Source organism: Astatotilapia calliptera, chromosome 23, assembly GCF_964374335.1.
Source record: "Astatotilapia calliptera chromosome 23, fAstCal68.1, whole genome shotgun sequence".
Taxonomy (NCBI): Eukaryota; Metazoa; Chordata; class Actinopteri; order Cichliformes; family Cichlidae; genus Astatotilapia; species Astatotilapia calliptera.
Window position 1 is genome coordinate 17,451,573 of NC_137443.1, and position 125,675 is coordinate 17,577,247.

The 125,675-nt window shown below is 40.0% G+C and overlaps 2 protein-coding genes across 6 annotated transcripts; both read right to left on the reverse strand.

The window, feature by feature from the left end:
- Nucleotides 1-42,654: 42,654 nt before the first annotated feature.
- LOC145424157 (uncharacterized) lies at nucleotides 42,655-60,896 on the reverse strand. Its single transcript, XM_080297130.1, has 4 exons — nucleotides 60,603-60,896; nucleotides 60,239-60,521; nucleotides 59,542-60,125; nucleotides 42,655-42,952 (listed from the first exon to the last, which is right to left on the reverse strand). The coding sequence occupies exons 1-4, from the start codon at nucleotides 60,857-60,859 to the stop codon at nucleotides 42,655-42,657; spliced, it is 1,422 nt and encodes a 473-aa protein (XP_080153256.1). The 5' UTR covers nucleotides 60,860-60,896.
- A 17,888-nt stretch (nucleotides 60,897-78,784) lies between these two features.
- Nucleotides 78,785-117,354, reverse strand: ect2 (epithelial cell transforming 2). Of its 5 annotated transcripts, none has more exons than XM_026158161.2 (26): nucleotides 117,012-117,324; nucleotides 116,267-116,408; nucleotides 114,461-114,540; nucleotides 110,554-110,646; nucleotides 107,901-108,083; nucleotides 107,110-107,199; nucleotides 106,756-106,863; nucleotides 105,022-105,095; nucleotides 103,352-103,482; nucleotides 102,944-103,059; nucleotides 102,014-102,076; nucleotides 99,489-99,711; nucleotides 99,143-99,304; nucleotides 97,945-98,069; nucleotides 96,950-97,069; nucleotides 96,803-96,871; nucleotides 96,493-96,603; nucleotides 94,947-95,043; nucleotides 94,596-94,677; nucleotides 93,382-93,460; nucleotides 92,715-92,834; nucleotides 90,974-91,112; nucleotides 90,094-90,248; nucleotides 89,349-89,456; nucleotides 87,650-87,784; nucleotides 78,785-80,228 (listed from the first exon to the last, which is right to left on the reverse strand). In XM_026158161.2, exons 2-26 carry the CDS (start codon nucleotides 116,397-116,399, stop codon nucleotides 80,139-80,141), a joined length of 2,886 nt encoding a protein of 961 aa, XP_026013946.2. In that variant the 5' UTR covers nucleotides 116,400-116,408; nucleotides 117,012-117,324; the 3' UTR covers nucleotides 78,785-80,138. The 5 variants fall into 5 exon arrangements, with proteins under 5 accessions (XP_026013946.2, XP_026013948.1, XP_080153030.1 ...); XM_080296904.1 differs by lacking the exon at nucleotides 78,785-80,228 and adding an exon at nucleotides 85,570-85,900; XM_080296905.1 differs by lacking the exons at nucleotides 78,785-80,228; nucleotides 110,554-110,646 and adding an exon at nucleotides 85,570-85,900 and having other exon boundaries at nucleotides 117,012-117,354.
- Nucleotides 117,355-125,675: the final 8,321 nt, after the last annotated feature.

The following is a 125,675-nucleotide window of genomic DNA, read 5'->3' on the forward strand; positions in this document are numbered from 1 at the left end:
ACGCTTAATGGCACACTGGGACACTTGAGTAGAACAGAGCTCATGTAAACACCTGAGCTTTTCTTACTGGGAGTTGGCCTTCTGTGAACTGTGTGGAAATGTTGTCCAACAGTCCTCATTCATATCAGTGATGCATCCTTATACATCAGCAGCTGTCCGCTCACTCATATCAATGTCACTGTAGTCCCTTTGTTACTCAAGCTATGGGCCTTTTGTTCAGAATAGCATGCAGCCTTTCAAAAGCCCAGCATACAGGCATAAAAACATAATCAGAACACTTAACAGCAGGAATCAAAAAACATCAAAGAGCTGCAAAGTGGTGGAAAACTGTCACCCAGCAGGATAAACATAAGGGGAGGGGGTAGAAGACACAGCAGACAAGAGTTACAATGCAACATCTCGAGTTTAATCACAGCTTTGTGTTCAACATGTTTGTGTTTGGGGTGGTACCTGAGGTTTTTAATTTACTTTCCATTATGTGAATAAATACATGAATATATGGATAGACAGTAGAAGGCCAATACATGAATATATGGATAGACAGTAGAAGGGCAATTGCTTATTTATGCCTTAAAAAGGCATAAATAAGCAATTGTGATTTTAAAATTGAAACACTCCCTTATCCTAATTACAACTTAGCCTTTGTTGCCCTCATTGAGTTTGCTGATAAGCCTCATAAGTAATAAGGGTACAGAATTTACGACAGAAGCCTTTCTGTTCAATTAACCAAATTCATGGGAAAAAAGAGCAGAGCAGAAACTGATTAGGCAGGTAAATCTCTATTCGCCCATCTTGCCAGTGCATTAATCAGACATTATGAGGTGGTGTCATCCAGACGCTTTGCCAACATTTGGACTTGGTGCTGCTGGAGCTTCACTGCAGGCATCATCTGTGTTTTTCAGTAATTATTGACTCCTTTAAAACTGAGCCAGTTCTCCCAGCCTCGCTGAGACTTAGCTGAAAAACAATATGGGATGGATTCATCTGAGGAAATCTGTTGCTGTCATCAACAAAGAAACAGCTTTTTTTCTTTGGCTTTGTAATCTGAAACACTCGCCATCATGTCTGCCCTGAACAACTCCCTGACCAGGTGGTGCCAGCTCGCTCCCGTTGAGACTAGCTTTTGGCTGCTGAAAAAAACTTGCCAAAAGAAGCCAAAAGACATTATATGCTAATTTGCATATAATACTGTCCGTATGCTAAAAATCTCTTTAAGCAGAAATAAAGATTTACTGTTTACAGGAAATGCTGCATTGAGACCTCTATAGATTTGTTAAGAAAGCTGTGCACATCTACATGCAGCAGCATCAGCCTTTCCAATTTGTCACCAAATGCTCGAAGACTGAGCACATTAACGATGTTCCCTGTGGTTATTTGTCAAAACTTACTTACAATGTCTGAAATCTGCTAAATGTGGCAACAGAGTCATCAAGTTGGCAGCAGCTTATGTGAATAACAATAAGTGGTCTGGAAACAAGCCTGCAGTCTACAGCTAGTATCTCTGTGAGGCTGTTTTATAGATATCAAAAAATGTACAAAGTTGAGGTGACACTAACATATACTGTATACCTACAGCCAGGCTAAAATCACCAATTAACCTATGTATGTTACATGTATGTGTAGCAAGGACCCAGACCGACAGACAGTTTTTCTCACACGTTAATGTCTTTTTTTGCAAACAATTTCCAACACAGTCAGTGGAAGGCTTTTCAGCCGACTCTCTCTCCAGACCAGGTGATTGAGAACAGTTAACAGGGTTAACCTAACTAGCCACACACCCCCATCGCCCGACCTAGGGCGGGAGCCATTGGGCGGGAGCCATTGGGCCTAGCCTACGCTCTACATTTTCTCTTTTTACTTAAGTATTTTACTTTCTGACAACTTTTTACTTTTACTCCCTACATTTTTAAACAAGTATCTGTACTTTCTACTCCTCACATTTCCAAAACAGGCTCGTTACTTTTGGTTTAAGGCAGGGGTGTCGAACTCCGGGCCTCGAGGGCCGGTGTTCAGCAGATTTTAGATAACACCCTGGGTCAACAAACCTGAATCAAATGATTAGTTCATTATCAGGCTTTTAGAGAACTGCAATACACGTTGAGGAGGTAATTTAGTCATTTAAATCAGCTGTGTTGGATCACAGACACATCTAAAACCTGCAGGACACCGGCCCTTGAGGCCTGGAGTTTGACACCCGTGGTTTAAGGCATAGGAGGAAATCTGTTAGTACTGCGAGTTTTCAAACATTAAACCGATTTGTCTTGATCCATGCTCAATCACTCAGGTAAGTAAATCCCAAAAGGTTGATCCTGTTCGTCTGGACATAGCGTTTTCAGTGGAGAAACGTTTCGTCGAAGTGAAGTCACTTGGATGACTTCTTCAGTCTGAAGACTTGTATTTAATTTGCAGCTGCACTATAGGATACAGTGGGGCAAAAAAGTATTTAGTCAGCCACCGATTGTGCAAGTTCCCCCACCTAAAATGATGACAGAGGTCAGTAATTTGCACCAGAGGTACACTTCAACTGTGAGAGACAGAATGTGAAAAAAAAAATCCATGAATCCACATGGTAGGATTTGTAAAGAATTTATTCGTAAATTAGGGTGGAAAATAAGTATTTGGTCAATAACAAAAATACAACTCAATACTTTGTAACATAACCTTTGTTGGCAATAACAGAGGTCAAACGTTTACTATAGGTCTTTACCAGGTTTGCACACACAGTAGCTGGTATTTTGGCCCATTCCTCCAAGCAGATCTTCTCGAGAGCAGTGATGTTTTGGGGCTGTCGCCGAGCAACACGGACTTTCAACTCCCGCCACAGATTTTCTATGGGGTTGAGGTCTGGAGACTGGCTAGGCCACTCCAGGACTTTCAAATGCTTCTTACGGAGCCACTCCTTTGTTGCCCGGCCGGTGTGTTTTGGATCATTGTCATGTTGGAAGACCCAGCCTCGTTTCATCTTCAAAGTTCTCACTGATGGAAGGAGGTTTTGGCTCAAAATCTCACGATACATGGCCCCATTCATTCTGTCCTTAACACGGATCAGTCGTCCTGTCCCCTTGGCAGAAAAACAGCCCCATAGCATGATGTTTCCACCCCCATGCTTCACAGTAGGTATGGTGTTCTTGGGATGCAACTCAGTATTCTTCTTCCTCCAAACACGACGAGTTGAGTTTATACCAAAAAGTTCTACTTTGGTTTCATCTGACCACATGACATTCTCCCAATCCTCTGCTGTATCATCCATGTGCTCTCTGGCAAACTTCAGACGGGCCTGGACATGCACTGGCTTCAGCAGCGGAACACGTCTGGCACTGCGGGATTTGATTCCCTGCTGTTGTAGTGTGTTACTGATGGTGACCTTTGTTACTTTGGTCCCAGCTCTCTGCAGGTCATTCACCAGGTCCCCCCGTGTGGTTCTGGGATCTTTGCTCACCGTTCTCATGATCATTTTGACCCCACGGGATGAGATCTTGCGTGGAGCCCCAGATCGAGGGAGATTATCAGTGGTCTTGTATGTCTTCCATTTTCTGATGATTGCTCCCACAGTTGATTTTTTCACACCAAGCTGCTTGCCTATTGTAGATTCACTCTTCCCAGTCTGGTGCAGGTCTACAATACTTTTCCTGGTGTCCTTCGAAAGCTCTTTGGTCTTGGCCATGGCGGAGTTTGGAGTCTGACTGTTTGAGGCTGTGGACAGGTGTCTTTTATACAGATGATGAGTTCAAACAGGTGCCATTCATACAGGTAACGAGTGGGGGACAGAAAAGCTTCTTACAGAAGACGTTACAGGTCTGTGAGAGCCAGAGATTTTCCATGTTTGAGGTGACCAAATACTTATTTTCCACCCTAATTTACGAATAAATTCTTTACAAATCCTACCATGTGAATTCATGGATTTTTTTTTCACATTCTGTCTCTCACAGTTGAAGTGTACCTCTGGTGCAAATTACTGACCTCTGTCATCATTTTAAGTGGGGGAACTTGCACAATCGGTGGCTGACTAAATACTTTTTTGCCCCACTGTATTTGTGGATTTCCCCAAGCATACACCGAACCTCCACCCACCCTGCTTCCAACAATGCCCCAGACAGGCACCTGTCTCGCCTCCATCTGTGGACAGACACAGCGGACGTGTCCTGGTCGTCCTCACCTCTAAGACTCCTGCCACGATCCTCCCGGTGAGTGGGGTGCAGTGTCCATAGCCACTGGGACCAGTGGAGAGACAGCAGAAGGGGAAGCGTCATTAAGTGTTGGCGACCACTGCTCTGCGGCTGCAATGGGGACACACCACAGGGCCTCCTCCTCGGGGCCGGGATTGACTGACTTCCTGCCACCAGCTGTGGCTGCCCCAACAGCCCCAACATGTGACCCATGGCTGAAAGCAGACCTACTCCACTGTTCCCGCTGGGAGCTCCTCCATGAACTGCTCCAGCATCAGCATGTTCAACAGCTGAGCTTCCCTTTCCTTTGAGCAAAAAAAATCAACCATAGACCAAAGTCTAGATAAATCACCAATACTCTAGTGCAGGGGTGCCCAATCCCGGTCCTCGAGAGCTACCGTCCTGCAGCTTTTAGATGCATCCTTGTTCCCACACACCCGAATCAAATGAATGGCTTGTTATCAGGCCTTTGCCAAACATGATGGCATGCTGAAGAGGTAATCAAACCATTTGATTCAGCTGTGTTGGAGTAGGGATGCATCTAAAAGCTGCAGGATAGTAGCTCTCGAGGACTGGGATTGGGCAGCCCTGCTCTAGTGGATATTAATATGTTAAAAACAAGTTGGGGATATTTGTAATGAAACCAGATTTACACCAATGTCCTTCTAGAAGCAAGTCTCACAACTAGCCAGCTGGCTTGAAACACCTCCATCTGAAATGAGTGTGGGAGAGAGCCATAACTTTGTCTTTGGTGGTCACCAAAACATGGAAATTATATGTGTCTGGATAATCCACAGTCAAATTCAACTTAAAAAATCTCTGAAAGTTTGTTGGCTTTGCACAAAAATAAGCGTTAAAGATCAAGTTATACCCATACCACACAGCTTCATTAACTGCTCAAGCTAAAGTGCTGATATGAACCAAATTTCTGCTCATTCCACAAGAGCATTGAACAAAATCTGCGACTGGATATTTTTCCTCTTTAATCAGTTGTGAACTTTTCTGCAAACACAGCAACAGACTCTGCCATTCATAGGATACTCTGTCAAAAGTGGCTGTCGGAGGAACCCTCTCTTTGACATTCTTTACACACTTTACACACATCACTTATTCTATATACCACTGGCTGCAACACTGGGGGTGTCTATCCTGCAATGTGTGCCTTTATTTCTGCATTTAAATCATTACAGCTTTACAAGAGTGGTGCAATGCCAATACGGTTTTTCCCATCTGTGTTTGTGTAGTTGTATATGTATCTTACTATTTGTGCATCGTCTTGTCAGTTGTCACTTATGGTCCATTTATGCCATCCATTCACTTGCACCAACTCTAACCTGTGTGTATTATTCATTGTGTTCCTCCCCCAGTGAGGTGTGTATGTGGCTCGGGGCTGATTGAGTGCCTTTACTATGGCAGTCTGCTGGTTAAACTGGGCTACCACAGAGCCCACAGTACCATAATGCACTGCTGCCACAATCAGCTTGCCACCACTCCCTACCTGTTACAGGTCACCACACAGAAGGAAAATATATTGGTAAACATCTGTATAATCTGTGGATAGGTATGTAATACCCAAATATTTATGCTTTAGCCCTTAAAGATGTGGGTTTTTGATGAGTTGTACTAAATCTGGATTTAACAAGCCTCTGGGATCACATGAAACTGCAAGCATAATAACATTTGTTACAAATGCTTGTAGTTCAGGAGTTGCACATCATGACAATTTACATAAAATACTAATCAATATCTCACTTCTTTTTTTATAGTTAGATGGTTTAAAAATAGCCATAAGACTGAGTCTGTTCTTTTGTTTTTCATTTATTTATTTTTTGTGCTTGGTGTCAGTCATTCCTCCTTCAGGTGATTCTGCTGTGAAGAACTTGAGGCTTGATGTTTCCTCCAAGGATTAAATTCTTTTAAGGGGCAAACATTTAAATAGTAATTATTGTGTTTACTTTTGTGATTTTTCTTTTAAATGTCCACTCTAATTTTGATAAACATTTTTGCTGTTAAATGAACATGTGAGAGGGAACAGCAAATTATTGAGAAATATGAAATGTGATTTTCTTTGATAAGAAAGGCATTTTTCTAAATGTTTTTTGAATAATTATCACTAGGTTTATGGGTAAACCAGCCTACCACTCCAGCAGAAGGTAGCTTAATTTATTCAGAAGGACAAATTAATATATCAGGAGATAAATTGAATACTGGCACATGTGTAAGAGCTAACTGTATTTTTTTTTAGGTATTATTATTGATTAAAATCTGGCCCTGTAACCATCAGCATTGATTGTGTAGGCAAGGAAAGTTTGGGGGGATGGGGCCATGTTGGTTGATAAGTGTAGTAAAGAAGTAAGCAGATATCTATACTATGCTGATAAATTGGCACATTGGAAGAACATATCTCATTCCTAATTTCATTTACTCAGCCAGAAAATTGTAAAATAAGCGTTGACCATCAAAGTTCCTTTTCATTTCTTTCTGTTGTTTTCCTGTCAGTTAACAAAAAAGATGTATAACACCATCCTCACAAATGTCTACAATGGTTAAGCACCACGGATCCCTCACATACAGTATATCCATCAGAGGTGGGACCAAGTCATTGTTTTGCAAGTCTCAAGTAAGTCTCAAGTCTTTATCCTCAAGTCTCAAGTCAAGTCTCAAGTAATGTCAGGCAAGTCAGAGTCGAGTCTCAAGTCACTGGTGTAAAAGTCCGAGTAAAGTCACAAGTCTGAAATTTTGAATTTCAAGTCCTTTCGAGTCTTTAAAAAGAAAAAAACAAAAAAATAATGTTGCAGTTATGCTAAATGTAAATATTAGACCATGTAATTTTTAAATCTGTGTTTTTCTCAACACATGACAAAATAGTGAACTTAGAAAATATACACAAATTGTGAAATTGCACCTCTTTAAAATGCAGCTCAATTAAACCTAGCTCCAAGGATAATTTTCACCGACAGTTCTGAGATAAGCTGCATGTTATTCTTGGATGCGGTTGTAGGACCGGTGTCGTGCCAAAGTAGGTATCCCCGACAGAATTTGTTTCCCCTGTGCTGGGAGCATGCAGGAAGTACTGATGTTTTCATTTTGTGAAAAATTAGTATCGTTACATTACCATTCAGTTTGAGGGTTACAACAGAAAATTATATATTTATTGCTCACGGGGTATCAGATGGGATTATTTTAATAAACCATAAACATTTTGGCTAATAACTATTTTTATTCTCCTGTAACTTTATTATATAAAGAGCTAAATCCTCCAAAGTTTCAGGAGAAATGCGTCATAATAAGAAGTGTTTGTGAACGAAAAATCAGCAATGTGGGATACTGTTTGTCCGTGATTTACACAGGGGGAACAAATTGTGGCAGGACCAGCCTGATATTATTTGTATCCCACTATAACTTCGTTGTATAAAGAGCTAAGATCTCAAAAATGTCAGGAGTAGTCAGTCATTATAAGAAGTGTTTGTAAACTAAAAATCAACAATGTGGGATACTGTTTGTCCGTGATTTGGACAGTCCAGCGTGTGCTCCCGACGCAGGGGAAACAAATTCTGTCGGGGATACCTAGTTTGGCACGATAGTAACTTCAGGTCACTGCAACAAGCCCAGGTACAGTTTACCGACGGATGGGTGCAGGACCTTGAAATGCACCGTGTAGAACGAAAGACCATCGTACGTATCATAAGTTTACCAGTCTCACAAATTGTCGTCATAAATACACATTCCTTAACCGTTTATTAATAGGACCTTTGAGCTCAACGGTAATTAATTAGCAGTGGAAATAATTTCTGGTACGCGTTACAGAAATGTAGCAGTGACAATAATACTGTATGCTGTAATCGTACTGGGCAATTGGTGATACAAAAAACTGTTTTATCCTGTGAATAAAAGTATATGTTTTTGTCAATGTACCATAATAACAGAAGCGAAACGCAATATTGTGTCAGGACAATTCACTATTTATGCACAACAAACAAAGGAGCGACAATTTCTGTTCAGCGCCAGACTTGCTTGTAACCTATATCACCAATTATGTTATGAAAATGACGCATTAACTACAACAGCAGACTGACCTTTGTGGGAATGCTTGGAGCAGACTAACCTGTGAGCTGGAGGGTTCTGGGACGTTATATTTGGTCTTTGAATGGCTGCAATCCAGGCCACCCGTCGCCTCTTTGTTACTTCGGAAACATGGCTCGAACAATTTCTCTTCAACAACGTAATCCGATAACAATCGATCTCTTTACCCGTCGGCTTCCCGTGGCTGTCATGCGACCGGCTATTGCAGTTAATAATACAACAGCTTCTTGCCATTTTTGTGTTTCTTTTTTATCGCTGTGATTTCAATTGAAAGCCTGCGTGCGCTAGTACCTCTTGCCACGAGTTCCCAGAATCCTTTGCGGTTTTACCCCTGAATGACGTCACATTTTCAATCTCTATATAATATGTATGTTAAATTTTATATTTGGGGTGAAATATCAAGTCTTTTCAAGTAAACCGGTTCAAGTCCAATTCAAGTCCCAAGTCATTGGTGTAAAAGTCCAAGTCAAGTCACAAGTCTTAGAACATTTTTTCAAGTCAAGTCTAAAGTCATAAAATTAATGACTCGAGTCTGACTCGAGTCCAAGTCATGTGACTCGAGTCCACACCTCTGATATCCATGTAGGTAAGTTTCAGATGGAAATGTTCTTATTTATCCAAGGGGATTAACATCATCTTAAGTTATGGTTAGAGAAAGAAAATGTCTGGCTTTGTTGTACTGTATGCCTTTGTGTATATATATAACTTTGTATATGAAATACTAGTTCAGGGTGGTGAGTTGGATCAGTTGACAAGGGGAGGAGTTCAGTGAGGTCATGGAACAAGACTTTCGGACTGCCTTTAAGTGATTTTGGCAAACCGTCAGGCAACTCAGGAGGGGAAAGGGGCACTGCTGACTTCAACTGTGGACATAGTCTGGTGATAGAAGGAATACTTTAAGGAATACCTTAATCGCAGTGACACCTGTTAGATCCCAGTTAACCCAGTGCAGAGGTCTGGACCAGGTCACCATTCAAATGGTTTGAGTGTTTTATCCTATGGGTATTATTCTAATAGGTCAGAAACTAATTTAAGCCAGTGGTGCCAGTCAAGCTTCAGATAAATGTAACGTCACTCCCAAATCAATGACCAACTGTCACTATACTATAACATATGCAGTGGTGTGGTAAGTGCAAAATGTGGCTGTTGTCAGTAAGGAAGCACATTTTCTTTCACCAGTGCAAATATTCCTCTATATCATCAAGAAGTAAGCAGCATGGTTCAATGGTGGAAATGAGACAACTCCTGGAGTCTCACCCATTTTGTCACACAGTAGCTGTTCTAATATCAAAATATAATAGGAGACAGTGAGGTCTAGGTTTACAAGTATCTGAATTAAGGTCAGTTTTTGGTAAAGGGTAAGTGTGTGTGTGTGTGTGTGTGTGTGTGTGTGTGTGTGTGTGTGTGTGTGTGTGTGTGTGTGTGTGTGTGTGTGTGTGTGTGTGTGTGTGTGTGAAACCCAACATGGCCTCCAGTGAACCATCATCAAGGAATACTTTTAAGCAGCACCATAGTTTTAATAAAGTCTTGTATTATGCAAAGCAATAAGCAGAGCCTGGTTTTGAATATTTATGAACTCACTGAAAGAGAGGAAAAAAAAGGCAGAGACTGTTCCTAATCTTTTCACATGTTTGTGATTCTGTGCATCTGAGAAAAACCAAGTAATGAGTGGGGTATATTGAGGTAGGGGGGTGGGGGGTTTGAAAAAGTAGTCTTAGGTAGAAATGAAATGTGTGTGTGTGTGTGTGTGTGTGTGTGTGTGTGTGTGTGTGTGTGTGTGTGTGAATGTGTGTGTGTGTGTGTGTGTGTGTGTGTGTGTGTGTGTGTGTGTTACCCTGTGTGCATAAGGGAAAACGATGCAAGTGAATATCCACTCTGCAGCTGGGTTGACTTGTGTGAAATTAGACTATAAGCACGATTGTATCTGTATGTTTAAAATATTAAAGCTTAAGCATCTTGAGGATAAATATGACCAAATATTACTGCTTGTATGGTTATTAGAAATAATAAGGAACCCCTCAATTTACTGCATTGTTGAAAGCATGACAGATTACAGTTTTTTCTGATTGCTTAAGCACATTTGTTGTAACTATTGGCTAATTTTGCAAAACTCTACACACAAATAAAAAAACCTGTCACCCAATTATCAAAACATTGTAGTTCTCTTGCAAAAGCAAACACAGCTAGATTAACTCTTCACACCTTCGTAAAAATGGTGTTTCCGTATCAAACAGTACACACAAGCCATCATCTACTAAGCACACAATGCGCCAACTGCACACTGATGGTATGAATACAAAACACATCTGGCTTTTACTTTCTCTGTGCACAATCACCATCACCAGTTTTTCCCTTTTTATCCCACAGAATTTTAGCTTGATCATTCTCAACCAGCCTGGACAACTGCTCAACATGCACATGGGGTATTGCCTGGTGTGTAGGACTTGCCTTACTCTGTGCAGGTGTTTGGTGGTTGCTGCTTTCCTAGTGGCCTCTTTATGGTCACCATTTGTCAGTGGGTTTCCTGGGTACTCAGTGTCTGCAATGTTGCCTTCAAGTAATACAACCCCCTCAATCCTGACTACCTTCCCTCTCTTTGTTACAATCTTACAAAACCTCTCCAGTACAAATGAAATTTTGGTGTTGTTTCCATAGATCCTAGTTGTGTGGATCAGTGAATCAATGTCTTATTCACTTCTGGCATACAGTTTAATATCATTCATGTAGAGGAGGTGGCTAACAATTGTTACATTCTGCAGCCAGTATCCATTCAGCATTCCAGGATCCATGTGTGGAGGCACTGAATCACAGGCTTTTTTGTAGTTAACCCAGGCGGTGCACAGGTTGGTCACTCTGGTCTCAAGCAATGGCTCTATTTACCGGTAGGTGGGGGTTTTCTCCTCCCCTGCCACTTCCTTTCTGTGCCCCACTCATGTACCGAGTTACTTGATCTTGTTCAGGGAGGTCTGCTCATAGCTCTGCTAACCACTGAGCATTGCTGGCCATCTCCCATATGTTCTTCCAGTATTGCTCAGTCTCTAGCCTTGGTGGAGCTATTCTCATATTCTCCTGCATCGAGAGTATACCTTGGATGGTTCAGTGGACTACAGCTGGTTTATTTTCCTGGCTTCTACCTCTCTGGTCTACCTTTTCAAATAGCTGGCCAAGGGTGTGTGTCTTTGCTTAGCAGTTTCAAAGGCCTCAGGTATAGGCAGCTTGCTGTACTTCTTGGAAATCTCTTTCTTCATCACATGTTTCTGCAACTCCAGTAGTTGGCTTGACTGGTCAGTTTAATTAATGGATAAGGCAGAAAGAACACAAAAATATATAAATAAAATACCTCAACCAGTAACCTTTAGCCAGAGCCAAAGGAAACTCACTTATAACAAAGCAATTAATAAAAGTCCATCCATTCGCTTATCTTTTTCAGGGTCACGGGGGGGCGCTGGAGCCTATCCCAGCTGTCATAGGGTGAGAGGCGGGGTACACCCTGGACAGGTCGCCAGTCTGTCGCAGGGCTAACGCACAGGGACAGACTACCATTCACACTCACACCTAGTGGCAATTTGGATTATCCAATTAACCTATCCCCACGAGCTGCATGTCTTTGGACAGTGGGAGGAAGCCGGAGTACCCGGAGGTAACCCACGCAAACACAGGGAGAACATGCAAACCCCACACAGAAAGACCCCGGACCTCAGGACCTTCTTGCTGTGCGGCAACAGTGCTAACCACCGTGCCACCGTGCTGCCAATAAAAGTAATGTGATAGTGTCAAATAGTTTATGATTTCCAAAAATTATAGTTGAGATTAAAGACTGCATGAAAACACTGGAAATACCCAAGATTATCAATGAACTTTATAGTCATTGTAGACTTTGGAAAGTTTCACTTTTCTGATGTTTATCCACTTTCAGAATGCGCTAGCAGGGCTGTTTCAGTTTACCACAACAAATACAACAAAAGTAGCACCAAAACCTGACCAAAGTTGGGTTGGTTAGACGGGCCCTATAAGCAGTTAACTACATTTATTTCAGGCACATATGTATATATTTTATATAAAGCTGCTGCATCAACAGTGTGGTTATATTATGAGGACGATGACACTGGTTACACGTATCACCAACCATTAAAAAAAAATTCAGACTTTCAGTAGGCCAAATAAAGCTCACTATTACAGCACCATGCCCAGGCATTGACAGCCTTCTTAAACACACACTCACACAATATCAATCATCCTATTTAAAGGTAAAAACTCCCAGTCCAAGAAAACTTATTCCTTTCTTTCCTTCCCACCACCACCTTGTTTGCTTTTCTTCATTTATTTTCCACCCTAGTCCTCTGCTTCTGCTTCCAGTCCATTTTCTCTGATCCTCTCCCCACCTGTCCCCACCTCCCCTCAGAACTATTTCCCGCCCCACCATTTTCTCTGTTGCTGTGAAGATAGCGCAGGAAGTTAATTTTCATGTGAGTGGACTCTTTGCCGCTTCAAGTGTTGCTTTCCAGGCCTCGAGCACATCCCGGCCAGCCTTATTCATCCTAGCAGTGGGTAGCTCCATGACTAGGTTGTCAATTAATGATACACTCCACTGGTGCAAGGAGAGAAAGTGTGCAGAGGTCTCCATCTAATAGCAGACATCTTGTTTCCCGCTAGCCAAAGTTTTCCCAGAGTCATGTGGCTCTCAGTTAAGAGCATTTAGTGTGCATGGCACAGTAATGGCAGGCCTTGTTATAGAAGTTAATTTACAGTTCTTTTTCCTAAAAATGCATGACTGTGAGGCATTCCCCATCTAATCTGAAATAACAGTTTGAGTGACCGTTTATTTGTGAGAGTGTGCTAATCACATTTTTTGATTTAAATACAGCTTTTGGACAGTTTTTTGAATATTAAAGAGCACTGTTCGAAATCTTGCCTCAAGATAGTTCTCAGAACAGGGAGATGGAAAGAAGCAGGGGAATAACTGAAATATTTATTTTATGTCAACTCACAATAAACAAATCTGGTGGCTGATTTGTGTACTCTGCCAGCCAAGCTGTGTCAATATTACAAAGTTGTATTGGCAGCTGTTAGGTTGTTTAATCTGTAATGTTACAAGAGAAATTGTATAATTAGAAATGAGAGATACCTCAGGTTGAGCAGTTTGGAGACACAGTTAGAGAGGCAAGGATAACATGGTTTGGGCATGTACAACTATTTTAAATTGAATGTAATTGAAAAAATATGTAACTCAAACGATGCAACGCAGTGTGACATCTAATACAAAGTGCAAACAACATACATACAATATATACACAACCCATTCACAGAGAACACTGACCAGAACTAGGCAGAGACCATATTTCTCACTTATTAGTCTCCCCTCAGCGCTTCTGAGTTAAATCCAGAATATAATTTATGCACTTATCGTGTACTTAACATTGATTTGCCACTCCCCTCTTTTCACTACCGATGCATTTACAAACACAGTTGCCAAAAAAAATAAAAAATCACAAAAACTGGCAATCTCTGGAAAACGTAAATAAAAATGGAATGTAACTATTTGCAAATGTCACAAACCAATAAAATAAAAAGTGGGATTCGGCAGGTAGTAGAACCCTGAGACTGGTTGTAGTGGCTCAGGGTGTTGAAAAGAATCACAATCTTTGCAGAGGTCCAGTAGATTTGTTTTGTGTACAGGCTGTGATCAGCTGACCTGTGCTGCTGCTCCTGCTGCTCTCAGGTTTACTGGATTTATGCAGTCAAATCCAACGGGCTGTAATGCCATATTTTACAAGTTATCTTGGCTAATTTAAATTCCCCACACTGATGCCATACTGTTTACACCAACTTTATACTAGACAATATAAGGTTAGTATAAAGGTTGAATTCAATGACTGAATCCAACTATCATCAGCTTAAACTCAAATTGATCATATTCTTAATGTAACCTAACACTGATTATGAATACTAAATCCTTGTGCACCGGTCCGGTTAAACAGACGTGTGTGTCTTACACTAAACTACAGGAAATTTTCATGCAACGTCAGAATCACACAAAGTATAAACCTCAGGTTCTTTTGCAGGATGTTTCACAATATGAAAAAACATCATTTCACTTTTTTGATTTAAAAAATGAGCACATTACACGTAATATTTTAAGCTCTAGTTTTTCAAATGCCCCTGAGCAGTCTTTACCTTCATAACTATATAACTATATTTCAAAAAGGGGAGATCATTAGAAAGAATGAACATGATTTATTGATGAGCAGAATATAGATAGGTGTTTGGCGGTTAGACTCTAATGGCCCGTCTTGGTGGAAGGGAACCCCAGCTGTGAAAGGGATCAGAGAAGGAGCCTAGACACTAGTGGTGGAGATGAAGGTAGCTGAAATGGAGCTTGAGTGATGAGAGGTGGAGACAGGCAGAAGGTGGGTTGCACAAAGGAGTCTGGAAAGGAGAATAACAGTGGCGCAGTGAGCTGATTGGGCTGGAGAAGGCCATGAGAAGGTGCTTTAGCAGCAGCTTTACCTTTATCTACACTGTTCCAAAAAATAGTAATGTCAAATTATGTTACTGTGTATGTTACAGTTGTGTACTGTTTTTCTAGAATATCATTACATTTACATAAGTAGACTGTGATCTGACACGTCAAATGTACAATAACATAACATCACTGTAAATGTAATAAAACACAATTTACTTGTTTTTTAAATATAGTTTTTGTACATATGCATATTTAGATTGTAAAAATACATCCAGAAATGTCTCCCATCATGCCTTGGGACATGTGCTGCTGTTTAGATGTTCTTGTTTTATTGTTTATGATTATGTTACTTTTAACTGTTATCTTGAATGTTGTGTTTACGCCGTGGTGCAGAGTCACTGACAGTTGTTTTGTAGAGAGAGTGCTGTACCATGAGTGACTTCTGTTGTGCTGTTGTTGAACCTTGAGGCACATTATATCACCAGCAAGTGTTTCAATATAGAGCTCCCCCTACCAGCTCGGGGTTAAATAACAAGCTCAATGTCTCTCTGTGAGCTTCTTTGTTAAGATTTCTCTGCATGCCACAATGTAAAACATTGCACGGCCACGCTGTGCTAATTATATATTTTGAAAAAGAAATGTAGAGGTAGGAATTGCAATTAATATAAATAACATGACGCGAAGCATCGGCCAATGAATGTGAACTAACAACAAGGTTGTCTGCGACCGTAGGAAAAAACCCTAATATGAAGGTATTTTACTGTGCATTTTAAAGTAATGTTCTGTTCTTCTAGAATATCATTAAAGTTACGTAAATAGACTTTGACTTCACATTTTGAATGTAAATTAACGTTAAATCACTGTAATGTAATACAACATAATTGTCATGATTATTAAATGTATCTGTCTGTACATATGCATATTTAGATTGTTAAAATACATTCACAAATGTATCATGGTTTCACAAATATCTGTCCGTTATTTGAAAGATTGAACTGTTGAATTCAAATGTAATGCTATGGAAAAGTATATAACATGATCCCTATAAGCTTGTGTTACATCACATGAATATTATTATCATTGCTAGTTAGGGCGATCGTGGCTCAAGAGTTGGCAGTTCGCCTTGTGATCTAGAAGATTGCCGGTTCGCGCCCCGGCTCGGACACTCTCCGTCGTTGTGGCCGTGGTGAAGAATCTTCACCTACCGCCTACTAGTGATGGCCGATGGTGCGATATGGCAGCCTCGCCTCTGTCAGTCTGTCCCAGGGCATGCAATCAATTATTATTCAAACCAACTGTTAACTGTATATTTCTGTACATTTACATATTATGATTCATATTTCCACATTCAGTGACCTTGTTTATAGGTAATTTCATTGTTTGATCACGTAAAAATGTTCCTAATTTAATGTCTAAAAGCATTTGGAAAAGGCAGAATCCCATGTCAAATTAGCGCAACAAACTCTATTTTCATTACTGAAAATAACTGTATTTTTATGGGACAGTTATTTTCTGTCGTATTTTGGCGCCCCAGCTGCCGGAATATTACCGTTTTTTTAAGATGTTTTTTTTAACAGTGTAGCAGACACGATGTGCGACAGACTGCGGAGAAACATTTTGTGTGGTTACTGTTGTTTGTCGAGCTGATAGAAATGACCTGCCACTTTTAGAAAAACGTTACTTCCTTTATACTTGCTCTTGTGCTGTTGTGCTAGCTTGACGCTGAAGTACAAAGACCACACCTTATTAACATCAATGCCAGAAACGCTGTTCCAGATAATTCCAGCCCACTTTAACCCCTGAGTAAAGTGCTCTAAACATAAATTGCCATTTATTTTGTCATTCTTCCTTCGTCCCTGCAATAAGCACTGGTGATGGATACGCCAATAGGATTGTCTTTTATATATCACTGTTTAAATGATGTTTAAATGTGCACACAATAACAATAATAATAATAATAACTCCCCTTCAATGTCCTAAAAACCTAAATTGTCATTTCCCCGTTTTGTTTTTTAATGCTAGGAGAATGTAAAGTACAGATATTTGTGTGAAAATGTAGTGAGTAAAAGTGAAAAAATGGTTAGAAAAATAAAAACTGAAGTACAGTACAGAAACCTGAAAATTTTACTTAAGTACAGTAATAAAACATTTGTACTTCATTACTTCAAATCCCTGGATCTGGCACTGTATAAATAACATTGAATTGAATGGAATCTTTACTGACAAGTCGTAAATAATTAAAAGGAAAAACTCATATGAGCCAAAGAGTGAGAGTTAAAAACAAAAAAACCCAAAATTTGACATTTTTAACCTCAGCAGAAACAAAACAATAAGTTGAGAAATAAAGGGATTTTCATGAAGAATCAGTAAATATTGTTGAACTTGTTCTAAGTTCAATACCTCTCTCTCGCATTTAATGCAAATTAATTGTAACAAAACAAATTCCGCATCAAAGTTTTTGTCATAAGCAGCCACTTCAGTGAATGTGTCACTTCTGATAACCTTTAAAAAATGTGTTTGGTTTGGTTTTTAGAAAAAGTACAGGGAGCGTGAAAGTGAAAAGGGTCAAATGTGACGGCCTGAAGTCATTCAGAATGCTCTTTTAATGTTGTGAATCACCGAGGACACCAAAAGAATATTTAAAATGATCATTTACAAGAGGGAGTAATAGGAAATATCAGAAAACATTAGTTATAATTATTTTCATTATAGTTGGTTTTCTGCACACTAGATAGGAAGCAACTCTCAGAGTATGTCCTCTTTACAACTCTGTTTGTGTTTAGTAGTTTGCCCAGAGGGAAAACTACTAAACAGGGGGGAAAGCATTCAAAACAAACAAAGCACCTGTTCTGTCCTGAACAGATAACAAAATAATTAAATGGTAAATGGCCTGCATTTGTATAGCGCTTTTCTAGCCCCTAAGGACCCCAAAGCACTTCACACTACATTCAGTCATTCACCCATTCACACACTGGCGATGGCAAGCTGCATTGTAGCCACAGCTGCCCTGGGGCACACTGACAGAGGCGAAGCTGCCGGACACTGGCGCCAATTAAATGACACAGCCTGTAAAATATCCACGATATCTATCCCATGCCCCCAGATATCAAGACTCAGAGGCATAGATCGCGCAGTCACTTCCAAAGCAGGGTCAACTACTTTGCAAGTGACTGTGAACTTTGACCTTCCAGTACTTCCAGGGTACAATCTGAAAATTTAAGATGAAAATATCAGTACCAGTGGAACTGCATGTGTACATGTTTGCCTCTCAGTTAGCAGTGTTGGAGAGTAACGGAATACATGTACCGGAGTTACGTATTTAATGATGAATACGTTGATGCTCTAATGCCTGGATCTCAATCTTGCAGCCCATGTCACCTCTACTTGCGGCCCGCATAATGATGTGAAGAAATATTTTTTAAAATTATTTTAAAAATTATTTAATATGAAGGCAATAGGCAGAGTGTTACAGGCATAGCCCTAAAGAATGTAGCCTCATGGGCAGTGTAGTCCGTGCTGCAGAGAAAATGGACTGCCATATCCGTTATGTGTCTGTGAGCACTAGGGAGGAAGAAAGGAGAGAGTCGGAAAGTACCAGTTGTCACCAAGCAGAAACGGGAGATGGAAGCATGTAAATATAATAATAACCACTGCAGCCAAAAAGAGTGCTATAACTAAACTGGGAAAACTAGTACTGTGACAGACTAAGAAGACTCAGAGACTATGGTGATAACTGCAAAGACTGACCGTGAAAACATGTAGGGTGGGAACACAGACGGCGCAACACAGACTGCATGAAACACAGAGACTAAATACACATGAGGGATGATCTGGGGAAGTGGCCACACATGGGAGCACAGCTGACACACATGAACCTAAAGACAGGACAGGAGAAGTGAAACTAAATACACTGACATTGAATACAGACTTTCAAAGTAAAACAGGAAACATGGAGATTAGACATGACATGAACTAAACATAACCACGCAGACATGACTCATGACAGGTAGACGCACGAACCAGGGAGACTGAGTACAGGGGAAGATGACAGAAACGACAACATGAACTTGGCAACATAAGACACACAGACACAAACACATGAAGGGCAAGGGAGACTTAACACAAGGGTAATATAATTACAAATGAGCTAGAATAACTTAATGAACCTAAACAAACAATAAACATCAAAATAGACTAAAACTCAAAACACTGGGTCGCACGACCCAGGACCATGACAGGAACCCGACGTATTATCCAGAGGTCCCTTTACTACGGTTCGGCGCTGCGGACCTGTTTTATATACGCGCGGAATAGTTTTCTATACGAGAACGCTGCAAAAAAGTGCAGCCTTACCTAATGTCCACCCTACTGTTACTCATTTTATATTAAGATTTAAAAATCTAGTTGATATTGGTATGGCGAGTAACCTTCAGTAATAATAATAAATCACACAGCAATAGTACATTCATGTAGTTGTAAAAAGCAGGATAGAATATTAAGTAATCCAAAGTATTCAGAATACGTTACTCTCATTGAGTAACATAATCTGTAGTGGAATACATTTTAAAAGTAACCTTCCCAACACTGTCAGTCAGCACTGCGACTGTCTGATACACCCTGTACAGAGATCACCATGGTATGGAAAGTTACACATTGCTGTAGATTTGTAATTAGGGATTTATGTGTGTGTGTGTGCGTGTGTGTGTGTGTATACATAGAGAAACTGTATGTTTGGTTGTGTCTCTTAGATAGAAAGTGTAATGTTATGCTACAGCCTCTGATCCTGTGCGAGTGCCTGTGTGTAAACTTCCACAGCTGCAGGCTCCAGGCTCTATTGACAGATATCATGGATGAACTAGGAGGATGGAGGAGTTCAACCGAACGTGTCTGGAATAAATTGCTCAAGGTAAAAGAAGTAAAGTTGTTTGTGTGTGTGTGTGTGTGTGTGTGTGCGCCTGTGTCTGCGTAAGAGAGAGACAGAGAGATGCTCAGTGTTGCAATTCCTACTCCACTGCTTGCGCAACAAGCAAAACAAAACCCTGCATAACATTCAGTTGCAACAACTTCTAAAAAAGTAGCACTGCCAAAATATCACACCTCATGTGGTTAAAACAAGATGAAGCTTCCGAAACTATATTACTCTGTAAAGTTGTATTTTTATATTGTATATTGATTTTATGCCAATTTTCTTATTGCTCTTTTTGTAATTATTAGTCAATTTTATTTTCATTTGCATTACTAAAACATTGTGCAACTATCGTGGCCTGACTTAAGAAAAATGCATTCTAAAAAAGAAATATTACTGAAACCAATATTACTACACTTACGGTATGTAGCTGTTCTTAACACCATAACACTATTCTCATCACTGTTTTGTTGTGTGTTACCTCTAAACAGCTGTCATATAACCACAAAGGTGTTACCACTTCCCTTGAGCTTGACACAGAACCTCTCCATTGGTAGAACCATTTAACCAATAAATTACATTTTTTTTAATGAATCAGAATTAGTTCAACTGTTTCTAGCAAGACACACGTTATAACTTCTAATATCTATGATGCAACTGATGCAACTTTATATTCTTTACTTTGTGCTAGTTATACATAACCACAGTAAAATGTCTTCATGTCTTTTTTTTTTTTTCATTTTTACGTGAGGTGTTTTGTACTGCCTATAAAATGTATATAATATATTTGTTCTAATTTAGTAATTCAGGCAAGTAAGTAGCCTGATTTTAACTTTGACAGTTGTCTTCAGTATAAACACCCTGAAGGTCTTTTTTCTAATCATTTGAAAAGCTTTTCAAAATACGCTTTACATCTCTGCAAACTATGTTAAAAATACGAGATAAAATTTTTATGTCAAATTAGTCCTGACAAGGTCGTGTCATATATTAGCTTTACATTTATGATGTGATGAATGTTTTTATTTGTTGTTGTTGTTGTTTGTGTGTGTGTGTGTGTGTGTGTGTGTGTGTGTGTTAAAGGACTTTTTCATCAAAACAGCTATTATCCATCTCTTGCAATTCAGGTCAAATGTTTGCATACACCGTCATCACGGGCATGGATGTCGTGGTAATTCGGGCATTTAATGATTTCTTGGAACTGTTCTTTTTTCAAGGTGAAATAATCTTACAGTATACATCTTTAATTATTTAAAAGAAAAAGAACTGGGGACATACATTTTATTTTATTTTGGATTTTCTCTAATCCACATACACAAGTATACATAAGTGTCAAATATTTAAATGTATGTACTTAAAGAGGACATAAAACGCTATACATATAAAGGTTCATTTAAAATCAGTTTAAGGGGATCACTTTTGTGCTAACTCCTGCTGCAGGAGTTTTATGTTAGGAAACTGAGGATATACTGTCCTCTTTTACTGTCTGTCTCTTTAGTAGTAAGTGGTTGTCAGCTGGAATTTTCCGCATGTGTGCAGCTAGTCAAACAGTGGAGAGCCAGATACTGCTAACGAGTCAGTGAAAGTGGACAGTATATCCTCAGTTTCTTAACATAAAACTTATTGCTGCAGCTATTGGCAGCACAAAAGTGATCCCTTTAAACTGATTTTTACTTTGACTCTCCTTATTTTCCTCTGACTTATTGATTCGATAAACTCATGTAAGTCTATTAGCCGTAACCAGCCAACCAATCAACCATATGAAGTAACGTTCTGTACTGACAGATGATGGTGCTACCTATGTTCTCAATACTTAAACACTTAAGCACCGATTCTTTTAAATCCAGCTTCACAGACAGTGTTACATCTATGTGAGTTTTTCAAGGCAGGGCTCTATGATCTAAATTAGCCTTTATATGTGCAGTGTTTCATATCCTCGTTTAATATTTCTACAAGTGTTGCCCAGAGTCTTCCAGTGTCTTTTAACTTGCCAAATCCAGGGTTTATTCTCATCAGAAATCATAATTGACTACAGCTGGTAGTTTCTCTTTGAACCACTGCCTGAATTTACCAATACTCAGAACTACGTGAAAGTCCAAGGACCTCACTGAAGATCTAAGAAAGAGACCTGTAGATTGATATTCAAGGTCTCTTGATTTATCCGTTATGTGGAAAATCTTAGTGTGAAACAAGATGTCCATTTAAAACCAAGTGAGAAGATGTTTCCACAGGATAGGCTAATAGATCAATAAAATGGTCAAATGTACTGTAAGACAGTAAAAATACAAATAACAGCATAGCTGCAGTGCGGCTTCTTTAATTAGTGAAAACGTCATATCTTTTAATTACACATGCATTTATAGTAGTATTTTAGTAGTTCTTAAACTACTTAAAGTACTAGCAATAATGTTTTAGATACGATCTGAAGAGTACTTATTTGATTCTACCACACGTGTAATACCAGGAATTCCTACAAACACAAAAACATCTGTTATGGCAGTCTGTCTTTCCAGCCTAGGAAAAAAAATAAATTAAAAATTTAAAAAGTAGAGGTGTGCTTGCGTGCATGCACAGGTTGGCAGCCTGAATCAAGGCCTGAATATCCAGTTTGGTCCGTGATGAAATGCTCTACTTATTTATTGATCATCTTCAGAATCAGAGTTTGAAATAAACAAGCAAGTGTTGAGTTTTCTGGTTGAGTGATCTTCAATCTATAAAACGGCAGCTTAAGTTAAAGGGGAATCCAACTCAAATACAGCAATAAACAAACAAGTTTAACAATCTATCATATTAAACAATACAAGAGCAAGCAACAAGAGCAAGATTGGCAGCACCACATCTTGTTTTTTTCCAACATTTAACACAACCTCATCAGCAGGCTGTATTTCACTGTGTTGGAAATATCAAAACTGGAATGTTGAGCGAATGTTTAATATGTTCTCTGTGTCACTAGTGCACTTGTCAAAAAGCTTTCTCATACCAAACCGGACTGCTGATGAATTCAGTGGTCTGTCCAAATCCTTGTTCATTTATTCAGAGCATCACCTCCAACACCGTGGGAGATAAAATAGTCGGGTGCAGTCAAGTGTCCAAGTGTGTGAAACAGCAGTGAGAGGTATCAAACCAGATGCCCAGTAGACTGAAATCTCTGCTGTCAGTGCGTGCTACATGTGCTTTTTTTTTTTTTTTTGCAATACATACATATATTTTGGACCTTTTCCAAACACTTTTTTAAATGTATTCATCTTAAGGACTTGTTTTCATAAACTACTGTTTGGATCAGTTAGCAAAGCTGTACATTTGCTAGACATGCCAGTATAGTAATGTATTGAGAACTGTGCATTTTACACATAATACAATCAAAGAAATAAGTCTTTGCTGGCAAAACAAACTCCACAAAATCTGTATAGTTTAAATTACACTGAAACATTGCGCACATTTCCAAACTTAAAATGTGTTTTTGAAGTTTCTCTAAACTCATATTCATGATATGATGCTGAACAAAAGCTAGGTACTCATCTCCCAAGGTTGTGGAGATAGAGAAACGGACCCAAATGCAGGCAATGGAGATGAAGGAGAGTGTTTAACAGAAAACAAGCCTTTATTTGTGGCTGAAAAGAAAAACTACAAAACAACCTGCAAGAATGCTAAATTGGGGACACTAAACATGAATCTGGAAACTTAGAGCTAACAAGCTAGAACCTGGAAACATAGCTGGAGACACACTTGGGCAGAGAAACACCGGGGATTATACACAGACGCTCTGACAAAGAACAGAGGTAACTACACACTAAATATACACACAAGGTAACAAGGAAATGGAAGACAGGCAGGGAACACAGAATACATGACCTGAGACACGGACCTTCAAAGTAAAACAGGAAATACAACTGGCTCAAGGGCACGGACTTGATACTACACGGAGTACAGGGACCAAAACCTAAGAACTGGAAATACAAAACAGAAACCATCACACTAGCAGTCGAAACACATATGAAAACAAAGATCAGTAATAATACAAAAACCAAAACACTGGGTCACCTACCCAGGACCATGACAGTTCTAATGCAATAGACTGATACTTGTACTGATAATCAGTACAAGAGTTTATGTACCAGGCCCAGTTTATATCAGTTAAAGTAAAACATCCTTCAGCAAGACGCATTAACTGACAAGGATGTACCAAAATGTGTGCAGCATTATTGTGCTTTTAGGAAAATTGACAGAAATGCAGATGATTATTTAATCCCAGTGTCACTGACTTACTGGCTATCACTTAGTGTTAAAATCTGCTTTTAAATATAAAATAAGAAAAGTGATTCAAAATAAGCAAGTAAAATTACTCAAAATTATTAAAATTATTACATTTATACACATACTACAGTAGAGACCTGGATACCAGCTTGCACTACTGGACTTATGGCGGACAAAGAAGCACTTTTAGTAACATTTTGTGGCTTTATTTCAGATTCATAATTAGAAGTGTTAGAAAAATGCTACTGAAAAATGAATAAATTTTGGAACTACCGTTTCTGTGTCTAAATGTTCTGCAGCTTTGTCCATAAAAACAGCCATACCTGATTTAAATGTTGCCGTTGTCAATTGCAAGGTTATCCTTCACCTCTCAAAGTGCAGTGCATTTGCTTTTCCACATTTCCAGTTTTGCTGTCAACCTCAAACTGGAGAAAGCAAAAACCCTCTTCTGATTTAAACTGTCACATCATTGATGATGATGAGAGCTTAGTCTTCACCTGTTATAGAGACAACAGTGTTCACAGGAAGCATTTGCAGCATTCAGCGGAAGAGTCTGCAGTGTCCAAGGCTGAAGGTGGCACACACAAGATCAGGAGCCTATTGTCAAACTGTGACATTTACAGGGTTTTGTCCGGTGAGTTCATCCCTCAGCGTCTGACTGTGTGCAAAGAGTTATGTTAAAGGAAACTGATGTTTTTGCTGTCTTGCCAATATGCACCTGAACCCAGCATGCTGAAATTTGACCCTGTGAAATGTCATCATTTTCTAGAAAATGAAATTAGAAGTTTTCAAGTTTTGATATGACCCAACACCAGTAAGCAAAGGTTCGGAGCAAAAGCAGTGGAAACAGTCCCGAGGTGCACGCAAGGACAGTAGTTAAAGTTTAAGAAGGTTAGATTTGTTTACACTCTGTGGAAAAATTAATAAAACCTTCTGGTTACATCTTGCACACCAGTAATAATAACTGGATGTGGGCAAAGGTCTGTTTAGACCTTTGCCCACATCCACTACATCCATTACGATGAAATTAGAAATATGTCTTCCCTGAATATGATCACATGCTTTCAAGAAATAAATAGGATTATTCCCTACAACAACCAAAACTGAATCTTTTGTATGAAGCACATCACTCTAATAGATGTGAGAGAAAAAACAAACATTGTCTTAGACATACAGGATTGTGAAAAATAAAGTTTTAACTCTGTACAGTGTTGTGAAAAACTACTGAACAGCAAGTAATCATTTTGTGTTTAAGTTTATCAAGCTCTCACATCATTATGGAGGAAATTGGCCAACTCTCTACTCAATTCTTTGCGATTTGCAGACATTTATTTGTGCAAAGCTACATTAAGGTCATGCCACAACATTTTTGTGTATGGGCCAAGCTACAGCTATTGGACAGATACTCAATGACTGTTAGCTGCAAAACAAAACCAAATCATCACCCCTCTACCTCCATGCTTGCATGCTTGGTATGAGGTAATTTGCTGATATGCTTTGTTTTGTTTCCACCAATGGTTGTGCGTTAGAGCAGACATCTCCACTGTTGTTTCTCTTCTGTTTCAGTCTTTTTCAATTTGTACCGACATGAAGTTTCACTTTCACTGTAGAGTCTGAGATGTAGCTCCGTCTGACCTTGGGTTAATTTGCTGAGACGTCCACTCCTAGGAAGATTGTGGCACTGTGTTAACACACACCTGACGGCAAACTGCCCAAACTTCTACTTTTATATATGTGGTCACACTTGCTGATGATCACTTAATCAAGCGCATTTCAGCATCTAACTTCTACTTACCCTTTTAATTACTATGGAAACAGTAATAGTGTACTTGATTTTTCAGAGGACTACACAGGGAACTGTGAAACCGTTCTTTTTCACCTACTTGAATGAAAGAAGGTGAAACAGTCAGGTTAAAAGCCTGGAAGTGGAAAGTGGACGAAAAGGAAAAGATGGGGAGGATTTTTTTTTTCATCTTTTGAAGTAGTACATTTAAGTGATTTAGAAAGACAGCAGAGAAAGATAGGCAGAAAGATGGCAGTGGAGCGGAGTTGATGCCTTCTGGGGCAGTGTATAGTGAAAAAGAAGAGTAGGAGAAAAGAAAAAAGTAGTTACAGCTCTCCTGCAGCTCAGATGATAAATGGCATCAGCTTGACTTTTGTGTGTATGTTTCTTTAGCTGTGCATTCACTCATGTGTGTGTTGTGAGAAGGTGGAATTGCCAGGCGAGTCTGTATGGCACTCAGTGAAGCAAAGCTGCTGCAGTTACTGATAAGCTTTATTAATCACGCCATCGGCCACTGCATGATACACACAATCATACAAAAAAGCTCAAACACACCCTGGTAACCACAGGATCAATCCAAACTGTGTGGTCCTCAGGTCTTTCTGTATTTAACCAGTATACTGACTGGAAAGGAAGAAGAAAAGAAGACTTCAGACTCCATGGCAAAGCCACCTCTCTGATAAAAACAAAGTTATCGATAATGTGTTTTACTGTGGCGTCATATATTTCTTGATGACTCCATTATGAATTAACAGAGGATTCATTAAAATACCATTACATGAAAATAACTGCAGACTCCTACACCTTCTCTCTCTCCCTCTTCCCTTTGATTCTTTCCCCTCTCCTGCCCTTTGTGTCCTTTTTTCCATTTCACTTCTGACCAGAACAGTGAGGGTGCAATTGAATGTTTTCCACTCCATAAACTATCTATAAGGGAATTTGCAGGCCGTGCTGCTCTGATGCAGTAGAGATGTGGGTGCTTTTTCTAGTTTTTTTTTTTCTCCATCTGTATTGGGTTTATTTCCAGACACTGTCTCCAGCACCACCTGACTCTTGCTTTAGTCCCTTTCCCAGTTCACCTTCATCTGTTCCTTCTGCCCCCTTGGTTTTTCTACTGCTTTCTTCTATCCTTTCCTTGTCTGGGAAAATAGATTATATATAAAATATATATAGAGAGAGAGTAGAGTGTGTGTATCAAGATTTTTACTTGTTTTTGTTTTTTCAACATTATACTTTTATATTTTCATACAGATTTTCTTTCAGTTCATGAAAGAGCTGAAAACTTGGAACACTGCTTGCATGTGGGTACTACCATGATGCCCAGCCTGTAAAATTATCAACATATTTAAACCATCTCTAAACCTGCATAGTATGTCAGGGACTTAAATCCTCTATGAATCAAAAATCATGCACTACATTATTGTAATGATCATTTTAACATTCACAACATAAAATCTAGTGTTCATATTTCAGTAGCAGTTAGCCTGTTCCTGTTTCAGCGTGTTTGGTCAAAATCATTGTTGTCTTAAAAACGTGCGCGTATCCTTAACATTAGTGCTGTGACATGTCAGCAGTGGTTTAATAGATGCATGTAAAGGATATTACATATTGTGAAGAATCATGTGCAGTGATAATGCTGTGAAAATACTTACAAAATAAATACATAGAGAAATATCTTTTTCTAAACCTAAACAAACATTTTTAACTAATTAATAAAAACAACAACAAAAAAACAAAGTTCCCACCAGGACATAGACTCCAGCTCTGTGGCTGGAGCTTACAGATTGCTTCCCCACAGCCACTTTAGGCTGCTCCCTTATTTCCCAGGAGGCAGTGGATGGATCCACATGTTTGATTTGATAAAATGTTTTCTGTCTGATTTATCCAGACTTGGTACTTGCACTAACAGTACACAAGCTTGGGAACCTTGAGACTAGGTTTGTGTCTCCTCCTCAAGTCAAACTATCTTTGGTATATAAGGTGAATGTGATGACCACAATACCACAGCGCTTCTACTTTACCACTGCAACCTTGTAATGTGGGCTTGACACTGAACCATTTTCCACTCCAAATAGAAGGATTATCTCAGGGAATCTAATACTGCTGTGGCTAGTGTCAAGGCACAAACACAACAAGGATACCTGTGTGTCCCTGAATCCCTATATGACCCGAATCGATAATTATGTAACTTACTTTATTAATATTACTGTTAATCTTGTCTATTTTGTGTTTCATGTGTTCATTTTGGCAAATTAATTGTATTCAAAATGCAAAGTGAAAGTGTAGGGCGATGAAAGGAGCAGCCATAATTGTACAAAGGATACAAAAGAACAGTTCTACAACTATTTATTAACTTGAAATCAATATTTCATTTTTTAAATACCTTGGTTATTACTGATATATAGAACACTAGTGCAGTGAAATGTCTATATTACTGTTGTGTGTGTGTAAGTAAGTAAAATTTTATTTATATAGCACATTTCTAGATAGACATCACAAAGTGCTTTACAGATATAACAGATTAAAAGACAAAAAACAAACAAAGTTAACAAAAAGCAATTTTAAAAAGATAAGTTTTTAGCTGTTTTTTAAAAGTAATCAATGAATCAACGGATCGTAGGTCCTGAGGAAGGGAGTTCCAAAGTCGAGCGGCCACAGTAGCAAAAGCTCTATCACCCCTAGTTTTCAGTCTCGTATACTGAATGACAAGTAGGCCCTGACTACTCGACCTCAGAGACCTACTAGGGGCATAGGGCTGCAAAAGTTCAATAATATATGGTGGTGCTTGTTGTCGAAGAGCCTTAAAAGTTAAAACCAAAATCTTAAAATGGACTCTAGATTCGACAGGAAGCCAATGTAACTGCTTAAGCAACGGTGTTATATGTGAATATTTAGAAACTTTCGTCTTCTCCCACCCCCATTCTCTGCGGCCTGCTGGAGCGGGAGGGCTAGTAGGAGGAGTTGGCCGTCCGACTGCGGTCTGGGGTGTGGGGCCTCCCTGCTGCTGCGGAGTCGGGGTGGTCTGCCTCTCCCCACCGCAGGGAAAAGGGTAACACCACCTGGGTCTGGGTGCAATTCCCCCCTCCAGGGGCAAGGGTACCTAGACCCGGTTTGTAGAGTACGCTTGGGGAGTGTGATTGTGTGTACAGCGTCTCTTTATGTCTGTCTCCACGTTGGTTGAGTGTGGAGTGAGTGCATATGAGAGCATGAGGGTGGGAATGGATGTTTGTGTCTGTGTGTGCCTGTATGTCTGTGTCTATATGTCAGGTTGGGTATCAGACGCCACCTCTCTGGGGACACCTCAGGCCCTCCAAGGTTTGGAGGCCTATCTCCACCCACCACCACTTCCCCTGCCGGTGGCGGACTCCCTCAGGTGTCGGTGTGTTGGTGGTTCTTTGTGTCTGGGGGTGGGCGTCCGGGTACACACCGGCTCACTCCTTGGCGGCCGCTTGTCGGGGCCTGGGGCCTGGGGCTCGCTCGGGCCCCTTTGGAGGTGGGGTGCCCCCGGCCTCTCGGCCTAGGGCTCGGTCACTCGGGCGCAGCTGGGGGCCGGCGGAGCTCACGGGCGCGTCACTGCAACTCCCCCTGACTTCTGCTCCGCGGCTGCTGGGCGAGCCCTCATCTGGGACTCTCCTCAGCTCTTACTGGGACAGTGGCGCGGCTGCCCCTCTGTTGGTCTTCCATGGTCTCTTGTGTTCTGGGGGCCTCTGGATGTCTGGAGTTTTGATCTCCTCCATACCCGCTTCACACCCTGGAGGACGGGGCTGTGGCCCCCCCACACTCCCTAGCAGATCATTACATGGAGAAACCTTTGGAATGCAAGCATGCTGATCCACACAGGTATGCACACATGGGTATTCACAGACACGGACTAAAGCTTTCTTGGCTGCTGCCTCAAAGCACACTGTGCGCTGTCTATCTTGCGTGCTGCACAATATCGTTTATTATTTAGTAAATATTGATATCTATGACTAGCTAGTTTATTGTGATGGTGCTTTGTTTTCTCTATTATTATGTTGCTCTTTGTTGTTTGCTGTCTCCTCTGTTTGTTTTTTTTGGTTGTTTGTTTGTTTGTTTTTTTCTCCATACAGGTGACCCAGGAGTTCTTTTTTTTTTTTTCTCTCTCTTCCCCCCCCTTCTCACCGTCTCTTCTCCTCTTTGGTTTTCTTTCTTTCTCTCCCCCTCTCTCTCTCATTCATTCCCCCTGTCCTATTTATTAAAAAAAAAAAAAAAAAAAAAAATGACAAAGGATGAACTGAAGCTCTGCCATCACGTAATGTCGCATACTGCTGTTTCTGATGTCATTTAAAAAAAAAAAAAAAAAAAAAAAAGAGAAACTTTCGTCAAAAGTCTTGCTGCAGCATTCTGAACGATCTGCAGACGCTCCAAGGAACCTTTGTTTAAACAAGTAAACAGGGAATTGCAATAGTCCAATCGTGATGAAATAAAAGCATGAATAACAATCTCGAGTTCGGTATAGGATATTATAGAGCTCAATTTAGAGATATTTCTTAAATGATAAAAGCAGGACCGAACAAGAGATTTAACATGACTATCTAACGTAAGAGCAGGATCAAGGATAATCCCTAAGTTCCTGACAGATGGTTTTACAAACGCTGAAAGAGGACCAAGAGCATTTATTATACTGGGTCTATGTCTATCTGGGGCACATAAGAGGACTTCGGTTTTGTTATCATTTAGTTGGAGGAAGTTTTCAGCCATCCAGCCTTTAATGGTTTCCAAGCACACATTTAAAAGCCGCAGCTTAGAAACCTCCTCCGGCTTAAAAGATATATAGAGTTGGATATCGTCCGCATAACAATGGTAACAAATATCCTCAAAAGGGCTCAGAATGTGCTGGAGAGGGAGTAAATAAACTAAAAACACTAATGGCCCCAGCACAGAGCCTTGTGGCACACCAAAAGACAGAGACGCAGAAGATGATCTATACTTAGAAACTACTTAGATACTTAGTGTGTGTGTGTGTGTGTGTGTGTGTGTGTGTGTGTGTGTGTGTGTGTGTGTGTGTGTGTGTGTGTGTGTGTGTGTGTGTGCATACCTGCAGTCACGCTTGCAATCATGCTTAGTTTCCATTCCACAAAACCCAATAAATGCATCTCCATCCATCCATCCATCCATCCATCCATCTTCATCCGCTTTATCCGAGGCCGGGTCGCGGGGGCAGCAGGCTAAGCAAAGAGGCCCAGACCTCCCTCTCCCCAGCCACCTCCTCCAGTTTATCCGGGGGAACACCAAGGCATTCCCAGGCCAGCCGAGAGATATAATCTCTCCAGCGTGTCCTGGGTCTGCCCCGGGGCCTCCTCCTGGTGGGACATGCCTGGAACACCTCACCCAGGCGGCGCCCAGGGGGCATCCTTGTCAGATGCCCGAACCACCTCAGCTGGCTCCTTTCGATGTAGAGCAGCAGCTGCTCTACTCTGAGCCCCTCCCGGATGGCCGAACTTCTCACCCTATCTCTAAGGGAGAGGCCAGCCACCCTTCGGAGGAAGCTCATTTCTGCCGCTTGTATCCGCGATCTCGTACTTTCGGTCACTACCCACAGCTCGTGGCCATAGGTGAGGGTAGGGACGTAGATTGAGAGCTTTGCTTTTACACCCAGCTTTCTCTTCACCACGACGGACCGGTGCAGCGTCTGCATTACTGCAGCTGCAGCCCCAATCTGTCTGTCGATCTCCGGCTCCCTTCTCCCATCACTCGCAAACAAGACCCCGAGATACTTGAACTCCTCCCACTTGGAGCAGAAACTCATCCCCGACCCGGAGTGGGCACTCCACCCTTTTCCAGCTGAGAACCATGGCCTCAGATTTGGAGGTGCTGATCCTCATTCCCGCTGCTTCACACTTGGCTGCGAACCGTTCCAGTGCGAGCTGGAGGCCCTCACCCGATGAAGCCAACAGAACCACATCATCCGCAAAAATCAGAGATGAGATTCTGAGGCCACCAAAGCGAAAGCCCTCCGCCACTTGGCTGCGCCTAGAAATCCTGTCCATAAAAATTATGAACAGAACCGGAGACAAAGGGCAGCCCTGGCGGAGCCCACCGGGAACGAGTCCGACTTATTGCCGCCAATGCGAACCAAGCTCTTGCGACGGTTGTATAGGGATCGAATGGCCCGTAGCAATGGGCCAGACACCCCATATTCCCGCAACACCTCCCACAGGACACCTCCAGGGACACGGTCGAATGCCTTCTCCAAGTCCACAAAACACATGTAGACTCCCATGCACCCTCAAGTGTCCTCGAGAGGATAAAGAGCTGGTCCAGTGTTCCGCGACCAGGACGAAAACCGCATTGTTCCTCCTCTGAGGTTCGACTAGCGGACTAACTCTCCTTTCCAGCACCCTGGCATAGACTTTCCCAGGTAGGCTGAGGAGTGTGATCCCCCTGTAGTTGGAACACACCCTCCGGTCCCCCTTCTTAAAGATGGGGACCACCACCCCGGTCTGCCAGTCCACAGGTACTGCCCCTGATCTCCACGCAACATTGCAGAGGCGTGTCAACCAGGACAGCCCTACAACGTCCAGAGCCTTCAGGAACTCGGGGCGGACCTCATCAATACCAGGGGCTCTGCCACCAAGGAGTTGTTTAACTGCCTCAGTGACTTGGCCCCCGGAAATTGGCGGGTCATTCCCCTCATCCCCAGACTCTGCTTCCTCCTCGGAAGACGTGTCAGTGGGATTAAGGAGGTCCTCGAAGTATTCCTTCCACCGCCTGACAATTTTCTCAGTCGACGTCAGCAGCGCTCCGCCAGCACTATACACAGTGCAGGTAGAGCACCGCTTTCCCCTCCTGAGACGCCTGACGGTTTGCCAGAATCTCTTCGAGGCAGTCCGAAAGTCTTTTTCCATGGCCTCTCCGAACTCCTCCCACACCCGAGTTTTTGTTTCAGCCACTGCCCGAGCCGCATTCCGCTTGGCCCGTCGATACCTGTCGGCTGCCTCCGGAGTCCCACAGGCTAACCAAGCCCGATAGGACTCTTTCTTCAGCCTGGTGGCTCCCTTCATCTCTGGTGTCCACCATTTGGTTTGGGGATTACCACCAAGGCAGGCACCAACCACCTTGCGGCCGCAGCTCAATGCAGCAGCTTCGGCAATGGAGACGCTGAATGTGGTTCATTCAGACTCAATGTCCCCAGTCTCCCTCGGAATGCTGTTGAAGCTCTGCTGGAGGTGTGTGTTGAAGATCTCGCGGACTGGGACCTCTGCTAGACGTTCCCAGCACACCCTCACTACGCGTTTAGGTGCACCGGGTCTGTCCAGTGTCCTCCCCCGCCACCTGATCCAACTCACCACCAGGTGGTGATCAGTTGACAGGTCTGGTGATACGATTACAAAATCGATCATCGACCTACGGCCTAGAGCCTCCTGGTGCCACGTGCACTTATGGACACTCTTATGTTCGAATAGGGTGTTTGTTATGGCCAAACTGTGATTAGCACAGAAGTCCAATAACAAAGCACCGCTCGGGTTCAGATCAGGGAGGCCATTCCTCCCAATCACGCCCCTCCAGGTCTCGCTGTCGTTACCCACGTGAGCATTGAAGTCGCCCAGCAGGACAACAGAGTCTCCAGGTGGAGCACCTTCCAGCAGCTTATTATCCAGGAGAGCCTGTGAAAGTACTTCCAGTCATGTCAATGCTGACAATAAACTTTTAATTCTTGCTCATCTTGTGCTGACGAAACATTAACAAGAACTGAAGTTGTTGTTTTCATGTGTTTGTAGGGGTCGTTCTTCTGGTGCAATCCAGATGTGTATCGCTAAGCATAAGTTCAGCATGTGACCCACCAGCCAATAATTAATTATAAATCAACTTAATCAGTTCTGACAATGAGTCATTGGTCCTAATTAGGCTAAATCAAAATTGTGGAATCACTTGGTTGTATATTATTTTATAACCTTGCAAGCAAAGTTTGTATTCAGTTTATTTGTCACCACAATCAGCATCCTACTGCTACTACTAGGATACCTCGTGTGGGCAGATGTGGGATAATCTGGGTTTTTATAATTATTTCACTGGTCAGCATTTCTTTCAGAAGTTGCCTCTGAAATTAAATGTGCCATTTCTTATGGATTTTTTTATGCTGAATGCACATATGACAAACACGGTAAACAAAATATTTAATTTTTAAGAATTGTAAGAAGGTCTTTATATAACATGCCCGATTCACAACCGTTCATAGAAGCACTTTTTATACATGTAATTGATTTGTACCTAACATTCACACACATTCATACTCTGATGACTGCAGTGCAGAGCAGCTTGGCGTTCAGTGTCTTGCCCAAGGATATTTTGGCATGCAGACTGGAGCATTGAACCATATACGTTCCAATTAGCAGATGACCTGCTCTACCTCTTGAACTAAAGCCACTTAATCTTATCTATTTATGATTGCTTCAAATTTCAACACATAACAGGTTAAAAATCAGACAAAAAAGAAAATTAATGTGGACTTAGCTCACTATTTTTTAGTGATTTGTTTATTTTTTTTTATTTATTTTTTTTGCCAAAATTCAAGTGTTTAAGTGTATTTTAGTCATTTCTGGTTTAAACTTTTGGTCTTACACCTAACATATAAGCAAATCATAGAAACAGCCAAAATTATAAGCATCTTCAGAATCAGTGAACCATAACGAGTAAAAGCATCCTGGCTGTGGACAAGTAAGAGATGTTTCACTTTTTAAATAGCTAAACTGTTTGTCTAGAAATAAATATTTTTTTGTAGAAAGCAAGGATGCTTCATTTTAATATCCACAACTCAGAAAAAACTGCCAAAACAAACCAATATTTTTTATGTAATTTGTTAAAATGAGAAACAGATTGGCCCAAAAAATGTAAGACATGTCAACATGATCAAAACAAGATATTAAGAAAAAGGCTGTTTGATTTTGATGTCTGTTGTGTGTCTAAGTGAGGTGGCTGGAGGATCTGCTTTGGTCAATGGAGAGAAATGACCTTCAAAAGAGAGCTCAGATGTATCAACACAGAAATCAGAAAGGTAACGAAATGCACCGCTGCATTATTTCTGTCTTCATGACATGTTTTCTTTTAAAAGTCTAAATTGCATAGCAGTATATAATGGAGTTTCATGAAATATGCTTAACAACAGTGAGATTCAAGCATTGTATGTTAACATTAATTCCATCAAACCTCAGCAACAGCAGTGCTGGACTGTTTGAGAGTGAATGTGTATCAAATCCATGATATTTAAAGACAATATTGAATATTTATAGTTTCACCTTGTTCACTTGCTGCATATTTATGGTCAGCATGTTTTGCTCTGACAACTGATGTGACAGAAAAACTAAGTGCGGCCCGTGTCGACCTGTTCGCTCACCTATCCATGAATATTTATGAGAAGTCGACACACCAACAAGATTTTATTATTTTATTGTTCAGTGTGACCGGGGTCACATCTGTGTGTAGCATTGCCAAGTTTGATATTTTGCACCTCGCAATGTAATATGATACCCTGCAGCTAATATTAAACATTTGTAAATAATGTATCTATATTTGAAATTTATGGTTGTGATCAAAGCCATTTGCTTTTTGTTCAATTTGATGTTTTGCATTTGTTTCATTTACACGACCCAGTGTTGATCAATACAGGGTTGTGGAAATTGCAGAATCAGTCATCATCAGTGACTGGCTGATTGGGTTGTCCCTGCTATACAGAAGCCTATTTTGCATGAATCAACCAGAAGTCTCATCTATTGTCCAAGATGCACATACACAATACAGTTATGTTTTGTATCTAAAAGTAGCACAGCAAATTCAATGAGTACATTATGTACTGGATACAATATAGAGATTCACTGTATTCACTGAACACAATATGAAATGAATTCTTTCATTATAATATTGTGCGTCGTTTACAGTCTGGTATAATTAAACCGTTACTTCTTAACTTTGTGAAACAATATTTTTTAACATATAACTACAAAATGAAAGTACTGAATCATTGTTTTCTTTAACAAGGAAAAAATATTAATTATTATTTTATTCACCAAATTATTTGCACTCGTTTTATTTTAGCTTGGGAGACTCTGCTACATTTTCCTGCTATCGACAATCAGAGCAGTTTCTGTGCTCTCTTCTGATCTCTGTTGTCTTCCCCTCCCCACATTCATTGAGTTGAGCAGGTGAAGTGAAGATGACATTAATCGAGTTGACAACAAGTCATTATGTTAGCGTAAGTGTAATAAAATAAAACTGTTGTTTGTGCATTGTGTATTGGTTTGACAGTACTGTTAAACCATAGGTGATTTGTTTTATTATTGAGGAATCTTTAAATTGAATTTTCTAGCGTGTGTGAACTTTGGAACTAGTAACTAAGAATAAAATAGAAATTACACAATACAAGTGAGTGCTCAACAACAGGCTGATACAGAACAAACTTGCTCTGGCTAGAACATACAACCTTGTACTTTTTATCGAAGGCGCAACTTTAAGGATTGTCTAAATTCACATATTAAAACAATACTGTAGCCAGTGTCATTAGCACTAAATGTTAGGAGGTGGTGGGTAGGTGTACTGTTGTTGTTTGGGTTTTGTTTTCCTTTGGTTATAGGTAGGCGAGGTGGGGCTTGATGGCATTCCAACACACCTGCGACGCATCGGACGTCATCAGTGAGCGCTTTTAGGGAGCAGAGTCACGGACGTCTGGTGTCGGAGTATTATCGCTGTCACAAGTGGTAACGAGTTAGCACAGGCTGCATCTGTTGATTTTACGCTGTGGAGCTGTATGTTTTAAAGGATCCACGTTTCGCCTACTTTTCTTTGTCTTAGCCTGTTCCATCGCCTGCCCGCCTACCTAGGATTTTGTGTTGGCTATTCTGGATCCGCGACGGAGTGCTACGTACCATCAGGCGGCGATCATCGCAGCGGCTGTGGTTTGGGTGGTCAAGTAAGCTCTCCAACTCTCTCCGTCCACTTGTGTTTAACGTTCGGCTATCAACGGTATGCCATAAACCCTGTTTTGTTCCCTGTTGTCAGGTAGCTCCGGTGCGTCTGCTACCTACCTGTATGCTTCGGCTCCATCTCATCGCCTCGGTGTTTTCCTGCTGGCACATTTTTATTTATCACTGTATATAGCCCCTTTCCCTTGTAAATATTCCCCCTTACTCGTGTATATATAAAACTTGCATCACCAACTATTCTGCGTCCGTGTGTGTTTCTGCCACGTAATCCATCTGTGTAATCCAGCTAACCCAACAGAATACTCCGACCATTTTTGATGGATTCGGCAGAACACACAGGTCCCGCGTCCGGCGATTTACTCCAGAAACACGAGGAGTCTTTGTCTAGTTTGTCTCGGCAGTTGGCGGCGTCCGAGCAATGGGCAGGCCGAGTTAATGAGACCCTGTCGGCCATTCAAGAGACTTTGGCTCGGCTAGTTCCTCCTACTGCTCCCGTTGTTCCTGCTCCCCCGCCCGTACCGTCTGCCTCACTGAGTGTGGGCTCTGTTCATGACCCCGCTCCCCCGGCTCTGGTGCCTTTTACGGGAGAGTTGGGCCGTTGCGGGGGTTTTTTGATTCAGGTTTCTTTGCTTTTTCAGCGTTATCCCCAAGCATTTTCCAATGATGCTGTTAAGATTTCTCATGTTATCGGTGCCCTTCGTGATCGTGCTTTGGACTGGGCCGAGGCTTATCTCGCTTTGCATCCCGTGGAGACTGTCACGTATGAGCAGTTTGTTCAGGATTTTAAGGCGGTTTTTCACCACCCCCTGCGCTCGGATGAGGCCGCGCGGCAACTGCACGGGCTCCGCCAAGGGGGCCGGTCGGTGGCGGAGTTTTCTATTGATTTCCGGGTTAAGGCCGCGGAGACGGGGTGGGGTGAGGACGCGTTGCGCGGGGCTTTCGTCATTGGATTGGACGATCGCATGAAGGATGAGCTCGCCACTCGTGACGAACCGGAGAGTTTCGAGGCTCTAGTTAATCTGGCTATTCGTATCGATAATCGCCTTCGCGAGCGTGAGAGGGAGAGGGGTGGCCGGGTCTGTGCTGGAAGTGCTGAGCGCGCCGCGGTGCGCACAATATTCCGTCCTCCTCCTCCCGGTCCGGCCCGCGCACGGTCTCCTCCGGCGTCCGCCGCTGAGGAGCCTGTGCAGTTGGGTCGTACACAGCTGACGCTGGAGGAGCGTCGGAGGCGGTTTGAAGGACGGTTGTGTTTGTATTGTGGCCAGTCGGGCCATTTTGTGTCCACCTGCCCGTTGCGGTCAAAAGGCGGTGCCCACCAGTAACTGTGGGGGTACTGGTGGGTGGCACTTCCTTTCTTTCCCAAATTCCCCGCATGCAACTTCCTGCTGTCGTGAATGCCGCGTCTGGCGCTTTCTCTACTAACGCGCTTTTGGATTCTGGTGCTGAGCAGAATTTTATTGACGGCGGTCTCACGAGGCACCTCGGGATTAAGATTATACCCTTGCGGGTTCCCGTCTCTGTTGTGGCTCTGAACCGGTTTCGTTGATTCTTTCTGGTAATCATCGTGAGGTTCTTCGTTTTTTTGTTTTTTCCTCCCCGGAGTCTCCCATCGTTTTAGGTTATCCGTGGTTCGAGCGTCATAATCCTCATATCAATTGGTCCTCCCGTCGCATTGAGAGTTGGAGTAGCCACTGCTTGTCTCACTGTTTACAGTCTGCTCTTCCGCCTTCGCCTGTCTGCTCGTCTAAGCTGGCGCCCGAGGAGGTGGATCTTTCGTCTGTACCCGAACAATATCATGATTTGTCGGCGGTTTTCAGTAAACGCTGTGCGCTCTCGCTTCCCCCCCATCGCCCTTTTGATTGTGGCATTGAACTGTTACCTGGAGCTCCTTTGCCCACCAGCCGGCTGTATAACCTCTCTGGTCCAGAGAAGGCAGCCATGGAGAGGTATATTACGGAGTCACTGGAGGCGGGCCTGATTCGTCCATCATCTTCGCCGTTGGCGGCGGGTTTTTTCTTTGTGGATAAGAAAGATGGATCTCTCCGACCCTGCATTGATTTTCGGGGTCTTAATGACATTACTGTGAAGAACAAATGTTCTCTTCCCCTGATCTCTTCTGCTTTTTAACCTTTACAGGACGCGGTCATTTTTACGAAGCTGGACCTTCGCAATGCGTACCATCTGGTGCGCATGCGCCAGGGAGATGAGTGGAAGACGGCCTTTAACACTCACCGTGGACATTACAAATACTTGGTAATGCCTTTTGGTCTGACGAATGCGCCGGCAGTGTTTCAGGCGTTGATTAATGATGTGCTTCGGGACTTTTTGAATCGGTGTGTGTTCGTTTATTTGGATGACATCCTTGTTTTTTCGCGGTCGTTTGAGGACCATGTTCAGCAGGTGCGCAGCGTTTTGCAGCGCCTCCTGGAAAACAAACTTTTTGTGAAAGCGGAGAAGTGCGAGTTTCATGCTCATTCTGTGTCGTTCCTGGGCTATGTCTTTGCTAAGGGGTGGGTGGGGCCGGATCCTGGCAAAATCAGGGCGATTGCTGATTGGCCGACTCCTTCCTCGCGCAAACACCTGCAGAGGTTTTTGGGGTTTGCTAATTTTTATCGCCGATTTATTAAGAACTTCAGTCAGATCACCCTTCCGCTCACCCGGCTTACGTCCTCGGCTCGAGTTTTCTGTTGGTCTCCTGAGGCCGAGCAGGCGTTTGCTCGGTTGAAGGAGTTGTTTTGTTCCGCGCCCGTTCTCGCCCACCCGGATGGTGCCAGACAGTTTGTGGTGGAGGTGGATGCTTCTGATGTGGGTGCGGGGGCGGTGTTGTCGCAGCGCTCGCCCGATGATGGCCGTCTCCATCCGTGCGCATTTTTTTCGCGGCGGTTTTCTCCGGCTGAGCGGAACTATGACGTGGGTAATCGTGAGCTGCTGGCGGTTAAGCTGGCTTTGGAGGAGTGGCGTCACTGGTTGGAGGGGGCGGAACAGCCGTTTGTGGTTTGGGCGGACCATAGGAACCTCTCTTATATTCGGAGTGTGAAGCGGCTTAACTCCAGGCAGGCCAGGTGGCAGCTGTTTTTTAGCCGGTTCCATTTTACGATCTCGTTTCGCCCGGGTTCTCGCAATGTTAAGCCGGACGCTTTGTCCCGTCAGTTTTCCCCCGCGTCTGAGTCTACGGGGGTGGTTCCGATCATCCCCTCGTCTTGCGTGGTGGGGGCCGTGACATGGGAGATCGAGAGCTTGGTGCGCCAGGCACAGCGGCAGGATCCGGACCCGGGTTCGGGCCCGCAGGGTAAACTGTTTGTTCCGGCGGCCGTGCGCGCGCGTGTCTTGCACTGGGCGCACGCGTCTCGTTTTGCTTGTCATCCTGGCGTGCGTCGTACGGTTTCCCTGCTACGGCGCTCCTTTTGGTGGCCCGCTTTGGCGAGGGATGCCCGCGAGTATGTGCTGGCCTGTGACACTTGTGCGCGCAATAAGAGCCGTCACCTGGCCCCCCCCGGGTTGCTGCATCCCCTGCCTGTCCCTGGTCGACCTTGGTCGCATATTGCAGTTGACTTTGTTACCGGGTTGCCGCGTTCCGCTGGTCACTCAGTGATCCTCACCATTGTGGACAGGTTCTCCAAGGCGGCGCATTTTGTCCCTCTGTCTAAACTTCCTTCTGCCCTGGAGACTGCTCGCGTGCTCGTGGATCATGTTTTTCGGTTACATGGACTTCCTTTGGACATTGTGTCGGACCGGGGGCCTCAGTTTGTTTCTCGGGTGTGGAAGGCTTTTTGTACCGCGTTGGGAGTGGGGGTGAGCCTTTCCTCGGGCTATCACCCACAGTCTAATGGACAGACTGAAAGGGCCAATCAGCAGCTGGAGTCCGCCTTGCGCTGTGTGGCCTCCTCTGACCCCGCTTCCTGGAGTGGTCATCTTGCTTGGATTGAGTATGCTTATAACTCTCTCACCTCGGCAGCTACGGGGTTTTCTCCGTTTGAGGTCTGTCTGGGATATCAGCCGCCGTTGTTTCCTTCTCAGGAGGCGGAGATTGCGGTTCCGGCCGTGCGGGATCATCTACGTCGCAGTCGGAGGATTTGGCGCCGGACCAAGGCGGCGCTGCTCCGGACCGTGTCTCAGACTCGCCGGGCTGCTGATCGGAGGAGAACGCCTGCGCCTTCATACACCGTGGGCCAACAGGTTTGGCTGTCCTCTGCGAATGTTCCTTTGAAGTGCGTGGCCAGGAAGCTTGCCCCTCGCTTCCTGGGTCCTTTCACCATCCAACGCATCATCAATCCTGTTTCTGTGAGGCTGCAACTACCGGCTTCTATGAGGATTCATCCTACGTTCCATGTTTCTCTTTTTTTTTTTTTTTTTTTTAAATGACATCAGAAACAGCAGTATGCGACATTACGTGGTGGCAGAGCTTCAGTTCATCCTTTGTCTTTTTTTTTTTTTTTTTTTTTAATAAATAGGTCAGGGGGAATGAATGAGAGAAAGAGGGGGAGAGAAAGAAAGAAAACCAAAGGGGAGAAGAGACGGTGAGAAGGGGGGGGAAGAGAGAGAAAAAAAAAAAAAGAACTCCTGGGTCACCTGTATGGAGAAAAAAAAAAAACAAACAAAAAAAACAAACAGAGGAGACAGCAAACAACAAAGAGCAACATAATAATAGAGAAAACAAAGCACCATCACAATAAACTAGCTAGTCATAGATATCAATATTTACTAAATAATAAACGATATTGTGCAGCACGCAAGATAGACAGCGCACAGTGTGCTTTGAGGCAGCAGCCAAGAAAGCTTTAGTCCGCGTCTGTGAATACCCATGTGTGCATACCTGTGTGGATCAGCATGCTTGCATTCCAAAGCTTTCTCCATGTAATGATCTGCTAGGGAGTGTGGAGGGGGCCACAGCCCCGTCCTCCAGGGTGTGAAGCGGGTATGGAGGAGATCAAAACTCCAGACATCCAGAGGCCCCCAGAACACAAGAGACCATGGAAGACCAACAGAGGGGCAGCCGCGCCACTATTCCAGTAAGAGCTGAGGAGAGTCCCAGATGAGGGCTCACCCAGCAGCCGCGGAGCAGAAGTCAGGGGGAGTTGCAGTGACGCGCCCGTGAGCTCCGCCGGCCCCCAGCTGTGCCTGAGTGACCGAGCCCCAGGCCGAGAGGCCGGGGGCACCCCACCTCCAAAGGGGCCTGAGCGAGCCCCAGGCCCCAGGCCCCAGGCCCCGACAAGCAGCCGCCAAGGAGTGAGCCGGTGTGTACCCGGACGCCCACCCCCAGACACAAAGAACCACCAACACACTGACACCTGAGGGAGTCCGCCACCGGCAGGGGAAGTGGTGGTGGGTGGAGATAGGCCTCCAAACCTTGGAGGGCCTGAGGTGTCCCCAGAGAGGTGGCGTCTGATACCCAACCTGACATATAGACACAGACATACAGGCACACACAGACACAAACATCCATTCCCACCCTCATGCTCTCATATGCACTCACTCCACACTCAACCAACGTGGAGACAGACATAAAGAGACGCTGTACACACAATCACACTCCCCAAGCGTACTCTACAAACCGGGTCTAGGTACCCTTGCCCCTGGAGGGGGGAATTGCACCCAGACCCAGGTGGTGTTACCCTTTTCCCTGCGGTGGGGAGAGGCAGACCACCCCGACTCCGCAGCAGCAGGGAGGCCCCACACCCCAGACCGCAGTCGGACGGCCAACTCCTCCTACTAGCCCTCCCGCTCCAGCAGGCCGCAGAGAATGGGGGTGAGAGAAGACTCCAAACCTCCCTCCACCCGCTCATTGTAGTGTTGATGCATATGTGTTCTAAGGTGCAATTAAAACCCAGGAGGGCATGGAGCTACCTGCCAAGGAGCAGCAGGTAAGCGCATGGTCCCTCCTGCTAGCCCTCAATGACTAAGTGTATTTAAAATTGAGAGGTGGGCAACGACGTCAGGGGTGAGGTATACACCCTGATGGTAATTGGTTCCATGTTTCTCAACTGCAGCCAGTCTCTCACAGCCCGCTGTGCCCACCCGTGGAACCTCCTCCGCCCGCCCGGGTGGTGGACGGGGGTCCTGTCTAGTCAGTCCGGCGGCTGCTGGATGTGCGCCGTCGTGGCCGAGGTTTCCAGTTTCTGGTGGACTGGGAGGGGTATGGCCCGGAGGAGCGCTCTTGGGTCTCGAGGGCCTTCATTGTGGACCCAGCGCTTATTGTGGATTTTTACAGGAGGCATCCTGACAAGCCTGGAGGACCGCCGGGTGGCGTTCCTTGAGGGGGGGATACTGTTAGGAGGTGGTCGGTAGGTGTACTGTTGTTGTTTGGGTTTTGTTTTCCTTTGGTTATAGGTAGGCGAGGCGGGGCTTGATGGCATTCCAACACACCTGCGACGCATCGGACGTCATCAGTGAGCGCTTTTAGGGAGCAGAGTCACGGGCGTCTGGTGTCGGAGTATTATCGCTGTCACAAGTGGTAACGAGTTAGCACAGGCTGCATCTGTTGATTTTATGCTGTGGAGCTGTATGTTTTAAAGGATCCACGTTTCGCCTACTTTTCTTTGTCTTAGCCTGTTCCATCGCCTGCCCGCCTACCTAGGATTTTGTGTTGGCTATTCTGGATCCGCGACGGAGTGCTACGTACCATCAGGCGGCGATCATCGCAGCGGCTGTGGTTTGGGTGGTCAAGTAAGCTCTCCAACTCTCTCCGTCCACTTGTGTTTAACGTTCGGCTATCAACGGTATGCCATAAACCCTGTTTTGTTCCCTGTTGTCAGGTAGCTCCGGTGCGTCTGCTACCTACCTGTATGCTTCGGCTCCATCTCATCGCCTCGGTGTTTTCCTGCTGGCACATTTTTATTTATCACTGTATATAGCCCCTTTCCCTTGTAAATATTCCCCCTTACTCGTGTATATATAAAACTTGCATCACCAACTATTCTGCGTCCGTGTGTGTTTCTGCCACGTAATCCATCTGTGTAATCCAGCTAACCCAACACTAAAGGCATTTTGTCATAAGCCAAAGATGTGGACAAATCAACATATTGACCTGATGGAGCTAAATAAAAAGTTGGGGGATCCAGGCCTTTGCAATTCTTTCTCTGGGTAACATTAATGCCTATAGCAAATGCCAAGCCAATTCATCACATGGTTCTCCAGAAATTGCACTCTGAACCCAAATTATCAATCTGCTGCTGTACAGTCTCTCTGGGGAATCATCAGTGTCATTAAAACACATCCCCTGGGAACCATGAATGGATGCCATTTGCTGCCAATCTCTATAGCGATGTTTTAATGAATACCACGAGATGAAAAAGAAGAATCAAAAAAGAACATTTGTTTTTACATTTTTGCCTGATTTTTGTTACATATGATGGGGAAAAAAACGAAAAAGGATTTAATAGTAAACACATTTTAAAGCCAATATATAAAGAAGTTTAAGCATGCCAAAATGTTGGACTTTTTAAACTAGTGAAAATACGTCACAAATATGACCTCATTGTTTATTTTTACTTTTTATGAATGTTACATGATCAGAAAAGAAATGAAAGAAAAGAAAAAGAAAAAATATTTTTTCACTTTTACTAAAATTGCCAGATTAGAGCACATGAAAGAATTGAATTTAATATTTTATTGTCACCAATTTCACACGTGAACTTTTATATTATCGGTGCCAACCTATACAATATGGAAGTATTACTGTAAAAAAATATGTGCAAATAAGTTAATGTTTCTTCTTCATATTCATTTCATATATTTTAAATATTATGATCATATTTTTAACCATTTACTAATAATTTTTAAACCAGATAATATTTGGTTAATGGCCGTAGTATTGCCCCATTGGTTTAACCCTTTAAAGCCGGTCAGAGCGGGCACGCTCCGTTTTGCGTAACTATTTTTAAATCCCGGCAGCACTGCAACCACTTAGAGTTTTTTACAGACGCTAGGACACATTTCTCAATACTTAAGTCACTTTTGCAAAACTCTTCACACATTTCTCCTAACTGACCCTCAGCCTGGCAAAGCAGTTCATTTCACATTCAAAATGCACTACAACTACCAAAACACTTCATTCAGGTCTCAAATAAACACATTCCTCCAGAACACTAGCAAAGGTTGACAGCCGACAAACACACTTTGTCACCCACAAAACAATGACCTAAAAAACACTAACAACATGTAGCATTACACAGTGTTTTCCTGTGTAAAACAAGGACACATCTCTGTTTATAATTTCAATATATGTTACTGGAATGAATCAGACATCATGTATTTATGTTTATGTATTTTTATTTTTTTGCACTAAGTAATCCCAAAATACAAGAATTTGTATACACACCATCCACTGATACACATACAATAGTAATGCTAATCTACTCGGTCTCCTCCATTTGGCCACAGGTTCTCATCCACATCACATCTTATGTCATCTAGGGTAATACACCTAGGAAAGAATCTTCTGGCATGCCAGAATTGAAGGAGTTGAAAAATTGAAGGAGTAACAACTGTGTAGATGTTCATCCACAATGAGAATCAGCTGTGGCTGGTTAAACTGCATTGTTAGATTTAAAATATGTTTCAATAAAATATTGCCGTTGGATTTTGCTGTCTTTTCAAGTTTTGCATTGTGTTATTGTTTTGGCCATAAGTTTAACAGTTTTGAAAACAGTATGTAAGCACATGCAAAATGTCCTGTCCGTACAAAGCTTTTTGGCAGTTGTTGTGTCTGAGTGAGAAGATGATTCATGAAATTTGAGAGATGTAGTCATTGAATGCATTTTGAGCCAAGACAATGATAACTGGTCCTCAGTTTAGCCCACATAGACTCCTGTTGTGCTCACTGTGTGAGGAGTTTTGCAAACGTGACCTAAGTATTGGGAAATGTGTCCTAGCGTCTGTAAAAAACTGTAAGCTAGCGCAATAATTTTTTTTTGCATATGAAACTGGAGGAGTTGTACTTACATCTTATGCCATCAGCTTGTCCTAAGTCACAGTTTCCTTCCACATATAGCTTTGCAAAAACTGCATAAACAGCACTTGCAGGAACAAAAACATAATATTCCAGAAACACACTTTGCCGATCCGATCAGCTGTTCATAACACTTCCTACGTCCATCAGCGCGAACTATCGCATGTCCGCCATGACCTACCATAAACCGGAAGTGGTGTCATTTTGCGGAAATGTAGTTTTTTACCATGAGTCTTATGAGCCTATACTGGTGTTTTTAAAAGTTATGTTTGACTTTATGACTTTCTGTGTCGTTTCTGGGATGCTTAGGACTCATATTGCACTGCTGGAAATAGTTTATTTTGATGCATATGCTGTTTTTTTGCAAATTTGCATTATAATATTCATTTTCGTTTTTCCTGCAGTATATAAAAATTGGTGTGTTTCAAAAATAAAACTATGAAGACACTTACAATAAATTTCCTGTGCTGGGAAACTATTTTGTGCAACTTTTTTGTATTTACAGTTTTGAGGGATAAGCCTCTTAAACTTCTCTAACTAGAAATATATGTTAAAAAAACAAAAACGATTTTCAATTTTTTTTGTAGTTTATTGCACTTTTTTGCAACTTATGTAATTACTATGCACTTAATGCATGCATATTATTAAAATTTGGGCTGTAATGGTTGTATTGATGTATATCAACCTGAAATGCTCCCAAAAATGGCTCCACAGAATGTAAAAATATAATATAAGCTCTGGCGGACTTGGTTCTATGATAGGTCTTAAAGGGTTAAATGCCAGTCAAAAGTATTGACTCCGTGGTATAATTCTCAAACACGTACCCTAAAGCAGATGACTTGTAATCTGGAGAGGAAATGGCGTGTCACAAATTTAGAGGATCATCATTTAGCCTGGAGAAATAGTTTGCTGCTTTATAAGAAAGCCCTCCGCAAAGCCAGAACATCTTACTATTCATCACTGATTGAAGTAAATAAGAACAACCCCAGGTTTCTCTTCAGCACTGTAGCCAGGCTGACAAAAAGTCAGAGCTCTTTTGAGCCAACAATCCCTTTAACGTTAACTAGTAATGACTTCATGAACTTCTTCACAAATAAAATTTTTATCATTAGAGAAAAAATTACCAGTAATCATCCCACAGATGTAATATTATCTACAGCTACTCTTAGTACCATTGATGTTAAGTTAGAAAGATCAATTAGAGAAAAAGAGTCTGAGTTAACTTCAATAATTACTTCCTCCAAGCCATCAACGTGTCTTTTAGACCCCATTCCTACAAAACTGCTCAAAGAAGTCCTGCCATTAATTAATTCTTCGATCTTAAATATGATCAACCTATCTCTAATGATCGGCTATGTACCACAGGCCTTCAAGCTAGCTGTAGTTAAACCTTTACTCAAAAAGCCATCTCTAGACCCAGCAGTCTTAGCTAATTATAGGCCAATCTCCAACTTTCCTTTCATAACAAAAATCCTTGAACGAGTAGTTGTCAAACAGCTAACAGATCATCTGCAGAGGAATGGTTTATTTGAAGAGTTTCAGTCAGGTTTCAGAGCTCATCACAGCACAGAAACAGCTTTAGTGAAGGTTACAAATGATCTTCTTATGGCCTCTGACAGTGGACTCATCTCTGTACTTGTCCTGCTAGACCTTAGTGCAGCATTCGATACTGTCGACCATAATATCCTATTAGAGCGATTAGAACATGCTGTAGGTATTACAGGTACTGCACTGCAGTGGTTTGTATCATATCTATCTAATAGACTCCAATTTGTGCATGTAAATGGAGAGTCCTCTTCACACACTGAGGTTAATTATGGAGATCCACAGGGTTCGGTGCTAGGACCAATTCTGTTTACATTATACATGCTTCCCTTAGGCAGCATCATTAGAAGACATAGCATACATTTTCACTGCTATGCTGATGACACCCAGCTCTATCTATCCATGAAGCCAGATAACACACACCAATTAGTTAAACTGCAGGAATGTCTTAAAGACATAAAGACCTGGATGGCCGCTAACTTTCTGCTTCTTAATTCAGATAAAACTGAGGTTATTGTACTCGGCCCTGAAAAGCTTAGAAATATGGTATCTAACCAGATTCTTACTCTGGATGGCATTACCTTGGCCTCCAGTAACGCTGTGAGGAACCTTGGAGTCATTTTTGACCAGGACATGTCCTTCAATGCACATATTAAACAAATATGTAAGACTGCGTTCTTCCATTTGTCTCAGAGTGACGCTGAAAAACTAGTTCATGCATTTATTACTTCCAGGCTGGACTACTGTAATTCATTAGTATCAGGATGTCCAAAAAACTCACTGAAAAGCCTTTAGCTAATCCAAAATGCTGCAGCAAGAGTCCTGACAGGGACTAGAAAGAGAGAGCATATTTCTCCTGTTTTGGCTTCCCTTCATTGGCTTCCTGTTAAATCCAGAATTGAATTCAAAATCCTGCTCCTCACATACAAGGTCTTAAATAATCAGGCCCCATCTTATCTTAATGACCTTGTAGTACCATATCACCCTATTAGAGCACTTCGCTCTCGCTCTGCAGGCCTACTTGTTGTTCCTAGAGTATTTAAAAGTAGAATGGGAGGGAGAGCCTTCAGTTTTCAGGCCCCTCTTCTGTGAAACCAGCTTCCAGTTTGGATTCAGGAGACAGACACTATCTCTACTTTTAAGATTAGGCTTAAAACTTTCCTTTTTGCTAAAGCATATAGTTAGGGCTGGACCAGGTGACCCTGAATCCTCCCTTAGTTATGCTGCAATAGACATAGGCTGCCGGGGGATTCCCATGATGCATTGAGTTTTTCCTTTCCAGTCACCTTTCTCACTCACTATGTATTAACAGACCTCTCTGCATTGAATCATATCTGTTATTAACCTCTGTCTCTCTTCCACAGCATGTCTTTTATCCTGTCTTCCTTCTCTCATCCCAACCGGTCGCAGCCTGGTTCTGCCGGAGGTTTCTTCCTGTTAAAAGGGAGTTTTTCCTTCCCACTGTTGCCAAAGTGCTTGCTCATATGGGGTCATATGATTGTTGGGTTTTTCTCTGTATCTATGAAGCGCCTTGAGGCGACTTATGTTGTGATTTGGCGCTATATAAATAAAATTGAATTGAATTGAATTGAAAAGTCAGTGCATGGAAATATAGAAATACATGCAAAACATTTATACCTCAGTAAACCTTACGATGACATGAAAGGTGCTGTCTTTTGTTGAAAATGAACAAATGATAAGTTAATTTAGTTATTCAGAAAGTCATTCATTTGAGACAATCTGGATGCCTCATGAAGCTGTTTATAGCCTCGGCCTCCTATCGGTCCTTGTCAGTGTATCTTTAATCCCCCTCCTGTTACTCAGTTCATGGTTTGGAATTTCTCAGATTCAAGTTTCCTTTTATGGATTTTTATTCTTTGTGAACTCTGGCTTCCTGTAATTTGATTTTTTGTGTCAGGGTGTTAACTTTGCAGCAAAAATCTTGTTTAAAACTATGTCATAACCACATTCAGGCATAAAAACCCTTCTAGCATTTATTTTTTGCCATCTTCATCTAATCAGTATAAGTTGCAAACATTCTGATATCCTGTATATTCACTGATATTCCCAGAATATGTAAGTAATAAAATTAGCATTTTCCTTTTTGCTTATTTCATTATGTTTGGGTTTTTTTTAATGAAGCAAACTTTTAGCGTGCTTTAAGAATTATCACCTTCTGCAGTGAGTGCAACACACCCTACGGTGTCTGTATGAATTTGCTCAATAGACCAGTAATATAAAGTGGTTTGAGCACAGGATAGCTTATGTGGAACTTCACCGTAACAGAGTTTGCTCAGTACGCAAATCAATTCACTATAACTGACAACATTTCATATTCATGTATCCGGAAAGATTTATTAGCTAAAAGGTCCCTTCTCATATTAAACAAATGCCATTGGGAATAGTGAAATATTGCCAGTTCATATGACCTGCCTATTGATTGTTAATATTGTGCATTAGTCCTAAAATGTCATCCAAATCCATCCATATATATATATATATATAGATAGATAGATAGATAGATAGATAGATAGATAGATAGATAGATAGATAGATAGATAGATAGATAGATAGATAGATAGATAGATAGATAGATAGATAGATAGATAGATAGATAGATAGATAGATGGGATTTGTGCATTTTGCAAGACGTTCCATATGACAGAGAAAACCAGAAGCTAGCTAGTTATCTATTGCACTAAACGATAGATTTTATTAGTGGGCAGTAATGGACTAACTGTCTAAGCTTGTCAACTATAAACTGACCCAAACACATTCTGCTCCTCCAGACAATGAATTGTAGAACAGAAATAGAGTCAAGCCTCCCACCCTCCTCATTTATCACAGAGCACAGAGTAAGGGCTTTCTTTAACAAGACACTTACAGTTTAGTGTAAATGAGCTGTTACATAAGCAAAGCCTTTCATTTTTGAGGTAAGAATTTATGATTCCCTGAGTTTCTTTCCATAGTTTTTAAGAGATTGTTTCTCCAAGGTTTTCCTTGTAGGAATCCTTAATGGTTTCCACAGAGGGTATATCCAAGCTCTGTAATTTATCACATGATGTCTGAGGCAGTGATTGCATTATTGTGCCTAGTTTGCTAAACCATATTTTGTATTGTCTTAAATAAATCCTCCCCAGTATCAGTAGGTAGGATAGATAATTCATTGTCAAGCCTATTAGACTACTGTCATGGGAGTGAAGAGACTCAGACCCAGAGTTCTTAGAATGAAGAGTCAAAAGTTTATTTACAAAAACACCAGGTGCAATATGTACAATGTGCAAGGGTCGAGGTTTCCAGGGATCCATGGGAAGGAGGGGGAATTGTCCGTACACACAGCCAAGATCACACATACCACGGTCCTCTTCAGACACTCACGCTCTCCCTCCACTCGCACTACGCCACACTGCCAAACTCAGGGATCAAGGGAAGGGTAACAGGGACAGGTCCAAGGTATCAATGTACAAAGAAACACATGGTCAGAAACAAGCAAGAGATTCACAAGGAGACTAGGATTTGCCAGGGCTGCACTAACTCAGTTTATTCAACAGTCCAGCAACAAGAAGCACTGAGATACCACCTTAAGTAGTAGCCAGGTAATCAGGTAAATTAGCGGCAGGTGGTCAATCAGGCCAGGTGTGTGGGCGGGAACCCATGATAAACTCCGCTCAGGCAGACAGAGGACAGGAGAGAGAGAGAGGGGGAGGGCAAAAACAATAACAAAAACATATGGCACTGAGCCAGCTGGGGAGACACGGAGACCATGACAACTATTGCAATAGTCTACCTAAGAAGTGAAAACGGCTTTAGCTGATCTAAAATGCTGTTGCTTAAAGACAGAAAAATCCTTTTAAAAAACCCACTTCACAGTATACCAGGCTGTAACTTAACTGAAATTAAAATGTTACTCTTTGTTCATAATTGGTTTTGACAGTACATCTCAGTAGACTTGTAGTCAAGACCACCTAATCCGAGACCAAGACAAGACCAAGACCAGAGGGTATCGAGACCAAGACCAAGACTGAGACCAAGTTGAGACGAGACCAAGACCGAGACAAAAAAGTCTTTAAACTGCAGCCAGATGCTGCTTCGTTTACGGGTGTCAGGCATATTTATGTGTTTTTGCTGTCGCACAGCCCTCCTCACCGCTGTCTACTGTCTCACTCACTTACTGAGAGGACAGACACACGGTCCACTTGACTGTCGCGTCTCTCACCCTCTCTGTTTTTCACATAATGATATTATCCTATATCCTCACATGTAATTGGCCACAATATGGAGTGATTGGAGCATAGTTGAGCCACTGTGTGAGAGCTGAGCAGCAAAAAGAAATTAAGTGAGGGTAGAAATGACAGTAGCACAGGAACAGAACGGGAGGGAGAGAGAGAAAGAGAGCCATGGACAACAACATCACATTAGAAAGGTATAGTAATCATCCACAACTATTTTCAGTTGCAGATGATAAAGGATTCTAAAAGTTTATTCATGCAGGTCCATATGACAGAGAATGTGCATCTTCTTTTTGTTTTCATATTTTAATTTATATTTAATTGTGTTGTGGTTTGCAGTGTTTCGTGTTGTTTCACTTAAAAGGAAAAAGCTGAAAATTTAAATAGTTAAAAGTTGAAATGTGAATAGTTGGTTTTTGTATTATATGATTTATTTATTACATTTTATGTGGCGTGAATAAATAAAAGTATATTTACGGTGGCCCCTACAGACAAAGCACGTACAAACTTCAAAACACGTAAAAAAGACAACAGAAGTGCTCCAGGATGCTGGGCGCAGTGTTGAGCTTTTGTTAGCTAGTGGCTACACAAGCCAGGAAGCACCAACAACCAGATTTGGTGTGTGGTAGTAACAGGTAAATGAACTTTTTCTTTTTTTTTATTATTTGAATATATATGAATGCTTGTGTATAAATACACAAACAATACACACATGCTTTCGATTGTGTAATTTAAGTGATCTAGGTAGCTCTGTTTGGAAGTTCACTTCATGCTAGAAATGTGTTTTGGCGTTTGTACATGTTTTGTCTGTAGGGGCCACCGCATATATTTATATATAAACATATATTATAAATAAAGCCACTTTTTTTTTTGCATTAGTAATTCCTTTTGTGCATAATTTTATATTGTTGTCAATAATAAATAAATTAAAGCAACAAAACAACCTGAAGAGCCGGTTCGGAGCCGAAAGAGCCGGCTCTTTTTAGTGAGCCGAGCCGAAAGAGCTGGTTCTCTAAAAAGAGCCGGAAATCCCATCACTACTGTCTACAGCAAACTCGCAGGCAGCAGCTTCTCCCCCCTCACATGTGTAAGTGCTGTGCTCAGTTGCCCAGCTCGGATCATACCAAATTTAGGGGGAATTTACGATGGTGCGCTATGTGCTTCGTGTGTTTTTTGTTTTATACAGTTGTCAGTCAGGCATCTAACTAACAAATTACACTCCGAAAGACCCCATGCTTCTGAAAAAATTTACTGGGCTTAAGCCCAGTAAGCGCCCCCCTGCTCTGCTGATGGTTGACTCCAAATCTCCCGAACAGTACGTCGATTTGAGAACGCAAGACCGAGAGAGCGAGACCGAGACCAAGACAAAAGTCCGTCGAGACCAAGACCACGTAAAAGTGATCTCGAGACATCCAACTCTACATCTCAGACATATTGACCATTTTTGAATCCTCTACTAAAGATGGTGAAACTGCCTTCAGTTTGTATGCCTTCAGGAACAAACTACCAGAAGGCTACAATTAAATTGAAGCTAAACACCTCTCTTTTAACGGTAGATTTTAATTAAGATTACATCTCCTTTACTGTTATTTTTTATTCACATGTCTAAAGCTTTTATTTTATTTATCCTTGAGTCTTTTATTTTCTTTCTTTTTTGGCTGATATGAAGCGTTTTGTATTGCCTTGCGATGGAAAAATATTAAGCAAAAAAAGAACTGAAAAACTGATTTTCCACTTGTCTGACTTTTCAACAGAACATTGGTATTTCTGTGATCTTGACAGTAAAATAAACCAAAAAAAAGCACCTCTTCTTCTCCTCTCACTAGCTCCTTTTCCATTGCATGCGCAAATTACAAGTTACAGTGTGTACAACATTAGGTGTCAGTAGATTACAGATTTCCGTCAACTGAGTTCTGCTTCTTAGCCCCTCCCAGTTCAAGTGCATAATCCTTGCTACGGTGGCCACTGTAGCACAATTAACTCTGGAAGCCTTTCCATGTAGGCTGTCAGTGAATCACTGTCACTGTTTACCTCAGACCTCATCGGTAATGCCGACGTCCATCTTAGCCACTGAATTCACTGTATTGGGTCAACATGGCTGCTTCCACAAACCCCATTGGACTGAGCAGTTGAGTATGTGGCTCCGCCCATGAAAAATCCTTTCCTCAACTCTGCTGCTCAACCAACAAATACATATCCCTTATAAATGTAGCACCACTTAAGGAGAAATAAATGGGCTTTCCAACAGTATGAGGTTTATTGCCCAGAAGCATTGTTACAACACAGAAATATGAAATCAGCCAAATGCAAATTTTCTTCCTTTTTGTGCTAGGTTTATTTTAAGAAGAGGATTTATGACTAATAGTCATTATTGTTTCATTATAATTTTGACATTTATAAAAACAGCCTGAGAAGTCTGCCTCCTTTACGTCGTTAAAATGTTAAAATCAAATGTGGCAATTTAAAGTGAACTACTAAAAGGTAAACGCCACAAATTCAAAAATCCTGAATAATATTTTCTGATATCACTTTTTTTAATGACGTTGTCACACATAAGGAAGAGTCTGTTACTTTTGCAGAGATCTCTGAATGGACTGATGAATTTTAGTGTAAAGAAAAAACTAACTGTAGAAGACTTGAGTTAGTGTCCCATTCGATGCTTTACTATGAAATAAGTACCATCATGTGAACTAATAACAGATTTGCTGATAATGTAATTTGAACATAAATTAAGCCTTCTGTTCTTACCAGAAGGAAACCCCAAGTTGCATGTCAATAAAAAGAAAACAAATGCACTTTATCATGGACAATGTGCTGTCAGTGTAAATGGGGAATATAATTTCTATAATTAGTCTTTCCAGCCTTTGGCAACAGTTAATAATGGGTTTGTTTTTGGATCTTAGCATCTGTTCATCAATACTGAGCAAAGTGTTACTGTTCTCCCCAGTCAGATAGAGGACAAATAGCCTATCTAAAGGTTTTGATTGCTCCACAAGACTCAAGCCGTGCTCATTTCCCATGGACTGAAACCTTCGGCAGATACACATCAAGCAGCCCGTCTTTCTCCTGACACAGCTGAAAGTAACTGCTGAGTGTCCGGGTGTCTTGTGTTCATGCATGTGTATAGCTGTGTACATTTTTGTATTTGGAGGGATTACTTGGAGAAAACAGTGGGAGAATGTGCTCCGACTTTACCACTTTATGTGCACAAGACATTGCTCACTAAAACAGAATCTTGGGCCCAGCAGATAATCACTGGTTACTCAGCAACTGGAATTTCCAATCACACTGCATCATGTGACATCAACACACGGTCTCTCTGTCTCTCGTGTTTTACCTTTCTGTGTCCACTTTATATTCTGAATCTATAGAAGGGATGACACATTGAACTAATGTGTCATGTTATTTTCAGGCTCTGGTTCATATTATTAGTTATATTAGGCTGTTTCCACACAAGAACTTTGAACAGTTTTGGGAGAATAAGATCAGGATGTTTTCCAGGGTTGTCTGTCCTAATATCGAACAGCAAGTACTCCACATGCATTTGATCTATTAGGTTTAGGTGAGGGATCTGCATTCAGGAGGCAGCCCACATGATGCCCACTCTCTAGCAGCTATGTAATGCTATTTGTAAATTGCAACAATCCAACATTACATGGACATTGATCTAGAGAACTGGCAGGTTAATGATAAACAGAAGTTTGATGTAAATGGCCAACACATTTGCATTATCACATGCACTGTTTTGGGTGATGTCAAGAAAAGTTTATCCAAATAATGATAAAATATTTTAGATAGCGACACTTCACAGAAAGTTCTGTAGATAGACTGAACACATTCAGCCTTGAGGTGGATGGACTGCAAATAGCAAAAGATGCTGTCAGTTTCAACAGATCTATACTGGTAAAATCAAATGTGATCCAATTCAGCAGCTCTTTACAGCTGTGGTGATCAGAAAAATGTCAGTACACAAAAGACATTCAACTGTGTGGTAGATGTCACTAGTTGAAACGAGTATTTTATCCCCAAGGAAAACATGATGTAGTGCTTGGTGCAAAAAGTGTTGTTGGAAAACGCAGCAGTAAGATATTTCTTATAGTTGGTTAGAAGGTTTGTACACATCTCACGAGGGATTCTGGGCCACTTCTCTTCACAGAAACTCTCGAAATCCTTTGGTTTTCTTTGTTTGCATTTGGCAACTTGGAACTTTAGCTCTCTCCACAGATTATTAGACTATTGAAAACTGGAGACTGGCCATTCCATGACTTTAATGTGCTTCTACTTAAACAATTTCTTTGTTGCGTTCATGGTATATTTAGGGTAATTGTCCAGCTTGAAGACCTGTTTTCTGTGTTCTGGCTGAGGGAAGGAGGTTCTCATCCCATGTCTTTATGGCTTCATCCGATGCCCCATCTATTGGCTTCCTTTAAACGTGGTGGATTGAGCTGATGCCAAAGAGCTCAATTTTGGATTGATCTGATCAAAGCACTTTCTCCCAAGCCTTCTCTGAATCATTTAAATGTTCACTTCCAAACTTAAGAGAGGCCTATACAGTACATGTGTGTTCCTGAGCAGGAGAACTTTGCAGGCACTGCAAGATTTCAGTCCAGTATGGCATAGGATGTTACCAGTGGTGTTCTTGGTGACTGTGGTTCCAACTGCCTTCAGATCATTAACAAGCTCCTCCCTTGTAGATTTTGGGCTGATCCACCACTTTCACATGATCATCCTCACACCAGTAGGCAAGGCCGTGTATGGACCTACATACTGAGGGTAATTAATGGTCATTTTATATTTCTTCCATTTCCAAATAATCACACCAACAGATCTACTTGTTTCCTCCACTATACAATACTGCTCCCATTAGTAAATGAATAATTATGCTAACCTGGATGTAGAAGTCTATTATTGTTTTTATCAGTCCCTGTCATAATGAGTAATTAGAATTTTTGCAGAATAGTACAAAGTACAAAAGAACAAATACAAAGTGGATACAAATACAAAATCAAAGGCACAGAAACAACAGCAACAACAAAAAGATTCATATGTGTACAAAGAGGCATAAAAATGCTTCAACAATATGGCAATGATGAAAATTATGCACATTTAAAAAAAAAAATTTAATAGGCATAAAGAAGACTGTTAACACTAATTTTATGTCTCTCTAAATTTGTGCCCTTACCCTTATGTAGGAGGTGTGGGACACATTTTTACATATGTTTGCCCAGAGGTCCTGTTTCAATGACCTCATTGTCTGCCCATCCTTCGCTTTTCAGCTCTGTGCCTTTTCCCGTCCTCCTCTTAATCCTGCGGGATGGCCATGATATACACTGAGGCAATCAGCAATATGGGCATACATTTATTTCACAGCTGAATAAATTAGTGGCATTTTATCGAGTGGTGAGACATAGTGGAGGAGACTGTGTTGGCATTGTTACTGTATTGGCATCTTAAAAAGATTAATTGTGCCCAAGGTGGTTTCCAATTGGTAAACAATTATTATAATTCTGCAAGCTTCATGTATAATTAATGAGCGGATTAAACGGCTGATGCAAGGCCTCCGTTTCCTTCACTGGGTGAAACAATACAAGAGCCTAGTACAGGTTACAGTAGGTGAACTTCTTAACATTTAATTTCAAGTGCTGCAAGACACAGACTACATGTACTACATTATGTAAAGGATAAACTAAGTAGTAGTTCAGCAAGTACACCATCTTACAAAGACAGTACACAATAGAAAAGTACATTAACAGTTAAACTGGAAACAAAATCGAGGAAATGTAAGTTGTTACTGCCATCAAGCAATACTACTAGCCCATACAGTTTCATACAGAGTATACTACCTACAAGAAGTGTTGAGTTGTTTTTGCATAGCTGGTTTTATTGTCTAATATATGAATGTTTTAGTCTAGCATTTCTGGTCCTTTTTTAAAGTTGTAGTACCTCCCTTTGGGCCAAACAATGATTTTTGTTCTATCATATTGTTTAATTCAGAACCAGGACAACAGGCCGCACAAAAAACTCACTAGGTTAGTGAAAAAGACAGGGAGAAGAATACACACATAACAATCATTTTAAAGATGACAAAGACTATATGAATAGATTTAAGTTCAAATTAAGTTATAGTTTAAGTTTTAAGTTCATAAAAAGAATGCAGGGAATGTGAAGCAAATATAACTTCATACTGTCGGCTAGAGAAGAGCGAAGCCGCTCATAATGCAAAGCATGCCATATCATCTGTCAAACATGACAGAGGCAATGTTTTTGCATCAGCACTGCAATTTGTTTATTGATGATGTGACTGCTGATAGAAGTAACAGGATGAAATCTTAAGTGTACAGAGCTATGCTCTGCTAACGAGACAACAAGAGCAACCCAAGAGTTTCCCAGTGCAAAGAAATGGGATATATATATATATATATATATATATATATATATATATATATATATATATATATATATATATATATATATATATATATATATGGGATATTTTAATGACTTAGTCAGCTACCTGATCTCAACCCAATAAAGCATGATTTTCAGTTATTAAAGACAAATCTGAATGCAGAGAGACGCACAAACAAGAAACTGAAACTGAAGGTGGCTACAGTAAAGGTGAAGCAGAGTACCAGTGCATGCCCAGTACGTGTCGACTTCAGACAGTTATTGGCCGCAAATGTGTTTGTGTTTGATCTGAAATCCACTGTGAATGTGTACAGAGGCAAAATTTCATCTTTGTTAAACAAATTATAGAACTAACTGTATTTCCACCATCCCTGCTTTGGCAATAGATCATAGGTCAGGAAAGACAGAGTGGAAGTGGATGGAATTTTTTCACAGAACTCAGTTTACTTTAAGTGGTTAGTCAACCTTATAGAGCCTTTGATCTTATAAAGTTCCTTATGAAGAGCTATCATACTATGTCTATTGTGAAAAAGTAAGTACTAATAGCTAAAATGCATACGGGTGAAGAGAGCATGTACTTTAGAGGCTTGATTCTGGGTTCTTTGTATGGCAGTGAAGTTGTTTTTTCTTGTAATATCTCATTATTAATGTTAATTTATCACACAGCTGTTATCATTCATCTTTGCATGTTGATTTCTTCTGATTATGTAGTGCTTATGAAAAAAAGTGATTTTCTTCTCATCGCACTGCACCAGCTTGGATAACATTTGTGCCACCATTAAATCACTGGGCTAATTCTTCCTTGTTACATTGTTTAACAGCAGAAAAATGAAAAATAAGTACATAGCAATGACTATATCATCAACTTGACTGCATTAAATCACAGTAAAGTAATCGAGAGCAGGAGAGATGGAGTGGAGCTATAATTGGCTGATGCTCATTAGAGAACTGTCTCTGCAGCCTTCTCCAGATTTTAGTCCTCAAACTTTATTAAAACAAGAGCAGAGAAAAGTGTTGTACATCATTGTTATTTTGAAGTTATAATTTATTTCACCTCTTCTTTGTGAATATTCTTCTTGCAAAAAATATTCAAACAATACACGTGCGTTACAATTCAAAGATATGTAGTAAAAGCAAAAACCTAACCTATGGTTCAATCTGACATTTCCAATTATGTATTTCTGTCTGTTATGTTTGAATTTCAAAGTAAATCCAGTCTGAAGCTACAGCAGGCTGAACAACAAAGATGACAATGGCACACACTGTAGATTTTTCACATCCACTTTTGCAAACTTTTTGCACTGCCCTATTACAGTTTTTTACAGACGCTAGGACACATTTCTCAATACTTAGGTCACTTTTGCAAAACTCTTCACACAATCCTTCTAACTGACCGTCAGCTTGGCAAAGCAGTTCATTTCACATTCAAAATGCACTACAACTACCAAAACACTTTATTCAGGTCTCAAATAAACTCATTCTTCCAGAACACTAGCAAAGGTTGACAGCCGACAAACACACTTTGTCACCCACAAAACAATGACCTAAAAAACACTAACAACATGTAGCATTACACAGTGTTTTCTTGTGTAAAACAAGGACACATCTCTGTTTATAATTTCAATATATGTTACTGGAATGAATCAGACATCATGCAGAATTCGTTAATATTTGTTTATGTATTTTTATTTTTTTGCACTAAGAAATCCCAAAATACAAGTATTTATATACACACCATCCACTGATGCACATCAACCCGGTCTTCTCCATTTGGCCACAGCTTCTCATCCACATCACATCTAATGTCATCTAGGGCAACACACCTAGGAAAGAATCTCCTGGCATGCCTGATCCATCCCTGGCAATCTTCTGCTGATATGTCCAGGCATCCAGCATTCATTGCATCCAGGAGGGACATTTGATCATGTGGATGATGGTCGTAAACCTTCCACCGCCATGAGGAAAAGAATTCCTCTATGAGGTTGAGGAATGGAGAGTAAGGTGGGAGGAAAAGAGACTCCATTCTGGGATGGGCTGCAAACCACTCGGTGACTGCACGGGAGTGATGAAATGCCACATTGTCCCATACAATTATAAATGTTGGCTGATTCCTTCTCTCCGCATCCCTTTCCTCACCTAGCACAACCCTTCCATAGAGATCATGCAGGAACGCAAGGAGCCGTTCAGTGTTGTATGGCCCAATCAGTGGTCTGTGTAGCAGCAGTCCATCAGTGGATATTGCTGCGCACATTGTGATGTTGGCACCCCTCTGGCCCGGGACATTCACTGTGGCTCTCTTCCCAATCACATTCCTCCCTCGTCGCTGTGCTTTGGCCAAGTTGAAACCTGCCTCATCCACAAAGATGAAAATGTGGTGCGTTTGCCTGCCTTCAATCTCCATGACTCTCTAACATAAATCCACAAGGCAACATAAGCTGTTACAGTAGTAAATTTGTATAATTGTCTTTGTGTGTGTTTGGTTTTGTTCAAAAACAGATCTGTATTTTATTCTGATCTTACCTGGACATACTGGTTCCTGAGTTGCTTGACATGTTCAGAGTTCCTCTCAAAAGGCACAGTGTACAACTGCTTCATCCTGACCTGATGTTTTTTCAGGACTCTAGAAATTGTTGTTACGCTTACACTGTGAATATTTGCGAAGGTAACGTTGTCTGCCAAGACTCTTTGTCTAATTTCAGTGAGTTTTATCCCATTGTTTCTGATGACCATATCAACAATGGCAGTTTCCTGCACATCAGTGAACATCCGTCCTCTCCCTCCTGTGTGAGGTAACCGTTGAGTCCTAAGCAGGAATGCAACAACAATTACACAAAAGCTTATTTACTTCTGAAATGTGCAAATGCCCTTGCAGAATACAAGTTACCTGTTGGTTTGCCGGAAAACTCTAACAATAGATGCCACTGTAGAGCGTTGCAGATTTGGCTGCACTCTCTGACCAGCCTCTCTCATTGAGTGACCATGATTTACTACATGATCAATTGCAGTAGCTCTGATCTCATCTGAGACTACAGCTCTTGATCTTCCTCTTATTCTTCTTCCACCACGCATACATATTCCTCGCCCCCTCCCAGCCACTCTTCTTCCTCTTTGAGCCACTTCTCCATTTCTGGCTGGGTCCATGTTTACGTCACAAAACAAACCTATTCAGCAGTTGTCTCCTTTTGTAATGGAATTGAAGGAGTAACACCTGTGTAGAGGTTCATCTACAATGGGAATCAGCTGTGGCTGGTTAAACTGCATTTTTAGATTTAGAATATGTTTCAATAAAATATTGCTGTTGGATTTTGCTGTCTTTTCAAGTTTTGCATTGTGTTATTGTTTTGGCCATAAGTTTAACAGTTTTGAAAACAGTATGTAAGCACATGCAAAATGTCCTGTACGTACAAAGATTTTTGGCAGTTGTTGTGTCTGAGTGAGAAGATAATTCATGAAATTTGAGAGATGTAGTCATTGAATGCATTTTGTGCCAAAACAATGATAACTGGTCCTCAGTTTAGCCCACATAGACTTCTGTTGTGCTGACTGTGTGAGGAGTTTTGCAAACGTGACCTAAGTATTGAGAAATGTGTCCTAGCGTCTGTAAAAAACTGTAAATCCTAAGCCACTGATGTGTGTGTGGGGGGGGGGACACACAGAATGAGAGTACAGCTGCATTTATCTAACATTTTAACGCGTATGTTGTAGCCATCATTGCTAAACATCCAACATTAGCAATTACACAAGAAATGTCACCCCACCAGTAGTTAATGGTACAAAAATGATGATTACGAACATAAACCACATTTCCTGAACAAAACCATCCCAAACACAAACGTAACACTTTGATGTGTGCATTTTTCTTCCGTAACCTTCAATGTGGGCTTCCTAAATTGCCACTCAGTCATCAAAAGTTTGAGAAACCCTGGGGTACATTACAATCAGAATTCAGACACGTATGTATCTACACAATGTAGATAAATGTGGAGGAAACATTAATAAAAGATCAAAGAAATGCTGTTAATTTATATTCAGATAACAAGGTTTTTTGTAGTGCACTAAAACACACTGTGTGTGTGTGTGTGTGTGGGTGTGTGTGTCTGTGTGTGTGTGTGTGTGTGTGTGTGTGCGCGCACGCGCGCACATGCGTGTGTGTGTGTGTGTGTGTGTGTGTGTGTGTGTGTGTGTGTGTGTGTGTGTGTGTGTGTGTGTGTGTGTGTTAAATGGTAGCGAAAATAAAAGAAGTCAAACTTTATTGTATAATCATTTCTGAGCACAAAGGAGAGGACAAACTCAGCTTTTTGCACCTCCTGTTTTACAGAGCCTTAAGCTTTGACATATTTCTCTGATTGGGTATATCTGGACACACAGTATAAAAGTGGAAACATCCAACTAAACAGCCTGCCTTTTTTCTTTTTAGCTGTGGAACATGAACAGGGGACAGGGGAGCTGAATTCTGCTCTTGCTTGTAAAAAGCAAAGAGAAGCCTAAAAAATGTACCTTGTGCTTTGACCATTCATGTTTGTTGTAATTTTGTCAAACATTTTTTAATACATACATAACCACAATCAAATAACCTAACTGCCATTTTAAATAAATACTAGTGTAACAGTGACACTAATATTGCCAATAGGTTCAATAGACTCTGAATCAGTTTAAGGCCGACTGCAGCTTAAAATGGCTGATCAAGAATTTCTGTCAAATCAGTAAAAAACAAGCTGCTTATTGAGATTCAGGTAACTTTATTTATCTCCACGGGGCGATTGAGAGTGCAGAGAGCAACATATACAATGAAATACAGTGCAGCACTAAAGCAGCTGCTAATATACAGTAATTAAAGCGATAATCAGCGGGTTGTATACAATAAATAAGTTAATGTGATGGTAATGATAATAAAGATAGTAAGAACGAGCTGCCAGTAGTGGTAAATATATATGACACGAATTTGAAATAATGAGAAATATTGACAAAAATACTACACTTGCAGAAAGTTGATAATATACATACGTACATACAAAGGGTGTCTTTAAAGAATTTGTGTGGACTTTTTTCCTTCTCGTCACTTGATGAATTATATTTTCTTTTCTTCTTTATGTATTTTGCATGTATTTATTTTTATTTGCTATGGACCCGTGTGTGTCTTTAATAAAGTGAAACCAAAAAATAAATCCTTGAGGGTTATGACAGTTGAGGAGGAGAACAGCTTGAGGAACTAAGGTCCCTCTCTCTTCTTGCTCCTACAGGCCAGACGGTGGAGTCTGCGACCAGATGGCAGCTGCTAAAATACAGGAAAAAGAGCATTTCAGGAGTCCTTGAGAAGTCGGGCAGCCAGCGCAAACCTGCAGCCCATATACAGATGTCAGGGAACAGGTAGTAAGTCTAATAATATTGGAACATACATTGGGAATGTTGTGTAAGTTGTTCTTTTACTGCTGGGTGATGGTACCGAACCAGCAGACCATAGAAAATGGCATGTCATGTGGTAGAAGGCAGAAATGTTCACAAGTCATTTTTTGGAAGTCCAAGTCAAGTCCCACTCGACTGGTGCACTGGTGGCTGGTACAGCAAGTATTTTCATAGCTACATGATAAACTCTTAGAAAGACCTTTTAATACATTTACCAGGCTGCCAGACATTCAACTTCATAAGATGCCACCTTGATGTAGTGAATAAGTTCATCCTTTCCTGATGAGTCATGGGCCACCCTTTTCTTTAGCTGGCTTTCTTCCCGTAGCCAGAGAAGAGATGTGGAATTTTAGCAGGTGATGAAAAAGCCTTCCGATCCTCCTTGCCACTACTGCTGTCCGGTATGGTGGCTCTCCACACGTCTACCAAGACAAGCTCTGAAATATTTCAGTAAACACTTGATTTAGGAAAGAGTCAATGCGGCTCCGTCCCTCTGCACGTGTCTCTTTCTTTGTTGAACTTTATAAACCTGCAGATAAACATATAAAAAAAACCATGGAATGATAAATCTTACATTTTCATGTAAAACGTATTTTAAGTTGTTCTGAGAGGAATAGTTCTAAACTAATATTGCAACATCTTAGCTCTTTTATGAAATAAAAATATGGGCAGCCAAAGTTAAAGCTGAGCAGTAACACGTTAAAGTAATAAAAGTGAAAAATGTCATGCTATTAACAATGAAGATATAATCCAACTACGGCTGACATAACTAGTTGGTTTAAGAACTGACAATAGGAGCCAAATACTAAGTGACTGACCTCTAGGGTGTGATTTGAGATGACTTATGAAACTGGACATTGTTGAATCTGCATCTGTTATCTTAATGCAGCACACTGCAAGCTGTCATTCATTTGTTTGTAGTCTGAAGGATGGAAGTGTACCTAAATTCAATAACAAATCACACAGCTCCTTCAGCCGCCGCCAGCGTTTTGATTTTGTGGTGGCTACAAGCTCCAAGGCAAATCTAAAGTCTTTGGTTTTTGCAACTTAAGTAGAATTCAAGCCTAAGTGCAAGTCGCCATCTCTGGTAGACGGTCACCAGGATGTTATTACTGGGAGAAAAGTTCAATTTCTTAAAGAGGGAGATCCTGTGGTGGCACCCCTGAGTGTTGGAGGAGTACCTCAGGTGGTCACTGAAGATGGTCCCCAAGTACTTGTACTCCTTTATGATTTTTACTGATGAACCACAGACAGTGGTGCAGAAGGTCACCACCATCAATTTGCTCTTGATAACCAACTAGGAGTCGCACCACTCAACAACTGCTGCAGAGCTGGTCCATGGTGCTGGGTGGGGCCAGACAAGAGGGACAGGAGAACTGCAAACTTGAGCAAACGTCATTGATATAAACAAAGGGTCAGAACACAGGGGAGAGCCGCTCGCAAGCAGTGATTGGTTTTTTCAGTTTAAAGGAAGCAAACGAAACTCCAGATGTGCCCCCAGGAACCAAGGAAGCAAACAAACGTAATAAAGAAAGTAGAAGAGAAAAGGTGCAGAACAGAGCACCTGCCAGCCAACCAGAAGCAGTGAACCAGTACCAGTTTCATTTATAGAATGATAACACGTTGACAAGTCCTTCAAGAGTCCTTCTCTAAAGGAATTACCCAAATACTGTTGGCAGCAAGTACCAAATTTAAAATTTTACTCATCAATAATTGTCTGAATAAATAACCAAAATGTCAATGTCATTGTGGCAACAGATGACAAATCATCATCGTATCAAAGTCAGTGAATCATCCTGTTGGAAGCATGAATTTTTGCAAGAATTTCATGGAAATCTGCGTTCATTAAATCACAACCATTCATTTCGAACCAAAATTCTCTGCTGATTGCACAAGAGGGGATCAGCCAAAGTGATTAAAATATATCATCTGTGAACCATGAATTTGAGTGCTAATTCTGTGGCCCGTGTGTAACTGCCGACTAAACACTGAAATATTTCACCAGATAAGTAAAAACAGCACCTTGTTGAACCTCTGTCATATTTAATAGCAAAATATCCATTTAAGCCATAGCTTTCAATAGACATAACAAGATTTGAAAAAAGAGTCAAATTTCTAGTAATCTGCAGTTCTGAAAATGAACAGCTCAGTCTGATGGTGTTCAATAAAAGCGTGGACTGAGAATACTCACTTTACTAACTAAGACAGCTGCTTTTCATCCATTTAATTGGTTGTGCTGGGAGACTACAGCTTGATTCTTTCATGTCTTTTTTTAAGTAAGCACTTCTTTGGCTCCTGCCCTCTACCATAGTGTCTTCCTCTTCACTTTTTTCTCCACCTAATTTTGACTCTCTCCCTGCATCCCCCTTGCTCCCCCTTCTCTATCTTTGCCATTCCCTCTCTCATTCTCCCTTCTTCCTATCTCCCCTTGTCCTCTGGCCTCTGGCAGGACCTCCTTATCACCTCCTGCTGAATGAATGTGCTGCCAGCTCATTTGCGAACAATCAGTGTCGTCAGAACACAAAGGAGCGCACAAAGCTCCTCTACTCTTCTGCAGAAAGTTTTTGGATGAGGCAATTACTGGAGAGGAGATTGGAGCCAGGCCAAGATGTAAAACAACAGCAAGAGAAAGAGAGAGTGGGGTGGGTTGGGGAGTGTCAACTGCATAGAGCAATGAAAGGTGAAAGGGGGTCAGAGAAGCTGAGGGAAAGAAGAGGAGGGTGAGAGTAGCGCATCAGAGGAGGGAAAGGGGACAGGTGAAGCTCTGATTTCATGAATATTTTTTCCTGAACAATGGAGGGAATCAAATATTCATGGCCCTGGGAAGAGGCCCAGTGCTCAGAATCCCTTCCCTCTCTGTAATCAGCTTCCTAACAGTTTTTATTTACACAAACATACGGCTGTAATCATTGCGGCCGTTTCACATAAGTGCGAAAATCACATCAGCTCTTTGTGGCAGCTGACAACACCAGCATCATACCAGCATCAGAGTAGTGAGCTCTTTGGCACTGCCTGTTTTTCAGTGTCAAGTACTGAAAAACACACTGTACATCATTTACTCATTTGTACACAGAATAGTCAGTGTGAAGGGAAAAATGTGCACCAGATTTAAAAGAAATGGGTCAAGATAATTTGTTCATACAATTCTTTTATTTGTCAGTGAAAAACGTTCTACAATCGTCAGGCCATCTGTTTGCAGTCAGCAGTGCTATGCACTCATTTCTTCAAGTGAGAGTAGGGAGCAGGTAGAAGAGAGCCCGGTGGATGTATGTACTGGAGAGATGAGGAATGAACGTCAGTAGAAGCAAGACAAAACACATGTGTGAGAAGGTGAAGCTGCAAGGAGTACAGATAATGAAAGGTGGACAATTTTAAATAACTGGGATCAACAATCCGACGCAACAGGTGGTACACAAGAGAGGTGAAGATCAGAGTGCAGATAGGGTGGGGATGGATGTTGGAGTGATTTGTGACAGAAAAATAGCAGCAAGAGTGTATTGGAAGTGTTGGGTCTGTGTTTCCACAAACCCCGCTAGTTTAGAGACTTATTCATCATGAAGAAAACAAGACATAACAGAACATCCTCAACTGGTTTTTCACTCGCTAACGAGGGAAGTTTTTGGTAAAGAACCAGCTCCTAACCTGTCTCATGCCCAAAATCCTTTCAAGAGCAGCTTCCCTCGCAGCTATTTATTGACAAACTGTTACAATAAACATCACAGCACAAGCACCTCCCTCTGTAAACCCCCCAATGGTTCTAAGACAAGGCACTATGTGTGTGTATGTGTAAGCACGTATATGCATGTGCAAGAATGTGTGTGTGTGTGTGTGTCATTTGAGAATGTGTGTGTGTGTGTGTGTGTGTGTGTGTGTGTGTGTGTGTGTGTGTGTGTGTGTGTGTGTGTGTGACCTCCTGCTCACCAAAAGGGTCATAAAAGCAGGAAGCTTACAACAGAAGAAACAGATCTGTCAGATAGGGTGTATCTACAATAAAACCTCCCCCAGCACAGAGTGGCTAGAGAGGTGGTCAGGATCAAAGGAATGTCTTGATCCCATAGATTGAACTCAGACTTACAAATTTAAGAAGCCCAATGACAACATTTGACAATTAGACTTAACAGGAAGATTTACAAGACAGTAGTGAGACCTGCTTTGTTGTATAGTTTAGTGATGGTGCCACTGAGAAAAACACATGATTCTGAGGATTTCTGTTAGGCATAAACAGGACAACAGGATGAAAAATCAGTAAATCAGCTGAGAGGCAAGGTAGAGAGGGTCTTGACATGTACATAGGAGGGATAGTGGATGTATTCAAGAAAGTTGGAGCTACCAGGCAGATTCCGTTCTGAAGTAAGATATGAAGAGGGTGGTGTGATAGAAGAAGAAGAAGATGACGACAATATATCCTGTAAGTATAAATTATATTATATATATTGTATTTTTATGTAAAGTAATGCTTCCTTATGCGTGCATTGAGTTAAAGATTTTTTTTTTATTTCCCGAGAGAACAAGTGTGGGAACACTTGGCTTTAATTAAAAAAGGACTGTTGTTACATAACATAACTGAACCACATTCTAATGTGAGCAGTTTACATCGTGTCATTTCATAGTTTACCATCTCAAAACAGGAAAAAGATTGTAAAGACTACAGTTGTCACATCTTTGCTTAATTACAGCCCATAATAGGTGAACATGCAACTGGTTTTTAGCAACACTGGATTTCTGGCTGATGGCCACATTTTGTACCTTCTTTTTTTTTTTTTAAAGCTTGCGATGTCTCAGCAGCTGCACTCAGACTACATGTTGGATCCTTGCCTGTTTCTGCTTCTGCACAAGCACTTAGACAGCAAATCTAGAGACATTTATATGCTGCACATGCTGAGAAAACCTGAAGATGTGACTACCTCGCATACTTGAATTCCTACATTCCTAACCAGTCAAATTAAACCATAATTCAGTCTAAAGGCCACCTAATATGAGTGCATTATCTTCCTAGCATTAAATAAGTTATTTAAGGACTGACTTAGAGACATAAAAATTTAAGGAAAAAACTGACCAAATATTCCACACATATGCCGTCTCAAAATTATAACTTCTGTGTTTCGCTTCAATTAAAGGAATAATTTGGGGTTGAGATCAGGAGTCTGCAGCACTGTCATGCTAACAGACAATAGTATTCAGCTGTTACATACGAATTCCATTCAATCAAGTCTACATCTATATTGTTTAGTATAGTTGGAACTCCTGAACCTGACTCACCGTTACTGACCTGCATACAGTATATCTTGCAACAAAGGAATCAGAGGAAAACAATGCTGCAGAATATCATGAAAGATTCAGATTAGGTGGTAAAACACCAGAAAACAGGGACACCACTGCAGCGCACTGAAGGCTGATTTATGGCTCTCAGTTGGTATCTGTTTGCATGGTGTGTGCAGTGAGAAGGCCAGAGAGTGTATAAAAGATAGTTGTAGGTACTGGATCTGCAATGTGAAACCAATGCAAGTCCTTTAAATGTGTATTCTACCCCAGCAGGGGATAGCAGCTGTTGAAATGAAAAGTCTGATTTCATAAAATTCTGTAGAAAATAATACATCAGGTTCCATGCACCTTGACACCAGTAAATGGATAACTTTATAACCATAAAGTCATCCCTACTTTCAAGTCTGACTCAATCCGACACTGTTCACTTTGGAAATTATGTCCACTGTTAATATTTAGAAGGACAAAAAGAAGGGCACGCCTAAGATTGGGCATTTCTTGTGATTGACAGGTTGCTACCATATGGGCATGCAGTGTCCTTGGTTTTTCTGTCATATCCGCCCATCTCTCATCACATCTGGTTTCAAAACAGTGAGATGACATTGAAGAAGATGCTAAGCTTGAGGTTTTGTATCTGGGTCTTACTAGTGTAATAGTAGTGTCATGGGAGCAACATCTATCTTTCATGTACAATCGATGTCATTATACTGAGCCCAAATGCAAATTTGTGCAAAGATTTGCCACAGGTTAAAAGGCAAATACAACAGTATAGCATGTTCATCTGCAAAGGTGAATGCGGCACAAACACACTACCAAGCAGTACCATACTGTAGCATACACTAACATACAAAAAACATGGACATTTGACCAACTTATTGGCCCCCAGTGCAATATAGAATTACCTTTAAAATACTTTTACTGGTTCATAAGAGTCTCAATGGACTGACTTGCTGTTTCCAGTCCAGTCGGACCTCTCAGGTTTTCAGGTGCAGACTGTTCCCAGGATTAGAGTGGGCTGACTAAGACTAAGAGTGCTGAAAGTGATAAAGCTTACTGTGGCCCAAGTCTCTGAAAAAGGTTGTTTGATGAGAGATCAGACATGAGATCAATTAGATCTCTGCATAAATTTAAAAACACTAAAAACCTTTTAATTTACACATACCTACACTCAATAGATATATTTATTTTTGTCTGATTTTATTTTGTTTTGCTTGTTTTATTATATTTTGCTGTTTTCTCTGCCTTTAGGAATTGTAAACTTACATGGGCTTTTATGTTCTGAGTTAAGCACATTGAGTTTGCATGTGATGAAATGTATATATATAATTTATATAAAATATAATTTTATATAAATTAGATTCCCATTGCAAAGAGCAAATCATTGCTGCAGTTTACAGTTTCATTTCTACGATTTACAATTTCTTTTGTTTTTAGATCAACCTGATGAGTGAAGAAATGGGCAGCATATTAATCACTAATTACTTTTAGTCCCAAACTAAAGAAAATTTCATTTTAAATATTTATAAATTAATTTTCAATCCATCTAAAATACACGGATAAAATGCTGGGAGTGCTGGTGCCTGAGTTAGACATATTTGAAACTATATTCAGTCCATTTTAGGAGAAAACAAATTTGAAAAAGAGAAATGACAGCGTGCGTCTGAGGGAGGAAATAGAGCATCCAGCCCAATACAATACAGCCATCAGAGGCTGGATGTATAATAACCTATAGAAATATGTTGGAAGTTAATATATTAGGTGTATTAGGTGTGAAGGTCATATGATGTTACAGAGCAGAAGTGGTCCCAGCTTGTCTGTCCTTTGGTCCAAACTCATTACCACATCAAGGTTTAACTCACCGTCTCTCACTCTGTCTTTCTTTGTTCGTCCCCTTGTGGTGACGCGTAAAAACTTCAATAGGCCCCTCCAGGATTACATCATCAATAAGCCATTAGCATCCTTATGTTTCATCTCTTTCTCTCTCATTTTCCCTCAAACACACACACACACACACACACACACACACACACACACACACACACACACACACACACACACACACACTCAGACAATAAGCAGTTTGATGATGGCTGGTTGAATGGCTTTTGATAAAAACACAATTACGAAATGGGTGGAAACCATTTTTATTAATACTGATTCACTCTCTATTCACCCTGTAAACATGAAGAGAAGGACAGCTAAGATGCTACATTAAGAAACAGGTGGAAACAGGTATATGGTGTGTCATGTTATGAGACTTAATATAATGTAAGAAGAGCAAAGTGTTGTAGAAAAACCATAAACCCCACATCCAATATTACTGACATTCAACATGGATGTTCCTCGATGTTACATATGAAAAGCTGGCTCCATAATCCAGTGGTGACATAAACATAGATTGTTAAAATATCACGTTTTACATCAGTAATAAATGTGTTCGCATTTAAAAGAAAGTTTGATTTCTTTTGCAAACTTCCCCCCAAAATGAAAACTAGATAAATGTAAAGTAATTTTGTGCCATTTTGCGCTTACTGAATGACGTGGGCTTACGGTAAAGTGCACTCCAAAGAGTCTGCTGTACATTTTGTTTAAACACATTATTTCATTAATCCAAATCACTCCTGCTCAGTATCATAGTACAGGTGCATCTTGTTAATCAAGCTAGACAGCCAGTATCTTCCTAAGTGTGTAAGGTCACTGCTGCTGCTGAAAGCTGGGTCTCCAGCTAAAACCCAACAGTTCTCAGTTGAGACTAGAGAGCGACCAGGAGTATGCTCACTAGTTTTTTCAAGCGCTAAGATCAATGAGACCTACGGAAAAAAACAAAAGAAATTTTTAACAGATATGATATTTGATTTTTATTGGGTAGATCCTACTATTGTTTAGATCACACCTCTAACACTGCAGGTAAAATCCCAATGTGAATTCTCTTGAGAACCGATCAAATATATCCGTATGTATTTGTATACTCCCTCAAAATTCCTTATCAGATCTCAACAAGCTCTCAGAGCTTCAAAACCACCTCTCAACATCACTTTTCACTTTTCTGTCATTCAAGCACACTTTGCCAGAAGACAAAAGGTGTGACAAATGCATTATTTTCCAAAGTTACAACTGTTTACGAGAACAAATTCTAAGAAGGAAAAAATACCAAACCAAAACCCATCCATCCACCCATCCATCAATTGCCTTCTGCTTATCTGATTCGAGGTTACTTGGAGGAGGGGGTTGGCATCCTGTCCCAGCTACTATGAGGTGACAAAACCCCCCAAAAATGTAAACATTTTGGTTCAACAACGGTACTTTTCTAGTTTCCCATTAGATCTGCTGTGAATATTTCAGTTCACAAGCTGAATCATAATTACGGTCAGAATTTCAATCTTATGGCTAAATAATGCACATTAACGCTTCCTTTCATAAATGCTTTCCATGCAGACACTGAAGCTGAATTGAAGCTTTATTACTACCCGCCCTCGGAATAAAAAGATGAAGCTTTCTTTATTTTGATGACCGTGTGTCATTGGCTGTAGCTGTAGCTTTACACCTGGCCTATTAATAAATCTATACAAATGGTAAGAGGCACTTCTCTCAAATCCTTTCACAGAGCAGAAAAAAATGCAGTCCCTGAGGAAAACAAGTGAAAAACACTCACTGTGAAACACTGTGTGCGTGCTTTACAGCAAGAAGGCAGAGAGCAAAATTAGAAACAGACACCCCATCAGTTAGATCTCGTCTGGAACTGAAGCACTGAGCCAATGACAGGTCAATTCATCTGCTGCGTCTCGACTTTCAGCAGCGGCAGTGCGGCTTCCTAGGAGCACTGACCTTTTCACACTTCAAAAAAAAAAAAAAAAAAGCATGAGTGTGTGTGCAAATGTGTTTGTGCAGAAGGGAAGATGCACGTGCTGTGCGAGTAGATAAAGAAGGATGGAGCCTTTTGTGTGTATTCAAAGAACAAATTGAAGAAGAACAACAGAACGTGTATGTGTTTGCTTACAGGAAGAGCAGTGAGAACTTTACATATGAATACATTTGTGCGTGTGTCACCATTGCACTGAATGCTAATCAGTGACTCATAAAAACAAACACACATTAGAGGACCTTATCTTTCCCGGGCGTATTGTACAAAGCACACAGGTAGAAAACCACACAGATGATCCTGTGTCAGTCTAGTCCTCCTTTACCCTCGTCTCGAGCCTTGGTGCACTTGATCAGCTTGACAGTCCTGTCTTCGCATGTTGCCGTGTGCCTTTTGCATCAGCTTCGTGCTTCTAACTAGAGAAGGGCTGCAGGTTATAAAACATATTCTGGGATGGATGTCAAGTGCCTCACCTTGAATGTTTATGAAAGGGAATGAGCATTTGATCATTTATATCACAGTTTCATGCAAATAGAGGTCATCAGGTCAAATGTATAAATTCTCAAAAACATAAGTGCTTTACCAGGATTTTAAAAAGAAAAACATTCTAAATCATTAAGACCGATGATTATATTTCAGATGTTTTGGTTATCAAAGAAACTGTAGTTCAATACTGAAACAAAAACTCTGAGCAGCTTCTTTTCTCTATCTGTAAACAAGGAAGCCAAGCTGGACACCACTGAGCTTTGTTACTATCTTAACCAGAATGCCAGTAAAAGGACCAGACCAAGCATTGTCTCCCAATCCTTCATTTGGAACAAGAGAACACTATACAGATCTACACTGGGAATGGTCTGGTTACCTCTGATAAGAGTTCTCAGCCATCTTTATGTTTGCTTCTCTTTTGGCAGGTAAGGCATTTTGGGCTACTGGACTATTTCATTGTTGCTTGAGAAAGGACCAACATGTTCTTTCATGACAACACTGGTTCTTGTAAATCCATTTGGTCCATATATTTGATTCTCTGTGCCCTAATTTGGCTAATCTGTGTGAGTTATGTGTACAATAACATCTCCATTTGAGTCTGCCTTTGCAAAAGTTGTGTGAGTTTTAGAGATGATTTAGTGATTAATGTTCTGTTACTAAATGTCTACAACTAAATAACACTTTTTAACTTTAGAGGTTCTACAGAAAAATTAAAATGTGCTTCTCATATATTCATTCACTTACACACACACACACAGAAAGTGCAGCTGAAGGCATGAAAAACACATAACATTCAGTAGCTTGCTTGTGGTTACTTTGACACGTGTAGGGTATGGGGATAAAAAAAACCTAAAAACCTAAAAATCCCAATTTATGGTCAACCCACCTTAGCAATGGTCAGCCCTAATATTCAGTGGACTGAAATGATAGGATTGCAGTGGAGGTAAGATGATGCAACTCCTCTTCTTCTTATTACCATTTTAGACAGACCTCTTACAGTCTGATTCACTTTGGCACTCTCAAGCCAGCAGCTCCATCCATCCATCCTGCTGCTTATCTCAATTCGGGTTGTGGAGGCATCAGTCTCAGCAGAGAAGCCCAGACTTCCCTGATCCAACCAGTTCTTCCAGCTCATCTGGGGAAACACTGAGACATTCCCAAGCCAGCCAAAAGATGTACTCTCCAAAGAGACTTGGATCTGCCCTGGGGCATCCTCCCAGTAGGACGTGCCCATAATACCTCACCTAGGAGGCGTCCAGGAGGCATCGTCATCAGATGTCTGTACCACCTTAAAAGGCTCCTTTTATATGGAGTAGTAGCTCTACTCTCAGTTCCTTTCAAATGACCGAGCTCCTTACCCTATTTAAAAGGGAGAGCCCAGCCAGCACCCATGTCAAGCAAAAGTTAAGATAGCTTTGCTTTGACAGTGGTACAGCTTGAACCAAACCCTTCTGTATCCTATATCCAGCACGTCTACTTCTAGCATGTCCATCCGGTACTCTCAAGAATAAATAAAAGAAGCATCATTTAAAAATCCATTAGCAAGCACTGAAGTGGTCTCCACTTATAACTTTATTAAGAAAGAATGATAGATTTGTAAGGACACAAAGGACCTTCTGAGTAAGCTGTCTCGCTATAATGCTTTCTTTGAAACTGCAGAACCTCATTGCATTGCAGTACCATAATGTGCAAAGGGGTCAAAAATCACACCACACTGGTTGGTCCGTTTTTTAAAAAAGTGCACACAAAGCGCTTTACACAAATTGCCTCATTCGTCCATTCATACAGCATTTTTTTCATACTTTTTCTATGTAAAAGCTTGCTATCTAACATTCACACACATTGATACTCCGCTGCCGTATTGGAGAGCACCTTGGGGTTAGTATCTTGCCCAAGAAGCAACAGCTCAAGGTGGCAGCAGTACAGGTTCTGGATTTAGGGAGGCACTGAGCACCAAGGATTTTTATCACAATATTAAAAACATTCCTTATATTTCTAATTTTGTTATTTTGTCCAGTTACTGTTTTGCATCTGAAAAATTGCCATAATTCCTAAACAAATACAACTATATTCTTGATACATGTTTTTTTTAACATGGGAAAAATTTAAAAATAAATAAATAATAATAGTAAAGTAAAATATATATATTAAAAAGTGTCATTGTCCAAAAACGTATGCAGTTACTGTAGGCATCATCAAATATACAGTAGACTTTGTGGCAGTACATTTGAATTAAATCTCTTTCCTGGTAAGCTGCTGCTGTCCTTTGTTGAAACGGAGATCCTTGGTGGATTTTAGTCATTTTTCAGAGGATTCTTATTGAAATCGCACAGTGAGCGGCTTAAGGTCCTATAACCTGCAGTAAATACCCAGCAGGCAAGCTTGCACAGCATGTGCTGTATTCACTCTGCACAACTAGCTTATGTAAATAGATATCTGGTTAGCTCTAGACACAGTGTTACCTCAGGGGGAGAGCATCCTTCTCTCCATCCTTCATCCCCCTTTTTCCAATTTATTGCTCTCAACAAATATCTTTTTTCAGAAATTGTCACAAATATGAAGCTAGATGATAAACAGCTACCTGTTCAGTATCACTTCAAATGTAGCTACACTGTATACAGGTATCTGCAGCGCAAGAAAAAATGGCATGTTTGCAGTAAAGTTGAATAAGAGATCTGCTGAAATGGATGGAAATGGATATGTTGTGTTTTGCAATTCCCTCTGAGCTATGAGCTTATCATGAAGAACATGCCAAAACAAGTTTATATGCACGTACACACATACTGTTACAATTCTTGCTTATCATTACTATGGTAAAACATGTAAATAACATTAGCTTCTCTCTTCCTTTGATGTCCTCTGTAGTGAGTAAACAGCTAGGTCCCAGCAGTGATTCTCACCTGTTTAAGGGCTCAGAAGTACCTGGAAGCTACAGTCATTCTGCTTAATTTGAGACTGCGATCAACAGTCATTTCTGAATCTCCAGAATCTCTTCCTGTGAGGCTCCAGTAGACGGTCCTGTGTCATCGTTTTCAGCTCATCGCTTCAGCTGAAAAATTCATTTAAAAGCACAGATGAAACAGTACAAAAAAAAAAATATTCAGAGACTTGAAATAAAGGACAAAAGCGCTCTGAGTGACAGTGCAAGAGAAAAATAGGACCGTGTCCTAATTAAGTCTTCAGCCCAGATGAATTCATTGAGCCTTATTAGAGGGACCCGTAGAGACAATATCCTCTTCAGTCCTGGGAGAAATCTGGAAGTTGCCACTAGCAGAACACAATGAATTGATTTAGGAACTTTGCTATGACAGCACTTCACAATTTGAGGGTGAATTTTCTGTGTGGTGACCACCTGACCTGTCTGCCATATGGTTGGAGTTAAATGTGGTATCGCCTGAACCAAATCAAACACAAACAAGCTGGAAATTAAATCTATTCCGGCACAGGCAGGTGTGTAGTGTTTTGCCTCTACTGGCAGGATTTAAATTGGTTTAACTGGCTTGATCACTCAGCTGGATAAAAAGAAACTTCTATATTATACACTTGTTCATCAGTTCATACATTTTCTTCAGCTTTGGTGACCATGATATCTGAAATGTTCTCTACTTTTAGATTTACGACAGAACTGACAAGTTGGTCTGAAGCACGCCATTCTTTGTCACTGCCTACAAAAACAAAGGGCTACGATAACACAACACAAAAATCCCATCTACAGCTGTCAAAGAGAGTCTTTTGATGACTGCCTTTGGTCTAAAAGGTCCATGAATAACAAAGCATTGAACCATCTTTCATATAAACTTTCATCTGATAAAAACTGCCAGTTTCCATTAAATGTTTGAGTTTCTAAGAGCCAAAAGCAACAATGTTCAGCAGCATTAAGCAGAAATGTGGAAGCTTTTTCTGTGATAGAGGATAGAGGACTGTACTGGTTATCTGACATACGGCACACTTTTAGGCCAATGGACCTGTATGACTGGTGCACCTGCTGGACAAACACTGACAGCAGTTCATTCATTCATGTTCATTATGGACAACACGATGCCCAATCAATTCTCTTGGCGACCTGGGGTTTACAGACGTGTGTGTGTGTGCTTCATATTCCCAAAACTCCTAATCCTCCTGCCTGGAACACACCCAGATTTCTGTAAAAGTTAGGCAAAGTTTTGGGTCACAGTTCAATAAGACAAACTTTGAGTGAAAACGAAAACTTCTCTCACAGCATGGAACTCCTTTATATGAAACACTTCCAATTTCCACACCTTCACATTTCACTGAGGAATTTCAATGTCAAACTGCTCTCTCTTTCTGGTTGTGTCTCCACTATGAAATCCGTTTGTAGAATGAAATGTATTTCTCTCATATCCATGCAGAGTACGGAATATTCCCATGAAGAATTCTTTCCCAATTGCAGCATTTAGGTAGACTGAGCTGAATAGTATATATCTGCTCTGATGGTAGCTTAGCCTTAAAACTCCAACTGCAGCCCCCACCAACTTCTTCTGGCATGCCTTTTTTTTTTTTTTTTGTTTCATCCCTAAATGGCCAGGAAGAGTTACTTTGAAGTGAAGGTAAAGGCAAATATAAAAAGAGTGAGTGTCCTCCATGAAGAGGTGGCTTTTGGTTGTGGCTATTCCCCAGCCTCGCCTTGCCTCCGGCCTGCATGACACCACCTCCAGTTGCTAGCTGGCAGACTGGCGCATCACACTTATCCAGACTAGACAGATTATTCTCTAATACTTTGAAGAGGTTTCACGTAAAGAGCACTAAACAGGAACACCCTTCTCAACCCACTGCCATGACATGAAATACTAATGTGGCTAAAATTAAATGTTCACCATTCAAATCGCACCTCCACTCAGTGTGAGAAAGTCTGCGGTAGCTAATGTGATTATAGTTAAGCTAAGGGCAAGAGGACATGCAGCTGAGGTCTGAGTGTGTGCTGGGAGTATGAACTCAGAGAGAATTTTAGCATCTTTTTAATTAGAACTTTTAAGCTGCGTCAAAGTTCAGAAAGCCTTTTCTTTTTTGGCTTTGCTATTTTGGATTTCATGAACATTAACAGCCAGCAAATCACAACTGCTAACATAAAGGGACGACTTTAAAGAAATTCATTAAGTAATTAGGCACAATTACAGCTTTACAATAGAGTACCACGGAGAATGGATACTAATGGCATAATCACATTTTTGTAAAGGGGAGAGAGCTAATGCTATGCTATGGTCTGTGAAGCAGGCTCCCAGTTCTTGCAGTGGAAAACCTACATGTAGAGTTTAGTCATCAGTGATCGATATGAGATCAGTGTTGAAGTAGTGCTGCTTACTGGCCTCATTGTTGCCAGATTGTGCACATTTAAAAATCTCACCTTAAGCAAAAGACCTCCTGGTTATCCAGTTTTCCCTATTTGTCAGTATTTCTGGACTAGATTTACTTTCTTCAAAGAACCAACTGATTCTGTTGGTTCAAAAATGAATTTAAAGCAGCAGCTCTGATTTAAGGGGGAAAGGAAACAGGGGAAAGGCACTTTTTGTCTAGGGGGATCCAGAAACTTCTAAACTAACTCCTACATCAAATGAGTATAGATGAGTGCTGAGGAACATTCATGAGCTTCTTTCAAAGTAGTATGCAAATGATAAACAGGCCTTCAAGTGAATATTTTGAGAATTGAGCATTTCAAGCCCTGAAACTCATTTAGTAGTAGCTTGACTTGGGGTTTTTTTATTTTATTTTTTTTGTAAAAACGACAAGAATTTGACCCTTTAAAACCTGAACCATGAAATAACTACCAAATTTTTTTTTTACTCAACCTTCTGATGAATTACAAAAACCACAAATTAAATATTAATTTACATATGGATTAACTTGCATCATATTTGCTACATATTCTCCCCAGTTTATTAATTATCGTGTTATTTTGTTTTTACTGGTGGGACAAAAAAAAAAGAAAAAAGAAAAAAGAAAAAAAAAAGAAAACACTGCTCAAATATGATACACTTGACTTTAAAGGTTTAAGATGCGTTACATTTAACTTTTGTCATGTTTATTCAGAGACATGAACATTTTCAGGGATATAGTAAATAAATTTATTTTAACACAAATGACTTAACGTATTTAGCCACCAACCCCTACATCTTCATGAAATGAAAACATACATTTTTAAGTGCATTTAATGTTGAGATAAAAGAAGTAGAAATGATTAGGCTTGGTGAGAAGAGCCTTAAAGATACGAGAGAACAAACATAAATAATGTAATTCAGGGAAAAAACAAAACACAAAAAAAGTACTAAGAATAAATATGTACACCAAGGCAGCATCACTTCTCGAATATACGCACAGATACAGATGTTGTGTAAAAAGGCTTTTAAAACAGGTACAAGTGTACTGGGAAGAAACATATGGTTGTGATCTGTGGAACTGAACCTCTCAAATGTTAAAATAGAAGCTTTATAAAAGCTGGAAGCTTAAGTTTACATTAACAAGGTGAGTTAATTAGAATATTATTACATGCGGAGAGAGAAAATCTACAACACTACAATAAAACAATGACAATTGTCAGTTAAAGTGAGTTAATTAAAAAAAAAAAAAAAAAACATAACATTGAAGGGCAAAAAAGTCAACACAATAGATTAACTATTTTCCCCTGTTAAATAAAAAACCTAACTTCAAAATTAATGTTAATTTATTTTACCATAGCATTTAGCAACAAACGTAGATGCGATTAAATTCCCATTTAAACCACATGTATACAAACATGATGAAACTTGGTCTATGCTTATAACCACGAACGGCACTGAGCAGTTGCTTAGAAATCAGGAAGCTGAATAGGGAAACAGAAACACTGAAAATGTAACTAGTACACAAACACACACAGAAAATGTCAAGAAAAACTAAAAATTTGTCCTTCATATTTTTTAAATTAAGTCAAACTTGACCAAAGCAGTGGCTATCAAACACAAACATGGCACAGTACCGTTCCAGTTAGGCCCTAGTGATGCAGTCTCAATTCAAACATTGTGAGTTTGGAAAAAGAAAGGAAGTCCTGGAAGTTCGCAGCAAATGACTAATATTAGCTGGATAAAGCATAAAAATTATGACCAGCTTGCCCCCACTGCTGCTCATATTTCAGATGGGAAGCCACAGACAGCTGCAGGACAGTTCTGATACTGGCAAATATCAGTAAGTCCCTACATTCAGTGCATTATGATGGCTTAAAGCCATTTCTTCTGGATAGGCTAAATCTGTGTAAGCCTGAAGCACCGGTTTGGACAAATATAAGTTTGTCGTATTTACAGGTAGCTTTAACTTTATGCAAATCGACCTATGTGGTCAAATCTTGCTGTTAGTGTCAGTCAAGGCAAACGAGGTGGAAAAGGCTAGCAATGACTCCTGCTGGTGCCTTCAAACAGAAGCATTTCAGAAGAGGTGGGTGGTGGAACGACTGAATGTGTGATACTTCCTCTCAAACATGGTAGGCAGATGGACCATGGAGGGTGAGTGGTGTGCCTGTAAATGGAAGAGAGATTTATTTATTTTTTAAAAGAAAATGACAGACATGGAAGAAAAAGTACTTATAGTTAGTTATATGTTAATACACAACATCCCCGTTAAAGAGTGATTCAGGTTTCTTGAAACACTACTTTCTATATTTATGTTTGTAACTGAGCTTGTTATCATATAGGAAACTGGATCTGCTACAAGAAAAATCTAATATGGGTGGAGGTATTTCATACAACTTGGAAAAATAGGTTTCAGCAAGGGAATATGAGAATGGCAGTTTTACCTATTATGTGTTTGTACACAGTCAACATTATTTATATAGTACCTTAACTGCAGACACCTCAAGGTGCTCTATATGAAGAAAATGCTAAAATATTAGAAACAGAACCGATCTGTTGGCAACAGCAGAAAGGAAGAGCGTTTGGCAGAACTAGACTCAAAGAGGGACAAGTCATCTGCCAGAACTGGCTGTTGGGGGTGAGGGGGAAAGATGACCAAATATTGCACTTGCCCTTACTGTCCATTTAAAAACAAACTAAAAAAAAACAAAACAACAACAAACAAACCACAAAAGGCGTTAAAGGGCCTGAAAAGTGAAGCCAGTAAGCAAGTGCATTATTAAATCCAGTCTAATCGTAGGCAGGAGGTGACTCCTTCAGTTTCAAAAACACATCCCACAGTACAGACGTCTACAGAAGGGAAAATAAAAAACAAAATAGCCCTCGAGTCTGTTGATCTATGACTTCAGAAAATCCTTGAAGCAAACTGCAGTTGATTTTCAGCGCAGAACAAGGACCATCCCCAGATGCAGTCCAAGAGGATGGGAGTGAAGTGTCTAACCACAAGACCAGAAGCACCTGAATAATTTTGAAGATCTTGACAACGACAATCTAACCAATCAAACTAAAAGACAAGAAAGGGAAGGGCAAGCAGTTATTAGTAACTGGGTTTTTCAACTGCCCAAGTAGCCTCCACGGTGCTTTCAGTATGATTATTAGCTCTGCAAGAGGTGGTAATCACCTTAGTTTTTATTCAAATATGAAATCAATTCTTGCAGGTACCAAGTTTTTTCTTTTTTGAGAAGGCAGTTTGAAATGTTTATTATTAGACTTTGTATTTGGGTACTCATAAATATGAATGAAGATCTGTATCAATTGGATATTTAACCTTTCCCACAATTAAATGGCAATTTAATGTTTCACCTCCCACTAAGGTAATTTAGATAATCTGTTGATTATCTGACTGCTTGCATTTGTTTTCCTGATTACAATTACTCTACACTCATTGTTACAAGTGTACAATGAAATCACTACATAATCACTGAAAGCTGACATAAACAAAGCAATAAGCTCTAATAAACTGAAAATATTGCAGAAATTGCAATTTGGATAATTAAACAGCTTACAACCGCTTACATGTACAGTTTGTATGTTTGTCACACTTAAATGTTTCAGATCAAACAAATCCAAATATTAGACAAAGGTAACAGAAGTAAACACAAAATGCAGTTTCTAAATGAAAATGTTTATTATTAAGGGGGGAAAAATCCAAACCTACACTGCCCTGTGTGAAAAGTTGACAGTGGTGTATCACGTCTTTGGAAAGCCGAGTTCAACTTCTCTAGCCACCCAAACGCCTGATTACTGCCACACCTGTTGTCAATCAAGAAATCACTTAAATCAGACCTGCCTGACAAAGTGGAGTAGACCAAAAGATCATCAAAAGCCAGACATCATGTCACAATCCCAGGAGATTCAGGAACAAACTAACAAAGTAACAGACCTTCCCAGGTTTACCACTCATGATCTCTTGGATGACGACTCATCCAAGAGGTCAAGTATTTCAGACACAGAACATCATATAAACCATAAAATATGGCGACTGTGGTAGTTTGATGGTCTGGGGTTGTTTGGACCTTGACTTGCTGTGGTAAATGGAACCGTGAAATCTGCTGTCTACCAAAACATCGAGAACAAGAGTATCCAGCCATCTGTTCATGACTTTAAGCTGAAAACGCACTTGGGTCCTGCAGCAGGTCAAGGATCCGAAAAACACCAGCACGTCCACCCCTGAATGGCTTAAGAAAAACAAATTGAAGACTTTGGAGTGGCCTAGTCAAAATCCTGTCCCGAATCCGATTGAGATGCTGTGACATGACCTTAAAAAGGCAGTTCATGCTCAAAAACCATCCAATGTGGCACAACTCCAACAATTCTGCAAAGACGAGTGAGCCAACATTGCTCCACAGTGCTAAAAGAATCATCAGTTATCAAACACTTCCGTTATTAGGTTTAGGGGGTTATCACTTTTTCCACACAGGCCATACAGGCTTAGGTTTTTTTTTCTCTTTTAATAAATATATAATAAATATTTAATAAACACCTTTATATATAAACTGCATTTTGTGTTTACTTGTGTTATCTTTGAATTCAGAAAATATTCAGGTTCTCTCAGTTTTTGAATGCATAGTTCTTAATCTGATATAATGAAGTTGATATAAATTCTATGTTTGCCCATTAATCCACAGCAACAGTTTGAAAACAATATTGTAAATTCTTAAATTTATCATTCACATTAAGTATGCAGAATCCCAAGCAAGTACTTCATAGAATCTCTTACAGAGGTAATCACTGATAGATGGTATAAGGCCAGGTGATGTAGACTTGTCTGTGCTGGAGTTCTCAAACATTTTACTAGACAATCATCTTATTTTTCCTCATCGTTTCACATATATTCTATTTAATATGTTTAAGCACCAGACAGAGTGTGTTTCTTCTAAAATTTGTGTTCTTAAAGCAATTTCTCTTTGTTGCAAAATGCTTTTCACAGACTCATATACATTTTGCTGGATGTAGACTGGTGATCAACACTGGTATTTAACAACTTTTAAATCAATTTTAATTTAAACAACGCCTGCAAAGACGTACTTAAAATACTTTCTAAAGGCATTGTATACTCAAGCTTGACTCAGAGTTAAGACTGGGAATGTGAGTCAGTGCGTACGCGTATGCACCAAGTACAAAGTTTAGTTTATGTGGTGCAGCCTCATTTTAATGACTGAATGCAAAGAGACAAACATTGTTACTCAAGTCTCTATGCCTTTCAGTCCAAACCTGGCACCAAACTAATTGAGATGTGCAACCTTTGCCAATGCAATCACACTTCAGCAGCTTTCCACCTGGCTTTTACACACATGGCAAGTGCTCTTTATAAGCATTTCATCAGAGCCACAGTTTTTCCAAATACCCTGTGTGAAAATGCACATCAGCAGATTTACGCCTATTTACAGTGATATAGCGCCAGTGTCATACAAAGCATTTTTACTCTAAACATTACAGTTTGCATAGATGTGTCTCTTATTGGAATAAATTAAGCAGAGTTCATCATAACAGTGATACAGAAGCTTTTTTTGTTATCCCAATCTGTGAGGGCAGTTGAAGTTTCAAGAATCAAGACTTCTTCAAGTTTTAGTTTGATCACTACAAGTAGTATGATAATGGTGAGAACCAAAACAATGAATTCAAAAATATTTCAAGCCTATAAGTCAGTTTTCCCTGTGAAAACTTAAGTATTTCAAGCTTTCTGTTAAGGTACAAATGTGTCTACATTTTGCTTTCTTTGTCGATAAAGTTGTTTCTTCTTGATCCAGAAGAGACACTTCTTGAATACACTCGACAACAGCTACTATTGTTGTATCTATAGTTTCTCATTTCAGCTCTAGCAAAACAATGATGGCAGATTCAAGGAAAAAAACAAACAAACAAAAACAAAAACCCTGCTCATTGCTTTTGGGTTGCCTATGCAGGAATGTTGCCACACATGTATCATTATCTACATGATGCCTGCATTTAAGATGCGATGGGTGTTTTTTTTTTTTTTTAAGTGCACCTAATCAAAACAACACTTTCTATAAAAAGCTGGTATCATTATCAAGGAATTCTCCTTTTGCATCAGTGCAATTCTCACTTGATTTGCAATTCTTTCCCATCTGACAATTTGTGACTGAGCAAAATGCCCATGTAAGAAAAAACAAAACCCCAAAACAAAGCACAGACACAAACCAGAGACGAAACGGTGCATTTTAATCGAGTTCTGTAGAATATGTGCCAGAAAAAAGGGGCATCAGGTAAGGGCAACACCACGAGTGTCTGCAACCTCAATGCCACAAAAATCCTTCATACTGGTCCTTAAATGGCTTCAGCTAATATGAGGCATTGTGTGCCTAGTGACTCAGGCATCACATGTGGTTAAAATGTATTACAGATAACAGTTGACCTGCCACTAAACACTAAAGCTCACATAAAAAGTCACACTGACATTGTGAATACATTGACATTTTAATTTTAGTGTCATGTTTGTGTGTAAACTAGCCCAAATACACAAAGCTCACTGCATACAAAAACTGAAGACTTTGACATTTTGATTTTTATTCTTGATATTTTCTTCAAGTGGCACTAAAAAGAACGGCTTTGATCAAAACAAAGATCGATAAGAGACAAATCATCCTGTCTTATAGTTGTAACGGTAACTGAATCATTCCTTTTTAATATTCATGAGTTGGCTCAATGCAAAATGAAACAATCTGTTTGTGAAATCAAGACTTCACATCTAAATCTCTCCCCCAAAATAAGAGGTATCAATCTGGAATGACAGTCCCAGCTCTTCGTGACCCCTGCTCATTACTAACATGTACACTGTACACCACCTGGTGAATATTCCCATCCACCACCAACACCACCACCACTCTGTAATCTAAGAAATTCGTCAGAAAAATTACTCCAAATCAACCCTTAAAATCTCCACCCTTTACACCTATACCAATCTCCAGTGGAGAGAAGCATTATACGCAAACTGATGGAATCCCGTCTGTGTCGATCCGACTTGGGCTGTGGAGCAAATCTTTTATTTGTATTTTTCATTTTGCAGGGTCTCAGCTTCTAAGGAGTTGATTTGGGACTAGAAATGCACCAGTGATACTCTGATATTAAAAAGGCAAATGTGCCAAGACAGTTTAATGAGGATTAGTTTGAAATGGAAAATGAATTGGTGCACCCGAGACTGAAAGTGGACAACAACAACAATAATGTCTGCTCACGTCAAACTCCAGGACAAAGCTCAGCGATCATTTAAAGCAGAGTCTCTTTGCAAGGACTGGTCACGACAGCCTTCTGTGGATCCATGGGAACTTGAGGATTTCTGCATGACTCAGGAAAGCCCCTACGTTTGGCATTAAAAGGTTGAGGACCTGGGGAGCTTGCTTAGAATCCTACAGAGGGCAGCGGTCTGGACAAATGTAGTCGAGATTTGGATCGGGAATGTTTAGAGTTGAGCTGTGTGGAGTTTTGGACAGCTGAAGTAGAAGCAGAGGTGGGAGGATTTAAACAGGACGACTCCCAGGAAACAGGGAGGCTGGAATGAGTTAGTGCTGGTTGATTAAATAAAGAATCATTAAAAATGGGCTTAGATTTTCTGGTGACAGAGCAAGCATTAAGCTAGGGGTCTTGGCTCAACTCAGAAGCAATTTTGGGGACAGGATTTTTGGGGGGAGTGCAGGGGGTTCGCATACGATCAGGGATGTTGAATCTGATTGGAGGGTGGTCCAGAGAGTTAGAGCGCTGCACCACGGCACTGCTTTTGGTAGAATCATTCAAACTGAATGTTGAGGCAGCGCGAGGCATCTAAAGTACATAACAAAAGGGAGAAACAAACGGAGCAGGGTTTTACATTTAATGAAGGGGGGGGACGGCAAGAAAACAGACGAGCTAAAACATTACAAGGAAACACAGATCAGTACAGTAACTGAAGGCTGTTTATAGGATTTCTTTGTGGATGAACTGGCAGAAATGGAAAATAATCATGTTTTCATTAGTGTATAATCATCTGAAGGCAAATCCTACCATGTAGTATCATAGTGGTTCTACATTACAGAACAGATGAGTTTTCCTATATGCCTGGAAAGGCAAGGGCCCCATTATACCTGCCATGCTGCATCGTACAGTGCGAATGACACTGTACGACAAAGCTGACGTCAAACTGATCCCACATCCACCACCTGTCACCCAAGCACCTCTCAATTTCTATAACCTATGGCGCTACCATACATTTGTGTCGGTTTTCTTGCCATTTTAATGACATATGGGTTGACATATGACATACAAGCTCAGAGATTCACCTTTTCAAACTTGCAACAGTTTGAAAAGATGAGACTTTGTGGGGGGAAAGACAAAACCTCACACAAACCCCCCTAAGCAACTCTTTTGCTTCCAATTGTGATTTCTTCCATTTATCAGCACTGACGAAGAGGTTTTCTCTGACACCCATTATTCAGGAGAATACTGCAGCACAACAGTGAGCATGCGGCTGTGCAATCGCATTACTGGCGGTGTGCAAAGCAACCAGCAAGGCAGGTATACTGGGACCTTGAGGCGAGTTCACTTAGCTGCAATCTGCAATGCCAACTTCTGGTAGAAGTCACTAAATCCTAATCTCTTCTAACTACACAATGTGCAAATACTAGCTTTGCTTGTTTTTTTTGTTCAGTCAGAAAGATAACATTCAACACCTCGCACAAAAAACTATTCTTAGCCACTATTGAAAATAATTTATGGGGTTACAGGAAAGAAACTCCATCTGATTAAAAAATAGTAATAAATAAATAAATAAATAAATAAATAAAATAATGACATATAAATCTCTAGTCCTCATAAGCCAGCAGCAAAAGTTATATTTTGTCTAGTTTCTAAAATCTTTTTCACTTGCTGTTTACAAGAGGAACTCTGCATACTGCCATTAATCTGACTCGATAAGCTTTGAGCATTTACCCATGGATTACTCTGCAGTCTGCATTTACATGCATATACCATTAAAAAGAGGCATGTTACCTGAGATACTTATCAAAAAGGTAAAAATGTGATAATGTTGTACCAATACTACACACTCAAGGGTTTTAGAATACATTACGATTAAATTAACCACTGAAACGCGCACAAAAAGGAAAACAAGAAAGAAGATTATAGGACTATTTTTCTTTGCCAAAGAGAAGAAAGTCGCAGCACATTTAAGACCGCGAGCCCTTTTTCTGCTTTCTAATCAAGTTAGATGAAAGTAACTGACACCAATTGGATGGGTCTGATGGAGAGATCAATTACCTGATTCTCAGCAAAGGGAGAGAGATGGAGAAAACAGAAAAGCAATAAGGAACAGGTGGACAGATAGATTGTTAGAGACGGACAACCTCTTAGTATCCATCACTTTCATCATTTAGCACACACGTACACACACCAAAATGTAGTAACTGAGTTATACAGACGGTGAATGTGAGTATTATAATACAAGAAATTAGATGATCTCAGTTTGGCTACATCATTAATACACCTTGTGTTAGCAAGTACCAGACTTAATAACGCCATATAGATAAATGAACTTACAGCCAACGTGGTGCTGCTGCCGACGCGGTTTTCACAGCTCAGCCTCTGGCTTTTCTCATCTGAAGGACTGTTGGCCATGAAAGCCCTCTGGATCACACGCTTTGGGGTCTTGGTGAAAGAAAACGCTCTTGTCACCTAGTGTACACACACACACACACACACACACACACACACACACACACACACACACACACACACACACGTCAATAATTTCAGTTTTGTTGGCAGGTCTCTGTCATATTTGTAATGGTAAAAGAAAAAAAAAACAAAGCTCCACTTTTGTCCACTTGTTGCACCATGAAAACTAACACTTCTAGAACACCTGCTCTTCATCTTTGTCATAGGCGCCGCATGATATTTTTGCATTCAACAGGTTCTATTTTCAGCCACTTCATTTTGAGTATCTGTAGCTGTAGCTCATTTTGCATTTGCTCTTAGTGTCCATCACTGCTGAAGCCACCTGCATAACTAGAGGATCTATTTCTTCCAAACGCAGTGAAAAAAACCTGTGTGCAGTTTTTCTGGCATTGAAGCATCTGTACCAGGCAGAGCATGGGTACAAATATGTAAAAGCTGTCATTATCAAGTACGGTCTGTTAAATGATCACATTTCATTTTTTTAAAAAGGGCAAAAACCTCAATAATTACAAAAACACTTATGACAAGAAGTGCCCACAACAAAAACCATTGCTCATCTAATGAGCAGGCATTTAGTCAACATCTGGTAATTTGGTGTTCTTTGATTTACATTTTGTTCAATTGGTTAAATCATTATCATATACTGTGTCAAAACTAACATAAATTAGTATATAGAACCTGGACTAACAGATAAACAATAACTGACAACCTCCCATTCAAGATCATCTACTCAGACACGTTCAGACAGATCCCAGCACACCAACTGTTTTCAGATAACTCTAGAAGGCCTTCCAGTATCCACAATGCTATTACTTTGCAGTTCAATCAAACATGACTGCAGACGTAAGCTTCTTTTTCAAACTAACTTTTTTATTTTGGCCAAAACAAGCTTTTCATCCATTTCTGAAAAATAAAAATCAAGTTGAAAAATGACCATTTTGACACCCTGGAATAAATCCAGCACACACTACAGAAGTGCAAGGAGATGTGTAAGGGACTTCCAGGTTACTACCAGCCATATTAACAACAGTACAGGTGATTGAGATGAAGTAGGTATGTTTTTTGATTTTTATTGGACCATTTCTGGCACTTTCTGATCAACCTGCTTCTGAAGCTTTGCAGCTAGAGAAAACTCCCTGAGCTATAGGTTCAAACATGCAGGGCATCAGCAGAAGAAAATCTTCCACAAAAGCAGGTGTGACATCAGAGAGGGAAACGAGTTGCACGGTTTTTGCATCGTGCTGCTGTCTTTTTCTTAGCCCTTTCTATTTCCATCACACCTACTTTACTCTTTAGAACATCCAAAAAAGTAAATAAATAAATAAAAATTGCTAAGAATGCAAGGTTTTATACTCATGTTGCCCATCTCTTTCCTCCCGCTGAGACAATTTTTGGAGCCTTCCACCAAATATTAATGATAATAATAATAATGATAATGGATTGGATTTATATAGCGCTTTTTAAGGCACCCAAAGCGCTTTACAATACCACTAAAATCATTAATATTTAGGGGTCAATATTGGAAGGGTTCCTTATTAAAAGCCACTTCTTCGACCTTTACCTTTTTAGAGGTTTTCTTGATGGCCCTGGAGGCTTTGCTCAAGGTGCTGTCCATATCCTTGGTGCTGACCTGCAGTGAGTCTGGGTCTGTACACTGAATAAAGTCTTCCTGTTTGCAAGACAAGATGACAAAATACAAAAATAAATAAATAAAAAAAGATCCAAACTCAGTATAGTAAATCATGACCTGAAGAGTGCAATTCAAGTAATCAGTACAGATGGATACATTTTACTCTGTTGTCGAACTAGTAGGCTGGTATGTGGAGGAGGATTAACACAGTCTTTATTTCCTTCTCTCCCTTACCCTGCAGTGGGCTTTTTAACAAACTGAAGTCCTCTCATTGGTATTCACATTGCAGCTCTGACCCAGTGAAAAAAGCATTAGGAATGCAGCTGTGTGCCGTTTAGGCAGAACAGATGCCAACATCGCCCCCTGCTGAGTACTCTGCAAACTGCAGCATCTCAAATTAACATCTTCCAGTGAGCTCAACAATGCATGAGCTTAATCAACACCAGAGAAGTCTGATTTCTACCATTTTCCACAAGCACTAAATAACTTAATCTTTTATGTAATTTCTCATTTTTGTTTCCATGAACAATAACTACGATATGCATTCCCACATCTAACCGCATGTCATAAACATGCCCTGTCTTCTCATATACAAATGTATGAAACAAATACATTCGAACAAAAAATGTCCTCCATTGCTTTCTTTCTCTTTATGTACGAGTGTGCTGCTTCTCACCGCATCAGCCCTGCAGATGGTGTTGGCTACATGGCGGCAAAGTGTTCGCAGCCAGGCGCTTTTAACCGTTTCCTCTCCCGCCAGTTGGAAGCTGAACAACAAGTTCTCCTGTTCAGTCGGAGGGCGAACCACCAAGGCGAATGCATTCACACACTCTGAAGGGAGGAATTGAAAGAGTGAGACCAGGACAGACAGTGACGGTGCAAGAGGGAAGATAATTAACAGTGACAAAAGTAAGAGGGTTTAAAAAAAGAAAAAAGAAATCAGGCGGTGAGAAGAGAAAGATATAAGAAAGAAAAAAGGAAGATCAAGGGAGTGTGTGGGAAGAGGAGATGGGAGAAGAAACTGTTGAAAAGAGATGAGCAGGAAGAAATGATGGTAACACTTAAGACTGCTGGGGGTGATGGGTTACAGAAGCCAGAGTCATCTTGTGCAAAAGAATATTCAAAAGTTCATCTAATGAGGCTTCAGCGTCCAAGTCAGACAGACTGAGTGGATATCTTCTAAAGTTAGTTAGCTCTGTACTTCTACAGCCAGGGTGTCCTTCTTTAGCTGCAGTGCAAGTAAACAAAGTACTCTCTTAAAAGCAAATGAAGGAAATTGATTATAACAACAAACAGAAGCTGTGATTATTCAGATGGACTGTTTGAGGGAAAAACAACAAATTACATTAATTAATTAAAGATAACTAACATTTTCAGTTAGTTGGAAGCTGACAGTTTCTTTAAAATTTTATCAAGCACGATACAGGATTTTTCAAAAATACAACTTAGAAATGAAATTATTTAATCTTCTGCTCCACTTACGACTGATCATATGGACACTGAGATGACTTGCAGATGAAATGTTAAGATGCAACTGTGTATTTTGCCAATTTTACCTTCTGTGTCTTGCAAGTCCAGCACTCGTCGAATCTGAGACAGCGGCATTAATGCTATGTGTTTCAGGGGGGGCGGTGGTCTCGTCTGTCCCAGCGGACTCTTGAACGTATTGATCACCTTGTGTCGCTTCCTTGCAATCTGTAGAGATGCAGACACCAACTTTGCAGGTAAGTGTGAAAGTCAACTTCAAAGTAACATCCCTTGAGTGTGGGTGCATTTTGCAGTATGTGGGTGAAGTTGCTATCGATTGCTTGGCAATAAATCAATGATGCCTTCATAGAGGTAAACGATGCAACTCATTAATGTCACGTTAATTAGGAGATGAGAAGGAAGATAGAAGAGGCAGAGAAGAAAGGAGGGAGATGTGGGAGAGGATAAAATACAACGCAACATTCCAGGTCAAGAGTTAATCAATGGCTGCTGATGATAGAGAGTAGTGAGGCCACCCATGACAATGGCCATTCTATATATTAAAACACACACAGTGTAGCTGCTGAACACACACAGACAGGCTCATTAGGAGGCGTCACTGACACTTCTGAATCAGCGCAGCCGCTAACCTCGTCTCTTTCATGATTGCCTGCCATGTTCCCATGCTGACCCACTGCTAATTAACACACACACTTTGTGTCAGCAGTGATAGACTGCACATTCCTGATTTGGCAAGAGACTTGCACAGCATATTCTGAGACACGCTGAGAGACTCTCCCAAAACCTCTGAAGCCTTTAGCTTCTTTTTATCTTTATCATTTTTGTTGGGAAACATAACAGCTCAACATATACAAGGCCAGATAAGCAATCTTGGGTGCAAGGGATATTTTAGGAGAATTCTGAAAAGAATATGACAAGACTAAAGTCACAGATGGAAAACACAACTAACAGCAAAAGTATATCTAGCCGGCCCCCTGTGTGACAAAGAATCTGCATCATACTATGACTATGTAACTTTAAACCACGCATTACAGCTGAAAGACCATAACTTCTGCACCGATTACTATTAATGTATCATTTGCTTATTCTTAATCACAATAGCAGACCAACACTTACAATAAGTGTTTTAACAGGGAGTAATTACCCAATTAAAAATACCGACTGCTGCCAGTGCTGCCCCTAGTAGAAACACCTACGGTATCAATTTCAAACTCCACTGTCACCCTATTGTCTCAAGTAGATTCATATAAGTCCAAAAAAACAGACAAAAGAAATGGTAATGTCTGCATCTGAGGCTACGTCCACGGGTATTTTTGAAAACTGAGATTTTCCGTTTTCATTTAAAAAAAAAATAATCCCGTCCACACGTAAATGCAAAAATGAAGCAAAACGCTGCTAGGAACATGCCAAAGCAACAGGTGGCAATATATTCCTATATTTTCCTTCCCAGTGTCGCCGAAGCACTTGCTCATAGGGGTTTTGTCAGTTGTCTTTGTACTATTGTAGGATCTTTACCTTACAATGCAAAGTGCCTTGAAGAAACTGTTATTATGATTTGGTGCTATATAAATAAACCTGAACTGAAATTATTAATTTAGCTGCGAAAGAGCTTTACCTAACAACATATAAATATGAAGAAATGTTTATACATTTTTAATTAAGCCCAAAGGTAGATTTAAATACAGCCTAGGTTTCAGATCTGGTGTGATAAAGGTAACCTTTACACTGACAGTGGGTTCAGGGGTTAATAAGTGTGAATCTGGGTCTTTGAATGACCAAAACTTTAATCGTGTGTTGATGCATTTTCACCTCAAGACAGTCATTGAAGAGGAACAATGTGACATTTTCACCACGGTCACATGGCTGATCTCCCAGAGCAATGGTTTCTACTCGGTAAACGAGGCTACGATGGGAGGACAGCAGGTTGGCCTGGAAAGAGAAAGCACAATAAGTAGCAAGAAGGTGAAGAGAAAAATGGTGAGTGCATGTTAAAGAGGGAGGCAGGCATGTCCAACAGCTCAACTAGCTCATAGTTTAGATGGTAGTAGCCGTAGACAGGCAGCCAATCACAGGCCTGACACAGACGAAGACAAACTGTCAAGGTCCCATTTGCACTTACAGGTTATTTAGACTTGCCAGTGGTTTATTTTTGGTTTCTCTCGAGTCCCTTTAAAATGTTAAATTATTATTATTCTTACAAACCCACTTCCCAAAACATTAGGATGCATTATAAAACAACTACATTTTAACTGCAAAAGTACAAATACTATTGTTCCTCTCCACATGACTGAAATAGACTGCCTGGTCTGTTTAGTGGTTAGGGCCTGCCTTCTGGAGGAAAACTAGAAGACAGACGTTCACCGTCACAATTTTTTTTTTTTAAATATTTTTGCATAGAAATGAATTAGTACACAATCTGCACTAAAATGAGTGTAGCAATCACACACAGGTAAACAGCAGCAATCTTCAAACTTACAGGACAACCATCAACTTCATAAACAACATCAAAGATTTGCTTCTGGCCTTCAGTTTTCCTTTTGTCCTCATTAATGTGGCTAAAAAGAGAGACATCAAAAAAAATGTGATTAATGCTTAAGAAGAAAAGAAAAAAATCAAAATCATTCAGTGGGCCACTGGAAAAAAGCAAAATTGCTTCATAATTTATCAACTGTCTTAGTTTTACAAGGATAGTATTTATTTCAGTTTTAATTATTGATAAAAGTCAATCATAACCACAAATACAGAACACGGCAATTTGCTAACAACTGCAACAAAAAGTTAAGCCAGTTAGGGGAAAAAAAGGTCAACAATATATGAAATCATTCCTCCGTCTTGAAGGTCCCTTTAAATGGTATTAAATCATGTTAGTGCTGCATATTTTTCCTTTTATGAATCCATGCATCAGTGTATGCCGATATTGGAGTACTGACAAATACAGTCACTGGAAGCCGGTATTGGATCGATTGTGCGTTCGCTGGACATTTAGGAATGTAATGAGGAGGTGAAGTACTTCGAAATGGTTAGAGAATACATTTCTCTTGGACAAGTACATAACAGAAAATTAAAAACCCAGTTGGCTGTTGGTTAAAATGCTGTTTTGAGCATTAAGAAAGTTCACAAGGTGGCACTCCACTGAATTCCACCTTGCAGACTACTTCTGCTAATTTCAGGGGATATTATTATAGCCAACTGTTTAGAACATCTGACCCAGTTAAAGCCACATGAGAATGTAAAATGAGACTGGTTATCACAGATGTTTGCACTGTTGGATAGAATGCGTCTCCGGCTGGAGATGATCAAAGTCCAGAGGTGTGACCTTAAAGTTAAACTGCCAAGTCTAATTAATTTAAGTAGCATAACCACGACTATACAAACGGTTTTATTATTCTCTACTATTGCACATTTCATGCTTTACCAGCATACACCTGTATTAAAAGGTAGCTGTTTTTTCAGACTATGGCTCCATGAATATCTGCAGCAGTTCTTCAGATGTGTCAAGATTTGAACAGCTTCAATTATTGCCGAATCTTTACTGAACAATGGTCAATTACTACAATTTGAATATGCATGATGGTCAAGACTCATTATGATAAAAGAGAATTCACAAGAAAGTGTTAAAATGTATAAATGATCAAACAACGCTAGCCGAGAAATTGTCACAAAAGCAAGGTTAAGGTCACGCCAACTCACGTCATGACTTCTTTCAGAGACTCAATTGCTTTCTCCAGTGTTATCTTGTCTGGGTTGTCATCCGATGTATGTTTCTTTATGTCTGGAATAGAGAAAAGAATGGAAAAAGTTTCGTAAGAAGTAGACGGGAGAGAAGAGATGAAAATCACAGAAATATGAACAGAAAAGAACAGAGGAAGCGAAGTTACAAAAGGGAATCAACAGGACATAAAGAAAAATGGTGGCAGATGTAGACGGGGAAAGATTTATATAAAAAAAAAAAAAAAAAAAAAAAAAAAAAAAGACAAGGAGAGTTGCTGCAAAAAGTTCATCTAAACTATTTTGACAAAGGGTTATATATTTATGCGTTACCATTAAGAAGAAGGGCCACGCTAGGCAGTCTCTGTACTGGTCTTATGAGCAGCTCCACCAGTGTCTGCCTGCCACATTCTGGCTTGGCCTGGTTAATCTGTATAATGGAAGCAAATAAAATTGAAGCTTGATTTAGACTTCTGCTGGTTATTTAAATCCTAATTTACGTGATAACTGGAAAATTTATTCTTAAAAAGTTAATAAAATAAAAGAATAAATAAATAAATAACCAAAACATAAAAAACAAGGACATGTCCACATCACAACACATGTAATAAATGCTATGTCTGTTTTATCTGTTGCTTATATGTTTACATGCACTGGAGAAAGCCAGTTTAGGCCTGGCTCAAGAAGCAGGTTGATCATTCAGAAGGTTGGTGGTTCAATCCCCAGCTCCTCTTGTCTGTAGTCAAGCTTGTTGGAGTATCTCTGGGCATGAGACTGAACCCCAAGCTGCCCCTGATGCAGCCATTGGAGTGTATATGTGTTAAGTTAAAAGAGCTTAGGCACATAAAAAGTGTTTGTATCAATGTGTATGTGAATGGGTGACTGAAGCTTGTAATAAAAGCATTTTGAGTACTTGAGTAGAAAAATGCTATGCAAGTACTAAACAATTTAATAGTTAGGTAATCTGAGGTGGTGTTTATGTTTTATTAATCTGGGAGCCTTCTTCTGAGAATCTGATTTTCTAAGCCAGCGAAAAGTCTTTAGACTTATGAGGCGTGATTAAAAAATTCTGGTGTGCCAGCTTTTGTTATGTTGTTCCCTGGAAGCTCAGTTCTTACCGCTTGCACTGTTTGCGCAAGTTCGAGGTCTGCAGTGAAACTGCAACGCAGACAGCCAACATCAGCTTCTGTTTTGAATTCATGAGATGAAATATTGCTGGTGATGAGAGTCTGGTCTCCCGCTACAACCACTGTAATTTTCAGTTGAAGAGTCCAGTTTATAAGCCTGAGGGTAGCACATTAAGTGAAGAGCGACACTGGGAGTATGGTCACATTATCTCTTTTTTTTCCCCCCTCTCAGCATTCGTTGTGCACTGTGAACTTGTCCCCTTGGGTCAGACTGTCAACAAGAGATTCTACTATAATGTGCAAAATCTACTGGGATGTGACAGTGAACATTCAGAGGAAATAATCTAAACTGAAGGTGTGCGCCATGTTGAGTGCACAATGAAAGCAAAAGTCTTTTATGCATACCAACACAATCTTCACCTCACCACCTGACCCACTCACCAGATTCGGCAAGTTGCAGGGAGGGAGTTGCCTGCCAAATTCTCAAAATTAAAACTCAAGTTGAAGGATCGTACTTTTGATAAAAATTGAAGAGTCAGTGTCAGTCATAGATGGACAGGTGCAAGGGGACATAATGTGACTTCCTCTGAAAGATTTAGTATTTGCAGTGGTAAACAGTCAAAAGGCTGTGGATACAAACATCTGTCACATTTTAATCAAGTTGGGGTTTTTTCATGTATCAGATTTTTTTTTTGCTCATGTCATGAAATCCACTAGACAGGCAAAAAACACACAAACATAAAAGGTCATACCTTGAGGAATGCATGAAACCGTGGTTTTTGTTTCTCACACCGAACAATGGTCTCTTTGCTCATTTCAAAGAAGTTGACAAAGGGGGGGTAGGCCTTCACCAGCTCTTTAGACTATAAGGAAGGGGAAAAAAGGAAGAGTCACACAGAAGAATAAAGTTTACGTGAGAATCCAAAATACTAGTCTCATTAAGTAATTTGACACACCATGACGCCGATATTATTTCTCTCTGACTTTGACCAGCCTTGACCACCAAGCATGTGTGAACTTTTATAGCATGTATACATCATGTATAAACACGTAGAAACTCACGTATTTCAGAATGATGTTTCCAACACTTCTGTTTTCTGACCAGTCTGTGAGGAGCTCCTCAAGATCATTCTGATCAACAGACCAGAAGGTTAACAACAAAACTTTTCTCCGATTTTTGCATAAGACAAACGTTTGGGGATACATTACCTTTATTCTGGTATGAACTTCATAGATGTCTGGGATGCTGCCAAATATTGTCTTAATCTCCTCTTGAGCCAGGATAGGTCCACCCACCTGTCCCTCTTTTTCCAATGGATGCTTGAAAAGCTAAAGATTAAAGTAAATATGGGAAATACTTTATTATACACCATGAAGAACCAAGAATGATTCACATGTCAAAAGATCAAAGACCAACATTTTAGATGAAATGACAATCCAGAGCAACGTACCCAGAGATGGGGATATTTTCTGGATATTATTTTTCAATTGTCTTCTAATCATACATGAAGAAAATGGCTTGAAGCTTTAGTATTTTCAAGCTTTTATGCCATCATGTTGTGTCCAAGTTAATTCATGTAAATGTGAACATCACTTGTGAGAAAAAACAGAAAAAGGTATAATACATTTTATCTTCATCTGTTTTTCCCATCTCCAATCAACTGTGCCATTGTTGTTTCAGGTTGAAAAATGAAATCCAATTATCTATAAATACTAAAGAAAAAGAAACATGACCCAACAATGAAACATGCCGTAATAAACAGCACTACATCTTTTTTAGGCATGCATGAAATTCTGAATCTCTGGATAATGGAGTCAGTTTCTGCTGTTTTTCTTTGATAAAGATAAAAAAAAAAAAATCACAGTGGAGGAGCCACAGAAGCAACCTGAAGGTAAGCAACATCAAAATGGAGGAAATCCAAAGAAGATAAAGAAAAGAAGCAAAAAAAAGAGTAAAAGATTCTCAAGCGGAGACAGAGAGAGAAATGGTCAGGCAGGTCATTTTCTCCCTCACTGGTCAGCTGTCTGACTCTCTGCTGGGACCAACTGATAAGACAGGCCAAGTTGCAGCTTGCAAATACACACATACAAACCTTTAATGATTATAGTTTAGCCTCAAACTGTCGCCAGGGACAACACACAGGTTGACCTGAGGGGGAAATATTAGAACTGTGCACACCATGTGAACACAGACACACACTTACCTGTAGGATTGTGCTTAAAATGTCTACATAGTTGCTTTCAGTTTGGTAGAGCTCCTTGGAGACCTGCCACCTGGCTGACTGCTTGGAGAGAACTGGAGTTGAACTCTTAGAAGGCTTCGAACTCTCTGGAGGAACAAAGAAGCCAGGCAGGAAGACATAAGGTTATAATGGTGCACTGAAGTACAGGCAGAGAGTGCCAGGTGTCCATTCACTATCATAGCTTGTTAACAACTATGACTGAAAACAAAATTATTATTATAAATATTTTTTATGTACTGCAATTCTGTTGTGCGGGTTAATGGCACAATGTATGTAATGGAATGAAAAGTATGTAAATGCAAAAACACAGTTTATAGGTTTTTAATAGGTTTTGGTTTATTCATGTTGGTACACAGAGTTAATAAATATATTTATTTGACTTTAAAGAATTATTTCCTTTGACATGGCCTGGCTGACCTCATTGGTCTTTACAAGCCAGTGCTCTCAACGTTAGAGAACATGCCGTTTGCCAAATCGAGAGTCAGACGTTCACACAAAACGTGTCTTACATTGCTCTGTGCTGACTGTGAAGACGACCTCCTTGAGAAATTTCTTGGCATTTTTCCTAAAACTGAGATATCAGAAGCTGAACGTCCCAGAGCTAGGCGGTTATGTTTATGTCTGCCAATGGCTTTTTTCCCCCCCCCATCTGACATCTGTTACATGTTCTGCTTTTATCTTATCCCCCCAAACACTTTAAGCCAAATTAAAGTATTAAACTATGCTCTTTAGATGAAGGTACTGCATTGAGTGGAAGTAAGGCTAGTATTTTCTAATATTTGGTGACTAGTCAGTTGCAGTGCTTAAGATTTTCATTTTGTATACAATGATACTTGTAATCTCTTCATTATGGGTTTTTAATAGTTAAGCCATGCACAGTTACACTATCCACTGAGCTATCCAGAAATTAAACCTTGGCTTGTTTGAGGGTGACAAACTGGTGACTGGTGACTACTTCACATTTGTACTCCTTTACACTCAGCTGGCCTGGGAGTGATTGAGAATATAACTAAAAAAATCAGAAACAATTTGGTTGTGTTACAGATAAAAACCAACTACATTACCGTAAAAGCAGTTTGTCATCCATCAAACAATAACTTTGTAATAGCTCTTAATTAATGCCAACCACTATCCCCACTGTCCTGCTCAAAATCCAAACCTCCATAAGTTCCCTGGTGCTGCTCTTCTTCTGGTTGTTGACAAGCATTTGTAGTCAGATGGGACCTTTTTCTCCTCTCCTCCCTGTCTGTCCTACTCCTTTCCCTGGTTTTCCTTCTTCCTATCCTAGTCTTGGCCACAAAACTTTCTCCTACTCTGTCTTCTGGAAATAAGAAGAGTTGTGTACAGTTTTCATCTGAAGAAAGAAAAACTCAACTAAAGCACAACTACGGTGGGAAAAACAAACACTGCCTGCAGGGATCCATTAATATTTAGCAAAATGTATATATGACATAATTGCTTAAGAGTTGCATAAAAGAGACTGTCATCCATTCTCCCATCAATACCTGCCAAAGCCTTGCATGTCTCTGGAGTATTAGAGATGTCCAGCAGTGAACCAATAGACAACGAGTGCTCTGCTGACGGTCTTTTGCGCGGAGGGAAAGGAGAGATCTCTGTTTCTTTGGTGAGCTGAGCCAATGTGTCCTTCAGACGTCGACGCTTACGGTTACTGTTTGGGGTGGTGAGGGAAAGGAGGGACACTGCTTTCTTCATAGCTGGGCTGTCATTCTGAAGTGCAGAGAGGAAAAAGAAAGCTCATGGTAAACACAAAGCAACCTATGTAAAAACTAAAGAATGAAAAGGTCATGAACATTTCTTGCAAATTATGAAATGAATGAGAAGTACAAAAAGGCCAGTATGGATCATCTACACTTAATCTTATCCCTCATTTCTATGTTGCATGTGGAAAGGTACACTGAGATTTTACAGTTTGTCATGGACACTTTCTGGAAGTTGTCACAGTTTTTTGACACAACAGTCGCTTCCTCGATATTGTGAGGAAGTCCAAGATGAAGCACTGATTGTCATGTAGGGCAGCCATGGTTTTTAAATGTTCAAATAATTATTTATTTGTTTGTTTTACAGCTTCAGCTAGTTTTGTGATAATACTGTGTAATCTGGATCCAGCATAAAGCTTGAGAGTGATAGGAAACTCCATAATGAAGTGAAAGGGGTAAGAATTAATATGGCAAGACTTAACCCTTGTATGGTGTTCGGGTCTGTGAGACCCGTTTTCAGTTTTTCTCAAAAGAAAAATTAAACAATTAATTATTTTTCAAACTGAAATTCATTGGCTTTGGCTTATTTTCTGTGAAGAACATAAATCTGAACTAATTTTCAATGACCTCATACTGTACCTCCCCCCACGCATTTACATTACATACAAGGTGTTCGGGTCCACTGGACCCAGGTCTAATAAAAGTGTTGAAAGTGAAGGTCCTGTGTTCCCACACTCTGTCTTCCTCCTTTCTGGTGCTGCTGATAGTGTTTTCTTCCCCTCCTGCTCCCGCACAAAGTTGCAACATTGTTGTCTGCTCTTACATTCCCACACATTTTACCCTCTTTCTTGAGAGATCCAAATGTTATTTTCTCATACCCTGTCCCACCTGCAAATTAGGGGCATAATACTATAAATAAGACTTTGCCAGTGTGGTTCTTTATCACAACTGATCAAGATGGCAAAAGATTATCTGCTGCGAGGGCCATCCAATTGATTTTGGAAGAGAGAGGAGCTTCGGATGATGATGTTGACAAAGAGGTTTCAGAATATTTCACATTTCTGAAAATTCAGAGTCTGACAGTGACTTTGAAGAAGAGGATGAGGTTGAGCACCATTTAGTAACAAAACGAAGACGAGTACCCCATCTGCAGCCAGCTCCAGGACCAGAACAAGCCCACCAGTCAGCAAGTGAAGGAATATGGATGTCAGTAACTGGTGAAATTGAATGGTCTTCTTGCCCAAGAAATGCAGAGCTGTTACTGTGATAAGCCAGGGCCAACACGGCTGACAGTTACTCATGTGCAGGACATCAAGTCTTCATTTGAGCTTTTCATCCCAGATTCCATCCAGAAAATTATTCTGGATTGCAGTAATCTAGAAGGAAGGTGTGTTTTTGGAAAGAAGGAAGGAGATGGACCAAATTCATCTAAGAACCCCAAAGGCCTACTTTGGGGTTCTTATCCTTGCAGGAGTTTTCAGGTCCAAAGGGGAATCCACAGAATCCCTGTGGGATGCAGAAACCGGCAAGAACCTTTCCATGCATCAATGTCTCTGGAAAACTTCCACAAAATTTCCAGGATTATCCGTTTTGATAACCGAGACGACAGACCAGCTCGACGGCAGAGAGACAAGCTAGCTGCTTGGACAGTGTGGGATAAGTGTGTGCACCACCTCCCCCTGTTTTACAACCCTGGGCCTAATGTCACCATTGATGAGCAGCTGATCCCATTTAGTTGTGAAACATATTGCTTCACGTGTAAATGTGTTGTGTCTTTCCACTCACTCCACTTGATTATAACTGATTTATTTTTATAACATTTTATAAAAAATAAAAAAAAAACGAGAAGCACATTAATTCATAAATGTGATCTAACAAAGGTAAAGGGAAAAAATTAACCATGTTTGCTGTTCATATGGTTTGTAATTGGGATGAAGTGAACATCTGTTGAGTAATTTAACATAAAATTGTTTGATAGTGTTAATTTCAAAAGCCAAAACTCTAGCGGGTCCACCAGACCCATGAACACTGGCTGAGTAACAAAAATATGAACACCACACAAGCAAGCTAAAACCATCAAACTAACAAAAATTAAGTATTTAAACAGGAACAGGGACAATGTAAACAAATAAAAGAGCTTAGAATTAAAAAACAAATAGGAGAACTGTTTCTAAATACTGGCTGTATGCTGTACTTGCACATCTAGAAAAAAATAATCCTCCATTTACCGTTTGTTGTCTTACATAAATATTGTGTACATAATTTTTGCTTTTATAGATACGCAAATAATAATTTAATAATCATGTACTCACCTTCTCATAGAGGTACATGGATTCTCCAGCTCGAGCATCCATCTGAATACTTCCCCAGAACCACTGCGAGAAGAAACAGCAGTTTTTATTGACCCGAGTTAGGACAAAGACAGAAAAAGATTAACAATACTTAATATCGTACCCTTTCCTTTGAAACCAATAAAACTGACAAAGTAAAGAAAATGATACCACTATATTGACTGTGTAGTTAACAATACAGGCAAACCAAGTTATGTAGGTGATTTAACCTTTTCATCCACTGGAAGAGGAACTCTATTTTTCACCCCCTCTCTGACAGCATCGGAAGGAAAAGGGGGGAAGCAGAGACAGTATTGACTGAGATTTAACCTTAACAGAATCCTGATCAGATAATTACTCTGTTTCAGAGCATTCATTATTTTGCTCTGGTGTCCCTGTCCTCCTGCAACATAACCCTAGTGGACACTAATTATTCAGCCATGTCTGGACAGTCTTAGCCACTACCAATCAAACTTGTTTTTGTCTTGAAGTTGCACAGAAACATTACTGTGTGTATGAGATGCTGTTCTGAACTTTTAATAGCTTGTTGGGTGATGTTAAGCAGCTTTAGTAGTTGATCTCAAGAATAACAACAAAACATGGCAGCAAACAGAGAAAAAAAAACTTAAATGTGCAGTTTAGAGCAAATTGAAGGCAGAGTTTAATGACATATAAGGCTGACCAATGAGAAGTAGTAATAATAGAGTAATGACTACCTGTTACCTTGAGTAATAGCTTCTTCTGGGTCAGAACATCAGTACGTTAAAAAGCATCAAAGCTAGTGTGATCCCATCAGTAGATAGTTTCTAGTCTATAATGTGTGTCATTCCATGATAATGTCAATAATTATCCAAGGCTATTTTAAGTAAAAATCAATGCCAAAGACTAGAAAATAAACATATAAAGGCCTACCTCTTGTTTGACCACAAATAGGTTCTTGGAGGGAGAAAATGGTAGCTCCTTTACCAGGTTTTCCTCCACAACCATGTGCGTACATCTTTCATTTCCAACCTCAAGGTACGTGCCACCTTTCATGAAGAAAAACCAGGAGATTATATAAATAAAATGCACACAACACTAAATCCTTATCACAGATTCATTCTGGAACATAAGACAATAACCTCTAAATTACAGTCAGGGTCAGAAAGACTCAGTCATATGGAGCCAGTCTGGGATTACAGACAAGAAACTGTAGAAAAACTGCACAAGTTCTCCACACGGCTTTAAACAAAAAACCTTCCTGTAGTAGAGGGTGCTCAAACTGATTTTAAATGTCTTTAGTGTACTTTGTATGAAGCTTTCATAAAATGTGGCACTGACCGTGTTTAAGAGTCCTCTCTTCCATGTTGGCCTTCTCTTCCTCAGAAAACCCCAAAAAACTGAGAACGCAGTCCTGAAACGGGGGCACTTTGAACTCAGTTCGAAACTCCTCGTCACCTGCGTGGAAATTTCTTCACAAAAAATAAAATTAATAATGACTTTACTGCACTGAACAGTATGTGCAGTAAGTAACAGTAGTGTGCGATGCAATTAAACATAAAATAATTATCTAATGGCTCCTTAACTAACACTGATATGCAAAGTATATAATAGGTGACATGAATCATGCATAGCAATAAGTAAACAAGACAGTTTTACAATTATCCCCTCTGGGCACATAGCAAAGTAATAAACATCCGCTTGATGCCCTGACATGGCTTATTATCAGCCAATTTGAACTCTTGTCAGCACTGCCATCATGAAGACAGTGGTGGAACATGCTTGAAACAATTCAGAAACAACAAAGCTTGTTAGCTTGCACTGGTTTTATACCATTTCAGGATGGGAAAAATCACATTTAGATTTTTCTTTATGGTGGGGGAGGGATACATATACAGTGGTCCCTTGCTATAACGCGGTTCACCTTTCGCGGCTTCACTGATTTATTTTTGTGCAATTATGCATGATTTTTTTTTGTAACAGCACATTGTGTTCTGCGTCCCGATTGGCTGTAGACCATTGTCAATCAATCTCATCCCTGCCGTGTCTCCTGTAAAGTACAGAATGTGTTCAGCTTGTCAAATTTACATAAAGATCTTGGCCAGGTCTCCCTTGAAAAAGAGGTTTTTAATCTCAATGGGATTTTCCTGGTTAAATAAAGGTTAATAAATAAAAAAAGATTCGATCACTAGCAGTGTGACTCTGAAGTGCTATATGTGCTGTATGTTTGCAAGTTTTCTAACCAACCAAAGAAGATGCTAACCATCGCACAAAAAGTTGGACTTCTGGACATGCTAAAGGAAGGTAGAAGTTACCATATTTTTCAGACTATAAGGCACACCGGATTATAAGGCGCATTAAGCGAAACAAAACAGTCAGAAAAGTCAAACTTTACTTAACTCATTCTTCTTGCTTCCGCTACTTCCATACCATTGATTCACAAGGTTTTTAACTTTGTTTAAACAAGAGAGAAAAGTGTGAAAATGTTCGTGCCTGTCTGAGAAAAGTATATAAAGTGTGTAGTCAGGGGTTTTACAGCCTTCAAACATCTATAATGATCGTAAAAAATAAAGCTGGCTACTTCGCGGATCTCACCTATCACGGGTCATTTTTAGAACGGAACTCCCACGAGAAACGCGAGACCACTGTACATGTTTTTTAGTTCACAGGCTTTTGTAGTTTAATTAAATACCATGTTACTTTCTTAAATTCCTCCTGTTTACTTGATAAGCATTGTGAGCTGCCAATTAGAGTGAATCTTCAGAGCAGGAGGATGATGATTATTTTAGCCAGCTGCAGGGTTTGAGTCCCAGCTCTAGGGCGAGATTCTCTTCGGGGAAGCAGCTACTAGAATTGGTGACGATCACCACAATAGCAACCTGGCTAGCAGGCCAGCTGATCGTTGAAAGCCCAGAGAGGATGGGCTGGCACTAGCTGGTTACCTGCTTTACCAAAGTACTGCATGTGTTGGAAGCACATGTCCTTTACATGGTATTCAACATTCAACTTACACATCATCTCTTCTTTCCCAGGCCTTAAGAATCCATGATGGAGTGAGGATGGGTGTCCCCATGCACACTGCCAGCTAAGGACAAAACACAGCAGAGGAGAACACAAATGGGTAATTGGTGAATAAGAAATGAGGCAGAAATGACAGAAATAACAAAAAGAAGGACATGACATTCATCTAGGCACAATTTTGCAACTAAAAGACCGTCAAATAGCTCTGCTGTCACTGATAACAGCATAACTACCTCTCCCATCTGTTTTCATTACTCCTGATCGCCCTGTCACTCAGAACCACAATACAAAACGCGACAGGTACAAACATTTTCTACTTCAGGCACAATATAAAAAAAGTGTCTGGGGTTGAAACAATTCAGTTTTTTTTCTTTAAGTTAGCGTCACACTTTCAAATGGAAAACAGCCTTGACTGCCTCTCACAACAAGTTCACTGCATTTTGTCTTTTCTGCTAGAACAAAATGTACCCTTCACAGTACTTTGAGAAAGAAAAGCACAAAACAATGAAAAAATTAACTGAAAAGAGGAAATAACAGTGAAGGAAGAGAAAAGGAAGAAATGGATTAATAAGAAAATAATTGTGAGGATGACTAAAAGCAGAACAGCATCAAGCATCTGTTCATCCGAGCGGAAAAACGACAAGAATGACAAGTGTCAACCTATTCATCCGCCCACCCATCGATCTCTATTTATCCCCACGGAGGGCACAAAACAGAGAAAACTGCTGTTTAACTGCAATTAAATTACAACTTTCTGACAGACCCAGACATTAGGATTCAAGCTAGGTTGCAGGGGGGCATCACATCAGTCCTGCTCATTCTATTTATTCAAGCAGAGAGCAGTGTTTCACAGTCAAAAGAAGTGGTGTACAATGAAAAAGCCAGGAGGAAGAAATAAGTCACTCAAGTCTCTCTCTCTCTATATATATATATTTGCTTCAATTATTTTGGTATCTTGACTTCAGTTTGACATATAGCTCTGTTTTCAGTTGCAAAAAGGGGAGATTTTGTTCCCCATGTTTAGGGTAACATAATTATTCTATTTTTATTTTTTTAATCCTTCTAGTTAATGCATCAAAACAATGACAATTTAGCAGAAAGTATAATAAGTTTGTTAGCTTTGCAAAAGCTGTAAATAATGTTCCTGTCTTCTAAACATGTATTCTAATGGAGTCAAGAACATGTGCGTAGGCTCCATCATTTCCATGCAAGCCTTGATGCGTTATTTTGAGCACCAGGGCAATGAGTCGCCAGCTCCCCAGTTTAAGGCTACTTAATGCAAATCAGGGGCATCCAGCAGAATGTGACGCCTCCGGTTACTCACAATAACCACTGAAGCTAGACACTGCAGAACTAAACTGAAGATCGATTCAGAAACTTCATGCCTTATTTCTGAGTTGTTGTTTTTTATTTTGTAAGAAAATGATTCACTGTGTTTTCTTTGGTTTCAGAGTAGGGAAAAATTTGCCAGTTATCTCTCTTGATAGTATTTGGTGGTGGTTCACCTATCAAGTCTCCAAAAGCTAGAAAGTGAAGTGTTCCTTTGCAGAAAAAAGGCCCCTTTGGAAGTGCTGTCTCTTAACAGGTTTAAAAAAAAAAAAAGCAACAAAGAGTATATAATAGGTTAAGAAGTTTGTCAATTAATGCTCATCCCTTCAACACACTGCAATTAATATTGGATGCACAGAGAGTAAAAAGACAGGAGGGGAAAAGTATATACAAACCCTGTATTTCTCTCCATGAGTGGAGTATGCAACAAGATGAGTGACCTTTGTGCTAAAGTCTTTCCGTATGGTCCCACCCATGTGATGAACCAGATTCACCAAGTTTTTCTACAAAAACAAAGAAAAACCACAAGGTCAACACAAAAATTAATATCAAGGTGGGAAAGGCCAGAAGTTCTTTAATCTAATTTACACCGTATCAGATGATAGCAGAAACTACTTTGGCCTCACACACCACGTGTAAAGTGTTGGATAGAAATTTAACTTTTCTACTTAAAGAGGTTTTTGTTTTTTTGTCTGTTTATTAGCAGAACTACAAACAGATAGTGCCATGTATATGCTTCATGAACTCACCATTTCCTCTTTGTTCCTGAATCCAGTGAAACACAGAGACAGGTTTAACATGGTGGTGGAGTAGAGAGGTCGACATGAAAACTGGAGAGGCTACGATAAAGAAACAGTAAAATTAAAGAGTGGAATTAATAACAAATTCGAATTTTAAGTTTTCCTTTAACAATATTTAAACATTATCTACAACACAAATTGTGCCAGAGCATGCAGGATGCAATGGTTAAGTAAAAGTGACTACTAATTTCAGATAGCAGCCTGTTGTAACTGCACAATAGCTTAACATCATTTCCCTTGTCATCAGGTACACCTCGTTCATGCTCTGAATTGTAGTCATGCATGTGTGCGCTGTCTTCAACTGACAAATGCACTCCGTCTTGTTGATAGCAGCCACAGTCGGGGCATATCGTTCGACAACAGTATCCTGTGTGAAGTCTGTCAGACAGACGGCACAGCAGGGAGGAGCTGCTCCTGTTCATCATCCTGTTCTGAGTCACAATGCAATTTCTGCATCCTGCTTTTTTAAATCAAGTTCCATTTCAGGGCCATCTCCGTTGGATCCCCCCCACACAACAAACAGACAACATATTTCCCCGAGCGAGGATTTCAGAGTGAAGACGTAAATATCTGCTGAATTCCAGAAGCCATGTTTTAGATGAAGCTGAGGAGATGCTGTTCTAGAGAAAATGAAGTGAACTGTTTCTTGATTGCATAATATTGTCAGCAAATCTACACGGACACTTTTTATGCCCCACAACCTTTGCATAAAATCAATCTGTTGTCAATCAAAGACTCACTTCATCCTTCGCAGCACAGTGCAGCACAACAGGAGGCCCAACAATGCGGTGTTCATGTTTGTAGAGGTAGTTGTATTCAGGAGAATCAAATTGTGTGAGAACAAACACCGTCTCAAACTCAGTGTTCTCTCCATCCCCAAACTCCTGGACGCTATCTGTCATTATGAATGGGGTGTTGATGTCCTGAATAGGAAGAACAACAAAATGAAGTTACAGATCAGTGTGTGGCAGACTGGTGAAGTCTAATGTGTAATTCAGAAGCACAAAAACACTACATATAGGCTTGTTAGTGTTTAGGTCTGTTAGTGAGGTTTAATAATTTTAGTCCAAGTTAGCTGATCCAATGAACTGAAAAAAATAACTTTTTGTTTCTTCAATAACAAGAAATTTTGGTCTTTACAGCTAATCTTAGAAGAAATATCGGCACAACTGTAACACCAACCCTAGCCCTTACTGATATATGTTAACAGGTTGCTATGACTCTAAAATAATCAACTGGTCAATAGAAACACTCAGAGAATACAAAGTGTTTCTGGGAAATCTTGGATCCTGCCATTTATTTAGCAGCAGTAAAAAAAATTGCTCTGCTTAGACTCAATAAACACAACAAGTCCTATTAACTCCCATTCAATGGCACATTTACATGATCTTGTAGAGGTGAGGCTCTATAAAACATATGAGACATACATCAGTTAGCCATACCATCAAATGCAAGCCGAAAGGTACAAAACCTCCAAAAATGTGTGCATTTTTGTTTTTTGGGGTTCGTTTGCTTGTTTTTGCCCCATCGACATTGGAGGAGAGAGCGAATTGTAATTGCAAGTTAACAGTTTGGCTTACTCATACATATTTACTCCATTGTTAAACCTGCCTGTTACAAACAAAAACAAAAAATCCAGTTGATGAAAAAATACTAAAGTCATACTTTCTTTCAAATGTTACTATCTATATACACATTAGGGGTGCAACGATACACAAAATTCACGGTTCGGTACTTTGGTGTCACGGTTCAATATTTTTTTCGTTACAAAAAAATGTTCATGCCTTTTTAATTTGTCATTTATTATAAATATATTATTATAAATATATATTTTAACTCAAAAGTACAGTTTTTAAATTTAATGTTGCTGAAACAACAAAGTAATAAAAAAATAAAAAAAATCTATCTGATCGAGGAATCACTCATCTTTGGAAAAGAGAGTTTATTACAGAGAAATGGCTCTTTCCAAAATAAAAGCTATACTATCCGCTTCTTCTGGGCTATATTCTCAGCAGCATATTAAACATATCAGGTCCCCATGAGGAGAATCATGTGCTAACGGCTGTCTAAATGACTCTGGTAAAGTTTGTAGCATGCGTGCTTGTTGTTTTTGTCGGCTTCCACTTGTCTTTGCACTAGGATGATGTCAGTGTAAATGTGCAGTCATATTTGTTGTGTTCCCACTAGTGCTGTCAGCGTTAATCTGAAATGACGTTAACGCCACAACACGGCAAATCTCCGTTAACGAGCTACCGCGGATCGCCCCGTGCATGGGGCTGGACGGCCAACACGTTAACGAGCTAACTGCGCTAACGCACCAATTCCCACCCATGTAATTGAGAATTGCACGGCACATCCGACATACTGTTTTACTTTTGTCCATGACGCGCTTACCTTCAGAGTCATAGTCACATGAAAACCAAAATAGTTCCAAACGCCAGATCTGAATGAGGGTGGGGGAGGTTCAATTTGCCATGTTGCAAGGAGAGCTTAACTTCTGTCTCCCGAGCTTACCCTGCGCTCAGTGAATCTGCGTTCGACTACTCCACCTAGGCTGCACTGTCGAGCGCAGATCCACTGAGCGCTCAACACAGACAGCATCGTCAGAAGGAAAGTTGATCAAATAAATTAAAAACATACATATGCATACCGAACCGAAAGCACTGTACCGAACGGTTCAATATCGATACGAGTATCGTTGCACCCCTAATATATATATAAATAAAAAAAATTTGTGCAAGTTACACACTTTCAGAAAGTTGAGTAGAGTACTGTTGATGAGAAAAGAAAATGAGTTTCCCTGAGCTTTAAGACTTCCCAGGTTAATGTAACTGCAGCCTGTCCTGACTCAAGCTCCATAAAGACACAAGGCTGCAATCTATTCATTTCATTGAGAAAGAAAGCAAACTTGCATGCTTCTGAACTTTTCAAACCATGTCTTTAACAGAAGATGACACTCAAAACTCACAGCTTCTTGGGTACATTACTATTAATGCCCCTGCAGGGCATGGTCCACTTATTTTTCTGTGTGCAAACAGATTTTCATAGCACCATTTGCAACTCTAGCGTCTCCATTAGCAGCAGGAAATTAACCATTTTCAAATGCCATTGAGGTAAATTGAAAGTATTTGAAATGACTTCATATTATCTCTCAGCCAAGAAGCCGGAATTTGCATTTGAGTGCAAATCTCTATTCCAGTTGCTGATCCAGATCTCAACAATTACATCCCTTATTTTTAAATATTCACCCCACAAATCAATTCCACATCAGTGAGTTAGACATGCACCATGATTGAATGAGTACCCAGTGTGAATTAAGACTCATGCAGAACTTCCCCAAGTTCCCATCAAAGTGTCAGACAGTCACACAGATACGCAGACACTGTACTATACCATATTGACTATAGATTTTATCATCATTTTCTCCTCGGCACCCGCCTCGCCTTTTCTTATCTTTACCACAGGTACCTCCATTACTCTGATGGCCTGTAAAAATCAACCAGTAGGAAGTGGATGTCAAACACTGGCATTTAGATGAAGAGCATTTTTTTTTTAAAAAAACAAACAAAAAAAACATGAGAAGGACAGAAGGTTGAGACAGAAGACAAATGCATACAAATTAACCCCACATGAGGAAAAACAGAGAGCAAGGCTGGGTTTATGGAAGCAGCAAGGAGCAAGTGAGGAAAAGACAGGGCGGAGTCTGTGTCCTTGCAAAGACAGTGGCTTCAAACAAATATCAGGCTCCAGAGGGGGTAGGCAGGGTGGAAGAAGAAACTTCAGTTAAAAATTAATATAAAGTTCAAAGCCCTATGGGAGGAGAAGAGAGGAGGAGGACAGAAACAGTAAAGACATTGTGGTGGTGGGGGCCTTGTTCTGTGGGATGACTGAGCAATGGCGGCGGGCGGTCAGGCAGGCAATCGGGAGTGCTCTGATGGAGCTGTTGGCAGATGTCTTTGGATGTGGCTGCGCTACAGGATTGGCAGGGAGAAATAGATGATTTAAGAAAGGAGCCTTCAAAAGTGACAGGGCTCAGGAGACCAGGGAAGGAAGTCATTCTAGCAGCACTTAGTCTACAGCCACGCCTCCAAATCACCTTCATATGGTGCTACTCAAAGACTCTGCTATTTCAACTATGCAGCTTACTGAAGCAGACACAAACATGCCCTAGACACATAAATATTCCTATATTCACATTTTTACGGGGTACAGCGTTTTGTTTATTCAACATATTTTTGTTTTGTTAAAAGGAATTTAAATACGACTCCAGGCTTTGCTTGGTTCGGCACACATGAAAAAAATACAGAATATTTAAATCCAACATGGACTAACTGCTCACAAATTATTATTTTTTTTTTTTAAATGAGTGCACACCCAGAGTTGTATATGAAAATGAATGGGTAAGCCAGGTATGTACTTGGAGCTTAAATAAACAGTACTGAGGGTCATGAAGGCAACTCTTTGTATCCAGCTAGATAACCATGGCAACTTATGAAAACATAACCTTGTCTAACTGGATTATGTTCACAGTTACCGTTTGAAATCAACTTGCAGCAATACATTTTCAGTAATTTTTTTTTTTTAAGTGTGCTCCAAGTGTAACAAAGATTCTTTCCTGAGGAAACAGCTTACAATTTAAACAAAGATCAGATTTCCATGGCAGAAGCTTAAGACATAACATGTAAATAACATTTTTTTAGTAGTAAAGTGAAACCGAGTGTTAAAAACAATAAAACTGTCCACTGCGCCTACGCTCAATGTTTTTCGTGTTTTTGACTTCACCAGCACCCCACGCCCCTCCAAACATATATCCTTTGTAAAGAAATCCACTGTTGCCCCCTTTCCTGTAGTCAGACTTTTTAACTAATTATTCTACAACTGCATAGTGTCATCAGGCAACACGCTGCTGGTTTTATGGAGGACAGCACGCAAGCAACTCTGCATAGGTCACATACACAGAATCCACAAAGAAAAGCCAACTATGATGAACTTGTATCAGAGTACACGCCTCTGGTAATGCGTTTAAAACCAATTAAAACCTATTCCTCAACTGCCTCTTTATCATTAATGATTCATTGCTTGCAAAAATGTCCTAAAATGAATCATGTTTTGTTTTTTTTAAACAAATGCAACAGTCAGTTAATATGACATTTAGCAATTGAGCATTCTATTGATTATTCCATTGATTAATTAGATAAAAAAATACCTTTGTCTAATTAGTGAACAATAATAAACATTCAAAAGAGAAAATACACAGGGTTTTGGTTTTTTTTGTTTTTTAAATTAACTGGCTATTGGTTTCCATTTTAACACTTGCAAGGTTTTTAAGTTTACCTGTGTACAAAATCAGCTTTTTAGAGCTGAGGGGTAAAAACGTAAACCCTTTAATTACATTTATGAGCCACATTGAATTTTGTTTTTAAAGAAAACATTTTCTTAAATGCAAAAATATATAACCTCTAAGACAGTCCAAGGTCAAAGTAAAATAAAATAAGACATACAAGCAACCTAAACTAAAGGTTAAAAAATGATTTCTTTTTTTTTTAATTACCTTTACTCTGTCTTCTTAATAGATTTGGCTAGTGTTGATGTGAGTTTGTGTCTATAAGCCTTTAAAGGAGAATGTGATGGTTGCAGTGACTAAAACTGAGCATATCAGCATTTTGACATTTGCCCTGTGCTTTGATGCAAACTTTTGTTCTGCTGGAAACAAGACATTAAACTGACGTTCAATATAACGATATATATCGGATGACGAAACTACTCATTTTACGCTATCGTTTGTTTCGTGGTGTCGCAAAATAAACTGTTTATGGCAATATTTTTTCATCCTTTTGATGGTCACTGTAGTGGCTATATTTATTTCTTCTTTTTCCCTTTCTCTTATATTTTATATAACCACACTACTGACGGACAAGCGCCTGTTTTATGCGTTGTGGTTAGCAACAACGACGGTAACACCATCGCGTGTCCGCTTGTTTATGTTCCACATAAACCTTTCACAATAAAGCTCAAGATCCTGTTGAGACTTTTCAAAATAAACTGAATCACGTGAAAGAGCAGATTATTTACGGATGAGAATTAAAAAAGAGCCGCCAGGTGCTAAAAAATAAACCTTAGACTCAAACGTTAGAGCAGGCTTTTCCCCGCAGCACGCCGTGTAATAAATGCTCACAAAGAAAACGGCGGCTGTTACAACTTATGTCTAAAAATGTATCGTTTCATGCATCGGTTAAAACACTCGACTCCAGGTACACTACGCGCAGCTGGAAACACTTCCCTCAAGTCGAGCTGCCCGAGATTCACATAATTTATAGAAAATGTTACATATTTGTGATTTATATCGTTATCTGAAAAATGTTATAAAATCCTTGGAATAAATATGGTCTAGTTCACCCACCTTTAGACTCTCCCCTTTTTGTTCTGCTTACAGGTATTTCTGCCATGTAAAATTGCATGGCTGCTGTCAGCCTTCAGCAAGCTGCCTAATTTAACTACAAACGGCAATGGATTGGAGCATTTACAAAGTTCACGTTTCTTTATGTTAGAGTTTATTAAACAGTTGGTTTAATGAAGGATTTCACAGTAATTAATAGAGATGACAAAAACAAGCGCTATCATTTGGGCACTAGAAAAACTCCACCGGAGTTACCGCCTAACAGCTTTGCTTCTTTGCTCTTCGCTGTGTGTATACAGACCCTGGTTCCACATTAAATTATGACAACATTATGGACAAGGCTGCTTAATAAATCGTTTCAGCCCAAATAACAATATTACGCTAGTTTTAAAATAGAAGACAAAAGACAACAAGTCATTCATTAATAGATAAAAGTGGTCAGAACACCCTCAGCTACAGTTACACAGTACTGTAATGTATATTTACACAGTAAATATGCAGTATATGAACCAGTTAATGACATGCCATGTTTCTTGATTTGTGCATAATTACATAGAATAAATCTAATTAAAGAGACGCGTATAGTCTGGTGCCACAATTATTTGCATTTTCAAGACATCTATAGGACCCATCCATCATGTTCCAATTTGTGCTGTACCAAAAGACTTTCTAATCTAAGAAATCTGATATTTGGATAAATTACAAGGCCATTCTGCCAAACATTTCAGCTAACACCACACATTGACAAAAGTCTAGTGGATTCAGTGTATTGGCCTGTGACCTACTTTTTTTGTTTGTTTTTTAAAAAACACAGAACAGTGATGTTGACCAGCTCAGATCATGGAGGTCTGCAACCTTAATAGATGCACAGTGGAAGTGTAAGGTTGAGAGAAAACGATGTACCTGCAGTGCTTTGGCCAGCTCTCTATTTCTGCCTGCTTCTCCCACCAGAACAACCCGTGTCTCCACTTTTGGCAGCATATCTGACAGAGATGAACAGAATAGAGCCAGAGTGAGCAACAGGAAAATGGAAAGGAGAATCAAGAACAACTGAACACACACACACACATACACATACACACAAAGCAGAATGTGGAACCATGTGATAGCGACTGATCAAGGCAGCAGGTTGTCTCTGGGGAGAAGAAAAGTTGTTGTTTTTGTCTTCCGTTCTCATTTTGAGTGACAGTCAAACAAGCCTAAAATGAACTCAGTTGCAGCTTATTATCAGTGTCTGATCCAAACCCTGACAGTTACCTGTACCCAACCTCCAGCCATATAAAAATAAATAAATAAAAAAAAATCAACCAGGAAATCATTAATTATTATTATTTGCAAGTTTTCATTATTGCAGCTTTTCAAAAAAAGTCATATTTAACAGTCAAATGAATCCCTTTAGGAAAATTCAGGAGTCAGTAGGTAACTTTGGAGGAAGAACAACCGGTTCTATTAAAACCAATACACTGGCTGGTGGATTGCTCACTGCAATCACCAGCATCAATATGGTGCCTAAGCCATTTATACTTGTGACTGGGGTACTTAAGTCACTACAGTTTCTCCTAAATTTCATGTGGTACTGGAAAGAAAAAAAACTAAACAAAACATTGGAATAGAAATATTCTCCATTAGTGCCCAGATCTGCTTCTGTATCTAGAAATCTCTAGGCTCCCACACTGACATATCATAGTCACGCCTCAAGCATGTCCTTAGTATGCATACTGTTTGTGCCAAGTTAAAGAAACTGGGTGATATGCCAAACACCAGAAGTAATGGAGCCACTTTCGGTGTTTGCTTTGATGTGAAAGGCTGACAGTGGTGAGTAAATTGTAATAAACGGAAAAATGTGAACAGATGAGCCACAAAAAATAAAATGAACTAAATAAATAAAAAACATAAGCACTTGCTCTCCTGAGGTAATGTTGAGGTTCCCTGGCAAATGTACTGAGTGGGCCAGGCCAAGTTTCGCTTATTTTCGCATAACCGTCGGGTGTGGTTTGGCACACGGATGCCTTATAAAGACAATCAAAAACAGATGTTGCTTTAGTGAGTAGTTTAGAGGAAAGATTTTCTGATTTCTTGAAAACTGTCTTTCCTCAAATTTTCAAAAACAGAAACAAAGATGTGAGGATAGGACAGGAGGATAGGAGGTTTAAGACTTAACAGAACTACCCTGTGTACACAGTAATAGTTTCACACAGTACCTGAGGCATAACACAACAGCTAAGGAGGTGTTCATTTAACATTAGTTATTTTAAACTGTGACTCTTGTAAATTAATTTTGAGTACTTAAAAGTAATTTTAATATTTTGCCCATGCATTTGTCATCAAGTAGGCTAAACTAAAGAGCAAAAAAACAAACCCAACCTTTGACAGGATCAAAGTCCAGGTAATGGGAAAATCTTACCTACTCCATGGGAACTAAACAGTACAATTTTTTTTTCAGTGATGTTGTATTTAAATGGTTACACTAGCTGAAACTAAAGTGACAACTGAGTGAAGTGAATGCATCAATAAATCCAAGATTAAGTCTCTAGGACTAGTGACTTTTGCCTTTGTTTTTCTACAGCATAATGTTAACTATAAGATTTCTTTGTTGTAACCAAAGACTTGATTTGGAGAAAAAACTGAAGATCACTTAGCTGCATTTTGACTTTGAGAGTCTGTTTTAGAAATTTAGGCAAGGAAGAAAAAAAGAAAGTATGCACTGACCTTCCCCATCTTCACATCCCATGCCCAGAAATACATGATCCTTGGTGGTTTCAGCAATCCTGGAATCATAGACCGAAGAATCCACCAACAGACTCCGAGCTGTCCCTAAAGTCAATATGCTGCTGTCAGCCATGGCAGGAACCTAAGGAGGCACCAAACTTTCAGAAGTTACAGGGTAGAACAGAGGCACAGAGAGACAACACAACGAGGCAGAAAGGCTAGAGAAAAGAGGTATACAACTAGGAAAGTAAGAAGAAAGATGTCAACTGAAGAAAGTGGCACAACTTGTCACGATTTCAGACACTAGAAGTGCTTGTTAAGTTCAACTCTAGGCAATGCAACATATTTGGACAAAACTGACATAAAAGCTGTTAACAGTGAAACTTCTTCTTTATAAAAGTTGTAAGCAATTAAGGAAATATTATTAAAAACAGAATCCAATGTTAGTGTTTATTGCAAGAGGACAAAAAGTATCGTGACAACAATCCCTTTCAAACCCACACCGTTAAACACATATTTTATAAAGAAGCTTCATTTTTCTAGCTCTTGCGTTTAAATCTAAATTTAAACCCATAAGCTAGAAAAATAGCATAGTTCAAATTACTGCAGAATAAGCCTAACAACTCAAAGGAAGATGATATCCAAAAAAGGGCTAGCTCAATTAACGTTAGCTATTTACGCTACTAACGTTTAATATTTAACATGGCGCCTCTCAAAAAGTACAGTAATAAAAATGCAGACTTACCGACTGTTTTGATGCCTTCTAAAAAAAAAAAAAAACTAGCTAATGAATCTCAACTGGCCGCTGAATCAGTAATATTTAACAAGCTTTCTAGCTGACCTAGCTAGCCACCAAGCTAGTAAGTCAACAACACAATTAAGAACTCGTCACAATTCCTCTTCGGTTCAAAACGCTCTTTAAAACAGCTGTAACATCGCTCCGTAAAATCACAGGTCTAGTATCAATGCATGTTGGTCTTTATAAATGACAATAGTCCAAAATGACTACTTCAGTTTGTTGACAGCTAACTACTCGACACTATTGCAGAGACGGTGTCAGTGTGCTGCTCCAGCTCAATTCAAAAAGCAAGACAAACAACAGGACAGCGCGCTGATTGGGTAAGAGTGACAGGAAGCTGAACGCTTCCGTCCAGCGAGGCCCCTGATTGGTCCGCTCATTCAAATAACGATGCGCACAACAGCAGTATGCAGACAGTCTGCACTCTGCATACACCCAGTGATGTTACATTCAGGTTCCATGGGAAACTGAATCGCTTACAAAAAAGAAGGTTCAAAGTCTCTTTCTCTCTCGCTCTCTCTCCACATAGGTTGTGTTGGTTTTTAATTTAAGAAATAAACCTGAACCGTTGCTTCCAAAATATTTTTTTTTTAAATTCTCTGCAGATCCTGATTATTTATTCCAGCATTTTTTTAAAAAAATATTCCAAAGCAGTACATGGGACATGTGATAGGCCTACTGCTGACATACAAATATTAGTTAAACAGTTTAAACATAACCCACTAATAATGACAACAAATTTTAATGTGAAATGCATTAATTTCATGTGTTCATGCATACCTACACAGCTGTTGGTTTCCTGTGCAGTCCTGAAAATGCTTTTGTTGTTGTTGCTGTTTTGTTTTGGGGTTTTTTGCTATTTTATTCTTAACATAGCAGAATGATCTAAAACAACACACCCTGTTGCATTTATGCTGGTGACTATAACCCATGGGTGTATCCTATATCAAAATCCAGCTCTGTAATAAAATATGTGTGAAATGTTTGTAATTCTCCTTTCACACTTTTGCTTGCTCTCCATTATGAGAGAGAGAAAAAGAAAAGCAATGCAAAAGTGTTCACACTGACAGTGAACTCTTCCCAGGAAAATACTAACCCCTATGCCTTAGCTCCTTAGGTTAGGCTCATACATATGCACACACAAATACACAAATCCATCCTCATAAGTGCACAGTCCAACATATTTATTTTATGCTTTATACATAAGTATCATATGCAGCATGTCACACTTTTTAAGCTATTATTATTTTAATAGTTAACTTGTTTTCATAATTATTCCAAGGTAATCCAAAGAACTCTCCTCTGGGACTGCCTTGGATGTGGGTTTGTGGGGTTTATATAGCCATACTCAAAATGGTGTGGATATTTGGTTAATCTTTGTGGGTCTCGACAACAGTACACAGACCACCGACAACCTGAAGGAACTATCTGGGTAATCTGACACTACTTCCTCTGGTTATAAAAGATACAAAAGAGCCATTAGCTAAGCAGAAAAAAGCAAAACTCATAGCAGTAATGATTCAGGAAACTCTTATAGGACCATTAGACAGGAAAGTGGATCATTCCATTGATAGAAATGATGTGGTTGTTGTGTTAGCACTTTCAAGTGTTCCCAGTGGCCATGGTTCCAAATCTGCAACCCCATCCACTCTCATCTGATGACTCGGGACAACAGCAAATATTTTGGGGCTTAGGTACAGCCAGCGCATATCTTGACTAACGAGTATACAAGTATAATTCATTGTCCACAGTTTAATGTTGATGAAAGTAAAGTTGAAGAAAACTGATGAAAAGCTAAATCATTGTCATGATAAATGATGGTTTTGAAATTGCATATTGGCCGGTCTTCTTCCTTTGCTCTACACACAGACTATTTGCCTGCGGGCACTCAAAGCCTGAAAATGTAATTTGTCAGTTATACTCAGACAGCAAACAGACCACAAATGGAAATGAAGAAAGGCTTTGGTTACAAGAATCGTGTCTCTTGTCTATGGATATAGTATCTGCATATGTATATGCAGACATACATGGTACCCAAAGAATGTTATATATCCCTTTCATTTTTCATTGAAGGGGACAACGCTGATTTCTCAGCAGAAAAATAACTTATTTATCTTTTGCCGGTGGCCTTCTTTTAAAAAACCTCCAATGAAATTAAATTGTTAACCTTTACATCCACATTGTTTTAAAACATATTGGGAGCAAAATATGCATTAACTGTCATTTGTGAGGATTTCCACTTTGGAATGAAATTATGCCGACTGCACTCCCAAATATACAGATCCAGACAGTCAAGGTTTTCTACATAATAAACTAGGGACAAGCCTGTAGAACCCTATAGAACTAATATTGAGCTAATATTATATCCACACATACTAAAGGGTGCAAAGATACAGAGTTACATCCAAATCCTTTAACATATGAAATGAACATTTTTATCAAAAACAAAATCTAATTGATGAGTTAGATTTTCAGGGATTTCTTCAACGTGAGGAGAGGAACTCTAACCTGAACCACTACTGATTCATTATTGATAAGAGCACACTCACTAACAGCAAAAGACTTTGCAAATTAGCTTTGCTTTGCTTGGGTTTCCAGCCACAATATACTACTTAGCTGTTTTAGCATAACATTGGATTTGTTCCAGTGACTTATAACCACAATACGATTCCTCTTAAAAAGTAGCAATAACTAACATGAATGAACTGTGTTTGAACTATGCACCACATCTTTCTTTCCCTTGGAAAACAAATTTAAATACATTTATTTTATATTTTTCCCAATGAAATGTTCAGACTCCTTCTCTCTCTCTCTCACACACACACACACACACACACACACACACACACACACACACACACACACACACACACACACACACACACACACACACACACACACATCAGTGGCCCTTTGGCTAGCAGCACTTGGTCTGGAAGACAGTGAAGACAGTGACTTCCAGCAATTCCTTTGTTTTTCTTCCACTGCTTTGACTTTTGTGAGAGCCTTAGTATGCTTTTCGCATTCCTGAGCTGTCGAACCACTCCTGCAGTCATCTAACTGATACACACACATTCGGTCTCTGTCTTTCTGTATTTAGCCCTCAGGAGGTTCACGCCACAGAACAAAGCTATGTCAGGACCTTATCTTCTTCTATGCAGCTTTGTCTTCCTCAAACCTTTAAAGTTCAAGCTCAGTCCCCTCTCTTTAGTGCTCTGTCACCCACAACCTAAGTACTTCATTATGAACACACACCTACATATTCAGACAGACAGGTTGTTTTCAGTGTTTCTGAAACCGCTGCTCTCCTGTGGGGGAAAAAAAATCTGTGGGTGGCAGTTCTGTGGAGGGATAGTTGATAGCAGAGGTTTCCAGGCTGGTATAGGTGACAGAAAGGTAACTACTTATTGGGATTGTGGTGAACAAAAAACGGAAAAATGTTGTAGCTAGAGGTGTGTGGGCTATAACAGCAGAAGACCACTTTATGCAAAATAGACAATTATTTAAAAAATGAATATCACAGTGCACTGAAGAAGATGTGAAGCTAGAGGCCGAGACCATAAACTTACAGAAAAATGTTTTCCTGATAGTTTTCTTATTTATGATTTCTACATTCACTTTATTAAGTGCACCTTGCTAGTACTGGGTGAGAACCTCTTTTGCCAGAACTGTTTGAATCCACAGAGTTGTCTGTGAATTCAAGAAGGTGCTAGAAACATTCATCAGAAAGTTTCGTCCATGTTCGTCCGCATCCCAAAGATGCTCTATTGGAATGCGATCTTGTTATTGTGGAGGTCATTTGCAGCAGCCATCAGGGGATTAGTAAACTGTAGTCATAAATAGATGGGGATGGTCAGCAACAATACTCAAGTGGGATCTAGCATTTCAAAAATTCTCACTTGCTGTGTACCAAGAAAATATGCCATACACCATCACACCACCAACAAGTGAAACCATTGATACAATGCAGGATGGATCCATGCTGTCATCTTGTTTATGTCAAATTCAAGGTCTACCATCCAAATGTTGTAGCAGAAATCAAGACTCATCAGGCTAGGCAATATCTTTTCAAACTTTACTGTCCAATTTTTAGCTGACATGAGGGTCACATGGTGCGGTCTTCTAATTGTCTCTTCTGTTGTGCAGCCAGAGAACTTCTTCTGCATGTCTTGGTTGTAACAGTTACAGTATTTGTGTTGCTTTCTTGTCAGCTCAAAGCAGCCTTATCATTCACCTCTGATTTCTAAGAATATTGAATATTTTCTGTGAACCCTAGAGATAGTTGTGTAGGTCACACCAGCTGTTTGGCACCAACGACCATGTCACGATCAAAGTCACTTACATGGCTTTTTCTCCCTGTTCTGATGCTGCTCTTTAGTTTCAGCCATTTTTTTCGACCATGTGTACATGCCTAAATTAAGCAAGCTGCTAAATGGCTTATTAGATACTTGCACTAAAAAGCAGATGAACTATTACTGGGAATTAGAAAGCATTCAGATAATGATTTATTAGTTTTAATAAGAAGAATTGATCGAGACTATGTTCAAGATGTATATTGAATGTTAAATATAAGCAATATACACACTTTAGTTGGTTTCTTTCTTTATGTTTCTTGCATAATGCATGTTTTTAGAAGACACCCGCGAGCACTCTGATAAAAATGGTAACCTAACTTAATTCCATGTCAATGTCTGAGGCCAGAAAGACAATCTGGAGCATTTAAGACTTTAAAACACTCATCTTATCTCTTTAAATTATGTTTTCATCTAGGGGTAGTGAATAGGAAAAAAAAGAGTTCACACCAGTCAAATACAGAGAGAATACATTATGCTTCAAGTCTAACATTAATAGCCTGCTCTCTTCCTCTTGAAGGGGGATCAGAGACTCAGTTTGAATGATAATGATGCAATGCCAACCCTCCAACATACCTGAGAAGCCACCGATCACTGACAACAGAATAGAAATAAACCAGGGCTTTTCATGATGCTTGTATTTCATCACATACTTTAATGTGTGAAGAGTGAAGATACTGCCTGTTTTATCTCTTTGTCTTTCTCTTTAACAACCCAACTTGCAATAATTGCCTTTCATTTCAATACAGCCTTAAATCATTTTAATACAGTTTTAAATCAAAATAAAACAAGCTGCGATGACAAGCAGAGGATTCTTCTCTGACAGCCCCTGAATTCACCGCCTGCTGGCACAGACTTTAATAACATCTTGTTTGAACACCCATCTTTTCTTCACACGAGTCTTGTCTGGTAGATCGGGAACATGGTGAGGTGTTGGAAATCACATCTCCTTTATATTCTCCCTGTGCCTTTTTTTTTCTTAGTCTCAGGGCTTATGTTTGCTGAATTATTAGTCTACAGGGTTCAATCTTCGGTTCAACCGATAACAAAGAGGCTGTATCCAACTACTTTTACAGGCACGGCAAATTTCCTGTTACAGTACAAGTAGAATGCATGTGTTTTACTCCTCTGATGAATCTACATTGACAACTGACAATAAAAAAATGTCAAGGATGTATAGATACCTTGCAATTACATCAGTGATGACTGGGAAAGATTTCCTCTTAGAGGTTTGTAAAAGAATGAGTTTGCTGCAGTCACGTTAATGTTAATGATATACTGTAAGTAACATTTTCTCAGCATTTTAGTTTGTGTCATGGGCTAAAAAGATATGTTTTACTACATTTATAGTTATAAAGCAGGAACAATTGACCAGCCCTGCACTTCCTGCTATAGTTTTTAGTTTGGGAAAATGTTACATTAGTGGAACTGGTGCTTACGTTCTCTCTGTGCTCTTCTTTTCTCTCTTCTCATTCCTCTCAACCTTCCTGGCCATGGCAGATGGCTGCCCTCCCTGAGCCTTGATCTGTTGGAAGTTTCTGCCTCTTAAGTGGGAGTTTTGCCTCTAACTGCTTACTCATGAGGGAGATCTTCATATAACTATATGTGACTTGAGATGACAATCGTTGGGATTTGGCACCAAATTAATAAATTAAATCAAATAAAGAAATAAAACGACTTGTTTGCTCATTTTGATTGTGGGGTAAATGCAATCTGTGGACTTTTCAACACAATCTTTATTATTCCCAAGACAGATGCAAACAATGTATTTTGAGGCCATTCAGAAACAAAGCCACTTCGTTTATAGATTGGAACCTTCTGTTTGTGCTTACCAAAGTTGCTGTGTGTTATTTGGTAGATTACATTAATTTACTGGGTGAAAATGGTTTCTCTAATGAATAATGGGGGGGGGAGAGAGACCCTAATACAACAGATATTGAAATAGAGATTGCTCTGTGAAATGCCAGCAGTAAAATTATCCTGTTTTATAAAAAGACTTTGCATATACTTTTCTTGCACATGTAGAAACTTTTTTTTTAGCAGAAGTAAAACAATCTAGCCTAAGTTAGGAATAATCGAATATATTTGAAATAAGAAATGAAACTGTGACAAAATTTACATTGCAAATGCATATTATCACAACAAAGCAATGCAATATGTACATCAGATGACAGATACAATATACAGACTTGATACATTCTATAATATGCTTAAATATGGCAGTACAAGAGAAATATTTTCATTGCAAAGATATATTTTAAACATAGCATGAACAAAATATACAGCATATTCAAGAGGACTGCATTTCTGTATAATCAGAATATCAAAGCATATCAACTTCACTTTAGTTTTGCTTTCTCTTGCAAATGCTAACCCATTTACAGTGTCGTCAAATCTGTCCATTCACTCTTCTAACCAACAATCTATCCATGCCTCGCCCGTCACACAGCAGTCTGTCAAGCCAATTTTTCTCATCCATCCTTTGGAATTCTCATGTATCCATTCACTTCTCATCCACCCATGAACCCTTCTAAGCATCTATCCATCCACTGCTCATCTTAAACTTGTCTTTTCAAAGACTGATCAACGCTACTTACTTGTGGTTTGTAACAAGGTTCAATCTTATGTTCTAACATGCATTGTATGAAGACTTTGCTGTTTGATATCTTTTGGTTTTCTTGTTTCCATTTCTAAGATTTACCATCTAAATGAAAATCAAATAAGTCGTTTTCCAGCCAGTTCTCATTCAGAGGATGTCAAATGATGCCTTTTTGACAAAGACACTGGCAGTTCACACATACATTCAAAATTCCTTTGTTGTTGGTGCTACAATGATATAGATATATGGCAACTATGAGATGAATTTACTCTAAACTATTTACATATAATACATACTTACAAATACCATTTCACGTGTTTAACCACACTAGGTAACCATCATTTTCTTTTAAACGCATAGATTTCAGATAATGAAGAGGTATATTTAATCTAAACCACAACCTTTGTCAAACATAGTCAAGTCCTTAAATCAATATGTGCAAGTAAAATGAGAGTATCAGTTATATTAAGCAGTATGTTAATCAGTACTTGATTCCACCTAGAGCGATCATTAAACCACACCCAAGAAAGAACTCCATCATTTATGCAAAAATCACCATGTAAGGTAATCTGCAAGGCATGTGAGGGGGCAGTTTCTCATAACTCCCAAAATATTGCTTTTAAGCTACATTAAATCACAAACCTCATTATGCTCTTTAAACGTTGTTTTCAAAAGTGTGTGTGAATGATGCACAGAGTGAGCAGGAAAGAGTTGAGTTGAAATACTGAGATGAACTGGACCAGGTTGCTAAGAGCAGCATGACCATGGGGCAGTGAGGAAATGGGGATATTGTGCCCAGGCATGGTAGTAGGAAACTGTGCCTGGTGTGAGTACACCCTTATGGCTTTCCATTTTTAACTTCCAGATGTGTTCTTTGTTTAGAAAAGGACAGTTATCTCTCAGTCTCAAATATCTTTATGGCTGATTCACAGAGGCATCAAACCAAGGGACATGATGTACATGTGTGAAATGCCAGCAGCATTTGACAGAATGGCAGCGTTTGTGTTGCATTATCCTTGCTGTGATATAATATGCCATTTATCTGCAGCTACAGTTCTGCTTCCGCAGTGACTAGTCTATACAATTCATCCTAGCAGTAGAAATGCAATACAGTGTTGAAAAGCCTGTGAGGGAGCAATGGAGTACGGCAATACAGCAGTTATACATAAAATGGATCCCTCAAAATTATGCTAACACTGATGTTTGTTTACATTTGTCAAATGCGTCCGTGGCCCTCACCAAGTCCTATGTCCAGTCTACAGATCCAAAAGAACAACAACACCAAAAAAACATTATACACCTTATGAAACCTTAGAAAAAATGGTGCTGTTTACTAAAAATATTTTCCCTGAAAAAAGAAAAACAAACTTCCCTGACTTTTTCTACAACATAGTGAAGTTTACTTTGGGGAGAAAAAAGGGCATGAGTGCTATCTGTCAGAGAAATGCATTTCACCTACAAAACTGAAGGTGGGAACATATGCTAACTTCTCAGCAGCAAAAACACGGGTGTAAGCACTTTCAGCTGGACCTCAAACAACTCTCATGAATCCAATAACATGTTGCAAAGCTGAACTATTGCTTGGATTCAGCAGAAAAACGAAATCCTTCAATAAATTCCAAGGTTGGAATATGATCAATTGGGTTTCTCAGTGAGTAT

What these genes read in the sequence shown, in the direction of transcription:
- ect2 (XM_080296904.1), bottom strand. Translation starts at nt 116,399, where the DNA reads ATGGCTGACAGCAGCATATTGACTTTAGGGACAGCTCGGAGTCTGTTG. An exon ending in CCATGTACCTCTATGAGAAG is followed by an intron (nt 99,712 to 102,013) that starts GTGAGTACATGA and finishes TCTGCACTTCAG; the next exon opens with AATGACAGCCCAGCTATGAA. An exon ending in TTTTAAGCACAATCCTACAG is followed by an intron (nt 97,070 to 97,944) that starts GTAAGTGTGTGT and finishes TTTAATCTTTAG; the next exon opens with CTTTTCAAGCATCCATTGGA.
- LOC145424157 (XM_080297130.1), bottom strand. Translation starts at nt 60,859, where the DNA reads ATGGACCCAGCCAGAAATGGAGAAGTGGCTCAAAGAGGAAGAAGAGTG. An exon ending in GTTTTCCGGCAAACCAACAG is followed by an intron (nt 60,522 to 60,602) that starts GTAACTTGTATT and finishes ATTCCTGCTTAG; the next exon opens with GACTCAACGGTTACCTCACA. An exon ending in TCAGGAACCAGTATGTCCAG is followed by an intron (nt 60,126 to 60,238) that starts GTAAGATCAGAA and finishes GATTTATGTTAG; the next exon opens with AGAGTCATGGAGATTGAAGG.